Source organism: Colletes latitarsis, unplaced genomic scaffold (assembly GCF_051014445.1).
Source record: "Colletes latitarsis isolate SP2378_abdomen unplaced genomic scaffold, iyColLati1 scaffold0007, whole genome shotgun sequence".
Lineage (NCBI taxonomy): Eukaryota > Metazoa > Arthropoda > Insecta > Hymenoptera > Colletidae > Colletes > Colletes latitarsis.
The window spans coordinates 3195433-3339611 of NW_027488367.1; positions in this window are offsets into that span (position 1 = coordinate 3195433).

The window sequence follows — 144179 nt, forward strand, 5'->3', positions numbered from 1 at the left end:
TCAGGTCAACATGTATGTTAAAACTGCGAAAGTATGACCCTGATTAGGGCAAATCCCAGGCCTAACCTAGATCTAACATGCGTTATCCTCTAAAATCTGGATCGAATCCAGGTTTAATGGACTGTTTCAGAGTGGTACCACATTACTACGTGATCCAAACCAGAAAAGACCCAGGATCCGTTCAACATGTATGTGAAAAACGCGAATGTATGACCCTGATGAGGGCAAATCCCAGGCCTAACCCAAACCGAACATGCGTTATCCTCTAAAATATTGATCGAAACTAGGTTTAATGGACTGTTTCAGTGTCGTACCACATTACTACGTGATCCAAACCAGAAAAAACCCAGGATCTGTTCAACAAGTATGTGAAAAACGCGAAAGTATGAGCCTGATGAGGGCAAATCCCAGACGTATCCCAGACCTAACATGCGTTATCCTCTAAAATATTTATCAAGACCAGGTTTAATGGACTGTTTCAGTATGGTACCACATTACTACGTGATCCAAACCAGAAAAAACCCAGGATCCGATCAACAAGTATGTGAAAAACGCGAATGTATGACCCTGATGAGGGCAAATCCCAGACCTATCCCAGACATAACTTGCGTTATCCTCTAAAATATTGATCGAAACCATGTTTAATCGACTGTTTCAGTGAGGTAACACATTACAACGTGATCCAAACCAGAAAAAGCCAGGGATCTATTCAACAAGTATGTGAAAAATGAGAAAGTATGACCCTGATGAGGGCAAATCCCAGACCTATCCCAGACATAACTTGCGTTATCCTCTAAAATATTGATCGAAACCGGGTTTAATTGACTGTTTCAGTGTATTACCACTTTACGACGTGATCCAAAGTAGAAAAAACCCTCGATCAGGTCAACATGTATGTTCAAACTGCGAAAGTATGACCCTGATTATGGCAAATCCCAGGCCTAACCTAGACCTAACATGCGTTATCTTTTAAAATCTTGATCGAAACCAGGTTTAATGGACTGTTTCAGTGTGGTACCATATTACTACGTGATCTAAACCAGAAAAAGCCAGGGATCTGTTCAACAAGTATGTGAAAAATGCGAAAGTATGACCCCGATCAGGGCAAATCCCAGACCTATCCCAGACATAACTTGCGTTATACTCTAAAATATTGATCGAAACCGGGTTTAATTGACTGTTTCAGTGTGTTACCACTTTACGACGTGATCCAAAGTAGAAAAAACCCTCGATCAGGTCAACATGTATGTTCAAACTGCGAATGTATGACCCTGATGACGGCAAATCCCAGGCCTAACCTAGACCAAACATGCGTCATCCTCTAAAATATTTATCAAGACCAGGTTTACTTGAATGTTTCAGTGTGGTACCACGTTACTACGTGATCCAAACCAGAAATAACCCAGGATCCGTTCAACAAGTATGTGAAGAATGCGAAAGTATGAGTCTGGTGAGTGAAAATCCCAGGCCTATCCCAGACCTAACTTTCGTTATCCTATAAAATATTGATCGAAAACAGGTTTAAATGACTGTTTCAGTGTGGTACCACTTTGCTACGTGACCCAAAGCAGAAAAAACTATCGATCAGGTCAACAAGTATGTGAAAAACGCGAAAGTATGAGCCTGATGAGGGCAAATCCCAGACCTATCCCAGACAAAACGTGCGTTATCCTCTAAAATATTGATCGAAACCAGGTTTAATTGACTGTTTTAGTGTGGTACCACCTTACTACGTGACCCAAAGCAGAAAAAACCCAGGATTTGTTCAACAAGTATGTGAAAAATACGAATGTATGACCCTGATGAGGGCAAATCCCAGACCTATCCCAGACCTAACTTGCGTTATCCTCTAAAATATTGATCGAAACCAGGTTTAATCGACTGTGTCAGTGTGGCACCGCATTATTACGTGATCCAAACCAGAAAAAAAACAAGGATCTGTTCAACAAGTATGTGAAAAATGCGAAAGTATGATCCTGACGAGGGCAAATCCCAGACCTATCCCAGACCTAACTTGCGTTGTCCTCTAAAATATTGATGGAAACCAGGTTTAATTGACTGTTTCAGTGTGGTACTACATTACTACGTGATGCAATCCAGAAATAGCCCAGGATTTAGCCATGAATTATGAGAAATATGCGAAAGTATGAGCCTGATGAGGGCAAATCCCAGGCCTAACCTAGACCTAACATGCATTATCCTCTAAAATATTGATCGAAACCAGGTTTAATGGACTGTTTCAGTGTGGTACCACATTACTATGTGATCCAAACCAGAAAAAACCCAGGATCTGTTCATGAAGTATGTGAAGAACGCGATAGTATGAGCCTGATGGGGGCGAATCCCAGACATATCCCAGACCTAACTTGCGTTATCCTCTAAAATATTGATCGAAACCAGGTTTAATGGACTGTTTCAGTGTGGTACCACTTTACTACGTGATCCAAAGCAGAAAAAACCCTCGATCAGGTCAACATGTATGTTGAAACTGCGAAAGTATGACCCTGATGAGGGCAAATCGCAGGCCTAACCTAGACCTAACATGCGTTATCCTCTAAAATATTCATCGAAACCAGGTCTAATGGATTGTTTCAGTGTGGTAACACATTACTACGTGATCCAAACCAGAAAAAACCGAGATCTGTTCAACAAGTATGTGAAAAACGAGAAAGTATGAGCCTGATGAGGGCGTATCCCAGACTTATCCCAGACCTAACTTGCGTTATCCTCTAAAATATTGATCGAAACCAGGTTTACTTTACTGTTTCATTGTGGTAACACATTACGACATGATCCAATCCAGAAATAGCCCAGGATCTAGCCATGAAGTATGAGAAATATGCGAAAGTATGAGCCTGATGAGGGCAAATCCTAGTCATAACCCAGACCTAACATGCGTTATCCTCTAAAATATTTATCAAGACCAGGTTTAATTGATTGCTTCAGTGTGGTACCACATTACTACATGATCCACACCAGAAAAAACCCAGGATCCGTTCAAGAAGTATGTGAAAAATGCGAAAGTATGAGTCTGATGAGTGAAAATCTCAGGCCTAACATAGACCTAACATGCGTTATCCTCTAAAATATTGATCGAATCCAGGTTTAATTGACTGTTTTAGTGTGGTACCACATTACTACGTGATCCAAACCAGAAAAAAACCCAGGAGTTGTTCAACAAGTACGTAAAGAATGCGAAAATATGTGTCTGATGAGGGCAAATCCCAGGCCTAACCTAGACCTAACATGCGTTATCCTCTAAAATATTCATTGAAACCAGGTTTAATGGACTGTTTCAGTGTGGTACCACGTTACTACGTGATCCAAACCAGAAAAAAACCCAGGATCTTGTCAACGAGTATGTGAAGTGTGCGAAAGTATGAGTCTGATGGGTGAAAATCCCAGACCTATCCCAGACCTAACATGCGTTGTCCTCTAAAATATTGATCGAAACCAGAGTTAATTGACTGTTTCAGTGTGGTTCTACATTACTACGTGATCGAATCCAGAAAAAGCTCAGGATCTAGCCATCAAGTATGAGAAATATGCGAAAGAATGAGCCTGATGAGAGCAAATCCCAGACCTAACCTAGACCTAACGTGTGTTATCCTCAAAAATATTGATCGAAACCAGGTTTGATGGACGGTTTCAGTGTGGTACAACAATAATACGTGATCCAATCCAGAAGAGCCCAGGATCTAGCCATGAAGTATTAGAAATATGCGAAAGTATGAGCCTGATGAGGGCAAATCCCAGGCCTAACCTAGACATAACATGCGTTATCCTCTAAAATATTGATGGAAACCAGGTTTAATTGACTGTTTCAGTGTGGTACTACATTACTACGTGATGCAATCCAGAAATAGCCCAGGATCTAGCCATGAAGTATGAGAGATATGCGAAAGTATGAGCCTGATGAGGGCAATTCCTAGACCTAACCCAGGCCTAACATGCGTTATCCTCAAAGATATTGATCGAAACCAGGTTTAATGGACTGTTTCAGTGTGGTACCACATTACTACGTGATCCAAACCAGAAAAAACCCAGGATCTGTTCAACAAGTATGTGAAAAATGCGAAAGTATGAGTCTGATGAGGGCAAATCCCAGACCTAACCTAGACCTAACATGAGTAATTCTCTAATATATTAATCGAAAGCAGGTTTAATCGACAGTTTCAGTGTGGTACCACATTACTACGTGATCCAAACTAGAAAAAGCCCAGAATCTGGTCATCAACTATGAGAAATATGCGAAAGTACGAGCCTGATGAGAGCAAATCCCAGGCCTAACCAAGACCTAACATGCGTTGTTCTCTAAAATATTGATCGAAACCAGGTTTAATGGACTGTTTCAGTGTGATACCACATTACTACGTGATCCAATCCAGAAAAAATCCAGGATCCGTTCAACAAGTATGTGAAGAATGCGAAAGTATGAGTCTGATGAAGGAAAATCCCAGACCTATCCTAGACCTAACATGAGTTATTCTCTAAAATATTGATCGAAACCAGGTTTAATGGACTGTTTCAGTGTGCTACCACATTACTACGTGATTTAAACCAGAAAAAACCCAGGATCCGTTCAACAAGTATGTGAAGAATGCGAAAGTATGTGTCGGATGAGGGAAAATCCCAGTCCTAACCTAGACCTAACATGCGTTATCCTCTAAAATATTGATCGAAACCAGGTTTAATGGACTGTTTCAGTGTGATACCACATTACTACGTGATCCAAACCAGAAAAAACCCAGGATCCGTTCAACAAGTATGTGAAGAATGCGAAAGTATGAGTCTGATGAAGGAAAATCCCAGACCTAACCTAGACCTAACATGAGTTATTCTCTAAAATATTGATCGAAACCAGGGTTAACCGACTGTTTCAGTGTGGTACCACATTATTGCGTGATCCAAACCAGAAAAATACCCAGGATCTGTTCAACAAGTATGTGAAGAACGCGGAAATATGACCCTGATGAGGGCAAATCCCGGGCCTAACCTAGACCTAACATGCGTTATCCTCAAAAATATTGATCGAAACCAGGTTTAATCGACTGCTTCAGTGTGGTACCACAATACTACCTGATCCATTCCAGAAAAAGCCCTGGGTCTAGCCATCAAGTATGAGAAATATGCGAAGGTATGAGCCTGATAAGGGCAAATCATAGGCCTAACCTAGACATAACATGCGTTATCCTCTAAAATATTGATCGAAACCAGGTTTAATGGACTGTTTCAGTGTGGCACCACATCACTACGTGATCCAAACGAGAAAAATACCCAGGATCCGTTCAACAAGTATGTGAGGAATGCGAAACTATGTGTCTGATGAGGGCAAATCACAGGCCTAACCTAGACATAACATGCGTTATCCTCAAAAATATTAATCGAAACCAGGTTTAATGGACTGTTTCAGTGTGGTACCACATTACTACGGGATCCAAACCAGAAAAAGCACAGAATCAGGCCATCAAGTATGAGAAATTTGCGAAAGTACGAGCCTGATGAGTGCAAATCCCAGACCTAACCTAGACCTAACATGAGTAATTCTCTAATATATTAATCGAAAGCAGGTTTAATCGACAGTTTCAGTGTGGTACCACATTACTACGTGATCCAAACCAGAAAAAACCCAGGATCCGTTCAACAAGTATGTGAAGAATGCGAAAGTATGTGTCTGATGAGGGCAAATCACAGGCCTAACCTAGACATAACATGCGTTATCCTCTAAAATATTGATCGAAACCAGGTTTAATGGACTGTTTCAGTGTGGTACCACATTACTACGGGATCAAATCCAGAAAAAGCCCTGGGTCTAGCCATCAAGTATGAGAAATATGCGAAAGTATGAGCCTGATGAGGGCAAATCCTAGACCTGACCCAGACCTAACATGCGTTATCATCTAAAATATTTATCAAGACCAGGTTTAATTGGCCGTTTCAGTGTGGTACCACATCACTACGTGATCCAAACCAGAAAAATACCCAGGATCCGTTCAACAAGTATGTGAAGAATGCGAAAGTATGTGTCTGATGAGGGCAAATCACAGGCCTAACCTAGACATAACATGCGTTATCCTCAAAAATATTGATCGAAACCAGGTTTAATGGACTGTTTCAGTGTGGTACCATATTACTACACGATCGAAACCAGAAAAAACCCAGGATCTGTGCAACAAGTATGTGAAAAACGCGAAACTATGAGCGTGATGAGGGCAAATCCCAGACCCATCCTAGACCTAACATGAGTTATGCTCTAAAATATTGATCGAAAGCAGGTTTAATGGACTGTTTCAGTGTGGTACCACATCACTACGTGATCCAAACCAGAAAAATACCCAGGATCCGTTCAACAAGTATGTGAAGAATGCGAAAGTATGTTTCTGATGAGGGAAAATCCCAGGCCTAACCTAGACCTAACATGCGTTACCCGCAAAAATATTTATCAGTACCAGGTTTAGTTGAATGTTTCAGTGTGGTACCACATTTCTACGTGATCCAAACCAGAAAAAACCCAGGATCTGTGGAAGAAGTATGTGAAAAACGCGAAACGATGAGCGTGATGAGGGCAAATCCCAGACCTATCCTAGACCTAACATGCGTTACCCTCAAAAATATTGATAGAAACCAGGTTTAATCGACTATTTCAGTGTGGTACCACATTACTACGTGATCCAAACCAGAAAAAACCCAGAATCTGACCATCAACTACGAGAAATATGCGAAAGTACGAGCCTGATGAGAGCAAATCCCAGACCTAACCAAGAGCTAACATGAGTTATCCTCTAAAATATTGATCGAAACCAGGTTTAATCGACTATTTCTGTGTGGTGCCACATTACTACGTGATCCAAACCAGAAAAATACCCAGGATCGGTTCAACAAGTATGTGAAGAACCCGGAAATATGACCCTGATGAGGGCAAATCCCAGACCTATACCAGACCTAACTAGCGTTATCATCTTAGATATTGATCGAAACCAGGTTTAATCGACTGTTTCAGTGTGGTACCACATTACTACGTGATCCAAACCAGAAAAAGCACAGAATCTGGCCATCAAGTATGAGAAACTTGCGAAAGTACGAGCCTGATAAGAGCAAATCCCAGACCTAACCTAGACCTAACACGAGTTATTCTCAAAAGTATTGATCGAAACCAGGTTTTATGGACTGTTTCAGTGTGGTACCACATCACTACGTGATGCAAACCAGAAAAATACCCAGGATCCGTTCAACAAGTATGTGAAGTATGCGAAAGTATGAATCCGATGAGGGCAAATCCCAGGCCTAACCTAGACCTAACATGCGTTTCCCTCGAAAATATTTATCAGTACCAGGTTTAATTGAATGTTTCAGTGTGGTACCACATTTCTATGCGATCCAAACCGGAAAAAAACCCAGGATCTGTTCAACAAGTATGTGAAGTATGCGAAAGTATGAATCCGATGAGGGCAAATCCCAGGCCTAACCCAGACCTAACTTGCGTTGTCCTCTAAAATATTGATGGAAACCAGGTTTAATTGACTGTTTTAGTGTGGTACCACTTTACTACGTGATCCATAGCAGAAAAAACACTCGATTAGGTCAACATGTATGTTAAAACTGCGAAAGTATGACCCTGATGAGGGCAAATCCCAGGCCTAACCTAGACCTAACATGCGTTATCCTCTAAAATATTTATCAAGACCAGGTTTAATTGAATGTTTCAGTGTGGTACCACACTACTGCGTGATCCAAACCAGAAAAAACCCAGGATCTGTTCAACAAGTATGTGAAAAATGCGAAAGTATGATCCTGACGAGGGCAAATCCCAGACCTATCCCAGACCTAACTTGAGTTGTCGTCTAAAATAGTGATGGAAACCAGGTTTAATTGACTGTTTCAGTGTGGTACTACATTACTACGTGATGCAATCCAGAAACAGCCCAGGATCTAGCCATGAATTATGAGAAATATGCGAAAGTATGAGCCTGATGAGGGCAAATCCTAGACCTAACCCAGACCTAACATGCGTTATCCTCAAAAATATTGATCGAAACCAGGTTTAATGGACTGTTTCAGTGTGGTACCACATTACTACGTGATCCAAAACAGAAAAGGCCCAGAATCTGGCCATCAAGTATAAGAAATATGCGAAAGCATGACCCTGATGAGACTAACCCAGACCTAACTTGCGTTGTCCTCTAAAATATTGATGGAAACCAGGTTTAATTGACTGTTTTAGTGTGGTACCACTTTACTACGTGATCCATAGCAGAAAAAACACTCGATTAGGTCAACATGTATGTTAAAACTGCGAAAGTATGACCCTGATGAGGGCAAATCCCAGGCCTAACCTAGACCTAACATGCGTTATCCTCTAAAATATTTATCAAGACCAGGTTTAATTGAATGTTTCAGTGTGGTACCACACTACTGCGTGATCCAAACCAGAAAAAACCCAGGATCTGTTCAACAAGTATGTGAAAAATGCGAAAGTATGATCCTGACGAGGGCAAATCCCAGACCTATCCCAGACCTAACTTGAGTTGTCGTCTAAAATAGTGATGGAAACCAGGTTTAATTGACTGTTTCAGTGTGGTACCACATTACTACGTTATCCAAACCAGAAAAGGCCCAGAATCTGGCCATCAAGTGTGAGAAATATGCGAAAGCATGACCCTGATGAGACTATCCCAGACCTAACTTGAGTTGTCCCCTAAAATAGTGATGGAAACCAGGTTTAATTGACTGTTTCAGAGTGGTACTACATTACTACGTGATGCAATCCAGAAATAGCCCAGGATCTAGCCATGAATTATGAGAAATATGCGAAAGTATGAGCCTGATGAGGGCAAATCCTAGACCTCACCCAGACCTAACATGCGTTATCCTCAAAAATATTGATCGAAACCAGGTTTAATGGACTGTTTCAGTGTGGTACCACATTACTACGTGATCCAAACCAGAAAAGGCCCAGAATCTGGCCATCAAGTATGAGAAATATGCGAAAGAATGAGCCTGACGTGAGCAAATCCCAGACCTAACCTAGACCTAACATGAATTATTCTCTAAAATATTGATCGAAACCAGGTTTCATGGACTGTTTTAGTGTGGTACCACATTACTACGTGATCCAAACCATAAAAAACCCAGGATCTGTTCAACAAGTATGTGAAAAATCCGAAAGTATGAGTCTGATGAGGGCAAATCCCAGGCCTAACCTAGACATAACATGCGTTATCCTCTAAAATATTGATAGAAACCACGTTGAGTGGACTGTTTCAGTGTGGTACCACATTACTACGTGATCCAATGCAGAAATAGCTCAGGATCTAGCTATGAAGTGTGAGAAATATGCGAAAGTATGAGCCTGATGAGGGCAAATCCCAGGCTTAACCTAGACCTAACATGCGTTATCCTCAAAACTATAGATCGAAACCAGGTTTAATCGATTGTTTCAGTGTGGTACCACATTACTACATGATCCAAACCAGAAAAAAACCCAGGATCTGTTCAACAAGTATGTGAAGTATGCGAAAGTATGAATCTGATGAGAGCTAATCCCAGGCCTAACCTAGACATAACATGCGTTATCCTATAAAATATTCATCGAAACCAGGTTGAGTGGACTGTTTCAGTGTGGTACCACATTACTGCGTGATCCAAACCAGGAAAAACCCAGTATCTAGCCATCAAGTATGTGAAATATGCGAAAGAATGAGCCTGATGAGAGCAAATCCCAGACCTAACCTAGACCTAACATGTGTTATCCTCAAAAATATTGATCGAAACCAGGTTTAATGGACTGTTTCAGTGTGGTACCACATTACTACGTGATCCAATCCAGGAAGAGCCCAGGATCTAGCCATGAAGTATTAGAAATATGCGAAAGTATGATCCTGACGAGGGCAAATCCTAGAACTAACCCAGACCTAACATGCGTTATCCTCAAAAATATTGATCGAAACCAGGTTTAATGGACTGTTTCAGTGTGGTACCACATTACTACGTGATCCAAACCAGAAAAAACCCAGGATCTGTTCAACAAGTATGTGAAAAACGCGAAAGTATGACCCTGATTAGGCCAAATCGCAGGCCTAACCTAGACCTAACATGCGTTATCCTCTAAAATATTCATCGAAACCAGGTTTAATGGATTGTTTCAGTGTGGTACCACATTACTACGTGATCCAATCCAGGAAGAGCCCAGGATCTAGCAATGAAGTATTAGAAGTATGCGAAAGTATGATCCTGACGAGGGCAAATCCTAGAACTAACCCAGAACTAACATGCGTTATCCTCAAAAATATTGATCGAAACCAGGTTTAATGGACTGTTTCAGTGTGGTACCACATTACTATGTGATCCAAACCAGAAAAAACCCAGGATCTGTTCCAGAAGTATGTGAAGAACGCGATAGTATGAGCCTGATGGGGGCGAATCCCAGACCTATCCCAGACCTAACTTGCGTTATCCTCTAAAATATTGATCGAAACCAGGTTTAATCGACTGTGTCAGTGTGGCACCGCATTACTACGTGATCCAAACCAGAAAAAAAACCAGGATCTGTTCAGCGTGTATGTGAAGTGTGCGAAACTATGAGTCTGACGAGGGCAAATCCCAGAACTATCCCATACCTAACATGCGTTATCCTCTAAAATAGTGATGGAAACCAGGGTTAATTGACTGTTTCAGTGTGGTTCTACATTACTACGTGATCCAATCCAGAAAAAGCACAGGATCTAGCCATCAAGTATGAGTAATATGCGAAAGAATGTGCCTGATGGGAGCAAATCCCAGACCTAACCTAGACCTAACATGTGTTATCCTCAAAAATGTTGATCGAAACCAGGTTTAATGGACTGTTTCAGTGTGGTACTACATTACTACGTGATGCAATCCAGAAATAGCCCCGGATTTAGCCATGAATTATGAGAAATATGCGAAAGTATGAGCCTGATGAGGGCAAATCCCAGGCCTAACCTAGACCTAACATGCATTATCCTCTAAAATATTTATCAAGACCAGGTTTAATTGACTGTTTTAGTGTGGTACCACTATACTACGTGATCCATAGCAGAAAAAACCCACGATTAGGTCAACATGTATGTTAAAACTACGAAAGTGAGACCCTGATGAGGGCAAATCCCAGGCCTAACCTAGACCTAACATGCGTTATCCTCTAAAATATTTATCAAGACCAGGTTTAATTGAATGTTTCAGTGTGGTACCACACTACTGCGTGATCCAAACCAGAAAAAACCCAGGATCTGTTCAACAAGTATGTGAAAAATGCGAAAGTATGATCCTGACGAGGGCAAATCCCAGACCTATCCCAGACCTAACTTGAGTTGTCGTCTAAAATAGTGATGGAAACCAGGTTTAATTGACTGTTTCAGTGTGGTACTACATTACTGCGTGATGCAATCCAGAAATAGCCCAGGATCTAGCCATGAATTATGAGAAATATGCGAAAGTATGAGCCTGATGAGGGCAAATCCTAGACCTAACCCAGACCTAACATGCGTTATCCTCAAAAATATTGATCGAAACCAGGTTTAATGAACTGTTTCAGTGTGGTACCACATTACTACGTTATCCAAACCAGAAAAGGCCCAGAATCTGGCCATCAAGTGTGAGAAATATGCGAAAGCATGACCCTGATGAGACTATCCCAGACCTAACTTGAGTTGTCCTCTAAAATAGTGATGGAAACCAGGTTTAATTGACTGTTTCAGAGTGGTACTACATTACTACGTGATGCAATCCAGAAATAGCCCAGGATCTAGCCATGAATTATGAGAAATATGCGAAAGTATGAGCCTGATGAGGGCAAATCCTAGAGCTCACCCAGACCTAACATGCGTTATCCTCAAAAATATTGATCGAAACCTGGTTTAATGGACTGTTTCAGTGTGGTACCACATTACTACGTGATCCAAACCAGAAAAGGCCCAGAATCTGGCCATCAAGTATGAGAAATATGCGAAAGTATGACCCTGATGAGGGCAAATCCCAGGCCTAACCTAGACCTAACATGCGTTATCCTCTAAAATATTTATCAAGACCAGGTTTAATTGAATGTTTCAGTGTGGTACCACATTACTGCGTGATCCAAACCAGAAAAAACCCAGGATCTGTTCAACAAGTATGTGAAGAATGCGAAAGTATGATCCTGACGAGGGCAAATCCCAGACCTATCCCAGACCTAACTTGAGTTGTCGTCTAAAATAGTGATGGAAACCAGGTTTAATTGACTGTTCAGTGTGGTACTACATTACTGCGTGATGCAATCCAGAAATAGCCCAGGATCTAGCCATGAATTATGAGAAATATGCGAAAGTATGAGCCTGATGAGGGCAAATCCTAGACCTAACCCAGACCTAACATGCGTTATCCTCAAAAATATTGATCGAAACCAGGTTTAATGGACTGTTTCAGTGTGGTACCACATTACTACGTTATCCAAACCAGAAAAGGCCCAGAATCTGGCCATCAAGTGTGAGAAATATGCGAAAGCATGACCCTGATGAGACTATCCCAGACCTAACTTGAGTTGTCCTCTAAAATAGTGATGGAAACCAGGTTTAATTGACTGTTTCAGAGTGGTACTACATTACTACGTGATGCAATCCAGAAATAGCCCAGGATCTAGCCATGAATTATGAGAAATATGCGAAAGTATGAGCCTGATGAGGGCAAATCCTAGACCTCACCCAGACCTAACATGCGTTATCCTCAAAAATATTGATCGAAACCAGGTTTAATGGACTGTTTCAGTGTGGTACCACATTACTACGTGATCCAAACCAGAAAAGGCCCAGAATCTGGCCATCAAGTATGAGAAATATGCGAAAGTATGACCCTGATGAGGGCAAATCCCAGGCCTAACCTAGACCTAACATGCGTTGTCCTCTACAATATTGATGGAAACCAGGTTTAATTGACTGTTTCAGTGTTGTACTACATTACTGCGTGACGCAATCCAGAAAAAGCCTAGGATCTAGCCATCAAGTATGAGAAATATGCGAAAGAATGAGCCTGACGTGAGCAAATCCCAGACCTAACCTAGACCTAACATGAATTATTCTCTAAAATATTGATCGAAACCAGGTTTCATGGACTGTTTTTGTGTGGTACCACATTACTACGTGATCCAAACCACAAAAAACCCAGGATCTGTTCAACAAGTATGTGAAAAATCCGAAAGTATGAGTCTGATCAGGGCAAATCCCAGGCCTAACCTAGACATAACATGCGTTATCCTCTAAAATATTGATAGAAACCACGTTGAGTGGACTGTTTCAGTGTGGTACCACATTACTACGTGATCCAATGCAGAAATAGCTCAGGATCTAGCTATGAAGTATGAGAAATATGCGAAAGTATGAGCCTGATGAGGGCAAATCCCAGGCTTAACCTAGACCTAACATGCGTTATCCTCAAAAGTATAGATCGAAACCAGGTTTAATCGACTGTTTCAGTGTGGTACCACAATACTACATGACCCAAACCAGAAAAAAACCCAGGATCTGTTCAACAAGTATGTGAAGTATGCGAAAGTATGAATCTGATGAGAGCTAATCCCAGGCCTAACCTAGACATAACATGCGTTATCCTATAAAATATTCATCGAAACCAGGTTGAGTGGACTGTTTCAGTGTGGTACCACATTACTGCCTGATCCAAACCAGGAAAAACCCAGTATCTAGCCATCAAGTATGTGAAATATGCGAAAGAATGAGCCTGATGAGAGCAAATCCCAGACCTAACCTAGACCTAACATGTGTTATCCTCAAAAATATTGATCGAAACCAGGTTTAATGGACTGTTTCAGTGTGGTACCACATTACTACGTGATCCAATCCAGGAAGAGCCCAGGATCTAGCCATGAATTATGAGAAATATGCGAAAGTATGATCCTGACGAGGGCAAATCCCAGACCTATCCCAGACCTAACTTGAGTTGTCGTCTAAAATAGTGATGGAAACCAGGTTTAATTGACTGTTCAGTGTGGTACTACATTACTGCGTGATGCAATCCAGAAATAGCCCAGGATCTAGCCATGAATTATGAGAAATATGCGAAAGTATGAGCCTGATGAGGGCAAATCCTAGACCTCACCCAGACCTAACATGCGTTATCCTCAAAAATATTGATCGAAACCAGGTTTAATGGACTGTTTCAGTGTGGTACCACATTACTACGTGATCCAAACTAGAAAAAACCCAGGATCTGTTCAACAAGTATGTGAAAAGCGCGAAAGTATGACCCTGATGAGGCCAAATCGCAGGCCTAACCTAGACCTAACATGCGTTATCCTCTAAAATATTCATCGAAACCAGGTTTAATGGACTGTTTCAGTGTGGTACCACATTACTATGTGATCCAAACCAGAAAAAACCCAGGATCTGTTCCAGAAGTATGTGAAGAACGCGATAGTATGAGCCTGATGGGGGCGAATCCCAGACCTATCCCAGACCTAACTTGCGTTATCCTCTAAAATATTGATCGAAACCAGGTTTAATGGACTGTTTCAGTGTGGTACCACATTACTACGTGATCCAATCCAGGAAGAGCCCAGGATCTAGCCATGAAGTATTAGAAGTATGCGAAAGTATGATCCTGACGAGGGCAAATCCTAGAACTAACCCAGACCTAACATGCGTTATCCTCAAAAATATTGATCGAAACCAGGTTTAATGGACTGTTTCAGTGTGGTACCACATCACTATGTGATCCAAACCAGAAAAAACCCAGGATCTGTTCCAGAAGTATGTGAAGAACGCGATAGTATGAGCCTGATGGGGGCGAATCCCAGACCTATCCCAGACCTAACTTGCGTTATCCTCTAAAATATTGATCGAAACCAGGTTTAATCGACTGTGTCAGTGTGGCACCGCATTATTACGTGATCCAAACCAGAAAAAAAACCAGGATCTGTTCAGCGAGTATGTGAAGTGTGCGAAACTATGAGTCTGATGAGGGCAAATCCCAGAACTATCCCATACCTAACTTGCGTTATCCTCTAAAATATTGATCGAAACCAGGTTTAATCGACTGTGTCAGTGTGGCACCGCATTATTACGTGATCCAAACCAGAAAAAAAACCAGGATCTGTTCAACAAGTATGTGAAAAATGCGAAAGTATGATCCTGACGAGGGCAAATCCCAGACCTATCCCAGACCTAACTTGCGTTGTCCTCTAAAATATTGATGGAAACCAGGTTTAATTGACTGTTTCAGTGTGGTACTACATTACTACGTGATGCAATCCAGAAATAGCCCAGGATTTAGCCATGAATTATGAGAAATATGCGAAAGTATGAGCCTGATGAGGGCAAATCCCAGGCCTAACCTAGACCTAACATGCATTATCCTCTAAAATATTGATCGAAACCAGGTTTAATGGACTGTTTCAGTGTGGTACCACATTACTATGTGATCCAAACCAGAAAAAACCCAGGATCTGTTCATGAAGTATGTGAAGAACGCGATAGTATGAGCCTGATGGGGGCGAATCCCAGACATATCCCAGACCTAACTTGCGTTATCCTCTAAAATATTGATCGAAACCAGGTTTAATGGACTGTTTCAGTGTGGTACCACTTTACTACGTGATCCAAAGCAGAAAAAACCCTCGATCAGGTCAACATGTATGTTGAAACTGCGAAAGTATGACCCTGATGAGGGCAAATCGCAGGCCTAACCTAGACCTAACATGCGTTATCCTCTAAAATATTCATCGAAACCAGGTCTAATGGATTGTTTCAGTGTGGTAACACATTACTACGTGATCCAAACCAGAAAAAACCGAGATCTGTTCAACAAGTATGTGAAAAACGAGAAAGTATGAGCCTGATGAGGGCGTATCCCAGACTTATCCCAGACCTAACTTGCGTTATCCTCTAAAATATTGATCGAAACCAGGTTTACTTTACTGTTTCATTGTGGTAACACATTACGACATGATCCAATCCAGAAATAGCCCAGGATCTAGCCATGAAGTATGAGAAATATGCGAAAGTATGAGCCTGATGAGGGCAAATCCTAGTCATAACCCAGACCTAACATGCGTTATCCTCTAAAATATTTATCAAGACCAGGTTTAATTGATTGCTTCAGTGTGGAACCACATTACTACATGATCCACACCAGAAAAAACCCAGGATCCGTTCAAGAAGTATGTGAAAAATGCGAAAGTATGAGTCTGATGAGTGAAAATCTCAGGCCTAACATAGACCTAACATGCGTTATCCTCTAAAATATTGATCGAATCCAGGTTTAATTGACTGTTTTAGTGTGGTACCACATTACTACGTGATCCAAACCAGAAAAAAACCCAGGAGTTGTTCAACAAGTACGTAAAGAATGCGAAAATATGTGTCTGATGAGGGCAAATCCCAGGCCTAACCTAGACCTAACATGCGTTATCCTCTAAAATATTCATTGAAACCAGGTTTAATGGACTGTTTCAGTGTGGTACCACGTTACTACGTGATCCAAACCAGAAAAAAACCCAGGATCTTGTCAACGAGTATGTGAAGTGTGCGAAAGTATGAGTCTGATGGGTGAAAATCCCAGACCTATCCCAGACCTAACATGCGTTGTCCTCTAAAATATTGATCGAAACCAGAGTTAATTGACTGTTTCAGTGTGGTTCTACATTACTACGTGATCGAATCCAGAAAAAGCTCAGGATCTAGCCATCAAGTATGAGAAATATGCGAAAGAATGAGCCTGATGAGAGCAAATCCCAGACCTAACCTAGACCTAACGTGTGTTATCCTCAAAAATATTGATCGAAACCAGGTTTGATGGACGGTTTCAGTGTGGTACAACAATAATACGTGATCCAATCCAGAAGAGCCCAGGATCTAGCCATGAAGTATTAGAAATATGCGAAAGTATGAGCCTGATGAGGGCAAATCCCAGGCCTAACCTAGACATAACATGCGTTATCCTCTAAAATATTGATGGAAACCAGGTTTAATTGACTGTTTCAGTGTGGTACTACATTACTACGTGATGCAATCCAGAAATAGCCCAGGATCTAGCCATGAAGTATGAGAGATATGCGAAAGTATGAGCCTGATGAGGGCAATTCCTAGACCTAACCCAGGCCTAACATGCGTTATCCTCAAAGATATTGATCGAAACCAGGTTTAATGGACTGTTTCAGTGTGGTACCACATTACTACGTGATCCAAACCAGAAAAAACCCAGGATCTGTTCAACAAGTATGTGAAAAATGCGAAAGTATGAGTCTGATGAGGGCAAATCCCAGACCTAACCTAGACCTAACATGAGTAATTCTCTAATATATTAATCGAAAGCAGGTTTAATCGACAGTTTCAGTGTGGTACCACATTACTACGTGATCCAAACTAGAAAAAGCCCAGAATCTGGTCATCAACTATGAGAAATATGCGAAAGTACGAGCCTGATGAGAGCAAATCCCAGGCCTAACCAAGACCTAACATGCGTTGTTCTCTAAAATATTGATCGAAACCAGGTTTAATGGACTGTTTCAGTGTGATACCACATTACTACGTGATCCAATCCAGAAAAAATCCAGGATCCGTTCAACAAGTATGTGAAGAATGCGAAAGTATGAGTCTGATGAAGGAAAATCCCAGACCTAACCTAGACCTAACATGAGTTATTCTCTAAAATATTGATCGAAACCAGGTTTAATGGACTGTTTCAGTGTGCTACCACATTACTACGTGATTTAAACCAGAAAAAACCCAGGATCCGTTCAACAAGTATGTGAAGAATGCGAAAGTATGTGTCGGATGAGGGAAAATCCCAGTCCTAACCTAGACCTAACATGCGTTATCCTCTAAAATATTGATCGAAACCAGGTTTAATGGACTGTTTCAGTGTGATACCACATTACTACGTGATCCAAACCAGAAAAAACCCAGGATCCGTTCAACAAGTATGTGAAGAATGCGAAAGTATGAGTCTGATGAAGGAAAATCCCAGACCTAACCTAGACCTAACATGAGTTATTCTCTAAAATATTGATCGAAACCAGGGTTAACCGACTGTTTCAGTGTGGTACCACATTATTGCGTGATCCAAACCAGAAAAATACCCAGGATCTGTTCAACAAGTATGTGAAGAACGCGGAAATATGACCCTGATGAGGGCAAATCCCGGGCCTAACCTAGACCTAACATGCGTTATCCTCAAAAATATTGATCGAAACCAGGTTTAATCGACTGCTTCAGTGTGGTACCACAATACTACCTGATCCATTCCAGAAAAAGCCCTGGGTCTAGCCATCAAGTATGAGAAATATGCGAAGGTATGAGCCTGATAAGGGCAAATCATAGGCCTAACCTAGACATAACATGCGTTATCCTCTAAAATATTGATCGAAACCAGGTTTAATGGACTGTTTCAGTGTGGCACCACATCACTACGTGATCCAAACGAGAAAAATACCCAGGATCCGTTCAACAAGTATGTGAGGAATGCGAAACTATGTGTCTGATGAGGGCAAATCACAGGCCTAACCTAGACATAACATGCGTTATCCTCAAAAATATTAATCGAAACCAGGTTTAATGGACTGTTTCAGTGTGGTACCACATTACTACGGGATCCAAACCAGAAAAAGCACAGAATCAGGCCATCAAGTATGAGAAATTTGCGAAAGTACGAGCCTGATGAGAGCAAATCCCAGACCTAACCTAGACCTAACATGAGTAATTCTCTAATATATTAATCGAAAGCAGGTTTAATCGACAGTTTCAGTGTGGTACCACATTACTACGTGATCCAAACCAGAAAAAACCCAGGATCCGTTCAACAAGTATGTGAAGAATGCGAAAGTATGTGTCTGATGAGGGCAAATCACAGGCCTAACCTAGACATAACATGCGTTATCCTCTAAAATATTGATCGAAACCAGGTTTAATGGACTGTTTCAGTGTGGTACCACATTACTACGGGATCAAATCCAGAAAAAGCCCTGGGTCTAGCCATCAAGTATGAGAAATATGCGAAAGTATGAGCCTGATGAGGGCAAATCCTAGACCTGACCCAGACCTAACATGCGTTATCCTCTAAAATATTTATCAAGACCAGGTTTAATTGGCCGTTTCAGTGTGGTACCACATCACTACGTGATCCAAACCAGAAAAATACCCAGGATCCGTTCAACAAGTATGTGAAGAATGCGAAAGTATGTGTCTGATGAGGGCAAATCACAGGCCTATCCTAGACATAACATGCGTTATCCTCAAAAATATTGATCGAAACCAGGTTTAATGGACTGTTTCATTGTGGTACCACATTACTACGGGATCCAAACCAGAAAAAGCACAGAATCAGGCCATCAAGTATGAAAAATTTGCGAAAGTACGAGCCTGATGAGAGCAAATCCCAGACCAATCCTAGACCTAACATGAGTTATTCTCAAATATATTGATCGAAAGCAGGTTTAATCGACAGTTTCAGTGTGGTACCACATTACTACGTGATCCAAACCAGAAAAAACCCAGGATACGTTCAACAAGTATGCGAAGAATGCGAAAGTATGTGTCTGATGAGGGAAAATCCCAGGCCTATCTTAGACCTAACATGCGTTATCCTCTAAAATATTGATCGAAACCAGGTTTAATGGACTGTTTCAGTGTGGTACCATATTACTACACGATCGAAACCAGAAAAAACCCAGGATCTGTGCAACAAGTATGTGAAAAACGCGAAACTATGAGCGTGATGAGGGCAAATCCCAGACCCATCCTAGACCTAACATGAGTTATGCTCTAAAATATTGATCGAAAGCAGGTTTAATGGACTGTTTCAGTGTGGTACCACATCACTACGTGATCCAAACCAGAAAAATACCCAGGATCCGTTCAACAAGTATGTGAAGAATGCGAAAGTATGTTTCTGATGAGGGAAAATCCCAGGCCTAACCTAGACCTAACATGCGTTACCCGCAAAAATATTTATCAGTACCAGGTTTAGTTGAATGTTTCAGTGTGGTACCACATTTCTACGTGATCCAAACCAGAAAAAACCCAGGATCTGTGGAAGAAGTATGTGAAAAACTCGAAACGATGAGCGTGATGAGGGCAAATCCCAGACCTATCCTAGACCTAACATGCGTTACCCTCAAAAATATTGATAGAAACCAGGTTTAATCGACTATTTCAGTGTGGTACCACATTACTACGTGATCCAAACCAGAAAAAACCCAGAATCTGACCATCAACTACGAGAAATATGCGAAAGTACGAGCCTGATAAGAGCAAATCCCAGACCTAACCTAGACCTAACACGAGTTATTCTCAAAAGTATTGATCGAAACCAGGTTTTATGGACTGTTTCAGTGTGGTACCACATCACTACGTGATGCAAACCAGAAAAATACCCAGGATCCGTTCAACAAGTATGTGAAGTATGCGAAAGTATGAATCCGATGAGGGCAAATCCCAGGCCTAACCTAGACCTAACATGCGTTTCCCTCGAAAATATTTATCAGTACCAGGTTTAATTGAATGTTTCAGTGTGGTACCACATTTCTATGCGATCCAAACCGGAAAAAAACCCAGGATCTGTTCAACAAGTATGTGAAGTATGCGAAAGTATGAATCCGATGAGGGCAAATCCCAGGCCTAACCCAGACCTAACTTGCGTTGTCCTCTAAAATATTGATGGAAACCAGGTTTAATTGACTGTTTTAGTGTGGTACCACTTTACTACGTGATCCATAGCAGAAAAAACACTCGATTAGGTCAACATGTATGTTAAAACTGCGAAAGTATGACCCTGATGAGGGCAAATCCCAGGCCTAACCTAGACCTAACATGCGTTATCCTCTAAAATATTTATCAAGACCAGGTTTAATTGAATGTTTCAGTGTGGTACCACACTACTGCGTGATCCAAACCAGAAAAAACCCAGGATCTGTTCAACAAGTATGTGAAAAATGCGAAAGTATGATCCTGACGAGGGCAAATCCCAGACCTATCCCAGACCTAACTTGAGTTGTCGTCTAAAATAGTGATGGAAACCAGGTTTAATTGACTGTTTCAGTGTGGTACTACATTACTACGTGATGCAATCCAGAAACAGCCCAGGATCTAGCCATGAATTATGAGAAATATGCGAAAGTATGAGCCTGATGAGGGCAAATCCTAGACCTAACCCAGACCTAACATGCGTTATCCTCAAAAATATTGATCGAAACCAGGTTTAATGGACTGTTTCAGTGTGGTACCACATTACTACGTGATCCAAACCAGAAATGGCCCAGAATCTGGCCATCAAGTATGAGAAATATGCGAAAGTATGACCCTGATGAGGGCAAATCCCAGGCCTAACCTAGACCTAACATGCGTTGTCCTCTAAAATATTGATGGAAACCAGGTTTAATTGACTGTTTCGGTGTGGTACTACATTACTGCGTGACGCAATCCAGAAAAAGCCCAGGATCTAGCCATCAAGTATGAGAAATATGCGAAAGAATGAGTCTGATGAGAGCAAATCCCACACCTAACCTAGACCTAACATGAATTATTCTCTAAAATATTGATCGAAACCAGGTTTAATGGACTGTTTTAGTGTGGTACCACATTACTACGTGATCCAAACCATAAAAAACCCAGGATACGTTCAACAAGTATGTGAAGTATGCGAAAGTATGAATCTGATGAGAGCTAATCCCAGGCCTAACCTAGACATAACATGCGTTATCCTATAAAATATTCATCGAAACCAGGTTGAGTGGACTGTTTCAGTGTGGTACCACATTACTGCGTGATCCAAACCAGGAAAAACCCAGTATCTAGCCATCAAGTATGTGAAATATGCGAAAGAATGAGCCTGATGAGAGCAAATCCCAGACCTAACCTAGACCTAACATGTGTTATCCTCAAAAATATTGATCGAAACCAGGTTTAATGGACTGTTTCAGTGTGGTACCACATTACTACGTGATCCAATCCAGGAAGAGCCCAGGATCTAGCCATGAAGTATTAGAAATATGCGAAAGTATGATCCTGACGAGGGCAAATCCTAGAACTAACCCAGACCTAACATGCGTTATCCTCAAAAATATTGATCGAAACCAGGTTTAATGGACTGTTTCAGTGTGGTACCACATTACTACGTGATCCAAACCAGAAAAAACCCAGGATCTGTTCAACAAGTATGTGAAAAACGCGAAAGTATGACCCTGATTAGGCCAAATCGCAGGCCTAACCTAGACCTAACATGCGTTATCCTCTAAAATATTCATCGAAACCAGGTTTAATGGACTGTTTCAGTGTGGTACCACATTACTACGTGATCCAATCCAGGAAGAGCCCAGGATCTAGCCATGAAGTATTAGAAGTATGCGAAAGTATGATCCTGACGAGGGCAAATCCTAGAACTAACCCAGAACTAACATGCGTTATCCTCAAAAATATTGATCGAAACCAGGTTTAATGGACTGTTTCAGTGTGGTACCACATTACTATGTCATCCAAACCAGAAAAAACCCAGGATCTGTTCCAGAAGTATGTGAAGAACGCGATAGTATGAGCCTGATGGGGGCGAATCCCAGACCTATCCCAGACCTAACTTGCGTTATCCTCTAAAATATTGATCGAAACCAGGTTTAATCGACTGTGTCAGTGTGGCACCGCATTACTACGTGATCCAAACCAGAAAAAAAACCAGGATCTGTTCAGCGAGTATGTGAAGTGTGCGAAACTATGAGTCTGACGAGGGCAAATCCCAGAACTATCCCATACCTAACATGCGTTATCCTCTAAAATAGTGATCGAAACCAGGGTTAATTGACTGTTTCAGTGTGGTTCTACATTACTACGTGATCCAATCCAGAAAAAGCACAGGATCTAGCCATCAAGTATGAGTAATATGCGAAAGAATGTGCCTGATGGGAGGAAATCCCAGACCTAACCTAGACCTAACATGTGTTATCCTCAAAAATGTTGATCGAAACCAGGTTTAATGGACTGTTTCAGTGTGGTACTACATTACTACGTGATGCAATCCAGAAATAGCCCCGGATTTAGCCATGAATTATGAGAAATATGCGAAAGTATGAGCCCGATGAGGGCAAATCCCAGGCCTAACCTAGACCTAACATGCATTATCCTCTAAAATATTCATCGAAACCAGGTCTAATGGATTGTTTCAGTGTGGTACCACATTACTATGTGATCCAAACCAGAAAAAACCCAGGATCTGTTCATGAAGTATGTGAAGAACGCGATAGTATGAGCCTGATGTGGGCGAATCCCAGACATATCCCAGACCTAACTTGCGTTATCCTCTAAAATATTGATCGAAACCAGGTTTAATGGACTGTTTCATTGTGGTACCACTTTACTACGTGATCCAAAGCAGAAAAAACCCTCGATCAGGTCAACATGTATGTTGAAACTGCGAAAGTATGACCCTGATGAGGGCAAATCGCAGGCCTAACCTAGACCTAACATGCGTTATCCTCTAAAATATTCATCGAAACCAGGTCTAATGGATTGTTTCAGTGTGGTAACACATTACTACGTGATCCAAACCAGAAAAAACCGAGATCTGTTCAACAAGTATGTGAAAAACGAGAAAGTATGAGCCTGATGAGGGCGTATCCCAGACTTATCCCAGACCTAACTTGCGTTATCCCCTAAAATATTGATCGAAACCAGGTTTACTTTACTGTTTCATTGTGGTAACACATTACCACATGATCCAATCCAGAAATAGCCCAGGATCTAGCCATGAAGTATGAGAAATATGCGAAAGAATGAGCCTGATGAGGGCAAATCCTAGTCATAACCCAGACCTAACATGCGTTATCCTCTAAAATATTTATCAAGACCAGGTTTAATTGATTGCTTCAGTGTGGTACCACATTACTACATGATCCACACCAAAAAAAACCCAGGATCCGTTCAAGAAGTATGTGAAAAATGCGAAAGTATGAGTCTGATGAGTGATAATCTCAGGCCTAACATAGACCTAACATGCGTTATCCTCTAAAATATTGATCGAATCCAGGTTTAATTGACTGTTTTAGTGTGGTACCACATTACTACGTGATCCAAACCAGAAAAAAACCCAGGAGTTGTTCAACAAGTACGTAAAGAATGCGAAAATATGTGTCTGATGAGGGCAAATCCCAGGCCTAACCTAGACCTAACATGCGTTATCCTCTAAAATATTGATCGAAACCAGGGTTAATCGACAGTTTCAGAGTGGTACAACAATTACTACGTGATCCAATCTAGAAAAAGCCCAGGATCTAGCCATCAAGTATGAAAATTTGCGAAAGTATGAGCCTGATGAGGGCAAATTCTAGACCTATCCCAGACCTAACATGCGTTATCCTCTAAAATATTCATTGAAACCAGGTTTAATGGACTGTTTCAGTGTGGTACCACATTACTACGTGATCCAAACCAGAAAAAAGCCCAGGATCTTGTCAACGAGTATGTGAAGTGTGCGAAAGTATGAATCTGATGGGTGAAAATCCCAGACCTATCCCAGACCTAACATGCGTTGTCCTCTAAAATATTGATCGAAACCAGAGTTAATTGACTGTTTCAGTGTGGTTCTACATTACTACGTGATCGAATCCAGAAAAAGCTCAGGATCTAGCCTTCAAGTATGAGAAATATGCGAAAGAATGAGCCTGATGAGAGCAAATCCCAGACCTAACCTAGACCTAACGTGTGTTATTCTCAAAAATATTGATCGAAACCAGGTTTGATGGACGGTTTCAGTGTGGTACAACAATAATACGTGATCCAATCCAGAAGAGCCCAGGATCTAGCCATGAAGTATTAGAAATATGCGAAAGTATGAGCCTGATGAGGGCAAATCCCAGGCCTAACCTAGACATAACATGCGTTATCCTCTAAAATATTGATGGAAACCAGGTTTAATTGACTGCTTCAGTGTGGTACTACATTACTACGTGATGCAATCCAGAAATAGCCCAGGATCTAGCCATGAAGTATGAGAAATATGCGAAAGTATGAGCCTGATGAGGGCAATTCCTAGACCTAACCCAGGCCTAACATGCGTTATCTTCAAAGATATTGATCGAAACCAGGTTTAGTGGACTGTTTCAGTGTGGTACCACATTACTTCGTGATCCAAACCAGAAAAAACCCAGGATCTGTTCAACAAGTATGTGAAATATGCGAAAGAATGAGCCTGATGAGAGCAAATCCCAGACCTAACCTAGACCTAACATGTGTTATCCTCAAAAATATTGATCGAAACCAGGTTTAATGGACTGTTTCAGTGTGGTACCACATTACTACGTGATCCAATCCAGGAAGAGCCCAGGATCTAGCCATGAAGTATTAGAAATATGCGAAAGTATGATCCTGACGAGGGCAAATCCTAGAACTAACCCAGACCTAACATGCGTTATCCTCAAAAATATTGATCGAAACCAGGTTTAATGGACTGTTTCAGTGTGGTACCACATTACTACGTGATCCAACCCAGAAAAAACCCAGGATCTGTTCAACAAGTATGTGAAAAACGCGAAAGTATGACCCTGATGAGGCCAAATCGCAGGCCTAACCTAGACCTAACATGCGTTATCCTCTAAAATATTCGTCGAAACCAGGTTTAATGGACTGTTTCAGTGTGGTGCCACATAACTACGTGATACAAACCAGAAAAAAACCCAGGATCTGCCCATCAAGTATGAGAAATATGCGAAAGTACGAGCCTGATGAGAGCAAATCCCTTACCTAACCTAGTCCCAACATGAATTATTCTCTAAAATATTGATCGATACCAGGTTTAATGGACTGTCTCAGTGTGGTACCACATTACTAGGTGATCCAAACCAGAAAAAACCCAGGATCTGTTCAACAAGTATGTGAAAAACGCGAAAGTATAAGCCTGATGAGGGCTAATCCCAGACCTATCCCAGACCTAACATGCGTTATCCTCAAAAATATTGATCGAAACCAGGTTTAATGGACTGTTTCAGTGTGGTACCACATTACTATGTGATCCAAACCAGAAAAAACCCAGGATCTGTTCCAGAAGTATGTGAAGAACGCGATAGTATGAGCCTGATGGGGGCGAATCCCAGACCTATCCCAGACCTAACTTGCGTTATCCTCTAAAATATTGATCGAAACCAGGTTTAATCGACTGTGTCAGTGTGGCACCGCATTATTACGTGATCCAAACCAGAAAAAAAACCAGGATCTGTTCAGCGAGTATGTGAAGTGTGCGAAACTATGAGTCTGACGAGGGCAAATCCCAGAACTATCCCATACCTAACATGCGTTATCCTCTAAAATAGTGATCGAAACCAGGGTTAATTGACTGTTTCAGTGTGGTTCTACATTACTACGTGATCCAATCCAGAAAAAGCCCAGGATCTAGCCATCAAGTATGAGTAATATGCGAAAGAATGTGCCTGATGGGAGCAAATCCCAGACCTAACCTAGACCTAACATGTGTTATCCTCAAAAATGTTGATCGAAACCAGGTTTAATGGACTGTTTCAGTGTGGTACTACATTACTACGTGATGCAATCCAGAAATAGCCCGGGATCTAGCCATGAATTATGAGAAATATGCGAAAGTATGAGACTGATGAGGGCAAATCCTAGACCTAACCCAGACCTAACTTGCGTTATCCTGTAAAATATTGATCGAAACCAGGTTGAGTGGACTGTTTCAGTGTGGTACCACACTACTGCGTGATCCAAACCAGAAAAGACCCAGGATCTGTTCAACAAGTATGTGAAAAATGCGAAAGTATGATCCTGACGAGGGCAAATCCCAGACCTATCCCAGACCTAACTTGCGTTGTCCACCAAAATATTGATGGAAACCAGGTTTAATTGACTGTTTCAGTGTGGTACTACATTACTACGTGATGCAATCCAGAAATAGCCCAGGATTTAGCCATGAATTATGAGAAATATGCGAAAGTATGAGCCTGATGAGGGCAAATCCCAGGCCTAACCTAGACCTAACATGCATTATCCTCTAAAATATTGATCGAAACCAGGTTTAATGGACTGTTTCAGTGTGGTACCACATTACTATGTGATCCAAACCAGAAAAAACCCAGGATCTGTTCATGAAGTATGTGAAGAACGCGATAGTATGAGCCTGATGGGGGCGAATCCCAGACATATCCCAGACCTAACTTGCGTTATCCTCTAAAATATTGATCGAAACAAGGTTTAATGGACTGTTTCAGTGTGGTACCACTTTACTACGTGATCCAAAGCAGAAAAAACCCTCGATCAGGACAACATGTATGTTGAAACTGCGAAAGTATGACCCTGATGAGGGCAAATCGCAGGCCTAACCTAGACCTAACATGCGTTATCCTCTAAAATATTCATCGAAACCAGGTCTAATGGATTGTTTCAGTGTGGTAACACATTACTACGTGATCCAAACCAGAAAAAACCGAGATCTGTTCAACAAGTATGTGAAAAACGAGAAAGTATGAGCCTGATGAGGGCGTATCCCAGACTTATCCCAGACCTAACTTGCGTTATCCTCTAAAATATTGATCGAAACCAGGTTTACTTTACTGTTTCATTGTGGTAACACATTACCACATGATCCAATCCAGAAATAGCCCAGGATCTAGCCATGAAGTATGAGAAATATGCGAAAGTATGAGCCTGATGAGGGCAAATCCTAGTCATAACCCAGACCTAACATGCGTTATCCTCTAAAATATTTATCAAGACCAGGTTTAATTGATTGCTTCAGTGTGGTACCACATTACTACATGATCCACACCAGAAAAAACCCAGGTTCCGTTCAAGAAGTATGTGAAAAATGCGAAAGTATGAGTCGGATGAGTGAAAATCTCAGGCCTAACATAGACCTAACATGCGTTATCCTCTAAAATATTGATCGAATCCAGGTTTAATTGACTGTTTTAGTGTGGTACCACATTACTACGTGATCCAAACCAGAAAAAAACCCAGGAGTTGTTCAACAAGTACGTAAAGAATGCGAAAATATGTGTCTGATGAGGGCAAATCCCAGGCCCAACCTAGACCTAACATGCGTTATCCTCTAAAATATTGATCGAAACCAGGGTTAATCGACAGTTTCAGTGTGGTACAACAATTACTACGTGATCCAATCTAGAAAATGCCCAGGATCTAGCCATCAAGTATGAAAATTTGCGAAAGTATGAGCCTGATGAGGGCAAATTCTAGACCTATCCCAGACCTAACATGCGTTATCCTCTAAAATATTCATTGAAACCAGGTTTAATGGACTGTTTCAGTGTGGTACCACATTACTACGTGATCCAAACCAGAAAAAAACCCAGGATCTTGTCAACGAGTATGTGAAGTGTGCGAAAGTATGAGTCTGATGGGTGAAAATCCCAGACCTATCCCAGACCTAACATGCGTTGTCCTCTAAAATATTGATCGAAACCAGAGTTAATTGACTGTTTCAGTGTGGTTCTACATTACTACGTGATCGAATCCAGAAAAAGCTCAGGATCTAGCCATCAAGTATGAGAAATATGCGAAAGAATGAGCCTGATGAGAGCAAATCCCAGACCTAACCTAGACCTAACGTGTGTTATCCTCAAAAATATTGATCGAAACCAGGTTTGATGGACGGTTTCAGTGTGGTACAACAATAATACGTGATCCAATCCAGAAGAGCCCAGGATCTAGCCATGAAGTATTAGAAATATGCGAAAGTATGAGCCTGATGAGGGCAAATCCCAGGCCTAACCTAGACATAACATGCGTTATCCTCTAAAATATTGATGGAAACCAGGTTTAATTGACAGTTTCTGTGTGGTACTACATTACTACGTGATGCAATCCAGAAATAGCCCAGGATCTAGCCATGAAGTATGAGAAATATGCGAAAGTATGAGCCTGATGAGGGCAATTCCTAGACCTAACCCAGGCCTAACATGCGTTATCCTCAAAGATATTGATCGAAACCAGGTTTAGTGGACTGTTTCAGTGTGGTACCACATTACTTCGTGATCCAAACCAGAAAAAACCCAGGATCTGTTCAACAAGTATGTGAAATATGCGAAAGAATGAGCCTGATGAGAGCAAATCCCAGACCTAACCTAGACCTAACATGTGTTATCCTCAAAAATATTGATCGAAACCAGGTTTAATGGACTGTTTCAGTGTGGTACCACATTACTACGTGATCCAATCCAGGAAGAGCCCAGGATCTAGCCATGAAGTATTAGAAATATGCGAAAGTATGATCCTGACGAGGGCAAATCCTAGAACTAACCCAGACCTAACATGCGTTATCCTCAAAAATATTGATCGAAACTAGGTTTAATGGACTGTTTCAGTGTGGTACCACATTAGTACGTGATCCAAACCAGAAAAAACCCAGGATCTGTTCAACAAGTATGTGAAAAACGCGAAAGTATGACCCTGATGAGGCCAAATCGCAGGCCTAACCTAGACCTAACATGCGTTATCCTCTAAAATATTCGTCGAAACCAGGTTTAATGGACTGTTTCAGTGTGGTGCCACATAACTACGTGATACAAACCAGAAAAAAACCCAGGATCTGCCCATCAAGTATGAGAAATATGCGAAAGTACGAGCCTGATGAGAGCAAATCCCTTACCTAACCTAGACCCAACATGAATTATTCTCTAAAATATTGATCGATACCAGGTTTAATGGACTGTCTCAGTGTGGTACCACATTACTAGGTGATCCAAACCAGAAAAAACCCAGGATCTGTTCAACAAGTATGTGAAAAACGCGAAAGTATAAGCCTGATGAGGGCTAATCCCAGACCTATCCCAGACCTAACATGCGTTATCCTCAAAAATATTGATCGAAACCAGGTTTAATGGACTGTTTCAGTGTGGTACCACATTACTATGTGATCCAAACCAGAAAAAACCCAGGATCTGTTCCAGAAGTATGTGAAGAACGCGATAGTATGAGCCTGATGGGGGCGAATCCCAGACCTATCCCAGACCTAACTTGCGTTATCCTCTAAAATATTGATCGAAACCAGGTTTAATCGACTGTGTCAGTGTGGCACCGCATTATTACGTGATCCAAACCAGAAAAAAAACCAGGATCTGTTCAGCGAGTATGTGAAGTGTGCGAAAGTATGAGTCTGACGAGGGCAAATCCCAGAACTATCCCATACCTAACATGCGTTATCCTCTAAAATAGTGATCGAAACCAGGGTTAATGGACTGTTTCAGTGTGGTACTACATTACTACGTGATGCAATCCAGAAATAGCCCAGGATTTAGCCATGAATTATGAGAAATATGCGAAAGTATGAGCCTGATGAGGGCAAATCCCAGGCCTAACCTAGACATAACATGCGTTATCCTCTAAAATATTCATTGAAACCAGGTTTAATGGACTGTTTCAGTGTGGTACCACATTACTTCGTGATCCAAACCAGAAAAAACCCAGGATCTGTTCAACAAGTATGTGAAATATGCGAAAGAATGAGCCTGATGAGAGCAAATCCCAGACCTAACCTAGACCTAACATGTGTTATCCTCAAAAATATTGATCGAAACCAGGTTTAATGGACTGTTTCAGTGTGGTACCACATTACTACGTGATCCGAATCAGAAAAAACCCAGGATCTGTTCAACAAGTATGTGAAAAAGCTAAAGTATGAGCCTGATGAGGGCATATCCCAGCCCTATCCTAGACCTAACGTGTGTTATCCTCAAAAATATTGATCGAAACCAGGTTTGATGGACGGTTTCAGTGTGGTACAACAATAATACGTGATCCAATCCAGAAGAGCCCAGGATCTAGCCATGAAGTATTAGAAATATGCGAAAGTATGAGCCTGATGAGGGCAAATCCCAGGCCTAACCTAGACATAACATGCGTTATCCTCTAAAATATTGATGGAAACCAGGTTCAATTGACTGTTTCAGTGTGGTACTACATTACTACGTGATGCAATCCAGAAATAGCCCAGGATCTAGCCATGAAGTATGAGAGATATGCGAAAGTATGAGCCTGATGAGGGCAATTCCTAGACCTAACCCAGGCCTAACATGCGTTATCCTCAAAGATATTGATCGAAACCAGGTTTAATGGACTCTTTCAGTGTGGTACCACATTACTACGTGATCCGAATCAGAAAAAACCCAGGATCTGTTCAACAAGTATGTGAAAAACGCGAAAGTATGAGCCTGATGAGGGCATATCCCAGCCCTATCCTAGACATAACTTGCGCTATCCGCTAAAATATTGATCGAAACCAGGTTTAATTGACTGTTTCAGTGTGGTGCCACATTACTACCTGATCCAATCCATTAATAGCCCAGGATCTAGCCATGAAGTATGAGAAATATGCGAAAGTATGGGTCTGATGGGGGCAAATCTCAGGCCTAACCTAGACCTAGCATGAGTTATCCTCTAAAATATTGGTCGAAACCAGGTTTAGTGGACTGTTTCAGTGTGGTACCACATTACTTCGTGATCCAAACCAGAAAAAACCCAGGATCTGTTCAACAAGTATGTGAAAAATGCGAAAGTATGACCCTGATGAGGGCAAATCCCAGACCTATCCCAGACCTAACATGCGTTATCCTCTAAAATATTCGTCGAAACCAGGTTTAATGGACTGTTTCAGTGTGGTGCCACATAACTACGTGATACAAACCAGAAAAAAACCCAGGATCTGCCCATCAAGTATGAGAAATATGCGAAAGTACGAGCCTGATGAGAGCAAATCCCTTACCAAACCTAGACCCAACATGAATTATTCTCTAAAATATTGATCGAAACCAGGTTTAATGGACTGTCTCAGTGTGGTACCACATTACTAGGTGATACAAACCAGAAAAAACCCAGGATCTGTTCAACAAGTATGTGAAAAACGCGAAAGTATAAGCCTGATGAGGGCTAATCCCAGACCTATCCCAGACCTAACTTGCGTTGTCCTCTAAAATATTGATGGAAACCAGGTTTAATCGAATGTTTCTGTGTGGTCCCACATTACTACGTGATCCAAACCAGAAAAAACCCAGGATCAGTTCAACAAGTATGTGAAAAACGCGAAAGTATGAGCCTGATGAGGGCGAATCCCAGACCTATCCCAGACGTAACTTGCGTTATCCTCTAAAATATTGATCGAAACCAGGTTTAATTGACTGCTTCAGTGTGGTACCACATTACTACGTGATCCAATCCAGAAATAGCCCAGGATCTAGCCATGAAGTATGAGAAATATGCGAAAGTATGAGCCTGATGAGGGCAAATCCTAGACCTAACCCAGACCTATCATGCGTTATCCTCAATAATATTGATCGAAACCAGGTTTAATGGACTGGTTCAGTGTGGTACCACATTACTACGTGATCCAATCCAGAAATAGCCGAGGATCTAGCCATGAAGTATTAGAAATATGCGAAAGTATGAGCCTGATGAGGGCAAATCCTAGACCTTACCCAGACCTAACATGCGTTATCCTCTAAAATATTTATCAAGACCAGGTTTAATTGAATGTTTCACTGTGGTACCACATTACTACGTGAACCAAACCAGTAAAAACCCAGGACCCGTTCAACGAGTATGTGAAGAATGCGAAAGTATGAGTCTGATGAGGGCAAATCCCAGACCTATCCCAGACCTAACTTGCGTTATCCTCTAAAGTATTGATCGAAACCAGGTTTAATTGACTGTTTCAGTGCGGTACCACACTACTACGTGATCCAAACCAGAAAAAAACCCAGGAGCTGTTCAACAAGTTCGTGAAAAATGCGAAAGTATGTGTCTGATGAGGGCATATCCCAGGCCTAACCTAGACCTAACATGCGTTATCTTCTAAAATATTGATCGAAAGCAGGTTTAATGGTCTGTTTCCGTGTGGTACCACATTACTACGTGATCCAAACCAGAAAAAGCCCAGAATCTGCCTATCAAGTATGAGAAATATGCGAAAGAATGAGCCTAATTAGGGCAAATCCCCAGACCTATCCCAGACATAACTTGCGTTATCCTCTAAAATATTGGTCGAAACCAGGTTTAATTGACAGTTCTAGTGTGGCACCACTTTACTACGTGGTCCAAAGCAGAAAAAACCCTCGATGAGGTCAACATGTATGTTAAAACTGCGAAAGTATGACCCTGATGAGGGCATATCCCAGGCCTAACCTAGACCTAACATGCGTTATCCTCTAAAATATTGATCGTAACCAAGGTTAATCGACTGTTTCAGTGTGGTACTACATTACTACGTGATCCAATCTAGAAAAAGCCCAGGATCTAGCCATCAAGTATGAGAAATATGCGAAAGTACGAGCCTGATGAGAGCAAATCCCAGACCTAACCTAGACCTAACATGCGTTATGCTCAAACATATTGATCGAAACCAGGTTTAATCAACTGTTTCAGTGTGGTACCACACTACTACGTGATCGAAACCGGAACAAAACCCAGGATCTGTTCAACAAGTATGTGAAGTATGCGAAAATATAAGTCTGATGAGGGCAAATCCCAGGCCTAACCCAGACCTAACTAGCGTTGTCCACTAAAATATTGTTGGAAACCAGGTTTAATTGAAAGTTTCAGTGTGGTACCACATTACTACGTGATCCAAACCAGTAAAAACCCAGGATCCGTTCAACGAGTATGTGAAGAATGCGAAAGTATGAGTCTGATTCCCCGACGGCGTCAGCACGGTGTGTTATGCGGATGACACACTGGTGCTGGCCGTCGGGGCGCACTGGGGGAGGGCCATGCGTCGCGCGGAGGAGGGGTCGCAACGCGTCGTCGACCGGATCAGGGGGATGGGGATGACGGTGGCGGTCCATAAGACCGAGGTGATTGCGTTTCATTCACCTCGGCAGGATCCGCCACCCCCTCTGATTCGGGTGGGTGGGGCTGACATCGAGGTGAAGCCCCAGATCAGGTATCTGGGACTGATCCTCGATAGCCACTGGCGTTTCGAGAAGCATTTCCGCTGCCTGGTCCCCCGGTTGGAAAGGATGGTTGCGGCTCTGGGCCGGATCCTGCCCAACCTGGGGGGCCCGGCGGGCCGAGTTCGTCGCCTCTATGTGGCAATGGTCCAGTCGGTGGCCCTATACGGGGCCCCCGTCTGGGCGGACGACCTGGCTGCCTCCCGGCGCAGCATGACTATGCTGCGTCGGGTGCAGAGGCGCATGGCGCTCAGGGTCGTCCGCGGGTATCGGACCATGTCACATGAGGCGGCGACGGTTCTAGCGGGGATGCCGCCCATGGACCTGCTCGCGCGGTCGCACGCGGTGATGTACCGGCACCGCGTCGACCGTCGCGCGGGGGTGGGGGCGGTCCCGGGCGGGCAGGAACCTGCTTGGGGCGATTTGAAGCGCCAGGCCCGGCAGTCCGTGTTGCTCGCGTGGCAGGAGCGGCTGGCTCTGCCAACCGCGGGGCACCGGACTGTCGGGGCTGTTCGGCCACTCCTGAAGGAGTGGCTGGACAGAGGCCATGGCAGCCTCACCTACCGGCTGGCACAGGTATTTTCCGGGCATGGCAGCTTCGGAAGATACCTGTGCCGGATAGGGAAGGAGCCGACGGCGCGTTGCTGCCACTGCGACGCTGACAAGGACACGGCGGATCATACCCTGGAGGTATGCCCCGCGTGGGAGGGGGAGCGCCGTGTCCTGGTCGGCGTCGTCGGGCGGGATGTCTCGCTGCCGGGCGTGGTGCGCGCCATGCTCGGCAGCGAGGAGAAGTGGAGGGCCGTGGCCTCCATCTGCGAGAACGTAATGTTGCGTAACATGCGCTGTCCTTTAAAATATTGATGGAAACCAGGTTTAATTGACTGTTTCGGTGTTGTACTTCATTACTACGTGATGCAATCCAGAAAAAGCCCAGGATCTAGCCATGAAGTATGAGAAATATGCGAAAGTATGGGTCTGATGAGGGCAAATCCCAGACCTGTCCCAGACATAACTTGCATTATCCTCAAAAATATTGATCGAAACCATGTTTAATCGACTGGTTCAGAGTGGTACCACATTACTACGTGATCCAAACCAGAAAAAAACCCAGGATCTGTTTAACAAGTATGTGAAGTATGCGTAAGTATGAGTCTGATGAGCGCAAATCCCAGGCCTAACCTAGACATAACATACGTTATCCTCTAAAATATTGATCGAAACCAGGTTTAGTGGACAGTTTCAGTGTGGTACCACATTACTGCGTGATCCAATCCAGAAAAAACCCAGGATCTGTTCAACAAGTATGTGTAAAATGCGAAAGTATGATCCTGACGAGGGCAAATCCCAGACCTATCCCAGACCTAACTTGAGTTGTCCTCTAAAATAGTGATGGAAACCAGGTTTAATTGACTGTTTCAGTGTGGTACTTCATTACTACGTGATGCAATCCAGAAATAGCCCAGGATCTAGCCATGAATTATGAGAAATATGCGAAAGTATGAGCCTGATGAGGGCAAATCCTAGACCTAACCCAGACCTAACATGCGTTATCATCAAAAATATTGATCGAAACCAGGTTTAATGGACTGTTTCAGTGTCGTACCACATTACTACGTGATCCAAACCAGAAAAGGCCCAGAATCTGGCCATCAAGTATGCGAAATATGCGAAAGCATGACCCTGATGAGACTATCCCAGACATAACTTGAGTTGTCCTCTAAAATTGTGATGGAAACCAGGTTTAATTGACTGTTTCAGTGTGGTACTACATCACTACGTGATGCAATCCAGAAATAGCCCAGGATCTAGCCATGAATTATGAGAAATATGCGAAAGTATGAGCCTGATGAGGGCAAATCCTAGACCTCACCCAGATCTAACATGCGTTATCCTCAAAAATATTGATCGAAACCAGGTTTAATGGACTGTTTCAGTGTGGTACCACATTACTACGTGATCCAAACCAGAAAAGGCCCAGAATCTGGCCATCAAGTATGAGAAATATGCAAAAGTATGACCCTGATGAGGGCAAATCCCAGGCCTAACCTAGACCTAACATGCGTTGTCCTCTAAAATATTTATCAAGACCAGGTTTAATTGAATGTTTCAGTGTGGTACCACACCACTGCGTGATCCAAACCGGAAAAAACCCAGGATCTGTACAACAAGTATGTGAAAAATGCGAAAGTATGATCCTGACGAGGGCAAATCCCAGACCTATCCCAGACCTAACTTGAGTTGTCCTCTAAAATAGTGATGGAAACCAGGTTTAATTGACTGTTTCAGTGTGGTACTACATTACTACGTGATGCAATCCAGAAATAGCCCAGGATCTAGCCATGAAGTATGAGAAATATGCGAAAGTATGAGCCTGATGAGGGCAAATCCTAGACCTAACCCAGACATAACTTGCGTTATCCTCTAAAATATTGATCGAAACCAGGTTTAATTGACTGTTTCAGTGTGGTGCCACATTACTACGTGCTCCAATCTATAAATAGCCCAGGATCTAGCCATGAAGTATGAGAAATATGAGAAGGTATGGGTCTGATGGGGGCAAAACCCAGGCCTAACCTAGACCTAGCATGCGTTATCCTCTAAAATATTTATCAAGACCAGGTTTAATTGAATGCTTCAGTGTGGTAACACATTACTACGTGAACCAACCCAGAAAAAACCCAGGATCCGTTCAACAAGTATGTGAAGAATGCGAAAGTATGAGTCTGATGAGTGAAAATCCCAGGGCTAACCTAGACCGAACATGCGTTATCCTCTAAAATATTGATCCAAACCAGGTTTAATGGACTGTTTCAGTGTGGTACCACTTTACTACGTGATCCAAAGCCGAAAAAACCCTCGATCAGGTCTTCATGTATGTTAAAACTGCGAAAGTATGACCCTGATGAGGGCAAATCCCAGGCCTAACCTAGACCTAACATGTGCTGTCCTCTAAAATATTGATCGAAACCAGGTTTAATTGACTGTTTCAGTGCGGTACCACACTACTACGTGATCCAAACCAGAAAAAAACCCAGGAGCTGTTCAACAAGTACGTGAAGAATGCGAAAGTATGTGTCTGATGAGGGCATATCCCAGGCCTAACCTAGACCTAACATGCGTTATCTTCTCAAATATTGATCGAAAGCAGGTTTAATGGTCTGTTTCCGTGTGGTACCACATTACTACGTGATCCAATCTAGAAAAAGCCCAGGATCTAGCCATCAAGTATGAGAAATATGCGAAAGTACGAGCCTGATGAGAGCAAATCCCAGACCTAACCTGGACCTAACATGCGTTATGCTCAAACATATTGATCGAAACCATGTTTAATCGACTGTTTCAGAGTGGTACCACACTACTACGTGATCCAAACCGGAACAAAACCCAGGATCTGTTCAACAAGTATGTGAAGTATGCGAAAACATAAGTCTGATGAGGGCAAATCCCAGGCCTAACCCAGACCTAACAAGCGTTGTCCTCTAAAATATTGTTGGAAACCAGGTTTAATTGAATGTTTCAGTGTGGTACCACATTACTACGTGATCCAAACCAGTAAAAACCCAGGATCCGTTCAACGAGAATGTGAAGAATGCGAAAGTATGAGTCTGATGAGTGAAAATCCCAGGCGAACCTAGGTCTAACTTGCGTTGACCTCTAAAATATTGATGGGAACCACGTTTAATTGACTGTTTCAGTGTGGTACTACATTACTACGTGATGCAATCCAGAAAAAGCCAAGGATCTAGCCATCAAGTATGAGAAATATGCGAAAGTATGATCCTGACGAGGGCAAATCCTAGACCTAACCTAGACATAACATGCCTTATCCTCTGAAATATTAATCGAAACCAGGTTTAATGGAATGTTTCAGTCTGGTACCACATTACTACGTGATCCAAAACCAGAAAAATCCCAGGATCTGTTAAACATGTATGTGAAAAACGCGAAAGTATGAGCCTGATGAGGGCAAATCCCAGACCTATCCCAGACCTAACATGCGTTATCCTCTAAAATATTGATCGAAACCAGGTTTAATTGACTGTTTCAGTGTGGTCCCACATTACTACGTGATCCAATCCAGAAATAGCCGAGGATCTAGCCATGAAGTATGAGAAATATGCGAAAGAATGAGCCTGATGAGAGCAAATCCCAGACATAACCTAGACCTAACATGTGTTATCCTCTAAAATAAAAATCGAAACCAGGTTTATTAGTATGCTTCAGTGTGGTACCACATTACTACGAGATCGAAACCAGAGATAACCCGGGATCTGTTCAAGAAGTATGTGAAGAATGCGAAAGTATGAGACTGATGAGGGCAAATCCCCAGACCTATCCCAGACATAACTTGCGTTATCCTCTAAAATATTGATCGATACCAGGTTTAATTGAGAGTTTTAGTGTGGCACCACTTTACTACGTGATCCAAAGCAGAAAAAACCCTCGATGAGGTCAACATGTATGTTAAAACTGCGAAAGTATGACACTGATGAGGGCATATCCCAAGCCTAACCTAGACCTAACATGCGTTATCCTCTAAAATATTGATCGAAACCAGGGTTAATCGACTGTTTCAGTGTGGTACTACATTACTACGTGATCCAATCCAGAAAAAGCCCAGGATCTAGCCATCAAGTATGAGAAATATGCGAAAGAATGAGCCTGATGAGAGCAAATCCCAGTCCTAACCTAGACCTAACATGTGTTATCCTCAAAAATATTGATCGAAACCAGGTTTAATGGACTGTTTCAGTGTGGTACCACATTACTACGTGATCCAATCCAGAAAGAGCCCAGGATCTAGCCATGAAGTATTAGAAATATGCGAAAGTATGAGCCTGATGGGGGCAAATCCTAGACCTTACCCTGACCTAACATGCGTTATCCACAAAAATATTTATCAAGACCAGGTTTAATTGAATGTTTCAGTGTGGTACCACATTACTACGTGATCCAAACCAGTAAAAGCACTGGATCCGTTCAACAAGTATGTGAAGAATGCGAAAGTATGAGTCTGATGAGTGAAAATCCCAGGCCTAACCTAGACCTAACATGCGTTATCCTCAAAAATATAGATCGAAACCAGGTTTAATCGACTGTTTCAGTGTGGTACCACATTACTACGTGATCCAAACCAGAAAAAAAACCAGGATCTGTTCAACAAGTATGTGAAGTATGCGAAAGTATGAATCTGATGAGGGCTAGTCCCAGGCCTAACCTAGACATAACATGCGTTATCCTCTAAAATATTGATCGAAACCAGGTTGAGTGGACTGTTTCAGTGTGGTACCACATCACTGCGTGATCCAAACCAGGAAAAACCCAGTATCTAGCCATCAAGTATGTGAAATATGCGAAAGAATGAGCCTGATGAGAGCAAATGCCAGACCTAACCCAGACCTAACATGCGTTATCCTCAAAAATATTGATCGAAACCAGGTTTAATGGACTGTTTCTGTGTGGTACCACATTACTACGTGATCCAAACTAGAAAAAACCCAGGATCTGTTCAACAAGTATGTGAAAAACGCGAAAGTATGACCCAGATGAGGGCAAATCCCAGGCCTAACATAGACCTAACATGCATTATCCTCTAAAATATTGATCGAAACCAGATTTAATGGACTGTTTCAGTGTGGTACCACATTACTATGTGATCCAAACCAGAAAAAACCCAGGATCTGTTCAAGAAGAATGTGAAAAACGCGAAAGTATGAGCCTGACGAGGGCGACTCCCAGACCTATCCCAGACCTAACTTGCGTTATCCTCTAAATTATTGATCGAAACCAGGTTTAATGGACTGTTTCAGTGTGGTACCACTTTACTACGTGATCCAAAGCAGAAAAAACCCTCGATCGGGTCAACATGTATGTTAAAACTGCGAAAGTATGACCCTGATGAGGGCAAATCGCAGGCCTAACCTAGACCTAACATGCGTTATCCTCTAAAATATTCATCGGAACCAGGTTTAATGGATTGTTTCAGTGTGGTAACACATTATTACGTGATCCAAACCAGAAAAACCCGAGATCTGTTCAACAAGTATGTGAAAAACGCGAAAGTATGAGCCTGATGAGGGCGTATCACAGACTTATCCCAGACCTAACTTGCGTTATCCTCTAAAATATTGATCGAAACCAGGTTTAATCGACTGCTTCAGTGTGGTACCACATTACTACCTGATCCATTCCAGAATTAGCCCAGGATCTAGCCATGAAGTATGAGAAATATGCGAAAGTATGAGCCTGATGAGGGCAAATCCTAGACCTAACCCAGACCTAACATGCGTTATCCACTAAAATATTTATCATGACCAGGTTTAATTGAATGTTTCAGTGTGGTACCACATTACTACGTGATGGAATCCAGAAAAAGCCCAGGATCTAGCCATCAAGTATGAGAAATATGCGAAAGAACGAGCCTGATGGGGGCAAATCCCAGACCTAACCTAGACCTAACGTGAATTATTCTCTAAAATATTGATCGAAACCAGGTTTAATCGACTGTTTCAGTGTGGTACCACATTACTATGTGATCCAAACCAGAAAAAACCCAGTATCCGTTCAACAAGTATGTGAAGAATGCGAAAGTATAAGTCTGATGAGTGAAAATCCCAGGCCTGACCTAGACCTAACATGCGTTATCCTCAAAAATATTGATCGAAACCTGGTTTAATGGACTGTTTCAGTGTGGTACCACGCTACTACGTGATACAAACCAGAAAAAACCCAGGATCTGTTCAACAAGTATGTGAAAAACGCGAAAGTATGAGCCTGATGAGGGCGAATCCCAGACCTATGCCAGACCTAACTTGCGTTATCCTCTAAAATATTGATCGAAACCAGGTTTAATTGACTGTTTTAGCGTGGTACCACATTACTACGTGAATACAATCCAGAAACAGCCCAGGATCTAGCCATGAAGTATGAGAGATATGCGAAAGTATGAGCCTGCTGAGGGCAAATCCTAGACCTAACCGAAGCCTAACATGCGTTACCCTCTAAAATATTTATCAAGACCAGGTTTAATTGATTGTTTCAGTGTGGTCCCACATTACAACGTGATCCAAACCAGAAAAAACCCAGGATCCGTTCAACAAGTATATGAAGAATGCGAAAGTATGAGTCTGATGAGTGAAAATCCCAGGCCTGACCTAGACCTAACATGCGTTATCCTCAAAAATATTGATCGAAACCTGGTTTAATGGACTGTTTCAGTGTGGTACCACGCTACTACGTGATACAAACCAGAAAAAACCCAGGATCTGTTCAACAAGTATGTGAAAAACGCGAAAGTATGAGCCTGATGAGGGCGAATCCCAGACCTATGCCAGACCTAACTTGCGTTATCCTCTAAAATATTGATCGAAACCAGGTTTAATCGACTGTTCTAGAGTGGTACCACACTACTGCGTGATCCAAACCAGAAAAAACCCAGGATCTGTTCAACAAGTATGTGAAAAATGCGAAAGTATGATCCTGATGAGGGCAAATCCTAGACCTCACCCAGACCTAACATGCGTTATCCTCAAAAATATTGATCGAAACCAGGTTTAATGGACTGTTTCAGTGTGGTACCACATTAATACGTGATCCAAACCAGAAAAGGCCCAGAATCTGCCCATCAAGTATGAGAAATATGCAAAAGTATGACCCTGATGAGGGCAAATCCCAGGCCTAACCTAGACCTAACATGCGTTGTCCTCTAAAATATTAATGGAAACCAGGTTTAATTAACTGTTTCAGTGTTGTACTACATTACTGCGTGACGCAATCCAGAAAAAGCCCAGGATCTAGCCATCAAGTACGAGAAATATGCGAGAGCATGAGTCTGATGAGAGCAAATCCCACACCTAAACTAGACCTAACATGAATTATTCTCTAAAATATTGATGGAAACCAAGATTTATTGACTGTTTCAGTGTGGTACTACATTACTACGTGATGCTATCCAGAAAAGCCTATGATCTAGCCATCAGGTATGAGAAATATGCGAAAGTATGTGTCTGATGAGGGCAAATCCCAGATCTGTCCCAGACCTAGCATGCGCTATCCTCTAAAATATTGATGGGAACTACGTTTAATTGACTGTTTCGGTGTGGTACCACATTACTACGTGATCCAATCCAGAAATAGCCGAGGATCTAGCCATGAAGTATGAGAAATATGCGAAAGAATGAGCCTGATGAGAGCAAATCCCAGACATAACCTAGTCCTAACATGTGTTATCCTCTAAAATAAAAATCGAAACCAGGTTTATTGGTATGCTTCAGTGTGGTACCACATTACTACGAGATCGAAACCAGAGAAAACCCGGGATCTGTTCAAGAAGTATGTGAAGAATGCGAAAGTATGAGACTGATGAGGGCAAATCCCCAGACCTATCCCAGACATAACTTGCGTTATCCTCTAAAATATTGATCGATACCAGGTTTAATTGAGAGTTTTAGTGTGGCACCACTTTACTACGTGATCCAAAGCAGAAAAAACCCTCGATGAGGTCAACATGTATGTTAAAACTGCGAAAGTATGACACTGATGAGGGCATATCCCAAGCCTAACCTAGACCTAACATGCGTTATCCTCTAAAATATTGATCGAAACCAGGGTTAATCGACTGTTTCAGTGTGGTACTACATTACTACGTGATCCAATCCAGAAAAAGCCCAGGATCTAGCCATCAAGTATGAGAAATATGCGAAAGAATGAGCCTGATGAGAGCAAATCCCAGTCCTAACCTAGACCTAACATGTGTTATCCTCAAAAATATTGATCGAAACCAGGTTTAATGGACTGTTTCAGTGTGGTTCCACATTACTACGTGATCCAATCCAGAAAGAGCCCAGGATCTAGCCATGAAGTATTAGAAATATGCGAAAGTAAGAGCCTGATGGGGGCAAATCCTAGACCTTACCCTGACCTAACATGCGTTATCCACAAAAATATTTATCATGACCAGGTTTAATTGAATGTTTCAGTGTGGTACCACATTACTACGTGATCCAAACCAGTAAAAGCACTGGATCCGTTCAACAAGTATGTGAAGAATGCGAAAGTATGAGTCTGATGAGTGAAAATCCCAGGCCTAACCTAGACCTAACATGCGTTATCCTCAAAAATATAGATCGAAACCAGGTTTAATCGACTGTTTCAGTGTGGTACCACATTACTACGTGATCCAAACCAGAAAAAAAACCAGGATCTGTTCAACAAGTATGTGAAGTATGCGAAAGTATGAATCTGATGAGGGCTAGTCCCAGGCCTAACCTAGACATAACATGCGTTATCCTCTAAAATATTGATCGAAACCAGGTTGAGTGGACTGTTTCAGTGTGGTACCACATCACTGCGTGATCCAAACCAGGAAAAACCCAGTATCTAGCCATCAAGTATGTGAAATATGCGAAAGAATGAGCCTGATGAGAGCAAATGCCAGACCTAACCCAGACCTAACATGCGTTATCCTCAAAAATATTGATCGAAACCAGGTTTAATGGACTGTTTCTGTGTGGTACCACATTACTACGTGATCCAAACTAGAAAAAACCCAGGATCTGTTCAACAAGTATGTGAAAAACGCGAAAGTATGACCCAGATGAGGGCAAATCCCAGGCCTAACATAGACCTAACATGCATTATCCTCTAAAATATTGATCGAAACCAGATTTAATGGACTGTTTCAGTGTGGTACCACATTACTATGTGATCCAAACCAGAAAAAACCCAGGATCTGTTCAAGAAGAATGTGAAAAACGCGAAAGTATGAGCCTGACGAGGGCGACTCCCAGACCTATCCCAGACCTAACTTGCGTTATCCTCTAAATTATTGATCGAAACCAGGTTTAATGGACTGTTTCAGTGTGGTACCACTTTACTACGTGATCCAAAGCAGAAAAAACCCTCGATCGGGTCAACATGTATGTTAAAACTGCGAAAGTATGACCCTGATGAGGGCAAATCGCAGGCCTAACCTAGACCTAACATGCGTTATCCTCTAAAATATTCATCGGAACCAGGTTTAATGGATTGTTTCAGTGTGGTAACACATTATTACGTGATCCAAACCAGAAAAACCCGAGATCTGTTCAACAAGTATGTGAAAAACGCGAAAGTATGAGCCTGATGAGGGCGTATCACAGACTTATCCCAGACCTAACTTGCGTTATCCTCTAAAATATTGATCGAAACCAGGTTTAATCGACTGCTTCAGTGTGGTACCACATTACTACCTGATCCATTCCAGAATTAGCCCAGGATCTAGCCATGAAGTATGAGAAATATGCGAAAGTATGAGCCTGATGAGGGCAAATCCTAGACCTAACCCAGACCTAACATGCGTTATCCACTAAAATATTTATCATGACCAGGTTTAATTGAATGTTTCAGTGTGGTACCACATTACTACGTGATGCAATCCAGAAAAAGCCCAGGATCTAGCCATCAAGTATGAGAAATATGCGAAAGAACGAGCCTGATGGGGGCAAATCCCAGACCTAACCTAGACCTAACGTGAATTATTCTCTAAAATATTGATCGAAACCAGGTTTAATCGACTGTTTCAGTGTGGTACCACATTACTATGTGATCCAAACCAGAAAAAACCCAGTATCCGTTCAACAAGTATGTGAAGAATGCGAAAGTATAAGTCTGATGAGTGAAAATCCCAGGCCTGACCTAGACCTAACATGCGTTATCCTCAAAAATATTGATCGAAACCTGGTTTAATGGACTGTTTCAGTGTGGTACCACGCTACTACGTGATACAAACCAGAAAAAACCCAGGATCTGTTCAACAAGTATGTGAAAAACGCGAAAGTATGAGCCTGATGAGGGCGAATCCCAGACCTATGCCAGACCTAACTTGCGTTATCCTCTAAAATATTGATCGAAACCAGGTTTAATTGACTGTTTTAGCGTGGTACCACATTACTACGTGATACAATCCAGAAACAGCCCAGGATCTAGCCATGAAGTATGAGAGATATGCGAAAGTATGAGCCTGCTGAGGGCAAATCCTAGACCTAACCGAAGCCTAACATGCGTTACCCTCTAAAATATTTATCAAGACCAGGTTTAATTGATTGTTTCAGTGTGGTCCCACATTACAACGTGATCCAAACCAGAAAAAACCCAGGATCCTTTCAACAAGTATATGAAGAATGCGAAAGTATGAGTCTGATGAGTGAAAATCCCAGGCCTGACCTAGACCTAACATGCGTTATCCTCAAAAATATTGATCGAAACCTGGTTTAATGGACTGTTTCAGTGTGGTACCACGCTACTACGTGATACAAACCAGAAAAAACCCAGGATCTGTTCAACAAGTATGTGAAAAACGCGAAAGTATGAGCCTGATGAGGGCGAATCCCAGACCTATGCCAGACCTAACTTGCGTTATCCTCTAAAATATTGATCGAAACCAGGTTTAATCGACTGTTCTAGAGTGGTACCACACTACTGCGTGATCCAAACCAGAAAAAACCCAGGATCTGTTCAACAAGTATGTGAAAAATGCGAAAGTATGATCCTGATGAGGGCAAATCCTAGACCTCACCCAGACCTAACATGCGTTATCCTCAAAAATATTGATCGAAACCAGGTTTAATGGACTGTTTCAGTGTGGTACCACATTAATACGTGATCCAAACCAGAAAAGGCCCAGAATCTGCCCATCAAGTATGAGAAATATGCAAAAGTATGACCCTGATGAGGGCAAATCCCAGGCCTAACCTAGACCTAACATGCGTTGTCCTCTAAAATATTGATGGAAACCAGGTTTAATTAACTGTTTCAGTGTTGTACTACATTACTGCGTGACGCAATCCAGAAAAAGCCCAGGATCTAGCCATCAAGTACGAGAAATATGCGAGAGCATGAGTCTGATGAGAGCAAATCCCACACCTAAACTAGACCTAACATGAATTATTCTCTAAAATATTGATGGAAACCAAGATTTATTGACTGTTTCAGTGTGGTACTACATTACTACGTGATGCTATCCAGAAAAGCCTATGATCTAGCCATCAGGTATGAGAAATATGCGAAAGTATGTGTCTGATGAGGGCAAATCCCAGATCTGTCCCAGACCTAGCATGCGCTATCCTCTAAAATATTGATGGGAACTACGTTTAATTGACTGTTTCGGTGTGGCACCACATTACTACGTGATCCAATCCAGAAATAGCCGAGGATCTAGCCATGAAGTATGAGAAATATGCGAAAGAATGAGCCTGATGAGAGCAAATCCCAGACATAACCTAGACCTAACATGTGTTATCCTCTAAAATAAAAATCGAAACCAGGTTTATTGGTATGCTTCAGTGTGGTACCACATTACTACGAGATCGAAACCAGAGAAAACCCGGGATCTGTTCAAGAAGTATGTGAAGAATGCGAAAGTATGAGACTGATGAGGGCAAATCCCCAGACCTATCCCAGACATAACTTGCGTTATCCTCTAAAATATTGATCGATACCAGGTTTAATTGAGAGTTTTAGTGTGGCACCACTTTACTACGTGATCCAAAGCAGAAAAAACCCTCGATGAGGTCAACATGTATGTTAAAACTGCGAAAGTATGACACTGATGAGGGCATATCCCAAGCCTAACCTAGACCTAACATGCGTTATCCTCTAAAATATTGATCGAAACCAGGGTTAATCGACGGTTTCAGTGTGGTACTACATTACTACGTGATCCAATCCAGAAAAAGCCCAGAATCTAGCCATCAAGTATGAGATATATGCGAAAGAATGAGCCTGATGAGAGCAAATCCCAGTCCTAACCTAGACCTAACATTTGTTATCCTCAAAAATATTGATCGAAACCAGGTTTAATGGACTGTTTCAGTGTGGTACCACATTACTACGTGATCCAATCCAGAAAGAGCCCAGGATCTAGCCATGAAGTATTAGAAATATGCGAAAGTATGAGCCTGATGGGGGCAAATCCTAGACCTTACCCTGACCTAACATGCGTTATCCTCAAAAATATTTATCAAGACCAGGTTTAATTGAATGTTTCAGTGTGGTACCACATTACTACGTGATCCAAACCAGTAAAAGCACTGGATCCGTTCAACAAGTATGTGAATAATGCGAAAGTATGAGTCTGATGAGTGAAAATCCCAGGCCTAACCTAGACCTAACATGCGTTATCCTCAAAAATATAGATCGAAACCAGGTTTAATCGACTGTTTCAGTGTGGTACCACATTACTACGTGATCCAAACCAGAAAAAAACCCAGGATCTGTTCAACAAGTATGTGAAGTATGCGAAAGTATGAATCTGATGAGGGCTAGTCCCAGGCCTAACCTAGACATAACATGCGTTATCCTCTAATATATTGATCGAAACCAGGATGAGTGGACTGTTTCAGTGTGGTACCACATCACTGCGTGATCCAAACCAGGAAAAACCCAGTATCTAGCCATCAAGTATGTGAAATATGCGAAAGAATGAGCCTGATGAGAGCAAATCCCAGACCTAACCCAGACCTAACATGCGGTATCCTCAAAAATATTGATCGAAACCAGGTTTAATGGACTGTTTCAGTGTGGTACCACATTACTACGTGATCCAAACTAGAAAAAACCCAGGATCTGTTCAACAAGTATGTGAAAAACGCGAAAGTATGACCCAGATGAGGGCAAATCCCAGGCCTAACATAGACCTAACATGCATTATCCTCTAAAATATTGATCGAAACCAGATTTAATGGACTGTTTCAGTGTGGTACCACATTACTATGTGATCCAAACCAGAAAAAACCCAGGATCTGTTCAAGAAGAATGTGAAAAACGCGAAAGTATGAGCCTGACGAGGGCGACTCCCAGACCTATCCCAGACCTAACTTGCGTTATCCTCTAAAATATTGATCGATACCAGGTTTAATTGAGAGTTTTAGTGTGGCACCACTTTACTACGTGATCCAAAGCAGAAAAAACCCTCGATGAGGTCAACATGTATGTTAAAACTGCGAAAGTATGACACTGATGAGGGCATATCCCAAGCCTAACCTAGACCTAACATGCGTTATCCTCTAAAATATTGATCGAAACCAGGGTTAATCGACTGTTTCAGTGTGGTACTACATTACTACGTGATCCAATCCAGAAAAAGCCCAGGATCTAGCCATCAAGTATGAGAAATATGCGAAAGAATGAGCCTGATGAGAGCAAATCCCAGTCCTAACCTAGACCTAACATGTGTTATCCTCAAAAATATTGATCGAAACCAGGTTTAATGGACTGTTTCAGTGTGGTACCACATTACTACGTGATCCAATCCAGAAAGAGCCCAGGATCTAGCCATGAAGTATTAGAAATATGCGAAAGTATGAGCCTGATGTGGGCAAATCCTAGACCTTACCCTGACCTAACATGCGTTATCCTCAAAAATATTTATCAAGACCAGGTTTAATTGAATGTTTCAGTGTGGTACCACATTACTACGTGATCCAAACCAGTAAAAGCACTGGATCCGTTCAACAAGTATGTGAAGAATGCGAAAGTATGAGTCTGATGAGTGAAAATCCCAGGCCTAACCTAGACCTAACATGCGTTATCCTCAAAAATATAGATCGAAACCAGGTTTAATCGACTGTTTCAGTGTGGTACCACATTACTACGTGATCCAAACCAGAAAAAAACCCAGGATCTGTTCAACAAGTATGTGAAGTATGCGAAAGTATGAATCTGATGAGGGCTAGTCCCAGGCCTAACCTAGACATAACATGCGTTACCCTCTAAAATATTGATCGAAACCAGGTTGAGTGGACTGTTTCAGTGTGGTACCACATTACTACGTGATCCAAACCAGAAAAAAACCCAGGATCTGTTCAACAAGTATGTGAAGTATGCGAAAGTATGAATCTGATGAGGGCTAGTCCCAGGCCTAACCTAGACATAACATGCGTTATCCTCTAATATATTGATCGAAACCAGGATGAGTGGACTGTTTCAGTGTGGTACCACATCACTGCGTGATCCAAACCAGGAAAAACCCAGTATCTAGCCATCAAGTATGTGAAATATGCGAAAGAATGAGCCTGATGAGAGCAAATCCCAGACCTAACCCAGACCTAACATGCGGTATCCTCAAAAATATTGATCGAAACCAGGTTTAATGGACTGTTTCAGTGTGGTACCACATTACTACGTGATCCAAACTAGAAAAAACCCAGGATCTGTTCAACAAGTATGTGAAAAACGCGAAAGTATGACCCAGATGAGGGCAAATCCCAGGCCTAACATAGACCTAACATGCATTATCCTCTAAAATATTGATCGAAACCAGATTTAATGGACTGTTTCAGTGTGGTACCACATTACTATGTGATCCAAACCAGAAAAAACCCAGGATCTGTTCAAGAAGAATGTGAAAAACGCGAAAGTATGAGCCTGACGAGGGCGACTCCCAGACCTATCCCAGACCTAACTTGCGTTATCCTCTAAAATATTGATCGATACCAGGTTTAATTGAGAGTTTTAGTGTGGCACCACTTTGCTACGTGATCCAAAGCAGAAAAAACCCTCGATGAGGTCAACATGTATGTTAAAACTGCGAAAGTATGACACTGATGAGGGCATATCCCAAGCCTAACCTAGACCTAACATGCGTTATCCTCTAAAATATTGATCGAAACCAGGGTTAATCGACTGTTTCAGTGTGGTACTACATTACTACGTGATCCAATCCAGAAAAAGCCCAGGATCTAGCCATCAAGTATGAGAAATATGCGAAAGAATGAGCCTGATGAGAGCAAATCCCAGTCCTAACCTAGACCTAACATGTGTTATCCTCAAAAATATTGATCGAAACCAGGTTTAATGGACTGTTTCAGTGTGGTACCACATTACTACGTGATCCAATCCAGAAAGAGCCCAGGATCTAGCCATGAAGTATTAGAAATATGCGAAAGTATGAGCCTGATGTGGGCAAATCCTAGACCTTACCCTGACCTAACATGCGTTATCCTCAAAAATATTTATCAAGACCAGGTTTAATTGAATGTTTCAGTGTGGTACCACATTACTACGTGATCCAAACCAGTAAAAGCACTGGATCCGTTCAACAAGTATGTGAAGAATGCGAAAGTATGAGTCTGATGAGTGAAAATCCCAGGCCTAACCTAGACCTAACATGCGTTATCCTCAAAAATATAGATCGAAACCAGGTTTAATCGACTGTTTCAGTGTGGTACCACATTACTACGTGATCCAAACCAGAAAAAAACCCAGGATCTGTTCAACAAGTATGTGAAGTATGCGAAAGTATGAATCTGATGAGGGCTAGTCCCAGGCCTAACCTAGACATAACATGCGTTACCCTCTAAAATATTGATCGAAACCAGGTTGAGTGGACTGTTTCAGTGTGGTACCACATCACTGCGTGATCCAAACCAGGAAAAACCCAGGATCTGTTCAACAAGTATGTGAAAAACGCGAAAGTATGACCCAGATGAGGGCAAATCCCAGGCCTAACATAGACCTAACATGCATTATCCTCTAAAATATTGATCGAAACCAGATTTAATGGACTGTTTCAGTGTGGTACCACATTACTATGTGATCCAAACCAGAAAAAACCCAGGATCTGTTCAAGAAGAATGTGAAAAACGCGAAAGTATGAGCCTGACGAGGGCGACTCCCAGACCTATCCCAGACCTAACTTGCGTTATCCTCTAAATTATTGATCGAAACCAGGTTTAATGGACTGTTTCAGTGTGGTACCACTTTACTACGTGATCCAAAGCAGAAAAAACCCTCGATCGGGTCAACATGTATGTTAAAACTGCGAAAGTATGACCCTGATGAGGGCAAATCGCAGGCCTAACCTAGACCTAACATGCGTTATCCTCTAAAATATTCATCGGAACCAGGTTTAATGGATTGTTTCAGTGTGGTAACACATTATTACGTGATCCAAACCAGAAAAACCCGAGATCTGTTCAACAAGTATGTGAAAAACGCGAAAGTATGAGCCTGATGAGGGCGTATCACAGACTTATCCCAGACCTAACTTGCGTTATCCTCTAAAATATTGATCGAAACCAGGTTTAATCGACTGCTTCAGTGTGGTACCACATTACTACCTGATCCATTCCAGAAATAGCCCAGGATCTAGCCATGAAGTATGAGAAATATGCGAAAGTATGAGCCTGATGAGGGCAAATCCTAGACCTAACCCAGACCTAACATGCGTTATCCACTAAAATATTTATCATGACCAGGTTTAATTGAATGTTTCAGTGTGGTACCACATTACTACGTGATGCAATCCAGAAAAAGCCCAGGATCTAGCCATCAAGTATGAGAAATATGCGAAAGAACGAGCCTGATGGGGGCAAATCCCAGACCTAACCTAGACCTAACATGAATTATTCTCTAAAATATTGATCGAAACCAGGTTTAATCGACTGTTTCAGTGTGGTACCACATTACTATGTGATCCAAACCAGAAAAAACCCAGTATCCGTTCAACAAGTATGTGAAGAATGCGAAAGTATAAGTCTGATGAGTGAAAATCCCAGGCCTGACCTAGACCTAACATGCGTTATCCTCAAAAATATTGATCGAAACCTGGTTTAATGGACTGTTTCAGTGTGGTACCACGCTACTACGTGATACAAACCAGAAAAAACCCAGGATCTGTTCAACAAGTATGTGAAAAACGCGAAAGTATGAGCCTGATGAGGGCGAATCCCAGACCTATGCCAGACCTAACTTGTGTTATCCTCTAAAATATTGATCGAAACCAGGTTTAATTGACTGTTTTAGCGTGGTACCACATTACTACGTGATACAATCCAGAAACAGCCCAGGATCTAGCCATGAAGTATGAGAGATATGCGAAAGTATGAGCCTGCTGAGGGCAAATCCTAGACCTAACCCAAGCCTAACATGCGTTACCCTCTAAAATATTTATCAAGACCAGGTTTAATTGATTGTTTCAGTGTGGTCCCACATTACAACGTGATCCAAACCAGAAAAAACCCAGGATCCGTTCAACAAGTATATGAAGAATGCGAAAGTATGAGTCTGATGAGTGAAAATCCCAGGCCTGACCTAGACCTAACATGCGTTATCCTCAAAAATATTGATCGAAACCTGGTTTAATGGACTGTTTCAGTGTGGTACCACGCTACTACGTGATACAAACCAGAAAAAACCCAGGATCTGTTCAACAAGTATGTGAAAAACGCGAAAGTATGAGCCTGATGAGGGCGAATCCCAGACCTATGAGAGACCTAACTTGCGTTATCCTCTAAAATATTGATCGAAACCAGGTTTAATGGACTGTTTCAGTGTGGTACCACTTTACTACGTGATCCAAAGCAGAAAAAACCCTCGATCGGGTCAACATGTTTGTTAAAACTGCGAATGTATGACCCTGATGAGGGCAAATCGCAGGCCTAACCTAGACCTAACATGCGTTATCCTCTAAAATATTCATCGGAACCAGGTTTAATGGATTGTTTCAGTGTGGTAACACATTATTACGTGATCCAAACCAGAAAAACCCGAGATCTGTTCAACAAGTATGTGAAAAACGCGAAAGTATGAGCCTGATGAGGGCGTATCACAGACTTATCCCAGACCTAACTTGCGTTATCCTCTAAAATATTGATCGAAACCAGGGTTAATCGACTGTTTCAGTGTGGTACTACATTACTACGTGATCCAATCCAGAAAAAGCCCAGGATCTAGCCATCAAGTATGAGAAATATGCGAAAGAATGAGCCTGATGAGAGCAAATCCCAGTCCTAACCTAGACCTAACATGTGTTATCCTCAAAAATATTGATCGAAACCAGGTTTAATGGACTGTTTCAGTGTGGTACCACATTACTACGTGATCCAATCCAGAAAGAGCCCAGGATCTAGCCATGAAGTATTAGAAATATGCGAAAGTATGAGCCTGATGGGGGCAAATCCTAGACCTTACCCTGACCTAACATGCGTTATCCTCAAAAATATTTATCAAGACCAGGTTTAATTGAATGTTTCAGTGTGGTACCACATTACTACGTGATCCAAACCAGTAAAAGCACTGGATCCGTTCAACAAGTATGTGAAGAATGCGAAAGTATGAGTCTGATGAGTGAAAATCCCAGGCCTAACCTAGACCTAAAATGCGTTATCCTCAAAAATATAGATCGAAACCAGGTTTAATCGACTGTTTCAGTGTGGTACCACATTACTACGTGATCCAAACCAGAAAAAAACCCAGGATCTGTTCAACAAGTATGTGAAGTATGCGAAAGTATGAATCTGATGAGGGCTAGTCCCAGGCCTAACCTAGACATAATATGCGTTATCCTCTAAAATATTGATCGCAACCAGGTTGAGTGGACTGTTTCAGTGTGGTACCACATCACTGCGTGATCCAAACCAGGAAAAACCCAGTATCTAGCCATCAAGTATGTGAAATATGCGAAAGAATGAGCCTGATGAGAGCAAATCCCAGACCTAACCCAGACCTAACATGCGTTATCCTCAAAAATATTGATCGAAACCAGGTTTAATGGACTGTTTCAGTGTGGTACCACATTACTACGTGATCCAAACTAGAAAAAACCCAGGATCTGTTCAACAAGTATGTGAAAAACGCGAAAGTATGACCCAGATGAGGGCAAATCCCAGGCCTAACATAGACCTAGCATGCATTATCCTCTAAAATATTGATCGAAACCAGATTTAATGGACTGTTTCAGTGTGGTACCACATTACTATGTGATCCAAACCAGAAAAAACCCAGGATCTGTTCAAGAAGAATGTGAAAAACGCGAAAGTATGAGCCTGACGAGGGCGACTCCCAGACCTATCCCAGACCTAACTTGCGTTATCCTCTAAATTATTGATCGAAACCAGGTTTAATGGACTGTTTCAGTGTGGCACCACTTTACTACGTGATCCAAAGCAGAAAAAACCCTCGATCGGGTCAACATGTATGTTAAAACTGCGAAAGTATGACCCTGATGAGGGCAAATCGCAGGCCTAACCTAGACCTAACATGCGTTATCCTCTAAAATATTCATCGGAACCAGGTTTAATGGATTGTTTCAGTGTGGTAACACATTATTACGTGATCCAAACCAGAAAAACCCGAGATCTGTTCAACAAGTATGTGAAAAACGCGAAAGTATGAGCCTGATGAGGGCGTATCACAGACTTATCCCAGACCTAACTTGCGTTATCCTCTAAAATATTGATCGAAACCAGGTTTAATCGACTGCTTCAGTGTGGTACCACATTACTACCTGATCCATTCCAGAAATAGCCCAGGATCTAGCCATGAAGTATGAGAAATATGCGAAAGTATGAGCCTGATGAGGGCAAATCCCAGACCTATCCCAGACCTAACTTGCGTTGTCCTCTAAGATATTTATCATGACCAGGTTTAATTGAATGTTTCAGTGTGGTACCACATTACTACGTGATGCAATCCAGAAAAAGCCCAGGATCTAGCCATCAAGTATGAGAAATATGCGAAAGAACGAGCCTGATGGGGGCAAATCCCAGACCTAACCTAGACCTAACATGAATTATTCTCTAAAATATTGATCGAAACCAGGTTTAATCGACTGTTTCAGTGTGGTACCACATTACTATGTGATCCAAACCAGAAAAAACCCAGTATCCGTTCAACAAGTATGTGAAGAATGCGAAAGTATGAGTCTGATGAGTGAAAAACCCAGGCCTGACCTAGACCTAACATGCGTTATCCTCAAAAATATTGATCGAAACCTGGTTTAATGGACTGTTTCAGTGTGGTACCACGCTACTACGTGATACAAACCAGAAAAAACCCAGGATCTGTTCAACAAGTATGTGAAAAACGCGAAAGTATGAGCCTGATGAGGGCGAATCCCAGACCTATGCCAGACCTAACTTGCGTTATCCTCTAAAATATTGATCGAAACCAGGTTTAATTGACTGTTTTAGCGTGGTACCACATTACTACGTGATACAATCCAGAAACAGCCCAGGATCTAGCCATGAAGTATGAGAGATATGCGAAAGTATGAGCCTGCTGAGGGCAAATCCTAGACCTAACCCAAGCCTAACATGCGTTACCCTCTAAAATATTTATCAAGACCAGGTTTAATTGATTGTTTCAGTGTGGTCCCACATTACAACGTGATCCAAACCAGAAAAAACCCAGGATCCGTTCAACAAGTATATGAAGAATGCGAAAGTATGAGTCTGATGAGTGAAAATCCCAGGCCTGAGCTAGACCTAACATGCGTTATCCTCTAAAATATTGAGCGAAACCAGGTTTAATGGACTATTTCAGTGTGGTACCACATTACTACGTGATCCAAGCCAGAAAAAACCGAGGATCTGTTCAACAAGAATGTGAAAAACGCGAAAGTATAAGCCTGATGAGGGCAAATCCCCAGACCTATCCCAGACATAACTCGCGTAATCCTCTAAAATATTGATGGAAACCAGGTTTAATTGTCTGTTTCAGAGTTGTACTACATTACTACGTGATCCAATGCAGAAATAGTCCAGGATCTAGCCATCAAGTATGAGAAATATGCGAAAGAATGAGCCTGATGAGAGCAAATGCCAGACCTACCCTAGACCTAACTTGCGTTATCCTCTAAAATATTGATCGAAACCCAGGTTTAATTGACTGCTTCAGTGTGGTACCACATTACTACGTGATCCAATCCAGAAATAGCCCAGGATCTAGCCATGAAGTATGAGAAATATGCGAAAGTATGAGCCTGATGAGGGCAAATCCTAGACCTAACCCAGACCTATCATGCGTTATCCTCAATAATATTGATCGAAACCAGGTTTAATTGACTGTTTCAGTGTTGTACTTAATTACTACGTGATGCAATCCAGAAAAAGCCCAGGATCTAGCCATCAAGTATGAGAAATATGCGAAAGAACGAGCCCGATGAGAGCAAATCCCAGACCTAACCTAGACCTAACATGAATTATTCTCTAAAATATTGATCGAAACCAGGTTTAATTGACTGTTTCAGTGCGGTACCACACTACTACGTGATCCAAACCAGAAAAAAACCCAGGAGGTGTTCAACAAGTACGTGAAGAATGCGAAAGTACGTGTCTGATGAGGGCATATCCCAGGCCTAACCTAGGTCTAACTTGCGTTGACCTCTAAAATATTGATGGAAACCAGGTTTAATTGACTGTTTCAGTGTTGTACTTCATTACTACGTGATGCAATCCAGAAAAAGCCCAGGATCTAGCCATCAAGTATGAGAAATATGCGAAAGAACGAGCCTGATGAGAGCAAATCCCAGACCTAACCTAGACCTAACATGAATTATTCTCTAAAATATTGATCGAAACCAGGTTTAATCGACTGCTTCAGTGTGGTACCACATTACTACGTGATCCAAACCAGAAAAAACCAAGGATCCGTTCAACAAGTATGTGAAGAATGCGAAAGTATGAGTCTGATGAGTGAAAATCCCAGGCCTAACCTAGACCTAACATGCGTTATCCTCAAAAATATTGATCGAAACCTGGTTTAATCGACTGTTTCAGTGTGGTACCACATTACTATGTGATCCAAACCAGAAAATAACCCAGGATCTGTTCAACGAGTATGTGAAGTGTGCGAAAGTATGAGTCTGATGAGGTCAAATCCCAGACCTATCCCAAACCTAACTATGCGTTATCCTCTAAAATATTGATCATAACCAGGTTTAATCGACTGCTTCAGTGTGGTACCACATTACTACGTGATCCAAACCAGAAAAAACCAAGGATCTGTTCAACAAGTATGTGAAAAACGCGAAAGTATGAGCCAGATGAGGGCGAATCCCAGACCTATGCCAGACCTAACTTGCGTTGTCCTCTAAAATATTGATCGAAACCAGGTTTAATTGACTGTTTTAGCGTGGTACCACATTACTACGTGATACAATCCAGAAACAGCCCAGGATCTAGCCATGAAGTATGAGAGATATGCGAAAGTATGAGCCTGCTGAAGGCAAATCCTAGACCTAACCCAAGCCTAACATGCGTTACCCTCAAATATATTTATCAAGACCAGGTTTAATTGATTGTTTCAATGTGGTCCCACATTACAACGTGATCCAAACCAGAAAAAACCCAGGATCCGTCCAACAAGTATGTGAAGAATGCGAAAGTATGAATCTGATGAGTGAAAATCCCAGGCCTAACCTAGACCTAACATGCGTTATCCTCAAAAATATTGATCGAAACCTGGTTTAATCGACTGTTTCAGTGTGGTACCACATTACTATGTGATCCAAACCAGAAAATAACCCAGGATCTGTTCAACGAGTATGTGAAGTGTGCGAAAGTATGAGTCTGATGAGGGCAAATCCCATACCTATCCCAGACCTAACATGCGTTATCCTCTAAAATATTTATAAAGACCAGGTTTAATTGATTGGTTCAGTGTGGACCCACATTACTACGTGATCCAAACCAGAAAAAACCCAGCACCCGTTCAACAAGTATGTGAATAATGCGAAAGTATGAGTCTGATGAGTGAAAATGCCAGGCCTGTCCTAGACCTAACATGCGTTATCCTCTAAAATATTGAGCGAAACCAGGTTTAATGGACTGTTTCAGTGTGGTACCACAATACTACGTGATCCAAGCCAGAAAAAACCGAGGATCTGTTCAACAAGTATGTGAAAAACGCGAAAGTATAAGCCTGATGAGGGCAAATCCCCAGACCTATCCCAGACATAACTCGCGTAATCCTCTAAAATATTGATGGAAACCAGGTTTAATTGTCTGTTTCAGAGTTGTACTACATTACTACGTGATCCAATGCAGAAATAGCCCAGGATCTAGCCATCAAGTATGAGAAATATGCGAAAGAATGAGCCTGATGAGAGCAAATGCCAGACCTACCCTAGACCTAACTTGCGTTATCCTCTAAAATATTGATCGAAACCCAGGTTTAATTGACTGCTTCAGTGTGGTACCACATTACTACGTGATCCAATCCAGAAATAGCCCAGGATCTAACCATGAAGTATGAGAAATATGCGAAAGTATGAGCCTGATGAGGGCAAATCCTAGACCTAACCCAGACCTATCATGCGTTATCCTCAATAATATTGATCGAAACCAGGTTTAATTGACTGTTTCAGTGTTGTACTTAATTACTACGTGATGCAATCCAGAAAAAGCCCAGGATCTAGCCATCAAGTATGAGAAATATGCGAAAGAACGAGCCCGATGAGAGTAAATCCCAGACCTAACCTAGACCTAACATGAATTATTCTCTAAAATATTGATCGAAACCAGGTTTAATTGACTGTTTCAGTGCGGTACCACACTACTACGTGATCCAAACCAGAAAAAAACCCAGGAGGTGTTCAACAAGTACGTGAAGAATGCGAAAGTACGTGTCTGATGAGGGCATATCCCAGGCCTAACCTAGGTCTAACTTGCGTTGACCTCTAAAATATTGATGGAAACCAGGTTTAATTGACTGTTTCAGTGTTGTACTTCATTACTACGTGATGCAATCCAGAAAAAGCCCAGGATCTAGCCATCAAGTATGAGAAATATGCGAAAGAACGAGCCTGATGAGAGCAAATCCCAGACCTAACCTAGACCTAACATGAATTATTCTCTAAAATATTGATCGAAACCAGGTTTAATCGACTGCTTCAGTGTGGTACCACATTACTACGTGATCCAAACCAGAAAAAACCAAGGATCCGTTCAACAAGTATGTGAAGAATGCGAAAGTATGAGTCTGATGAGTGAAAATCCCAGGCCTAACCTAGACCTAACATGCGTTATCCTCAAAAATATTGATCGAAACCTGGTTTAATCGACTGTTTCAGTGTGGTACCACATTACTATGTGATCCAAACCAGAAAATAACCCAGGATCTGTTCAACGAGTATGTGAAGTGTGCGAAAGTATGAGTCTGATGAGGTCAAATCCCAGACCTATCCCAAACCTAACTATGCGTTATCCTCTAAAATATTGATCTTAACCAGGTTTAATCGACTGCTTCAGTGTGGTACCACATTACTACGTGATCCAAACCAGAAAAAACCAAGGATCTGTTCAACAAGTATGTGAAAAACGCGAAAGTATGAGCCAGATGAGGGCGAATCCCAGACCTATGCCAGACCTAACTTGCGTTGTCCTCTAAAATATTGATCGAAACCAGGTTTAATTGACTGTTTTAGCGTGGTACCACATTACTACGTGATACAATCCAGAAACAGCCCAGGATCTAGCCATGAAGTATGAGAGATATGCGAAAGTATGAGCCTGCTGAAGGCAAATCCTAGACCTAACCCAAGCCTAACATGCGTTACCCTCAAATATATTTATCAAGACCAGGTTTAATTGATTGTTTCAATGTGGTCCCACATTACAACGTGATCCAAACCAGAAAAAACCCAGGATCCGTCCAACAAGTATGTGAAGAATGCGAAAGTATGAATCTGATGAGTGAAAATCCCAGGCCTAACCTAGACCTAACATGCGTTATCCTCAAAAATATTGATCGAAACCTGGTTTAATCGACTGTTTCAGTGTGGTACCACATTACTATGTGATCCAAACCAGAAAATAACCCAGGATCTGTTCAACGAGTATGTGAAGTGTGCGAAAGTATGAGTCTGATGAGGGCAAATCCCATACCTATCCCAGACCTAACATGCGTTATCCTCTAAAATATTTATAAAGACCAGGTTTAATTGATTGGTTCAGTGTGGACCCACATTACTACGTGATCCAAACCAGAAAAAACCCAGCACCCGTTCAACAAGTATGTGAATAATGCGAAAGTATGAGTCTGATGAGTGAAAATGCCAGGCCTGTCCTAGACCTAACATGCGTTATCCTCTAAAATATTGAGCGAAACCAGGTTTAATGGACTGTTTCAGTGTGGTACCACATTACTACGTGATCCAAGCCAGAAAAAACCGAGGATCTGTTCAACAAGTATGTGAAAAACGCGAAAGTATAAGCCTGATGAGGGCAAATCCCCAGACCTATCCCAGACATAACTCGCGTAATCCTCTAAAATATTGATGGAAACCAGGTTTAATTGTCTGTTTCAGTGTTGTACTACATTACTACGTGATCCAATCCAGAAATAGCCCAGGATCTAGCCATCAAGTATGAGAAATATGCGAAAGAATGAGCCTGATGAGAGCAAATCCCAGACCTACCCTAGACCTAACTTGCGTTATCCTCTAAAATATTGATCGAAACCAGGTTTAATTGACTGCTTCAGTGTGGTACCACATTACTACGTGATCCAATCCAGAAATAGCCCAGGATCTAGCCATGAAGTATGAGAAATATGCGAAAGTATGAGCCTGATGAGGGCAAATCCTAGACCTAACCCAGACCTATCATGCGTTATCCTCAATAATATTGATCGAAACCAGGTTTAATGGACTGTTTCAGTGTGGTACCACATTACTACGTGATCTAATCCAGAAATAGCCTAGGATCTAGCCATGAAGTATTAGAAATATGCGAAAGTATGAGTCTGATGAGGGCAAATCCCAGACCTATCCCAGACCTAACTTGCGTTATCCTCTAAAATATTGATCGAAACCAGGTTTAATTGACTGTTTCAGTGCGGTACCACACTACTACGTGATCCAAACCAGAAAAAAACCCAGGAGCTGTTCAACAAGTACGTGAAGAATGCGAAAGTATGTGTCTGATGAGGGCTAATCCCAGACCTAACCTAGACCTAGCATGCGTTATCTTCTAAAATATTGATCGAAAGCAGGTTTAATGGTCTGTTTCCGTGTGGTACCACATTACTACGTGATCCAATCTAGAAAAAGCCCAGGATCTAGCCATCAAGTATGAGAAGTATGCGAAAACATAAGTCTGATGAGGGCAAATCCCAGGCCTAACCCAGACCTAACTAGCGTTGTCCTCTAAAATATTGTTGGAAACCAGGTTTAATTGAATGTTTCAGTGTGGTACCACATTACTACGTGATCCAATCCAGAAAAAACCCAGGATCCGTTCAACAAGTATGTGAAGAATGCGAAAGTATGAGTCTGATGAGTGAAAATCCCAGACCTAACATGCGTTATCCTCAAAAATATTGATCGAAACCTGGTTTAATCGACTGTTTCAGTGTGGTACCACATTACTATGTGATCCAAACCAGAAAAGAACACAGGATCTGTTCAACGAGTATGTGAAGAAAGCGAACGTATGAGTCTGATGAGGGCTAATCCCAGACCTATCCCAGACCTAACTTGCGTTGTCCTCTAAAATATTGATGGAAACCAGGTTTAATTGATTGTTTCAGTGTGGTCCCACATTACTACGTGATCCAAACCAGATGAAACCCAGGATCTGTTCAACATGTATGACAAATATGCGAAAGAATGAGCCTGATGAGAGCAAACCCCAGACCTAACCTAGACCTAACATGAATTATTCTCTAAAATATTGATCGAAACCAGGTTTAATTGACTGTTTCAGTGTGGTCCCACATTACTACGTGATCCAAACCAGAAAAAACCCAGGATCCGTTCAACAAGTATGTGAAGAAAGCGAAAGTATGAGTCTGATGAGGTCAAATCCCAGACCGATCCCAGACTTAACTTGCGTTATCCTCTAAGATATTGATCGAAACCAGGTTTAATCGTCTGTTTCAGTGTGATACCACATTACTACGTGATCCAAACCAGAAAAAACCCAGGATCAGATCCACAAGTATGAGAAGAATGCGAAAGTATGAGTCTGATGAGTGAAAATCCCAGGGCTAACCTAGACCTTACATGCGTTATCCTCTAAAATATTCATCCAAACCAGGTTTAATGGACTGTTTCAGTGTGGTACCACACTACTACGTGATACAAACCAGAAAAAACCCAGGATCTGTTCAACAAGTATGTGAAAAACGCGAAAGTATGAGCCTGATGAGGGCGAATCCCAGACCTATGCCAGACCTAACTTGCGTTATCCTCTAAAATATTGATCGAAACCAGGTTTTATTGACTGTCTCAGCGTGGTACCACATTACTACGTGACACAATCCAGAAACAGCCCAGGATCTAGCCATGAAGTATGAGAGATATGCGAAAGTATGAGCCTGCTGATGGCAAATCCTAGACCTAACCCAAGCCTAACATGCGTCATCCTCTAAAATATTTATCAAGACCAGGTTTAATTGATTGTTTCAGTGTGGTCCCACATTACAACGTGATCCAAACCAGAAAAAACCCAGGATCCGTTCAACAAGTATGTGAAGAATGCGAAAGTATGAGTCTGATGTGTGAAAATCCCAGGCCTAACCTAGACCTAACATGCGTTATCCTCAAAAATATTGATCGAAACCTGGTTTAATCGACTGTTTCAGTGTGGTACCACATTACTATGCGATCCAAACCAGAAAATAACCCAGCATCCGTTCAACAAGTATGTGAAGAATGCGAAAGTATGAGTCTGATGAGTGAAAATCCCAGGCCTGACCTAGACCTAACATGCGTTGTCCTCTAAGATATTGATGGAAACCAGGTTTAATTGACTGTTTCAGTGTTGTACTTCATTACTACGTGATGCAATCCAGAAAAAGCCCAGGATCTAGCCATCAAGTATGAGAAATATGCGAAAGAACGAGCCTGATGAGAGCAAATCCCAGACCTAACCTAGACCTAACATGAATTATTCTCTAAAATATTGATCGAAACCAGGTGTAATCGTCTGTTTCAGTGTGATACCACATTACTACGTAATCCAAACCAGAAAAAAACCAGGATCAGTTCCACAAGTATGAGAAGAATGCGAAAGTATGAGTCTGATGAGTGAAAATCCAAGGGCTAACCTAGACCTTACATGCGTTATCCTCTAAAATATTCATCCAAACCAGGTTTAATGGACTGTTTCAGTGCGGTACCACACTACTACGTGATACAAACCAGAAAAAACCCAGGATCTGTTCAACAAGTATGTGAAAAACGCGAAAGTATGAGCCTGATGAGGGCAAATCCCAGACCTAACCCAAACCTAACATGCGTTATCCTCTAAACTATTTATCAAGACCAGGTTTAATTGAATGTATCAGTGTGATACCACTTTACTACGTGATCCAAAGCAGAAAAAACCCTCGATCAGGTCAACATGTATGTTAAAACTGCGAAAGTATGACCCTGATGAGGGCAAATCCCAGGCCTAACCTAGACCTAACTTGCGTTATCCTCTAAAATATTGATCGAAACCAGGTTTAATTCGCTGTTTCAGCGTGGTACCACATTACTACGTCATACAATCCAGAAACAGCCCAGGATCTAGCCATCAAGTATGAGAAATATGCGAAAGAATGAGCCTGATGAGAGCAAATCCCAGACCTAACCTAGACCTAACATGAATTATTCTCTAAAATATTGAAAAAGCCAGGTTTAATCGACTGTTTCAGTGTGGTACCACATTACAATGTGATCCAAACCAGAAAATAACCCAGGATCTGTTCAACGAGTATGTGAAGTGTGCGAAAGTATGAGTCTGATGAGTGAAAATCCCAGGCCTAACCTAGGTCTAACTTGCGTTGACCTCTAAAATATTGATGGAAACCAGGTTTAATCGACTGTTTCAGTGTGGTACCACATTACTATGTGATCCAAACCAGAAAATAACCCAGGATCTGTTCAACGAGTATGTGAAGTGTGCGAAAGTATGAGTCTGATGAGGTCAAATCCCAGACCTATCCCAAACCTAACTATGCGTTATCCTCTAAAATATTGATCATAACCAGGTTTAATCGACTGCTTCAGTGTGGTACCACATTACTACGTGATCCAAACCAGAAAAAACCAAGGATCCGTTCAACAAGTATGTGAAGAATGCGAAAGTATGAGTCTGAAGAGTGAATATCCCAGGCCTAACCTAGACCTAACATGCATTGTCCTCAAAAATATTGATCGAAACCTGGTTAAATCGACTGTTTCAGTGTGGTACCACATTACTATGTGATCCAAACCAGAAAATAACCCAGGATCTGTTCAACGAGTATGTGAAGTGTGCGAAAGTATGAGTCTGATGAGGGCAAATCCCAGACCTATCCCAGACCTAACATGCGTTATCCTCTAAAATATTTATCAAGACCAGGTTTAATTGATTGTTTCAGTGTGGACCCACATTACTACGTGATCCAAACCAGAAAAACCCAGGATCCGTTCAACAAGTATGTGAAGAATGCGAAAGTATGAGTCTGATGAATGAAAATCCCAGGCCTAACCTAGACCTAACATGCGTTATCCTCAAAAATATTGATCCAAACCTGGTTTAATCGGCTGTTTCAGTGTGGTACCACATTACTATGTGATCCAAACCAGAAAATAACCCAGGATCTGTTCAACGAGTATGTGAAGTGTGCGAAAGTAAGAGTCTGATGAGGGCAAATCCCAGACCTATCCCAGACCTAACTTGCGTTGTCCTCTAAAATATTGATGGAAACCAGGTTTAATTGACTGTTTCAGTGTGGTACCACACTACTACGGGAGCCAAACCAGAAAAAACCCAGGATCTGTTCAACAAGTATGTGAAGTGTGCGAAAGTATGAGTCTGATGAGGTCAAATCCCAGACCAATCCCAGACCTAAGATGCGTTATCCTCTGAAATATTTATCCAGACCAGGTTTCATTGAGTGTTTCAGTGTGGTACCACTTTACTACGTGATCCAATCCAGAAATAGCCCAGGATCTAGCCATGAAGTATGAGAAATATGCGAAAGTATGAGCCTGATGAGGGCAAATCCTAGACGTAACTCAGACCTAACATGCGTTATCCTCTAAAATATTTATCAAGACCAGGTTTAATTGAATGTTTCAGTGTGGTACCATACTACTACGGGATCCAAACCAGAAAAAACCCAGGATCTGTTCAACAAATATGTGAAAAACGCGAAACTGTGAGCCCGATGAGGGCAAAACTTAGACCTAACCCAGACCTAAGATGCGTTGTCCTCTAAAATATTTATCCAGACCTGGTTTCATTGAATGTTTCAGTGTGGTACCACTTTACTACGTGATCCAAACCAGAAAATAACGCAGGATCTGTTCAACGAGTATGTGAAGTGTGCGAAAGTATGAGTCTGATGAGGGCAAATCCCAGACCTATCCCAGACCTAACATGCGTTATCCTCTAACATATTTATCAAGACCAGGTTTAATTGATTGTTTCAGTGTGGACCCACATTACTACGTGATCCAAACCAGAAAAAACCCAGGATCCGTTCAACAAGTATGTGAAGAATGCGAAAGTATGAGTCTGATGAGTGAAAATCCCAGGACTGACCTAGACCTAACATGCGTTATCCTCTAAAATATTGAGCGAAACCAGGTTTAATTGACTGTTTCGGCGTGGTACCACATTACTACGTGATACAATGCAGAAACAGCCCAGGATCTAGCCATGAAGTATGAGAAATATGCGAAAGTATGAGCCTGATGAGGGCAAATCCTAGACGTAACCCAGACCTAACATTCGTTATCCTCTAAAATATTTATCTTGACCAGGTTTAATTGAAAGTTCAGTGTGGTACCACATTACTACGTGATCCAAACCAGAAGAAACCCAGGATCCGTTCAACAAGTATGTGAAGAATGCGAATGTATGAGTCTGATCAGTGAAAATCTCAGGCCTTACCTAGACCTAACATGCGTTATCCTCTAAAATATTGAGCGAAACCAGGTTTAATTGACTGTTTCGGCGTGGTACCACATTACTACGTGATACAATGCAGAAACAGCCCAGGATCTAGCCATGAAGTATGAGAAATATGCGAAAGTATGAGTCTGATGAGGGCTAATCCCAGACCTATCCCAGACCTAACATGCGTTATCCTCAAAAATATTGATCGAAACCAGGTTTAATCGACTGTTTCAGTGTGGTACCACATTACTACGTGATCCAAACTAGAAAAAAACCCAGGACCTCGTCAACGAGTATGTGAAGTGTGCGAAAGTATGAGTCTGATGAGGGCTAATCCCAGACCTATCCCAGACCTAACATGCGTTATCCTCTAAAATATTTATCTTGACCAGGTTTAATTGAAAGTTCAGTGTGGTACCACATTACTACGTGATCCCAACCAGAAGAAACCCAGGATCCGTTCAACAAGTATGTGAAGAATGCGAATGTATGAGTCTGATCAGTGAAAATCTCAGGCCTTACCTAGACCTAACATGCGTTATCCTCTAAAATATTGAGCGAAACCAGGTTTAATTGACTGTTTCGGCGTGGTACCACATTACTACGTGATACAATGCAGAAACAGCCCAGGATCTAGCCATGAAGTATGAGAAATATGCGAAAGTATGAGTCTGATGAGGGCTAATCCCAGACCTATCCCAGACCTAGCATGCGTTATCCTCAAAAATATTGATCGAAACCAGGTTTAATCGACTGTTTCAGTGTGGTACCACATTACTACGTGATCCAAACTAGAAAAAAACCCAGGACCTCGTCAACGAGTATGTGAAGTGTGCGAAAGTATGAGTCTGATGAGGGCAAATCTTAGAACTAACCTTGACCTAACGTGCGTTATCCTCTAAAATTTTTATCCAGACCAGGTTTCATTGAATGTTTCAGTGTGGTACCACTTTACTACGTGATCCAATCCAGAAATAGCCCAGGATCTAGCCATGAAGTATGAGAAATATGCGAAAGTATGAGCCTGATGAGGGCAAATCCTAGACCTAACCCAAACCTAACATGCGTTATTCTCTAAAATATTTATCAAGACCAGGTTTAATGGACTGTTTCAGTGTGGTACCGCACTACTTCGTGATCGAAACCAGAAAAAACCCAGGATCTGTTCAACAAGTACGTGAAAAACTCGAAACTGTGAGCCTGATGAGGGCAAATCTTAGACCTAACCTTGACCTAACATGCGTTTTCCTCTAAAATATTGAGCGAAACCAGGTTTGATGGACTGTTTCAGTGTGGTACCATACTACTACGGGATCCAAACCAGAAAAAACCCAGGATCTGTTCAACGAGTATGTGAAAAACGCGAAAGTATGAGTCTGATGAGTGAAAATCCCAGGGCTAACCTAGACCGTACATGCGTCATCCCCTAAAATATTCATCCAAACCAGGTTTAATGGACTGTTTCAGTGTGGTACCACACTACTGCGTGATACAAACCAGAAAAAACCCAGGATCTGTTCAACAAGTATGTGAAGTGTGCGAAAGTATGAGTCTGATGAGGTCAAATCCCAGACCAATCCCAGACTTGACTTGCGTTATCCTCTAAAATATTGATCGAAACCAGGTTTAATTCGCTGTTTCAGCGTGGTACCACATTACTACGTCATACAATCCAGAAACAGCCCAGGATCTAGCCATCAAGTATAAGAAATATGCGAAAGAATGACCCTGATGAGAGCAAATCCCAGACCGAACCTAGACCAAACATGAATTATTCTCTAAAATATTGATCGAAACCAGGTTTAATCGACTGTTTCAGTGTGGTACCACATTACTATGTGATCCAAACCAGAAAATAACCCAGGATCTGTTCAACGAGTATGTGAAGTGTGTGAAAGTATGAGTCTGATGAGGTCAAATCCCAGACCTATCCCAAACCTAACTATGCGTTATCCTCTAAAATATTTATCAAGACCAGGTTTAATCGACTGTTTCAGTGTGGTACCACATTACTACGTGATCCAAACCAGAAAAAACCCAGGATCCGTTCAACAAGTATGTGAAGAATGCGAAAGTATGAGTCTGAAGAGTGAAAATCCCAGACCTAACCTAGACCTAACATGCGTTATCCTCTAAAATATTGATCCAAACCAGGTTTAATGGACTGTTTCAGTGTGGTACCACACTACTACGTGATACAAACCAGAAAAAACCCAGGATCTGTTCAACAAGTATGTGAAAAACGCGAAAGTATGAGCCTGATGAGGGCGAATCCCAGACCTATGCCAGACCTAACTTGCGTTATCCTCTAAAATATTGATCGAAACCAGGTTTAATTGACCGTTTCAGCGTGGTACCACATTACTACGTGACACAATCCAGAAACAGCCCAGGATCTAGCCATGAAGTATGAGAGATATGCGAAAGTATGAGCCTGCTGATGGCAAATCCTAGACCTAACCCAAGCCTAACATGCGTTATCCTCTAAAATATTTATCAAGACCAGGTTTAATTGATTGCTTCAGTGTGGTCCCACATTACAACGTGATCCAAACCAGAAAAAACCCAGGATCCGTTCAACATGTATGTGAAGAATGCGAAAGTATGAGTCTGATGAGTGAATATCCCAGGCCTAACCTAGACCTAACATGCATTGTCCTCAAAAATATTGATCGAAACCTGGTTAAATCGACTGTTTCAGTGTGGTACCACATTACTATGTGATCCAAACCAGAAAATAACCCAGGATCTGTTCAACGAGTATGTGAAGTGTGCGAAAGTATGAGTCTGATGAGGGCAAATCCCAGACATATCCCAGACCTAACATGCGTTATCCTCTAAAATATTTATCAAGACCAGGTTTAATTGATTGTTTCAGTGTGGACCCACATTACTACGTGATCCAAACCAGAAAAAAACCCAGTATCCGTTCAACAAGTATGTGAAGAATGCGAAAGTATGAGTCTGATGAGTGAAAATCCCAGGCCTAACCTAGACCTAACATGCGTTATCCTCAAAAATATTGATCCAAACCTGGTTTAATCGGCTGTTTCAGTGTGGTACCACATTACTATGTGATCCAAACCAGAAAGTAACCCAGGATCTGTTCAACGAGTATGTGAAGTGTGCGAAAGTATGAGTCTGATGAGGGCAAATCCCAGACCTAACCTAGACCTAACATGCGTTATCCTCTAAAATATTGATCCAAACCAGGTTTAATGGACTGTTTCAGTGTGGTACCACACTACTACGTGATCCAAACCAGAGAAAACCCAGGATCTGTTCAACAAGTATGTGAAAAACGCGAAAGTATGAGCCTGATGAGGGCAAATCCCAGACCTATCCCAGACCTAACTTGCGTTGTCCTCTAAGATATTGATGGAAACAAGGTTTAATTGACTGTTTCAGTGTTGTACCTCATTACTACGTGATGCAATCCAGAAAAAGCCCAGGATCTAGCCATCAAGTATGAGAAATATGCGAAAGAACGAGCCTGATGAGAGCAAATCCCAGACCTAATATAGACCTAACATGAATTATTCTCTAAAATATTGATCGAAACCAGGTTTAATCGACTGTTTCAGTGTGGCACCACATTACTATGTGATCCAAACCAGAAAATAACCCAGGATCTGTTCAACGAGTATGTGAAGTGTGCGAAAGTATGAGTCTGATGAGGTCAAATCCCAGACCTATCCCAAACCTAACTATGCGTTATCCTCTAAAATATTGATCAAAACCAGGTTTAATCGACTGTTTCAGTGTGGTACCACATTACTACGTGATCCAAACCAGAAAATAACCCAGGATCTGTTCAACGAGTATGTGAAGTGTGCCAAAGTATGAGTCTGATGAGGTCAAATCCCAGACCAATCCCAGACTTAACTCGCGTTATCCCCTAAGATATTGATCGAAACCAGGTTTAATCGACTGTTTCAGTGTGGTACCACATTACTACGTGATCCAAACCAGAAAATAACCCAGGATCTGTTCAACGAGTATGTGAAGTGTGCCAAAGTATGAGTCTGATGAGTGAAAATCCCAGGCCTAACCTAGACCTAACATGCGTTATCCTCAAAAATAATGATCGAAACCTGGTTTAATCGACTGTTTCAGTGTGGTACCACATTACTACCTGATCCAAACCAGAAAAAACCGAGGATCCGTTCAACAAGTATGTGAAGAATGCGAAAGTATGAGTCTGATGAGTGAAAATCCCAGGCCTAACCTAGACCTAACATGCGTTATCCTCAAAAATATTGATCGAAACCTGGTTTAATCGACTGTTTCAGTGTGGTACCACATTACTATGTGATCCAAACCAGAAAATAACCCAGGATCTGTTCAACGAGTATGTGAAGTGTGCGAAAGTATGAGTCTGATGAGGGCAAATCCCAGACCAATTCCAGACCTAACATGCGTTATCCTCTAAAATATTGATCGAAACCTGGTTTAATCGACTGTTTCAGTGTGGTACCACATTACTACGTGATCCAAACCAGAAAAAACCCAGGATCAGTTCAACAAGTATGTGAAGTATGCGTAAGTATGAGTCTCATGAGCGAAAATCCCAGACCTAACCTAGACCTAACATGCGTTATCCTCTAAAATATTGATCCAAACCAGGTTTAATGGACTGTTTCAGTGTGGTACCACACTACTACGTGATCCAAACCGGAAAAAACCCAGGATCTGCTCAACAAGTATGTGAAAAACGCGAAAGTATGAGCCTGATGAGGGCGAATCCCAGACCTATGCCAGACCTAACATGCGTTGTCCTCTAAAATATTGATCAAAACCAGGTTTAATCGACTGTTTCAGTGTGGTACCACATTACTACGTGATCCAAACCAGACAAAACCCAGGATCAGTTCCACAAGTATGAGAAGAATGCGAAAGTATGAGTCTGATGAGTGAAAATCCCAGGGCTAACCTAGACCGTACATGCGTTATCCTCTAAAATATTCATCCAAACCAGGTTTAATGGACTGTTTCATTGTGGTACCACACTACTGCGTGATACAAACCAGAAAAAACCCAGGATCTGTTCAACAAGTATGTGAAGTGTGTGAAAGAATGAGTCTGATGAGGTCAAATCCCAGACCTATCCCAAACCTAACTATGCGTTATCCTCTAAAATATTGATCAAAACCAGGTTTAATCGACTGTTTCAGTGTGGTACCACATTACTACGTGATCCAAACCAGAAAAAACCCAGGATCCGTTCAACAAGTATGTGAAGAATGCGAAAGTATGAGTCTGAAGAGTGAAAATCCCAGACCTAACCTAGACCTAACATGCGTTATCCTCTAAAATATTGATCCAAACCAGGTTTAATGGACTGTTTCAGTGTGGTACCACACTACTACGTGATACAAACCAGAAAAAACCCAGGATCTGTTCAACAAGTATGTGAAAAACGCGAAAGTATGAGCCTGATGAGGGCGAATCCCAGACCTATGCCAGACCTAACTTGCGTTATCCTCTAAAATATTGATCGAAACCAGGTTTAATTGACCGTTTCAGCGTGGTACCACATTACTACGTGACACAATCCAGAAACAGCCCAGGATCTAGCCATGAAGTATGAGAGATATGCGAAAGTATGAGCCTGCTGATGGCAAATCCTAGACCTAACCCAAGCCTAACATGCGTTATCCTCTAAAATATTTATCAAGACCAGGTTTAATTGATTGTTTCAGTGTGGTCCCACATTACAACGTGATCCAAACCAGAAAAAACCCAGGATCCGTTCAACATGTATGTGAAGAATGCGAAAGTATGAGTCTGATGAGTGAATATCCCAGGCCTAACCTAGACCTAACATGCATTGTCCTCAAAAATATTGATCGAAACCTGGTTAAATCGACTGTTTCAGTGTGGTACCACATTACTATGTGATCCAAACCAGAAAATAACCCAGGATCTGTTCAACGAGTATGTGAAGTGTGCGAAAGTATGAGTCTGATGAGGGCAAATCCCAGACATATCCCAGACCTAACATGCGTTATCCTCTAAAATATTTATCAAGACCAGGTTTAATTGATTGTTTCAGTGTGGACCCACATTACTACGTGATCCAAACCAGAAAAAACCCAGTATCCGTTCAACAAGTATGTGAAGAATGCGAAAGTATGAGTCTGATGAGTGAAAATCCCAGGCCTAACCTAGACCTAACATGCGTTATCCTCAAAAATATTGATCCAAACCTGGTTTAATCGGCTGTTTCAGTGTGGTACCACATTACTATGTGATCCAAACCAGAAAGTAACCCAGGATCTGTTCAACGAGTATGTGAAGTGTGCGAAAGTATGAGTCTGATGAGGGCAAATCCCAGACCTATCCCAGACCTAACACGCGTTATCCTCTAAAATATTTATCAAGACCAGGTTTAATTGATTGTTTCAGTGTGGTACCACATTACTACGTGATGCAATCCAGAAACAGCCCAGGATCCGTTCAACGAGTATGTGAAGTGTGCGAAAGTATGAGTCTGATGAGTGAAAATCCCAGACCAATCCCAGACTTGACTTGCGTTATCCTCTAAAATATTGATCGAAACCAGGTTTAATTCGCTGTTTCAGCGTGGTACCACATTACTACGTCATACAATCCAGAAACAGCCCAGGATCTAGCCATCAAGTATAAGAAATATGCGAAAGAATGACCCTGATGAGAGCAAATCCCAGACCTAACCTAGACCTAACATGAATTATTCTCTAAAATATTGATCGAAACCAGGTTTAATCGTCTGTTTCAGTGTGATACCACATTACTACGTGATCCAAACCAGAAAAAACCCAGGATCAGTTCCACAAGTATGAGAAGAATGCGAAAGTATGAGTCTGATGAGTGAAAATCCCAGGGCTAACCTAGACCGTACATGCGTTATCCTCTAAAATATTCATCCAAACCAGGTTTAATGGACTGTTTCATTGTGGTACCACACTACTGCGTGATACAAACCAGAAAAAACCCAGGATCCGTTCAACGAGTATGTGAAGTGTGCGAAAGTATGAGTCTGATGAGTGAAAATCCCAGACCTAACCTAGACCTAACATGAATTATTCTCTAAAATATTGATCGAAACCACGTTTAATTCGCTGTTTCAGCGTGGTACCACATTACTACGTGATGCAATCCAGAAACAGCCCAGGATCTAGCCATGAAGTATGAGAAATATGCGAAAGTATGAGCCTGATGAGGGCAAATCCTAGACCTAACCCAAACCTAACATGCGTTATCCTCTAAAATATTTATCAAGACCAGGTTTAATTGTATGTTTCAGTGTGGTACCACTTTACTACGTGATCCAAAGCAGAAAAAACCCTCGATCAGGTCAACATGTATGTTAAAGCTGCGAAAGTATGACCCTGATGAGGGCAAATCCCAGGCCTAGCCTAGACCTAACTTGCGTTATCCTCTAAAATATTGATCGAAACCAGGTTTAATTCGCTGTTTCAGCGTGGTACCACATTACTACGTCATACAATCCAGAAACAGCCCAGGATCTAGCCATCAAGTATGAGAAATATGCGAAAGAATGAGCCTGATGAGAGCAAATCCCAGACCTAACCTAGACCTAACATGAATTATTCTCTAAAATATTGATCGAAACCAGGTTTAATCGACTGTTTCAGTGTGGTACCACATTACTATGTGATCCAAACCAGAAAATAACCCAGGATCTGTTCAACGAGTATGTGAAGTGTGTGAAAGTATGAGTCTGATGAGGTCAAATCCCAGACCTATCCCAAACCTAGCTATGCCTTATCCTCTAAAATATTGATCAAAACCAGGTTTTATCGACTGTTTCAGTGTGGTACCACATTACTACGTGATCCAAACCAGAAAAAACCCAGGATCCGTTCAACAAGTATGTGAAGAATGCGAAAGTATGAGTCTGAAGAGTGAAAATCCCAGACCTAACCTAGACCTAACATGCGTTATCCTCTAAAATATTGATCCAAACCAGGTTTAATGGACTGTTTCAGTGTGGTACCACACTACTACGTGATCCAAACCAGAGAAAACCCAGGATCTGTTCAACAAGTATGTGAAAAACGCGAAAGTATGAGCCTGATGAGGGCAAATCCCAGACCTATCCCAGACCTAACTTGCGTTGTCCTCTAAGATATTGATGGAAACAAGGTTTAATTGACTGTTTCAGTGTTGTACCTCATTACTACGTGATGCAATCCAGAAAAAGCCCAGGATCTAGCCATCAAGTATGAGAAATATGCGAAAGAACGAGCCTGATGAGAGCAAATCCCAGACCTAATATAGACCTAACATGAATTATTCTCTAAAATATTGATCGAAACCAGGTTTAATCGACTGTTTCAGTGTGGCACCACATTACTATGTGATCCAAACCAGAAAATAACCCAGGATCTGTTCAACGAGTATGTGAAGTGTGCGAAAGTATGAGTCTGATGAGGTCAAATCCCAGACCTATCCCAAACCTAACTATGCGTTATCCTCTAAAATATTGATCAAAACCAGGTTTAATCGACTGTTTCAGTGTGGTACCACATTACTACGTGATCCAAACCAGAAAATAACCCAGGATCTGTTCAACGAGTATGTGAAGTGTGCCAAAGTATGAGTCTGATGAGGTCAAATCCCAGACCAATCCCAGACTTAACTCGCGTTATCCCCTAAGATATTGATCGAAACCAGGTTTAATCGACTGTTTCAGTGTGGTACCACATTACTACGTGATCCAAACCAGAAAATAACCCAGGATCTGTTCAACGAGTATGTGAAGTGTGCCAAAGTATGAGTCTGATGAGTGAAAATCCCAGGCCTAACCTAGACCTAACATGCGTTATCCTCAAAAATAATGATCGAAACCTGGTTTAATCGACTGTTTCAGTGTGGTACCACATTACTACCTGATCCAAACCAGAAAAAACCGAGGACCCGTTCAACAAGTATGTGAAGAATGCGAAAGTATGAGTCTGATGAGTGAAAATCCCAGGCCTAACCTAGACCTAACATGCGTTATCCTCAAAAATATTGATCGAAACCTGGTTTAATCGACTGTTTCAGTGTGGTACCACATTACTATGTGATCCAAACCAGAAAATAACCCAGGATCTGTTCAACGAGTATGTGAAGTGTGCGAAAGTATGAGTCTGATGAGGGCAAATCCCAGACCTATTCCAGACCTAACATGCGTTATCCCCTAAAATATTGATCGAAACCTGGTTTAATCGACTGTTTCAGTGTGGTACCACATTACTACGTGATCCAAACCAGAAAAAACCCAGGATCAGTTCAACAAGTATGTGAAGTATGCGAAAGTATGAGTCTCATGAGCGAAAATCCCAGACCTAACCTAGACCTAACATGCGTTATCCTCTAAAATATTGATCCAAACCAGGTTTAATGGACTGTTTCAGTGTGGTACCACACTACTACGTGATCCAAACCGGAAAAAAACCCAGGATCTGCTCAACAAGTATGTGAAGTATGCGAAAGTATGAGTCTCATGAGCGAAAATCCCAGACCTAACCTAGACCTAACATGCGTTATCCTCTAAAATATTGATCGAAACCAGGTTTAATCGACTGTTTCAGTGTGGCACCACATTACTATGTGATCCAAACCAGAAAATAACCCAGGATCTGTTCAACGAGTATGTGAAGTGTGCGAAAGTATGAGTCTGATGAGGTCAAATCCCAGACCTATCCCAAACCTAACTATGCGTTATCCTCTAAAATATTGATCAAAACCAGGTTTAATCGACTGTTTCAGTGTGGTACCACATTACTACGTGATCCAAACCAGAAAAAACCCAGGATCCGTTCAACAAGTATGTGAAGAATGCGAAAGTATGAGTCTGAAGAGTGAAAATCCCAGACCTAACCTAGACCTAACATGCGTTATCCTCTAAAATATTGATCCAAACCAGGTTTAATGGACTGTTTCAGTGTGGTACCACACTACTACGTGATACAAACCAGAAAAAACCCAGGATCTGTTCAACAAGTATGTGAAAAACGCGAAAGTATGAGCCTGATGAGGGCGAATCCCAGACCTATGCCAGACCTAACTTGCGTTATCCTCTAAAATATTGATCGAAACCAGGTTTAATTGACCGTTTCAGCGTGGTACCACATTACTACGTGACACAATCCAGAAACAGCCCAGGATCTAGCCATGAAGTATGAGAGATATGCGAAAGTATGAGCCTGCTGATGGCAAATCCTAGACCTAACCCAAGCCTAACATGCGTTATCCTCTAAAATATTTATCAAGACCAGGTTTAATTGATTGTTTCAGTGTGGTCCCACATTACAACGTGATCCAAACCAGAAAAAACCCAGGATCCGTTCAACATGTATGTGAAGAATGCGAAAGTATGAGTCTGATGAGTGAATATCCCAGGCCTAACCTAGACCTAACATGCATTGTCCTCAAAAATATTGATCGAAACCTGGTTAAATCGACTGTTTCAGTGTGGTACCACATTACTATGTGATCCAAACCAGAAAATAACCCAGGATCTGTTCAACGAGTATGTGAAGTGTGCGAAAGTATGAGTCTGATGAGGGCAAATCCCAGACATATCCCAGACCTAACATGCGTTATCCTCTAAAATATTTATCAAGACCAGGTTTAATTGATTGTTTCAGTGTGGACCCACATTACTACGTGATCCAAACCAGAAAAAACCCAGTATCCGTTCAACAAGTATGTGAAGAATGCGAAAGTATGAGTCTGATGAGTGAAAATCCCAGGCCTAACCTAGACCTAACATGCGTTATCCTCAAAAATATTGATCCAAACCTGGTTTAATCGGCTGTTTCAGTGTGGTACCACATTACTATGTGATCCAAACCAGAAAGTAACCCAGGATCTGTTCAACGAGTATGTGAAGTGTGCGAAAGTATGAGTCTGATGAGGGCAAATCCCAGACCTATCCCAGACCTAACACGCGTTATCCTCTAAAATATTTATCAAGACCAGGTTTAATTGATTGTTTCAGTGTGGACCCACATAACTACGTGATCCAAACCAGAAAAAACCCAGGATCCGTTCAACAAGTATGTGAAGTGTGCGAAAGTATGAGTCTGATGAGCTCAAATCCCAGACCAATCCCAGACTTGACTTGCGTTATCCTCTAAAATATTGATCGAAACCAGGTTTAATCGACTGTTTCAGTGTGGTACCACATTACTACGTGATGCAATCCAGAAACAGCCCAGGATCCGTTCAACGAGTATGTGAAGTGTGCGAAAGTATGAGTCTGATGAGTGAAAATCCCAGACCTAACCTAGACCTAACATGAATTATTCTCTAAAATATTGATCGAAACCACGTTTAATTCGCTGTTTCAGCGTGGTACCACATTACTACGTCATACAATCCAGAAACAGCCCAGGATCTAGCCATCAAGTATGAGAAATATGCGAAAGAATGAGCCTGATGAGAGCAAATCCCAGACCTAACCTAGACCTAACATGAATTATTCTCTAAAATATTGATCGAAACCAGGTTTAATCGTCTGTTTCAGTGTGATACCACATTACTACGTGATCCAAACCAGAAAAAACCCAGGATCAGTTCCACAAGTATGAGAAGAATGCGAAAGTATGAGTCTGATGAGTGAAAATCCCAGGGCTAACCTAGACCGTACATGCGTTATCCTCTAAAATATTCATCCAAACCAGGTTTAATGGACTGTTTCATTGTGGTACCACACTACTGCGTGATACAAACCAGAAAAAACCCAGGATCTGTTCAACAAGTATGTGAAGTGTGCGAAAGTATGAGTCTGATGAGGTCAAATCCCAGACCAATCCCAGACTTGACTTGCGTTATCCTCTAAAATATTGATCGAAACCAGGTTTAATCGACTGTTTCAGTGTGGTACCACATTACTACGTGATGCAATCCAGAAACAGCCCAGGATCTAGCCATGAAGTATGAGAAATATGCGAAAGTATGAGCCTGATGAGGGCAAATCCTAGACCTAACCCAAACCTAACATGCGTTATCCTCTAAAATATTTATCAAGACCAGGTTTAATTGTATGTTTCAGTGTGGTACCACTTTACTACGTGATCCAAAGCAGAAAAAACCCTCGATCAGGTCAACATGTATGTTAAAGCTGCGAAAGTATGACCCTGATGAGGGCAAATCCCAGGCCTAGCCTAGACCTAACTTGCGTTATCCTCTAAAATATTGATCGAAACCAGGTTTAATTCGCTGTTTCAGCGTGGTACCACATTACTACGTCATACAATCCAGAAACAGCCCAGGATCTAGCCATCAAGTATGAGAAATATGCGAAAGAATGAGCCTGATGAGAGCAAATCCCAGACCTAACCTAGACCTAACATGAATTATTCTCTAAAATATTGATCGAAACCAGGTTTAATCGACTGTTTCAGTGTGGTACCACATTACTATGTGATCCAAACCAGAAAATAACCCAGGATCTGTTCAACGAGTATGTGAAGTGTGTGAAAGTATGAGTCTGATGAGGTCAAATCCCAGACCTATCCCAAACCTAGCTATGCCTTATCCTCTAAAATATTCATCAAAACCAGGTTTTATCGACTGTTTCAGTGTGGTACCACATTACTACGTGATCCAAACCAGAAAAAACCCAGGATCCGTTCAACAAGTATGTGAAGAATGCGAAAGTATGAGTCTGAAGAGTGAAAATCCCAGACCTAACCTAGACCTAACATGCGTTATCCTCTAAAATATTGATCCAAACCAGGTTTAATGGACTGTTTCAGTGTGGTACCACACTACTACGTGATCCAAACCAGAGAAAACCCAGGATCTGTTCAACAAGTATGTGAAAAACGCGAAAGTATGAGCCTGATGAGGGCAAATCCCAGACCTATCCCAGACCTAACTTGCGTTGTCCTCTAAGATATTGATGGAAACAAGGTTTAATTGACTGTTTCAGTGTTGTACCTCATTACTACGTGATGCAATCCAGAAAAAGCCCAGGATCTAGCCATCAAGTATGAGAAATATGCGAAAGAACGAGCCTGATGAGAGCAAATCCCAGACCTAATATAGACCTAACATGAATTATTCTCTAAAATATTGATCGAAACCAGGTTTAATCGACTGTTTCAGTGTGGCACCACATTACTATGTGATCCAAACCAGAAAATAACCCAGGATCTGTTCAACGAGTATGTGAAGTGTGCGAAAGTATGAGTCTGATGAGGTCAAATCCCAGACCTATCCCAAACCTAACTATGCGTTATCCTCTAAAATATTGATCAAAACCAGGTTTAATCGACTGTTTCAGTGTGGTACCACATTACTACGTGATCCAAACCAGAAAATAACCCAGGATCTGTTCAACGAGTATGTGAAGTGTGCCAAAGTATGAGTCTGATGAGGTCAAATCCCAGACCAATCCCAGACTTAACTCGCGTTATCCCCTAAGATATTGATCGAAACCAGGTTTAATCGACTGTTTCAGTGTGGTACCACATTACTACGTGATCCAAACCAGAAAATAACCCAGGATCTGTTCAACGAGTATGTGAAGTGTGCCAAAGTATGAGTCTGATGAGTGAAAATCCCAGGCCTAACCTAGACCTAACATGCGTTATCCTCAAAAATAATGATCGAAACCTGGTTTAATCGACTGTTTCAGTGTGGTACCACATTACTACCTGATCCAAACCAGAAAAAACCGAGGATCCGTTCAACAAGTATGTGAAGAATGCGAAAGTATGAGTCTGATGAGTGAAAATCCCAGGCCTAACCTAGACCTAACATGCGTTATCCTCAAAAATATTGATCGAAACCTGGTTTAATCGACTGTTTCAGTGTGGTACCACATTACTATGTGATCCAAACCAGAAAATAACCCAGGATCTGTTCAACGAGTATGTGAAGTGTGCGAAAGTATGAGTCTGATGAGGGCAAATCCCAGACCTATTCCAGACCTAACATGCGTTATCCTCTAAAATATTGATCGAAACCTGGTTTAATCGACTGTTTCAGTGTGGTACCACATTACTACGTGATCCAAACCAGAAAAAACCCAGGATCAGTTCAACAAGTATGTGAAGTATGCGAAAGTATGAGTCTCATGAGCGAAAATCCCAGACCTAACCTAGACCTAACATGCGTTATCCTCTAAAATATTGATCCAAACCAGGTTTAATGGACTGTTTCAGTGTGGTACCACACTACTACGTGATCCAAACCGGAAAAAAACCCAGGATCTGCTCAACAAGTATGTGAAAAACGCGAAAGTATGAGCCTGATGAGGGCGAATCCCAGACCTATGCCAGACCTAACATGCGTTGTCCTCTAAAATATTGATCAAAACCAGGTTTAATCGACTGTTTCAGTGTGGTACCACATTACTACGTGATCCAAACCAGAAAAAACCCAGGATCAGTTCAACAAGTATGTGAAGTATGCGAAAGTATGAGTCTCATGAGCGAAAATCCCAGACCTAACCTAGACCTAACATGCGTTATCCTCTAAAATATTGATCGAAACCAGGTTTAATCGACTGTTTCAGTGTGGCACCACATTACTATGTGATCCAAACCAGAAAATGACCCAGGATCTGTTCAACGAGTATGTGAAGTGTGCGAAAGTATGAGTCTGATGAGGTCAAATCCCAGACCTATCCCAAACCTAACTATGCGTTATCCTCTAAAATATTGATCAAAACCAGGTTTAATCGACTGTTTCAGTGTGGTACCACATTACTACGTGATCCAAACCAGAAAATAACCCAGGATCTGTTCAACGAGTATGTGAAGTGTGCCAAAGTATGAGTCTGATGAGGTCAAATCCCAGACCAATCCCAGACTTAACTCGCGTTATCCCCTAAGATATTGATCGAAACCAGGTTTAATCGACTGTTTCAGTGTGGTACCACATTACTACGTGATCCAAACCAGAAAATAACCCAGGATCTGTTCAACGAGTATGTGAAGTGTGCCAAAGTATGAGTCTGATGAGTGAAAATCCCAGGCCTAACCTAGACCTAACATGCGTTATCCTCAAAAATAATGATCGAAACCTGGTTTAATCGACTGTTTCAGTGTGGTACCACATTACTACCTGATCCAAACCAGAAAAAAACCGAGGATCCGTTCAACAAGTATGTGAAGAATGCGAAAGTATGAGTCTGATGAGTGAAAATCCCAGGCCTAACCTAGACCTAACATGCGTTATCCTCAAAAATATTGATCGAAACCTGGTTTAATCGACTGTTTCAGTGTGGTACCACATTACTATGTGATCCAAACCAGAAAATAACCCAGGATCTGTTCAACGAGTATGTGAAGTGTGCGAAAGTATGAGTCTGATGAGGGCAAATCCCAGACCTATTCCAGACCTAACATGCGTTATCCTCTAAAATATTGATCGAAACCTGGTTTAATCGACTGTTTCAGTGTGGTACCACATTACTACGTGATCCAAACCAGAAAAAACCCAGGATCAGTTCAACAAGTATGTGAAGTATGCGAAAGTATGAGTCTCATGAGCGAAAATCCCAGACCTAACCTAGACCTAACATGCGTTATCCTCTAAAATATTGATCCAAACCAGGTTTAATGGACTGTTTCAGTGTGGTACCACACTACTACGTGATCCATACCGGAAAAAAACCCAGGATCTGCTCAACAAGTATGTGAAAAACGCGAAAGTATGAGCCTGATGAGGGCGAATCCCAGACCTATGCCAGACCTAACATGCGTTGTCCTCTATAATATTGATCAAAACCAGGTTTAATCGACTGTTTCAGTGTGGTACCACATTACTACGTGATCCAAACCAGAAAAAACCCAGGATCAGTTCAACAAGTATGTGAGGTATGCGAAAGTATGAGTCTCATGAGCGAAAATCCCAGACCTAACCTAGACCTAACATGCGTTATCCTCTAAAATATTGATCGAAACCAGGTTTAATCGACTGTTTCAGTGTGGCACCACATTACTATGTGATCCAAACCAGAAAATAACCCAGGATCTGTTCAACGAGTATGTGAAGTGTGCGAAAGTATGAGTCTGATGAGGTCAAATCCCAGACCTATCCCAAACCTAACTATGCGTTATCCTCTAAAATATTGATCAAAACCAGGTTTAATCGACTGTTTCAGTGTGGTACCACATTACTACGTGATCCAAACCAGAAAATAACCCAGGATCTGTTCAACGAGTATGTGAAGTGTGCCAAAGTATGAGTCTGATGAGGTCAAATCCCAGACCAATCCCAGACTTAACTCGCGTTATCCCCTAAGATATTGATCGAAACCAGGTTTAATCGACTGTTTCAGTGTGGTACCACATTACTACGTGATCCAAACCAGAAAATAACCCAGGATCTGTTCAACGAGTATGTGAAGTGTGCCAAAGTATGAGTCTGATGAGTGAAAATCCCAGGCCTAACCTAGACCTAACATGCGTTATCCTCAAAAATAATGATCGAAACCTGGTTTAATCGACTGTTTCAGTGTGGTACCACATTACTACCTGATCCAAACCAGAAAAAACCGAGGATCCGTTCAACAAGTATGTGAAGAATGCGAAAGTATGAGTCTGATGAGTGAAAATCCCAGGCCTAACCTAGACCTAACATGCGTTATCCTCAAAAATATTGATCGAAACCTGGTTTAATCGACTGTTTCAGTGTGGTACCACATTACTACGTGATCCAAACCAGAAAAAACCCAGGATCAGTTCAACAAGTATGTGAAGTATGCGAAAGTATGAGTCTCATGAGCGAAAATCCCAGACCTAACCTAGACCTAACATGCGTTATCCTCTAAAATATTTATCAAGACCAGGTTCAATTGAATGTTTCAGTGTGGTACCACATTACTACCTGAACCAAACCAGAAAAAACCCAGGATCCGCCGAACAAGTAGGTGAAGTATGCGAAAGTATGAGTCTCATGAGCGAAAATCCCAGACCTAACCTAGACCTAACATGCGTTATCCTCTAAAATATTGATCCAAACCAGGTTTAATGGACTGTTTCAGTGTGGTACCACACTACTACGTGATCCAAACCGGAAAAAAACCCAGGATCTGCTCAACAAGTATGTGAAAAACGCGAAAGTATGAGCCTGATGAGGGCAAATCCCAGACCAATCCCAGACCTAACTGGCGTTGTCCTCTAAGATATTGATGGAAACCAGGTTTAATTGACTGTTTCAATGTTGTACTTCATTAGTACGTGATGCAATCCAGAAAAAGCCCAGGATCTAGCCATCAAGTATGAGAAATATGCGAAAGAACGAGCCTGATGAGAGCAAATCCCAGACCTAACCTAGACCTAACATGAATTATTCTCTAAAATATTGATCGAAACCAGGTTTAATTGACTGTTTCAGTGTGGTCCCACATTACTACGTGATCCAAACCAGAAAAAACCCAGGATCCGTTCAACAAGTATGTGAAGAATGCGAAAGTATGAGTCTGATGAGTGAAAATCCCAGGCCTAACCTAGACCTAACATGCGTTATCCTCTAAGATATTAATCGAAACCAGGTTTAATCGACTGTTTCAGTGTGGTACCACATTACTACGTGACCCAAACCAGAAAAAACCCAGGATCAGTTCAGCAAGTATGAGAAGAATGCGAAAGTATGAGTCTGATGAGTGAAAATCCCAGGGCTAACCTAGACCTAACATGCGTTATCCTCTAAAATATTGATCCAAACCAGGTTTAATGGACTGTTTCAGTGTGGTACCACACTACTACGTGATACAAACCAGAAAAAACCCAGGATCTGTTCAACAAGTATGTGAAAAACGCGAAAGTATGAGCCTGATGAGGGCGAATCCCAGACCTATGCAAGACCTAACATGCGTTGTCCTCTAAGATATTGATGGAAACCAGGTTTAATTGACTGTTTCAGTGTTGTACTTCATTACTACGTGATGCAATCCAGAAAAAGCCCAGGATCTAGCCATCAAGTATGAGAAATATGCGAAAGAATGAGCCTGATGAGAGCAAATCCCAGACCTAACCTAGACCTAACATGAAATATTCTCTAAAATATTGATCGAAACCAGGTTTAATTGACTGTTGCAGTGTTGTACTTCATTACTACATGATGCAATCCAGAAAAAGCCCAGGATCTAGCCATCAAGTATGAGAAATATGCGAAAGAATGAGCCTGATGAGGGCAAATCCTAGACCTAACACAGACCTAACATGCGTTATCCACTAAAATGTTTATCAAGACCAGGTTTAATGGTCTGTTTCAGTGTAGTATCCCACTACTACGTGACCCAAACCAGAAAAAACCCAGGATCTGTTCAACAAGTATGTAAAAAACGCGAAAGTATCAGCCTGATGAGGGCAAATCCCGGACCTATCCCAGACCTAACTTGCGTTATCCTCTAAAATATTGATCGAAACCAGGTTTAATTGAATGTTTCAGTGTGGTACCACATTACTACGTGATCCAAACCAGTAAAAACCCTGGATCCGTTCTACAAGTATGTGAAGAATGCGAAAGTATGAGATAGATGAGTGAAAATCCCAGGCCTGACCTAGACCTAACATGCGTTATCCTCTAAAATATTGAGCGAAACTAGGTTTAATGGACTGTTTCAGTGTGGTACCACACTACTTTGGGATCCAAACCAGAAAAAACCCAGGATCTGTTCAACAAGTATGTGAAGTGTGCCAAAGTATGAGTCTGATGAGTGAAAATCCCAGGCCTAACCTAGACCTAACATGCGTTATCCTCAAAAATAATGATCGAAACCTGGTTTAATCGACTGTTTCAGTGTGGTACCACATTACTACCTGATCCAAACCAGAAAAAACCGAGGATCCGTTCAACAAGTATGTGAAGAATGCGAAAGTATGAGTCTGATGAGTGAAAATCCCAGGCCTAACCTAGACCTAACATGCGTTATCCTCAAAAATATTGATCGAAACCTGGTTTAATCGACTGTTTCAGTGTGGTACCACATTACTATGTGATCCAAACCAGAAAATAACCCAGGATCTGTTCAACGAGTATGTGAAGTGTGCGAAAGTATGAGTCTGATGAGGGCAAATCCCAGACCTATTCCAGACCTAACATGCGTTATCCTCTAAAATATTGATCGAAACCTGGTTTAATCGACTGTTTCAGTGTGGTACCACATTACTACGTGATCCAAACCAGAAAAAACCCAGGATCAGTTCAACAAGTATGTGAAGTATGCGAAAGTATGAGTCTCATGAGCGAAAATCCCAGACCTAACCTAGACCTAACATGCGTTATCCTCTAAAATATTGATCCAAACCAGGTTTAATGGACTGTTTCAGTGTGGTACCACACTACTACGTGATCCAAACCGGAAAAAAACCCAGGATCTGCTCAACAAGTATGTGAAAAACGCGAAAGTATGAGCCTGATGAGGGCGAATCCCAGACCTATGCCAGACCTAACATGCGTTGTCCTCTAAAATATTGATCAAAACCAGGTTTAATCGACTGTTTCAGTGTGGTACCACATTACTACGTGATCCAAACCAGAAAAAACCCAGGATCAGTTCAACAAGTATGTGAAGTATGCGAAAGTATGAGTCTCATGAGCGAAAATCCCAGACCTAACCTAGACCTAACATGCGTTATCCTCTAAAATATTGATCGAAACCAGGTTTAATCGACTGTTTCAGTGTGGCACCACATTACTATGTGATCCAAACCAGAAAATAACCCAGGATCTGTTCAACGAGTATGTGAAGTGTGCGAAAGTATGAGTCTGATGAGGTCAAATCCCAGACCTATCCCAAACCTAACTATGCGTTATCCTCTAAAATATTGATCAAAACCAGGTTTAATCGACTGTTTCAGTGTGGTACCACATTACTACGTGATCCAAACCAGAAAATAACCCAGGATCTGTTCAACGAGTATGTGAAGTGTGCCAAAGTATGAGTCTGATGAGGTCAAATCCCAGACCAATCCCAGACTTAACTCGCGTTATCCCCTAAGATATTGATCGAAACCAGGTTTAATCGACTGTTTCAGTGTGGTACCACATTACTACGTGATCCAAACCAGAAAATAACCCAGGATCTGTTCAACGAGTATGTGAAGTGTGCCAAAGTATGAGTCTGATGAGTGAAAATCCCAGGCCTAACCTAGACCTAACATGCGTTATCCTCAAAAATAATGATCGAAACCTGGTTTAATCGACTGTTTCAGTGTGGTACCACATTACTACCTGATCCAAACCAGAAAAAACCGAGGATCCGTTCAACAAGTATGTGAAGAATGCGAAAGTATGAGTCTGATGAGTGAAAATCCCAGGCCTAACCTAGACCTAGCATGCGTTATCCTCAAAAATATTGATCGAAACCTGGTTTAATCGACTGTTTCAGTGTGGTACCACATTACTACGTGATCCAAACCAGAAAAAACCCAGGATCAGTTCAACAAGTATGTGAAAAACGCGAAAGTATGAGCCTGATGAGGGCAAATCCCAGACCAATCCCAGACCTAACTGGCGTTGTCCTCTAAGATATTGATGGAAACCAGGTTTAATTGACTGTTTCAATGTTGTACTTCATTAGTACGTGATGCAATCCAGAAAAAGCCCAGGATCTAGCCATCAAGTATGAGAAATATGCGAAAGAACGAGCCTGATGAGAGCAAATCCCAGACCTAACCTAGACCTAACATGAATTATTCTCTAAAATATTGATCGAAACCAGGTTTAATTGACTGTTTCAGTGTGGTCCCACATTACTACGTGATCCAAACCAGAAAAAACCCAGGATCCGTTCAACAAGTATGTGAAGAATGCGAAAGTATGTGTCTGATGAGTGAAAATCCCAGGCCTAACCTAGACCTAACATGCGTTATCCTCTAAGATATTAATCGAAACCAGGTATAATCGACTGTTTCAGTGTGGTACCACATTACTACGTGACCCAAACCAGAAAAAACCCAGGATCAGTTCAGCAAGTATGAGAAGAATGCGAAAGTATGAGTCTGATGAGTGAAAATCCCAGGGCTAACCTAGACCTAACATGCGTTATCCTCTAAAATATTGATCCAAACCAGGTTTAATGGACTGTTTCAGTGTGGTACCACACTACTACGTGATACAAACCAGAAAAAACCCAGGATCTGTTCAACAAGTATGTGAAAAACGCGAAAGTATGAGCCTGATGAGGGCGAATCCCAGACCTATGCAAGACCTAACATGCGTTGTCCTCTAAGATATTGATGGAAACCAGGTTTAATTGACTGTTTCAGTGTTGTACTTCATTACTACGTGATGCAATCCAGAAAAAGCCCAGGATCTAGCCATCAAGTATGAGAAATATGCGAAAGAATGAGCCTGATGAGAGCAAATCCCAGACCTAACCTAGACCTAACATGAAATATTCTCTAAAATATTGATCGAAACCAGGTTTAATTGACTGTTGCAGTGTTGTACTTCATTACTACATGATGCAATCCAGAAAAAGCCCAGGATCTAGCCATCAAGTATGAGAAATATGCGAAAGAATGAGCCTGATGAGGGCAAATCCTAGACCTAACACAGACCTAACATGCGTTATCCACTAAAATGTTTATCAAGACCAGGTTTAATGGTCTGTTTCAGTGTAGTATCCCACTACTACGTGACCCAAACCAGAAAAAACCCAGGATCTGTTCAACAAGTATGTAAAAAACGCGAAAGTATCAGCCTGATGAGGGCAAATCCCGGACCTATCCCAGACCTAACTTGCGTTATCCTCTAAAATATTGATCGAAACCAGGTTTAATTGAATGTTTCAGTGTGGTACCACATTACTACGTGATCCAAACCAGTAAAAACCCTGGATCCGTTCTACAAGTATGTGAAGAATGCGAAAGTATGAGATAGATGAGTGAAAATCCCAGGCCTGACCTAGACCTAACATGCGTTATCCTCTAAAATATTGAGCGAAACTAGGTTTAATGGACTGTTTCAGTGTGGTACCACACTACTTTGGGATCCAAACCAGAAAAAACCCAGGATCTGTTCAACAAGTATGTGAAAAACGCGAAAGTATGAGCCTGATGAGGGCAAATCCCAGAACTATCCCAGACCTAACTTGCGTTGTCCTCTAAAATATTGATGGAAACCAGGTTTAATTGACTGTTTCAGTGTTGTACTTCATTGCTACGTGATGCAATCGAGAAAAAGCCCAGGATCTAGCCATCAAGTATGAGAAATATGCGAAAGAATGAGCCTGATGAGAGCAAATCCCAGACCTAACCTAGACCTAACATGCGTTATCCTCTAAAATATTTATCAAGACCAGGTTTAATTGAATGTTTCAGTGTGGTACCACTTTACAACGTGATCCAAAGCAGAGAAAACGCTCGATCAGGTCAACATGTATGATAAAACTTCGAAAGTATGACCCTGATGAGGGCCAATCCCAGGCCTAACCTAGACCTAACTTGCGTTATCCTCTAAAATATTGATCGAAACCAGGTTTAATTGACTGTTTCAGTGTTGTACTTCATTACTACGTGATGCAATCCAGAAAAAGCCCAGGATCTAGCCATCAAGTATGAGAAATATGCGAAAGAATGAGCCTGATGAGGGCAAATCCAAGACCTAACCCAGACCTAACATGCGTTATCCACTAAAATGTTTATCAAGACCAGGTTTAACTGAATGTTTCAGTGTAGTATCACACTACTACGTGACCCAAACCAGAAAAAACCCAGGATCCGCCGAACAAGTAGGTGAAGTATGCGAAAGTATGAGTCTCATGAGCGAAAATCCCAGACCTAACCTAGACCTAACATGCGTTATGCTCTAAAATATTGATCCAAACCAGGTTTAATGGACTGTTTCAGTGTGGTACCACACTACTACGTGATCCAAACCGGAAAAAAACCCAGGATCTGCTCAGCAAGTATGTGAAAAACGCGAAAGTATGAGCCTGATGAGGGCAAATCCCAGACCAATCCCAGACCTAACTGGCGTTGTCCTCTAAGATATTGATGGAAACCAGGTTTAATTGACTGTTTCAATGTTGTACTTCATTACTACGTGATGCAATCCAGAAAAAGCCCAGGATCTAGCCATCAAGTATGAGAAATATGCGAAAGAACGAGCCTGATGAGAGCAAATCCCAGACCTAACCTAGACCTAACATGAATTATTCTCTAAAATATTGATCGAAACCAGGTTTAATTGACTGTTTCAGTGTGGTCCCACATTACTACGTGATCCAAACCAGAAAAAACCCAGGATCCGTTCAACAAGTATGTAAAGAATGCGAAAGTATGAGTCTGATGAGTGAAAATCCCAGGCCTAACCTAGACCTAACATGCGTTATCCTCTAAGATATTAATCGAAACCAGGTTTAATCGACTGTTTCAGTGTGGTACCACATTACTACGTGACCCAAACCAGAAAAAACCCAGGATCAGTTCAGCAAGTATGAGAAGAATGCGAAAGTATGAGTCTGATGAGTGAAAATCCCAGGGCTAACCTAGACCTAACATGCGTTATCCTCTAAAATATTGATCCAAACCAGGTTTAATGGACTGTTTCAGTGTGGTACCACACTACTACGTGATACAAACCAGAAAAAACCCAGGATCTGTTCAACAAGTATGTGAAAAACGCGAAAGTATGAGCCTGATGAGGGCGAATCCCAGACCTATGCCAGACCTAACATGCGTTGTCCTCTAAGATATTGATGGAAACCAGGTTTAATTGACTGTTTCAGTGTTGTACTTCATTACTACATGATGCAATCCAGAAAAAGCCCAGGATCTAGCCATCAAGTATGAGAAATATGCGAAAGAATGAGCCTGATGAGAGCAAATCCCAGACCTAACCTAGACCTAACATGAATTATTCTCTAAAATATTGATCGAAACCAGGTTTAATTGACTGTTGCAGTGTTGTACTTCATTACTACATGATGCAATCCAGAAAAAGCCCAGGATCTAGCCATCAAGTATGAGAAATATGCGAAAGAATGAGCCTGATGAAGGCAAATCCTAGACCTAACACAGACCTAACATGCGTTATCCACTAAAATGTTTATCAAGACCAGGTTTAATGGTCTGTTGCAGTGTAGTATCCCACTACTACGTGACCCAAACCAGAAAAAACCCAGGATCTGTTCAACAAGTATGTAAAAAACGCGAAAGTATGAGCCTGATGAGGGCAAATCCCGGACCTATCCCAGACCTAACTTGCGTTATCCTCTAAAATATTGATCGAAACCAGGTTTAATTGAATGTTTCAGTGTGGTACCACATTACTACGTGATCCAAACCAGTAAAAACCCTGGATCCGTTCTACAAGTATGTGAAGAATGCGAAAGAATGAGCCTGATGAGAGCAAATCCCAGACCTAACCTAGACCTAACATGCGTTATCCTCTAAAATATTTATCAAGACCAGGTTTAATTGAATGTTTCAGTGTGGTACCACTTTACAACGTGATCCAAAGCAGAGAAAACCCTCGATCAGGTCAACATGTATGATAAAACTTCGAAAGTATGACCCTGATGAGGGCCAATCCCAGGCCTAACCTAGACCTAACTTGCGTTATCCTCTAAAATATTGATCGAAACCAGGTTTAATTGACTGTTTCAGTGTTGTACTTCATTACTACGTGATGCAATCCAGAAAAAGCCCAGGATCTAGCCATCAAGTATGAGAAATATGCGAAAGAATGAGCCTGATGAGGGCAAATCCAAGACCTAACCCAGACCTAACATGCGTTATCCACTAAAATGTTTATCAAGACCAGGTTTAACGGAATGTTTCAGTGTAGTATCACACTACTACGTGACCCAAACCAGAAAAAACCCAGGATCTGTTCAACAAGTATGTGAAAAACGCGAAAGTATGAGCCTGATGAGGGCAAATCCCGGACCTATCCCAGACCTAACTTGCGTTATCCTCTAAAATATTGATCGAAACCAGGTTTAATTGAATGTTTCAGTGTGGTACCACATTACTACGTGATCCAAACCAGTAAAAACCCAGGATCCGTTCTACAAGTATGTGAAGATTGCGAAAGTATGAGTCTGATGAGTGAAAATCCCAGGCCTAACCTAGACCTAACATGCGTTATCCTGAAAAATATTGATCGAAACCTGGTTTAATCGACTGTTTCAGTGTGGTACCACATTACTATGTGATCCAAACCAGAAAATAACCGAGGATCTGTTCAACGAGTATGTGAAGTGTGCGAAAGTATGAGTCTGATGAGGGCAAATCCCAGACCTATCCCAGACCTAACATGCGTTATCCTCTAAAATATTTATCAAGACCAGGTTTAATCGATTGTTTCAGTGTGGACCCACATTACTACGTGATCCAAACCAGAAAAAACCCAGGATCCGTTCAACAAGTATGTGAAGAATGCGAAGGTATGAGTCTGATAAGTGAAAATGCCAGGCCTGACCTAGACCTAACATGCGTTATCCTCTAAAATATTGAGCGAAACCAGGTTTAATGGACTGTTTCAGTGTGGTACCACACTACTATGGGATCCAAACCAGAAAAAACCCAGGATCTGTTCAACAAGTATGTGAAAAACGCGAAAGTATGAGCCTGATGTGGGCAAATCCCAGACCTATCCCAGACCTAACTTGCGTTGTCCTCTAAAATATTGATGGAAACCAGGTTTAATTGACTGTTTCAGTGTTGTACTTCATTACTACGCGATGCAATCCAGAAAAAGCCCAGGATCTAGCCATCAAGTATGAGAAATATGCGAAAGAATGAGCCTGATGAGAGCAAATCCCAGACCTAACCTAGACCTAACATGGATTATTCTCTAAAATATTGGTGGAAACCTTGTTTAATTGACTGTTTCAGTGTGGAACCACATTACTACGTGATCCAAACCAGAAAAAACCCAGGATCAGTTCAACAAGTATGTGAAGAATGCGAAAGTATGAGTCTGATGAGTGAAAACCCCAGGCCTAACCTAGACCTAACATGCGTTGTCCTCAAAAATATTGATCGAAACCTGGTTTAATCGACTGTTTCAGTGTGGTACCACATTACTATGTGATCCAAACCAGAAAATTACCCGGGATCTGTTCAACAAGTATGTGAAGTGTGCGAAAGTATGAGCCTGATGAGGGCAAATCCTAGACCTAACCCAAACCTAACATGCGTTACCCTCTAAAATATTTATCAAGACCAGGTTTCATCGATTGTTTCAGTGTGGACCCACATTACTACGTGATCCAAACCAGAAAAAACCCAGGATCCGTTCAACAAGTATGTGAAGAATGCGAAGGTATGAGTCTGATGAGTGAAAATCCCAGACCTAACCCAGACCTAACATGCGTTATCCTCAAAAATATTGATCGAAACCTGGTTTAATCGACTGTTTCAGTGTGGTCCCACATTACTACGTGACCCCAACCAGAAAAAACCCAGGATCCGTTCAACAAGTATGTGAAGAATGCGAAAGTATGAGTCTGATGAGTGAAAAAACCAGGCCTGACCTAGACCTAACATGCGTTATCCTCTAAAATATTGAGCGAAACCAGGTGTGATGGACTGTTTCAGTGTAGTACCACACTACTACGGGATCCAAACCAGAAAAAACCCAGGATCTGTTCAACTAGTATGCGAAAAACGCGAAAGTATGAGCCTGATGAGGGCAAATCCCAGACCTATCCCAGACCTAACATGCGTTATCCACTAAAATGTTTATCAAGACCAGGTTTAACTGAATGTTTCAGTGTAGTATCACACTACTACGTGACCCAAACCAGAAAATAACCCAGGATCTGTTCAACGAGTATGTGAAGTGTGCCAAAGTATGAGTCTGATGAGTGAAAATCCCAGGCCTAACCTAGACCTAACATGCGTTGTCCTCAAAAATAATGATCGAAACCTGGTTTAATCGACTGTTTCAGTGTGGTACCACATTACTACCTGATCCAAACCAGAAAAAACCGAGGATCCGTTCAACAAGTATGTGAAGAATGCGAAAGTATGAGTCTGATGAGTGAAAATCCCAGGCCTAACCTAGACCTAACATGCGTTATCCTCAAAAATATTGATCGAAACCTGGTTTAATCGACTGTTTCAGTGTGGTACCACATTACTATGTGATCCAAACCAGAAAATAACCCAGGATCTGTTCAACGAGTATGTGAAGTGTGCGAAAGTATGAGTCTGATGAGGGCAAATCCCAGACCTATTCCAGACCTAACATGCGTTATCCTCTAAAATATTGATCGAAACCTGGTTTAATCGACTGTTTCAGTGTGGTACCACATTACTACGTGATCCAAACCAGAAAAAACCCAGGATCAGTTCAACAAGTATGTGAAGTATGCGAAAGTATGAGTCTCATGAGCGAAAATCCCAGACCTAACCTAGACCTAACATGCGTTATCCTCTAAAATATTGATCCAAACCAGGTTTAATGGACTGTTTCAGTGTGGTACCACACTACTACGTGATACAAACCAGAAAAAACCCAGGATCTGTTCAACAAGTATGTGAAAAACGCGAAAGTATGAGCCTGATGAGGGCGAATCCCAGACCTATGCCAGACCTAACTTGCGTTATCCTCTAAAATATTGATCGAAACCAGGTTTAATTTACTGTTTCAGCGTTGTACCACATTACTACGTGATACAAACCAGAAACAGCCGAGGATCTAGCCATGAAGTATGAGAAATATGCGAAAGTATGAGCCTGCTGAGGGCAAATCCTGGACCTAACCCAAACCTAACATGCGTTATCCTCTAAAATATTTATCAAGACCAGGTTCAATTGAATGTTTCAGTGTGGTACCACATTACTACCTGAACCAAACCAGAAAAAACCCAGGATCCGCCGAACAAGTAGGTGAAGTATGCGAAAGTATGAGTCTCATGAGCGAAAATCCCAGACCTAACCTAGACCTAACATGCGTTATCCTCTAAAATATTGATCCAAACCAGGTTTAATGGACTGTTTCAGTGTGGTACCACACTACTACGTGATCCAAACCGGAAAAAAACCCAGGATCTGCTCAGCAAGTATGTGAAAAACCCGAAAGTATGAGCCTGATGAGGGCAAATCCCAGACCAATCCCAGACCTAACTGGCGTTGTCCTCTAAGATATTGATGGAAAACAGGTTTAATTGACTGTTTCAATGTTGTACTTCATTACTACGTGATGCAATCCAGAAAAAGCCCAGGATCTAGCCATCAAGTATGAGAAATATGCGAAAGAACGAGCCTGATGAGAGCAAATCCCAGACCTAACCTAGACCTAACATGAATTATTCTCTAAAATATTGATCGAAACCAGGTTTAATTGACTGTTTCTGTGTGGTCCCACATTACTACGTGATCCAAACCAGAAAAAACCCAGGATCCGTTCAACAAGTATGTGAAGGATGCGAAAGTATGAGTCTGATGAGTGAAAATCCCAGGCCTAACCTAGACCTAACATGCGTTATCCTCTAAGATATTAATCGAAACCAGGTTTAATCGACTGTTTCAGTGTGGTACCACATTACTACGTGACCCAAACCAGAAAAAACCCAGGATCAGTTCAGCAAGTATGAGAAGAATGCGAAAGTATGAGTCTGATGAGTGAAAATCCCAGGGCTAACCTAGACCTAACATGCGTTATCCTCTAAAATATTGATCCAAACCAGGTTTAATGGACTGTTTCAGTGTGGTACCACACTACTACGTGATACAAACCAGAAAAAACCCAGGATCTGTTCAACAAGTATGTGAAAAACGCGAAAGTATGAGCCTGATGAGGGCGAATCCCAGACCTATGCCAGACCTAACATGCGTTGTCCTCTAAGATATTGATGGAAACCAGGTTTAATTGACTGTTTCAGTGTTGTACTTCATTACTACGTGATGCAATCCAGAAAAAGCCCAGGATCTAGCCATCAAGTATGAGAAATATGCGAAAGAATGAGCCTGATGAGAGCAAATCCCAGACCTAACCTAGACCTAACATGAATTATTCTCTAAAATATTGATCGAAACCAGGTTTAATTGACTGTTGCAGTGTTGTACTTCATTACTACATGATGCAATCCAGAAAAAGCCCAGGATCTAGCCATCAAGTATGAGAAATATGCGAAAGAATGAGCCTGATGAGGGCAAATCCTAGACCTAACACAGACCTAACATGCGTTATCCACTAAAATGTTTATCAAGACCAGGTTTAATGGTCTGTTTCAGTGTAGTATCCCACTACTACGTGACCCAAACCAGAAAAAACCCAGGATCTGTTCAACAAGTATGTAAAAAACGCGAAAGTATGAGCCTGATGAGGGCAAATCCCGGACCTATCCCAGACCTAACTTGCGTTATCCTCTAAAATATTGATCGAAACCAGGTTTAATTGAATGTTTCAGTGTGGTACCACATTACTACGTGATCCAAACCAGTAAAAACCCTGGATCCGTTCTACAAGTATGTGAAGAATGCGAAAGTATGAGATAGATGAGTGAAAATCCCAGGCCTAACCTAGACCTAACATGCGTTATCCTCAAAAATATTGATCGAAACCTGGTTTAATCGACTGTTTCAGTGTGGTACCACATTACTATGTGATCCAAACCAGAAAATAACCCAGGATCTGTTCAACGAGTATGTGAAGTGTGCGAAAGTATGAGTCTGATGAGTGAAAATCCCAGGCCTAACCTAGACCTAACATGCGTTGTCCTCAAAAATAATGATCGAAACCTGGTTTAATCGACTGTTTCAGTGTGGTACCACATTACTACCTGATCCAAACCAGAAAAAACCGAGGATCCGTTCAACAAGTATGTGAAGAATGCGAAAGTATGAGTCTGATGAGTGAAAATCCCAGGCCTAACCTAGACCTAACATGCGTTATCCTCAAAAATATTGATCGAAACCTGGTTTAATCGACTGTTTCAGTGTGGTACCACATTACTATGTGATCCAAACCAGAAAATAACCCAGGATCTGTTCAACGAGTATGTGAAGTGTGCGAAAGTATGAGTCTGATGAGGGCAAATCCCAGACCTATTCCAGACCTAACATGCGTTATCCTCTAAAATATTGATCGAAACCTGGTTTAATCGACTGTTTCAGTGTGGTACCACATTACTACGTGATCCAAACCAGAAAAAACCCAGGATCAGTTCAACAAGTATGTGAAGTATGCGAAAGTATGAGTCTCATGAGCGAAAATCCCAGACCTAACCTAGACCTAACATGCGTTATCCTCTAAAATATTGATCCAAACCAGGTTTAATGGACTGTTTCAGTGTGGTACCACACTACTACGTGATACAAACCAGAAAAAACCCAGGATCTGTTCAACAAGTATGTGAAAAACGCGAAAGTATGAGCCTGATGAGGGCGAATCCCAGACCTATGCCAGACCTAACTTGCGTTATCCTCTAAAATATTGATCGAAACCAGGTTTAATTGACTGTTTCAGCGTTGTACCACATTACTACGTGATACAAACCAGAAACAGCCGAGGATCTAGCCATGAAGTATGAGAAATATGCGAAAGTATGAGCCTGCTGAGGGCAAATCCTGGACCTAACCCAAACCTAACATGCGTTATCCTCTAAAATATTTATCAAGACCAGGTTCAATTGAATGTTTCAGTGTGGTACCACATTACTACCTGAACCAAACCAGAAAAAACCCAGGATCCGCCGAACAAGTAGGTGAAGTATGCGAAAGTATGAGTCTCATGAGCGAAAATCCCAGACCTAACCTAGACCTAACATGCGTTATCCTCTAAAATATTGATCCAAACCAGGTTTAATGGACTGTTTCAGTGTGGTACCACACTACTACGTGATCCAAACCGGAAAAAACCCAGGATCTGCTCAGCAAGTATGTGAAAAACGCGAAAGTATGAGCCTGATGAGGGCAAATCCCAGACCAATCCCAGACCTAACTGGCGTTGTCCTCTAAGATATTGATGGAAACCAGGTTTAATTGACTGTTTCAATGTTGTACTTCATTACTACGTGATGCAATCCAGAAAAAGCCCAGGATCTAGCCATCAAGTATGAGAAATATGCGAAAGAACGAGCCTGATGAGAGCAAATCCCAGACCTAACCTAGACCTAACATGAATTATTCTCTAAAATATTGATCGAAACCAGGTTTAATTGACTGTTTCAGTGTGGTCCCACATTACTACGTGATCCAAACCAGAAAAAACCCAGGATCCGTTCAACAAGTATGTGAAGAATGCGAAAGTATGAGTCTGATGAGTGAAAATCCCAGGCCTAACCTAGACCTAACATGCGTTATCCTCTAAGATATTAATCGAAACCAGGTTTAATTGACTGTTTCAGTGTGGTACCACATTACTACGTGACCCAAACCAGAAAAAACCCAGGATCAGTTCAGCAAGTATGAGAAGAATGCGAAAGTATGAGTCTGATGAGTGAAAATCCCAGGGCTAACCTAGACCTAACATGCGTTATCCTCTAAAATATTGATCCAAACCAGGTTTAATGGACTGTTTCAGTGTGGTACCACACTACTACGTGATACAAACCAGAAAAAACCCAGGATCTGTTCAACAAGTATGTGAAAAACGCGAAAGTATGAGCCTGATGAGGGCGAATCCCAGACCTATGCCAGACCTAACATGCGTTGTCCTCTAAGATATTGATGGAAACCAGGTTTAATTGACTGTTTCAGTGTTGTACTTCATTACTACGTGATGCAATCCAGAAAAAGCCCAGGATCTAGCCATCAAGTATGAGAAATATGCGAAAGAATGAGCCTGATGAGAGCAAATCCCAGACCTAACCTAGACCTAACATGAATTATTCTCTAAAATATTGATTGAAACCAGGTTTAATTGACTGTTGCAGTGTTGTACTTCATTACTACATGATGCAATCCAGAAAAAGCCCAGGATCTAGCCATCAAGTATGAGAAATATGCGAAAGAATGAGCCTGATGAAGGCAAATCCTAGACCTAACACAGACCTAACATGCGTTATCCACTAAAATGTTTATCAAGACCAGGTTTAATGGTCTGTTTCAGTGTAGTATCCCACTACTACGTGACCCAAACCAGAAAAAACCCAGGATCTGTTCAACAAGTATGTAAAAAACGCGAAAGTATGAGCCTGATGAGGGCAAATCCCGGACCTATCCCAGACCTAACTTGCGTTATCCTCTAAAATATTGATCGAAACCAGGTTTAATTGAATGTTTCAGTGTGGTACCACATTACTACGTGATCCAAACCAGTAAAAACCCTGGATCCGTTCTACAAGTATGTGAAGAATGCGAAAGTATGAGATAGATGAGTGAAAATCCCAGGCCTGACCTAGACCTAACATGCGTTATCCTCTAAAATATTGAGCGAAACTAGGTTTAATGGACTGTTTCAGTGTGGTACCACACTACTTTGGGATCCAAACCAGAAAAAACCCAGGATCTGTTCAACAAGTATGTGAAAAACGCGAAAGTATGAGCCTGATGAGGGCAAATCCCAGAACTATCCCAGACCTAACTTGCGTTGTCCTCTAAAATATTGATGGAAACCAGGTTTAATTGACTGTTTCAGTGTTGTACTTCATTGCTACGTGATGCAATCGAGAAAAAGCCCAGGATCTAGCCATCAAGTATGAGAAATATGCGAAAGAATGAGCCTGATGAGAGCAAATCCCAGACCTAACCTAGACCTAACATGCGTTATCCTCTAAAATATTTATCAAGACCAGGTTTAATTGAATGTTTCAGTGTGGTACCACTTTACAACGTGATCCAAAGCAGAGAAAACCCTCGATCAGGTCAACATGTATGATAAAACTTCGAAAGTATGACCCTGATGAGGGCCAATCCCAGGCCTAACCTAGACCTAACTTGCGTTATCCTCTAAAATATTGATCGAAACCAGGTTTAATTGACTGTTTCAGTGTTGTACTTCATTACTACGTGATGCAATCCAGAAAAAGCCCAGGATCTAGCCATCAAGTATGAGAAATATGCGAAAGAATGAGCCTGATGAGGGCAAATCCAAGACCTAACCCAGACCTAACATGCGTTATCCACTAAAATGTTTATCAAGACCAGGTTTAACTGAATGTTTCAGTGTAGTATCACACTACTACGTGACCCAAACCAGAAAAAACCCAGGATCTGTTCAACAAGTATGTGAAAAACGCGAAAGTATGAGCCTGATGAGGGCAAATCCCGGACCTATCCCAGACCTAACTTGCGTTATCCTCTAAAATATTGATCGAAACCAGGTTTAATTGAATGTTTCAGTGTGGTACCACATTACTACGTGATCCAAACCAGTAAAAACCCAGGATCCGTTCTACAAGTATGTGAAGATTGCGAAAGTATGAGTCTGATGAGTGAAAATCCCAGGCCTAACCTAGACCTAACATGCGTTATCCTGAAAAATATTGATCGAAACCTGGTTTAATCGACTGTTTCAGTGTGGTACCACATTACTGTGTGATCCAAACCAGAAAATAACCGAGGATCTATTCAACGAGTATGTGAAGTGTGCGAAAGTATGAGCCTGATGAGGGCAAATCCAAGACCTAACCCAGACCTAACATGCGTTATCCACTAAAATGTTTATCAAGACCAGGTTTAACTGAATGTTTCAGTGTAGTATCACACTACTACGTGACCCAAACCAGAAAAAACCCAGGATCTGTTCAACAAGTATGTGAAAAACGCGAAAGTATGAGCCTGATGAGGTCAAATCCCAGACCAATCCCAGACTTAACTCGCGTTATCCCCTAAGATATTGATCGAAACCAGGTTTAATCGACTGTTTCAGTGTGGTACCACATTACTACGTGATCCAAACCAGAAAATAACCCAGGATCTGTTCAACGAGTATGTGAAGTGTGCCAAAGTATGAGTCTGATGAGTGAAAATCCCAGGCCTAACCTAGACCTAACATGCGTTGTCCTCAAAAATAATGATCGAAACCTGGTTTAATCGACTGTTTCAGTGTGGTACCACATTACTACCTGATCCAAACCAGAAAAAACCGAGGATCCGTTCAACAAGTATGTGAAGAATGCGAAAGTATGAGTCTGATGAGTGAAAATCCCAGGCCTAACCTAGACCTAACATGCGTTATCCTCAAAAATATTGATCGAAACCTGGTTTAATCGACTGTTTCAGTGTGGTACCACATTACTATGTGATCCAAACCAGAAAATAACCCAGGATCTGTTCAACGAGTATGTGAAGTGTGCGAAAGTATGAGTCTGATGAGGGCAAATCCCAGACCTATTCCAGACCTAACATGCGTTATCCTCTAAAATATTGATCGAAACCTGGTTTAATCGACTGTTTCAGTGTGGTACCACATTACTACGTGATCCAAACCAGAAAAAACCCAGGATCAGTTCAACAAGTATGTGAAGTATGCGAAAGTATGAGTCTCATGAGCGAAAATCCCAGACCTAACCTAGACCTAACATGCGTTATCCTCTAAAATATTGATCCAAACCAGGTTTAATGGACTGTTTCAGTGTGGTACCACACTACTACGTGATACAAACCAGAAAAAACCCAGGATCTGTTCAACAGGTATGTGAAAAACGCGAAAGTATGAGCCTGATGAGGGCGAATCCCAGACCTATGCCAGACCTAACTTGCGTTATCCTCTAAAATATTGATCGAAACCAGGTTTAATTGACTGTTTCAGCGTTGTACCACATTACTACGTGATACAAACCAGAAACAGCCGAGGATCTAGCCATGAAGTATGAGAAATATGCGAAAGTATGAGCCTGCTGAGGGCAAATCCTGGACCTAACCCAAACCTAACATGCGTTATCCTCTAAAATATTTATCAAGACCAGGTTCAATTGAATGTTTCAGTGTGGTACCACATTACTACCTGAACCAAACCAGAAAAAACCCAGGATCCGCCGAACAAGTAGGTGAAGTATGCGAAAGTATGAGTCTCATGAGCGAAAATCCCAGACCTAACCTAGACCTAACATGCGTTATCCTCTAAAATATTGATCCAAACCAGGTTTAATGGACTGTTTCAGTGTGGTACCACACTACTACGTGATCCAAACCGGAAAAAAACCCAGGATCTGCTCAGCAAGTATGTGAAAAACGCGAAAGTATGAGCCTGATGAGGGCAAATCCCAGACCAATCCCAGACCTAACTGGCGTTGTCCTCTAAGATATTGATGGAAACCAGGTTTAATTGACTGTTTCAATGTTGTACTTCATTACTACGTGATGCAATCCAGAAAAAGCCCAGGATCTAGCCATCAAGTATGAGAAATATGCGAAAGAACGAGCCTGATGAGAGCAAATCCCAGACCTAACCTAGACCTAACATGAATTATTCTCTAAAATATTGATCGAAACCAGGTTTAATTGACTGTTTCAGTGTGGTCCCACATTACTACGTGATCCAAACCAGAAAAAACCCAGGATTCGTTCAACAAGTATGTGAAGAATGCGAAAGTATGAGTCTGATGAGTGAAAATCCCAGGCCTAACCTAGACCTAACATGCGTTATCCTCTAAGATATTAATCGAAACCAGGTTTAATCGACTGTTTCAGTGTGGTACCACATTACTACGTGACCCAAACCAGAAAAAACCCAGGATCAGTTCAGCAAGTATGAGAAGAATGCGAAAGTATGAGTCTGATGAGTGAAAATCCCAGGGCTAACCTAGACCTAACATGCGTTATCCTCTAAAATATTGATCCAAACCAGGTTTAATGGACTGTTTCAGTGTGGTACCACACTACTACGTGATACAAACCAGAAAAAACCCAGGATCTGTTCAACAAGTATGTGAAAAACGCGAAAGTATGAGCCTGATGAGGGCGAATCCCAGACCTATGCCAGACCTAACATGCGTTGTCCTCTAAGATATTGATGGAAACCAGGTTTAATTGACTGTTTCAGTGTTGTACTCCATTACTACGTGATGCAATCCAGAAAAAGCCCAGGATCTAGCCCTCAAGTATGAGAAATATGCGAAAGAATGAGCCTGATGAGAGCAAATCCCAGACCTAACCTAGACCTAACATGAATTATTCTCTAAAATATTGATCGAAACCAGGTTTAATTGACTGTTGCAGTGTTGTACTTCATTACTACATGATGCAATCCAGAAAAAGCCCAGGATCTAGCCATCAAGTATGAGAAATATGCGAAAGAATGAGCCTGATGAAGGCAAATCCTAGACCTAACACAGACCTAACATGCGTTATCCACTAAAATGTTTATCAAGACCAGGTTTAATGGTCTGTTTCAGTGTAGTATCCCACTACTACGTGACCCAAACCAGAAAAAACCCAGGATCTGTTCAACAAGTATGTAAAAAACGCGAAAGTATGAGCCTGATGAGGGCAAATCCCGGACCTATCCCAGACCTAACTTCCGTTATCCTCTAAAATATTGATCGAAACTAGGTTTAATTGAATGTTTCAGTGTGGTACCACATTACTACGTGATCCAAACCAGTAAAAACCCTGGATCCGTTCTACAAGTATGTGAAGAATGCGAAAGTATGAGATAGATGAGTGAAAATCCCAGGCCTGACCTAGACCTAACATGCGTTATCCTCTAAAATATTGAGCGAAACTAGGTTTAATGGACTGTTTCAGTGTGGTACCACACTACTTTGGGATCCAAACCAGAAAAAACCCAGGATCTGTTCAACAAGTATGTGAAAAACGCGAAAGTATGAGCCTGATGAGGGCAAATCCCAGAACTATCCCAGACCTAACTTGCGTTGTCCTCAAAAATATTGATGGAAACCAGGTTTAATTGACTGTTTCAGTGTTGTACTTCATTGCTACGTGATGCAATCGAGAAAAAGCCCAGGATCTAGCCATCAAGTATGAGAAATATGCGAAAGAATGAGCCTGATGAGAGCAAATCCCAGACCTAACCTAGACCTAACATGCGTTATCCTCTAAAATATTTATCAAGACCAGGTTTAATTGAATGTTTCAGTGTGGTACCACTTTACAACGTGATCCAAAGCAGAGAAAACCCTCGATCAGGTCAACATGTATGATAAAACTTCGAAAGTATGACCCTGATGAGGGCCAATCCCAGGCCTAACCTAGACCTAACTTGCGTTATCCTCTAAAATATTGATCGAAACCAGGTTTAATTGACTGTTTCAGTGTTGTACTTCATTACTACGTGATGCAATCCAGAAAAAGCCCAGGATCTAGCCATCAAGTATGAGAAATATGCGAAAGAATGAGCCTGATGAGGGCAAATCCAAGACCTAACCCAGACCTAACATGCGTTATCCACTAAAATGTTTATCAAGACCAGGTTTAACTGAATGTTTCAGTGTAGTATCACACTACTACGTGACCCAAACCAGAAAAAACCCAGGATCTGTTCAACAAGTATGTGAAAAACGCGAAAGTATGAGCCTGATGAGGGCAAATCCCGGACCTATCCCAGACCTAACTTGCGTTATCCTCTAAAATATTGATCGAAACCAGGTTTAATTGAATGTTTCAGTGTGGTACCACATTACTACGTGATCCAAACCAGTAAAAACCCAGGATCCGTTCTACAAGTATGTGAAGATTGCGAAAGTATGAGTCTGATGAGTGAAAATCCCAGGCCTAACCTAGACCTAACATGCGTTATCCTGAAAAATATTGATCGAAACCTGGTTTAATCGACTGTTTCAGTGTGGTACCACATTACTGTGTGATCCAAACCAGAAAATAACCGAGGATCTATTCAACGAGTATGTGAAGTGTGCGAAAGTATGAGCCTGATGAGGGCAAATCCAAGACCTAACCCAGACCTAACATGCGTTATCCACTAAAATGTTTATCAAGACCAGGTTTAACTGAATGTTTCAGTGTAGTATCACACTACTACGTGACCCAAACCAGAAAAAACCCAGGATCTGTTCAACAAGTATGTGAAAAACGCGAAAGTATGAGCCTGATGAGGTCAAATCCCAGACCAATCCCAGACTTAACTCGCGTTATCCCCTAAGATATTGATCGAAACCAGGTTTAATCGACTGTTTCAGTGTGGTACCACATTACTACGTGATCCAAACCAGAAAATAACCCAGGATCTGTTCAACGAGTATGTGAAGTGTGCCAAAGTATGAGTCTGATGAGTGAAAATCCCAGGCCTAACCTAGACCTAACATGCGTTGTCCTCAAAAATAATGATCGAAACCTGGTTTAATCGACTGTTTCAGTGTGGTACCACATTACTACCTGATCCAAACCAGAAAAAACCGAGGATCCGTTCAACAAGTATATGAAGAATGCGAAAGTATGAGTCTGATGAGTGAAAATCCCAGGCCTAACCTAGACCTAACATGCGTTATCCTCAAAAATATTGATCGAAACCTGGTTTAATCGACTGTTTCAGTGTGGTACCACATTACTATGTGATCCAAACCAGAAAATAACCCAGGATCTGTTCAACGAGTATGTGAAGTGTGCGAAAGTATGAGTCTGATGAGGGCAAATCCCAGACCTATTCCAGACCTAACATGCGTTATCCTCTAAAATATTGATCGAAACCTGGTTTAATCGACTGTTTCAGTGTGGTACCACATTACTACGTGATCCAAACCAGAAAAAACCCAGGATCAGTTCAACAAGTATGTGAAGTATGCGAAAGTATGAGTCTCATGAGCGAAAATCCCAGACCTAACCTAGACCTAACATGCGTTATCCTCTAAAATATTGATCCAAACCAGGTTTAATGGACTGTTTCAGTGTGGTACCACACTACTACGTGATACAAACCAGAAAAAACCCAGGATCTGTTCAACAGGTATGTGAAAAACGCGAAAGTATGAGCCTGATGAGGGCGAATCCCAGACCTATGCCAGACCTAACTTGCGTTATCCTCTAAAATATTGATCGAAACCAGGTTTAATTGACTGTTTCAGCGTTGTACCACATTACTACGTGATACAAACCAGAAACAGCCGAGGATCTAGCCATGAAGTATGAGAAATATGCGAAAGTATGAGCCTGCTGAGGGCAAATCCTGGACCTAACCCAAACCTAACATGCGTTATCCTCTAAAATATTTATCAAGACCAGGTTCAATTGAATGTTTCAGTGTGGTACCACATTACTACCTGAACCAAACCAGAAAAAACCCAGGATCCGCCGAACAAGTAGGTGAAGTATGCGAAAGTATGAGTCTCATGAGCGAAAATCCCAGACCTAACCTAGACCTAACATGCGTTATCCTCTAAAATATTGATCCAAACCAGGTTTAATGGACTGTTTCAGTGTGGTACCACACTACTACGTGATCCAAACCGGAAAAAAACCCAGGATCTGCTCAGCAAGTATGTGAAAAACGCGAAAGTATGAGCCTGATGAGGGCAAATCCCAGACCAATCCCAGACCTAACTGGCGTTGTCCTCTAAGATATTGATGGAAACCAGGTTTAATTGACTGTTTCAATGTTGTACTTCATTACTACGTGATGCAATCCAGAAAAAGCCCAGGATCTAGCCATCAAGTATAAGAAATATGCGAAAGAACGAGCCTGATGAGAGCAAATCCCAGACCTAACCTAGACCTAACATGAATTATTCTCTAAAATATTGATCGAAACCAGGTTTAATTGACTGTTTCAGTGTGGTCCCACATTACTACGTGATCCAAACCAGAAAAAACCCAGGATCCGTTCAACAAGTATGTGAAGAATGCGAAAGTATGAGTCTGATGAGTGAAAATCCCAGGCCTAACCTAGACCTAACATGCGTTATCCTCTAAGATATTAATCGAAACCAGGTTTAATCGACTGTTTCAGTGTGGTACCACATTACTACGTGACCCAAACCAGAAAAAACCCAGGATCAGTTCAGCAAGTATGAGAAGAATGCGAAAGTATGAGTCTGATGAGTGAAAATCCCAGGGCTAACCTAGACCTAACATGCGTTATCCTCTAAAATATTGATCCAAACCAGGTTTAATGGACTGTTTCAGTGTGGTACCACACTACTACGTGATACAAACCAGAAAAAACCCAGGATCTGTTCAACAAGTATGTGAAAAACGCGAAAGTATGAGCCTGATGAGGGCGAATCCCAGACCTATGCCAGACCTAACATGCGTTGTCCTCTAAAATATTGATGGAAACCAGGTTTAATTGACTGTTTCAGTGTTGTACTTCATTGCTACGTGATGCAATCGAGAAAAAGCCCAGGATCTAGCCATCAAGTATGAGAAATATGCGAAAGAATGAGCCTGATGAGAGCAAATCCCAGACCTAACCTAGACCTAACATGCGTTATCCTCTAAAATATTTATCAAGACCAGGTTTAATTGAATGTTTCAGTGTGGTACCACTTTACAACGTGATCCAAAGCAGAGAAAACCCTCGATCAGGTCAACATGTATGATAAAACTTCGAAAGTATGACCCTGATGAGGGCCAATCCCAGGCCTAACCTAGACCTAACTTGCGTTATCCTCTAAAATATTGATCGAAACCAGGTTTAATTGACTGTTTCAGTGTTGTACTTCATTACTACGTGATGCAATCCAGAAAAAGCCCAGGATCTAGCCATCAAGTATGAGAAATATGCGAAAGAATGAGCCTGATGAGGGCAAATCCAAGACCTAACCCAGACCTAACATGCGTTATCCACTAAAATGTTTATCAAGACCAGGTTTAACTGAATGTTTCAGTGTAGTATCACACTACTACGTGACCCAAACCAGAAAAAACCCAGGATCTGTTCAACAAGTATGTGAAAAACGCGAAAGTATGAGCCTGATGAGGGCAAATCCCGGACCTATCCCAGACCTAACTTGCGTTATCCTCTAAAATATTGATCGAAACCAGGTTTAATTGAATGTTTCAGTGTGGTACCACATTACTACGTGATCCAAACCAGTAAAAACCCAGGATCCGTTCTACAAGTATGTGAAGATTGCGAAAGTATGAGTCTGATGAGTGAAAATCCCAGGCCTAACCTAGACCTAACATGCGTTATCCTGAAAAATATTGATCGAAACCTGGTTTAATCGACTGTTTCAGTGTGGTACCACACTACTATGTGATCCAAACCAGAAAATAACCGAGGATCTATTCAACGAGTATGTGAAGTGTGCGAAAGTATGAGTCTGATGAGTGCAAATCCCAGACCTATCCCAGACCTAACATGCGTTATCCTCTAAAATATTTATCAAGACCAGGTTTAATCGATTGTTTCAGTGTGGACCCACATTACTACGTGATCCAAACCAGAAAAAACCCAGGATCCGTTCAACAAGTATGTGAAGAATGCGAAGGTATGAGTCTGATAAGTGAAAATGCCAGGCCTGACCTAGACCTAACATGCGTTATCCTCTAAAATATTGAGCGAAACCAGGTTTAATGGACTGTTTCAGTGTGGTACCACACTACTATGGGATCCAAACCAGAAAAAACCCAGGATCTGTTCAACAAGTATGTGAAAAACGCGAAAGTATGAGCCTGATGTGGGCAAATCCCAGACCTATCCCAGACCTAACTTGCGTTGTCCTCTATAATATTGATGGAAACCAGGTTTAATTGACTGTTTCAGTGTTGTACTTCATTACTACGCGATGCAATCCAGAAAAAGCCCAGGATCTAGCCATCAAGTATGAGAAATATGCGAAAGAATGAGCCTGATGAGAGCAAATCCCAGACCTAACCTAGACCTAACATGGATTATTCTCTAAAATATTGGTGGAAACCTTGTTTAATTGACTGTTTCAGTGTGGAACCACATTACTACGTGATCCAAACCAGAAAAAACCCAGGATCAGTTCAACAAGTATGTGAAGAATGCGAAAGTATGAGTCTGATGAGTGAAAACCCCAGGCCTAACCTAGACCTAACATGCGTTGTCCTCAAAAATATTGATCGAAACCTGGTTTAATCGACTGTTTCAGTGTGGTACCACATTACTATGTGATCCAAACCAGAAAATTACCCGGGATCTGTTCAACAAGTATGTGAAGTGTGCGAAAGTATGAGCCTGATGAGGGCAAATCCTAGACCTAACCCAAACCTAACATGCGTTACCCTCTAAAATATTTATCAAGACCAGGTTTCATCGATTGTTTCAGTGTGGACCCACATTACTACGTGATCCAAACCAGAAAAAACCCAGGATCCGTTCAACAAGTATGTGAAGAATGCGAAGGTATGAGTCTGATGAGTGAAAATCCCAGACCTAACCCAGACCTAACATGCGTTATCCTCAAAAATATTGATCGAAACCTGGTTTAATCGACTGTTTCAGTGTGGTACCACATTACTATGTGATCCAAACCAGAAAAAACCCGGGATCCGTTCAACAAGTATGTGAAGTGTGCGAAAGTATGAGCCTGATGAGAGCAAATCCCAGAATTAACCTAGACCTAACATGAATTATTCTCTAAAATAATGGTCGAAACCAGGTTTAATTGTCTGTTTCAGTGTGGTCCCACATTACTACGTGACCCAAACCAGAAAAAACCCAGGATCCGTTCAACAAGTATGTGAAGAATGCGAAAGTATGAGTCTGATGAGTGAAAAAACCAGGCCTGACCTAGACCTAACATGCGTTATCCTCTAAAATATTGAGCGAAACCAGGTGTGATGGACTGTTTCAGTGTGGTACCACACTACTACGGGATCCAAACCAGAAAAAACCCAGGATCTGTTCAACTAGTATGCGAAAAACGCGAAAGTATGAGCCTGATGAGGGCTAATCCCAGACCTATCCCAGACCTAGCTTGCGTTATCCTCTAAAATATTGATCGAAACCAGGTTTAATTGACTGTTAAAGTGTGGTACCACATTACTACGTGATCCAAACCAGAAAAAACCCAGAATCTGTTTAACAAGTATGTGAAAAACGCGAAACTGTGAGCCTGATGAGGGCAAATCTTAGACCTAACCCAGGCCTAAGATGCGTTATCCTCTAAAATATTTATCCAGAACAGGTCTCATTGAATGTTTCAGTGTGGTACCACTTTACTACGTGATCCAATCCAGAAATAGCCCAGGATCTAGCCATGAAGTATGAGAAATATGCGATAGTAAGAGCCTGATGAGGGCAAATCCTAGACCTATCCCAGACCTCACTTGCGTTATCCTCTAAAATATTGATCGAAACCAGGTTTAATTGACTGTTTCAGCGTGGTACCACATTACTACGTGATACAATGCAGAAACAGCCCAGGATCTAGCCATGAAGTATGAGAAACATGCGAAAGTATGAGCCTGATGAGGGCAAATCCTAGACGTAACCCAGACCTAACATGCGTTATCCTCTAAAATATTTATCAAGACCAGGTTTAATTGAATGTTTCAGTGTGGTACCACATTACTACGTGATCCAAACCAGAAAAAACCAAGGTTCCGTTCAACAAGTATGTGAAGAATGCGAATGTATGAGTCTGATCAGTGAAAATCTCAGGCCTTACCAAGACCTAATTTGCGTTGTCCTCTAAAATATTGATGGAAACCGGGTTTCATTGACTGTTTCAGTGTGGTACTACATTACAACGTGATGCAATCCAGAAAAAGCCCAGGATCTAGCCATCAAGTATGAGAAATATGCGAAAGAATGAGCCTGATGAGAGCAAATCCCAGACCTAACCTAGACCTAACATGCGTTATCCTCTAAAATATTGAGCGAAACCAGGTTTAATGGACTGTTTCAGTGTGGTACCACACTGCTTCGTGATCCAAACCAGAAAAAAACCCAGGATCTGTTCAACAAGTATGTGAAAAACGCGAAAGTATGAGCCTGATGACGGCAAATCCCAGACCTATCCCAGACCTAACTTGCGTTGTCCTTTAAAATATTGATGGAAACCAGGTTTAATTGACTGTTTCAGTGTTGTACGTCATTACTACGTGATGCAATCCAGAAAAAGCCCAGGATCTAGCCATCAAGTATGAGAAATATGCGAAAGAATGAGCCTGATGAGAGCAAATCCCAGACCTGACCTAGACCTAACATGAATTATTCTCTAAAATATTGGTCGAAACCAGGTTTAATTGACTGTTTCAGTGTGGAACCACAGTACTACGTGATCCAAACCAGAAAAAACACAGGATCAGGTCAACAAGTATGTGAAGAATGCGAAAGTATGAGTCTGATGAGTGAAAACCCCAGGCCTAACCTAGACCTAACATGCGTTGTCCTCAAAAATATTGATCGAAACCTGGTTTAATCGACTGTTTCAGTGTGGTACCACATTACTATGTGATCCAAACCAGAAAATAACCCAGGATCTGTTCAACGAGTATGTGAAGTGTGCGAAAGTATGAGTCTTATGAGGACAAATCCCAGACCTATCCCAGACCTAACATGCGTTATCCTCTAAAATATTTATCAAGACCAGGTTTAATTGATTGTTTCAGAGTGGACCCACATTACTACGTGATCCAAACCAGAAAAAACCCAGGATCCGTTCAACAAGTATGTGAAGAATGCGAAAGTATGAGTCTGATGAGTGAAAATGCCAGGCCTAACCTAGACCTAACATGCGTTATCCTCAAAAATATTGATCGAAACCTGGTTTAATCGACTGTTTCAGTGTGGTACCACATTACTATGTAATCCAAACCAGAAAATAACCCAGGATCTGTTCTACGAGTATGTGAAGTGTGCGAAAGTATGAGTCTGATGAGGGCAAATCCCAGACCTATCCCAGACCTAACATGCGTTATCCTCTAAAATACTTATCAAGACCAGGTTTAATTGATTGTTTCAGTGTGGACCCACATAACTACGTGATCCAAACCAGAAAAAACCCAGGATCCGTTCAACAAGTATGTGAAGAATGCGAAAGTATGAGTCTGATGAGTGAAAAAACCAGGCCTGACCTAGACCTAACATGCGTTATCCTCTAAAATATTGAGCGAAACCAGGTTTAATGGACTGTTTCAGTGTGGTACGACACTACTACGGGATCCAAACCAGAAAAAACCCAGGATCTGTTCAACAAGTATGTGAAAAACGCGACAGTATGAGCCTGATGAGGGCAAATCCCAGACCAATCCCAGACCTAACTTACGTTGTCCTCTAAAATATTGACGGAAACCAGGTTTAATTGACTGTTTCAGTGTTGTACTTCATTACTACGTTATGCAATCCAGAAAATGCTCAGGATCTAGCCATCAAGTATGAGTAATATGCGAAAGAATGAGCCTGATGAGAGCAAATCCCAGACCTATCCCAGACCTAACTTGCGTTATCCTCCAAAATATTGATCGAAACCAGGTTTAATTGACTGTTTTAGTGTGGTACCACATTACTACGTGATCCAAACCAGAAAAAACCCTGGATCTGTCCAACAAGTATGTGAAAAACGCGAAATTGTGAGCCTGATGAGGGCAAATCTTAGACCTAACCCAGGCCTAAGATGCGTTATCCTCTAAAATATTTATCCAGGCCAGGTTTCATTGAATGTTTCAGTGTGGTACCACTTTACTACGTGATCCAATCCAGAAATAGCCCAGGATCTAGCCATGAAGTATGAGAAATATGCGAAAGTATGAGCCTGATGAGGGCAAATCCTAGACCTAACCCAGACCTAACATGCGTTATCCTCTAAAATATTGATCGAAACCTGGTTTAATCGACTGTTTCAGTGTGGTACCACATTACTATGTGATCCAAACCAGAAAATAACCCAGGATCTGTTCAACGAGTATGTGAAGTGTGCAAAAGTATGAGTCTGATGAGGGCAAATCCCAGACCTATCCCAGACCTAACATTCGTTATCCTCTAAAATATTTATCAAGACCAGGTTTAATTGATTGTTTCAGTGTGGACCCACATAACTACGTGATCCAAACCAGAAAAAACCCAGGATCCGTTCAACAAGTATGTGAAGAATGCGAAAGTATGAGTCTGATGAGTGAAAAAACCAGGCCTGACCTAGACCTAACATGCGTTATCCTCTAAAATATTGAGCGAAACCAGGTTTAATGGACTGTTTCAGTGTGGTACCACACTACTACGGGATCCAAACCAGAAAAAACCCAGGATCTGTTCAACAAGTATGTGAAAAACGCGACAGTATGAGCCTGATGAGGGCAAATCCCAGACCTATCCCAGACCCAACTTGCGTTGTCCTCTAAAATATTGACCGAAACCAGGTTTAATTGACTGTTTCAGTGTGGTACCACATTACTACGTGATCCAAACCAGAAAAAACCCAGGATCTGTCCAACAAGTATGTGAAAAACACGAAACTGTGAGCCTGATGAGGGCAAATCTTAGACCTATCCCAGACCTAAGATGCGTTGTCCTCTAAAATATTTATGCAGACCAGGTTTCATTGAATGTTTCAGTGTGGTACCACTTTACTACGTGATCCAATCCAGAAATAGCCCAGGATCTAGCCATGAAGTATGAGAAATATGCGAAAGTATGAGCCTGATGAGGGCAAATCCTAGACCTAACCCAGACCTAACATGCGTTATCCTCTAAAATATTTATCAAGACCAGGTTTAGTTGAATGTTTCAGTGTGGTACCACATTACTATGTGATCCAAACCAGAAAATAACGCAGGATCTGTTCAACGAGTATGTGAAGTGTGCGGAAGTATGAGCCTGATGAGGGCAAATCCCAGACCTATCCCAGACCTAACATGCGTTATCCTCTAAAATATTTATCAAGACCAGGTTTAATTGATTGTTTCAGTGTGGACCCACATTACTACCTGATCCAAACCAGAAAAAACCCAGGATCCGTTCAACAAGTATGTGAAGAATGCGAAAGTATGAGTCTGATGAATGAAAATCCCAGGCCTGACCTAGACCTAACATGCGTTATCCTCTAAAATATTGAGCGAAACCAGGTTTAATGGACTGTTTCAGTGTGGTCCCACATTGCTACGTGACCCAAACCAGAAAAAACCCAGGATCCGTTCAACAAGTATGTGAAGAATGCGAAAGTATGAGTCTGATGAGGGCAAATCCCAGACCTATCCCAGACCTAACTTGCGTTATCCTCTAAAATATTGATCGAAACCAGGTTTAATTGACTGTTTCAGTGTGGTACCACATTACTACATGATCCAATCCAGAAATAGCCCAGGATCTAGCCATGAAGTATGAGAAATATGCGATAGTAAGAGCCTGATGAGGGCAAATCCTAGATCTATCCCAGACCTAACTTGCGTTATCCTCTAAAATATTGATCGCAACCAGGTTTAATGGACTGTTTCTGTGTGGTACCACACAACTACGTGATCCAAACCAGAAAAAACCCAGGATCTGTTCAACAAGTATGTGAAAAACGCGAAAGTATGAGCCTGATGAGGGCAAATCCCAGACCTATCCCAGACCTAACTTGCGTTATCCTCTAAAATATTGATCGAAACCAGGTTTAATTGACTGTTTCAGTGTGGTACCACATTACTACAAGATCCAATCCAGAAATAGCCCAGGATCTAGCCATGAAGTATGAGAAATATGCGATAGTAAGAGCCTGATGAGGACAAATCCTAGATCTATCCCAGACCTATCTTGCGTTATCCTCTAAAATATTGATCGCAACCTGGTTTAATGGACTGTTTCTGTGTGGTACCACACAACTACGTGATCCAAACCAGAAAAAACCGAGGATCCGTTCAACAAGTATGTGAAGAATGCGAAAGTATGGGTCTGATGAGTGAAAATCCCAGACCTAACCTAGACCTAACATGCGTTATCCTCTAAAATATTGATCCAAACCAGGTTTAATTGACAGTTTCAGTGTGGTACCACATCACTACGTGATCCAATCCAGAAATAGCCCAGGATCTAGCCATGAAGTATGAGAAATATGCGAAAGTATGAGCCTGACCAGGGCAAATCCTAGACCTAACCCAGACCTAACATGCGCTATCCTCTAAAATATTTATCAAGACCAGGTTTAATTGATTGTTTCAGTGTGGTCCCACATTACTACGTGATCCAAACCAGAAAAAACCCAGGATCCGTTCAACAAGTATGTGAAGAATGCGAAAGTATGAGTCTGATGAGTGAAAATCCCAGGCCTGACCTAGACCTATCATGCGTTATCCTCTAAAATAATGAGCGAAACCAGGTTTAATGGACTGTTTCAGTTTGGTACCACACTACTACGGGATCCAAACCAGAAAAAACCCAGGATCTGTTCAACAAGTATGTGAAAAACCCGAATGTATGAGCCTGACGAGGGCAAATCCCAGACCTATCCCAGACCTAACTTGCGTTGTCCTCTAAAGTATTGATGGAAACCAGGTTTAATTGACTGTTTCAGTGATGTACTTCATTACTACGTGATGCAATCCAGAAAAAGCCCAGGATCTAGCCATCAAGTATGAGAAATATGCGAAAGAATGAGCCAGATGAGAGCAAATCCCAGACCTAACCTAGACCTAACATGAATTATTCTCTAAAATATTGGTCGAAACCAGGTTTAATTGACTGTTTCAGTGAGGTCCCACATTACTACGTGATCCAAACCAGAAAAAACCCAGGATCTGCTCAACGAGTATGTGAAGGGTGGAAAGTATGAGTCTGATGAGGTCAAATCCCAGACCTATCCCAGATCTAACTTGCGTTATCCTCTAAGATATTGATCGAAACCAGGTTTATTCGACTGTTTCAGTGTGGTACCACATTACTACGTGATCCAAACCAGAAAAGACCCAGGATCAGTTCAACAAGTACGTGAAAAACGTGAAAGTATGAGCCTGATTAGGGCGAATCCCAGACCTATCCCAGACCTAACATGCGCTATCCTCTAAAATATTTATCAAGACGAGGTTTAATTGATTGTTTCAGTGTGGTCCCACATTACGACATGATCCAATCCAGAAAAAGCCCAGGATCTAGCCATCAAGTGTGAGTAATATGCGAAAGAATGAGCCTGGTGAGAGTAAATCCCAGACCTAACCTCGACCTAACATGAATTATTCTCTAAAATATTGATCGAAACCAGGTTTGATTGACTGTTTCAGCGTGGTACCACATTACTACGTGATACAATCCAGAAACAGCCCAGGATCCAGCCATGAGGTATGAGAAATATGCGAAAGTATGAGCCTGATGAGGGCAAATCCTAGACCTAACCCAGACCTAACATGCGTTATCCTCTAAAATATTGATCGAAACCTGGTTTAATGCACTGTTTCAGTGTGGTACCACACTACTTCGTGATCCGAACCAGAAAAAACCCAGGATCTGTTCAACAAGTATGTGAAAAACGCGAAAGTATGAGTCTGATGAGGTCAAATCCCAGACCTATCCCAGACCTAACTTGTGTTATCCTCTAAAATATTGATCGAAACCAGGCTTAGTCGACTGTTTCAGTGTGGTACCACATTACTACGTGATCCAAACCAGAAAAAACCCAGGATCCGTTCAACAAGTATGTGAAGTGTGCGAAAGTATGAGTCTGATTAGGGCAAATCGCAGACCTATCCCAGACCTAACATGCGCTATCCACTAAAATATTTATCAAGACCAGGTTTAATTGATTGTTTCAGTGTGGTCCCACATTACTACGGGATACAATCCAGAAACAGCCCAGGATCCAGCCATGAAGTATGAGAAATATGCGAAAGTATGAGTCTGATGAGGGCAAATCCCAGACCTATCCCAGACCTAACTTGCGTTATCCTCTAAAATATTGATCGAAACCAGGTTTAATTGACTGTTTCAGTGTGGTACCACATTACTACATGATCCAATCCAGAAATAGCCCAGGATCTAGCCATGAAGTATTAGATATATGCGATAGTAAGAGCCTGATGAGGGCAAATCCTAGATCTATCCCAGACCTAACTTGCGTTATCCTCTAAAATATTGATCGCAACCTGGTTTAATGGACTGTTTCTGTGTGGTACCACACAACTACGTGATCCAAACCAGAAAAAACCGAGGATCCGTTCAACAAGTATGTGAAGAATGCGAAAGTATGGGTCTGATGAGTGAAAATCCCAGACCTAACCTAGACCTAACATGCGTTATCCTCTAAAATATTGATGGAAACCAGGTTTAATGGACCGTTTCAGTGTTGTACTTCATTACTACGTGATGCGACCCACAAAAAGCCCAGGATCTAGCCATCAAGTATGAGAAGTATGCGAAAGAATGAGCCTGATGAGAGCAAATCCCAGACCTAACCCAGGCCTAACATGCGTTAGCCTCAAAAATATTGATCGAAACCTGGTTTAATCGACTGTTTCAGTATGGTACCACATTACTATGTGATCCAAACCAGAAAAAACCCAGGATCCGTTCAACAAGTATGTGAAGAATGCGAAAGTATGAGTCTGATGAATGAAAATCCCAGGCCTGACCTAGACCTAACATGCGTTAGACTCTAAAATATTGAGCGAAACCAGGTTTAATGGACTCTTTCAGTGTGGTACCACACTACTACGTGATCCAAACCAGAAAAAACCCAGGATCCGTTCAACAAGTATGTGAAGTGTGCAAAAGTATGAGCCTGATGAGAGCAAATCCCAGACCTAACCTAGACCTAACATGAATTATTCTCTAAAATATTGGTCGAAACCAGGTTTAATTGACTGTTTCAGTGTGGTCCCACATTGCTACGTGACCCAAACCAGAAAAAACCCAGGATCCGTTCAACAAGTATGTGAAGAATGCGAAAGTATGAGTCTGATGAGGGCAAATCCCAGACCTATCCCAGACCTAACTTGCGTTATCCTCTAAAATATTGATCGAAACCAGGTTTAATTGACTGTTTCAGTGTGGTACCACATTACTACATGATCCAATCCAGAAATAGCCCAGGATCTAGCCATGAAGTATTAGAAATATGCGATAGTAAGAGCCTGATGAGGGCAAATCCGAAATCTATCCCAGACCTAACTTGCGTTATCCTCTAAAATATTGATCGAAACCAGGTTTAATTGACTGTTTCAGTGTGGTACCACATTACTACATGATCCAATCCAGAAATAGCCCAGGATCTAGCCATGAAGTATGAGAAATATGCGATAGTAAGAGCCTGATGAGGGCAAATCCTAGATCTATCCCAGACCTAACTTTTTTTTTTTTTTTTTTTTTTTTTTTTATTTTTTTTTTTTTTTTTTGTCGTGGGGAAAATCTTCGAAAGACTCCCTCCCACCTCCTTGGGGAGAGGTGGGAGGCGTGTGTGGGATTCCCCGCGCCCGTACAACGACAGGCGCGGGACCTACCCACTAAAAACCCCACGGTGACCCTTCGGCACGCTTTGGGAGGAAACCGGGAATCGCTCGAAGCATTCTTCCGGTATCCTCCCCGTGCCCGCGCTTTCGCGCCCATCCCCCGGGGGGACAATCGGTCCCCCCAGTAGACACACTGCCTCATAGCGGCGGGACGGGGCCACTCCATCCCGCCGCTATCCGTCCCGGGGCCGCGTTTAGTGGCGGCTGCGAGCCCCAACTCGCAACCGCCCGCGACCCCGTTTCCACCCCTCGGCGGCCGGGCGTTCATGGCCGCACCAGACCGCCGAGGGTGCCTCCCGTTGCGTCGGACCGGTAGGGGGAGGCACTCCTACCCCCAACCGGTCCGACCCGGCGCCGCCTGGCGGGAGGAGGGTCCCCTCAGGACCCCCCTCCCAGCCTAGGTCATCCGCCACGCCGAGGCGGCCGCCCGCGACGCCTCGCGACCGGGCGACGACCTCGGGCCACCGCACGAGCGCGCGCTTCAGCACGCCGCTGAAGCTCGCGCTCCCTCCCCGCGGCCTCCTTCTGCAACATTACGTTCTCGCAGAAGGAGGCCACGGCCCTCCACTTCTCCTCGCTGCCGAGCATGGCGCGCACCACGCCCGGCAGCGAGACATCCCGCCCGACGACGCCGACCAGGACACGGCGCTCCCCCTCCCACGCGGGGCATATCTCCAGGGTATGATCCGCCGTGTCCTGCTCAGCGTCGCAGTGGCAGCAACGCGCCGTCGGCTCCTTCCCTATCCGGCACAGGTATCTTCCGAAGCTGCCATGCCCGGAAAATACCTGTGCCAGCCGGTAGGTGAGGCTGCCATGGCCTCTGTCCAGCCACTCCTTCAGGAGTGGCCGAACAGCCCCGACAGTCCGGTGCCCCGCGGTTGGCAGAGCCAGCCGCTCCTGCCACGCGAGCAACACGGACTGCCGGGCCTGGCGCTTCAAATCGCCCCAAGCAGGTTCCTGCCCGCCCGGGACCGCCCCCACCCCCGCGCGACGGTCGACGCGGTGCCGGTACATCACCGCGTGCGACCGCGCGAGCAGGTCCATGGGCGGCATCCCCGCTAGAACCGTCGCCGCCTCATGTGACATGGTCCGATACCCGCGGACGACCCTGAGCGCCATGCGCCTCTGCACCCGACGCAGCATAGTCATGCTGCGCCGGGAGGCAGCCAGGTCGTCCGCCCAGACGGGGGCCCCGTATAGGGCCACCGACTGGACCATTGCCACATAGAGGCGACGAACTCGGCCCGCCGGGCCCCCCAGGTTGGGCAGGATCCGGCCCAGAGCCGCAACCATCCTTTCCAACCGGGGGACCAGGCAGCGGAAATGCTTCTCGAAACGCCAGTGGCTATCGAGGATCAGCCCTAGATACCTGATCTGGGGCTTCACCTCGATGTCAGCCCCACCCACCCGAATCAGAGGGGGTGGCGGATCCTGCCGAGGTGAATGAAACGCAATCACCTCGGTCTTATGGACCGCCACCGACATCCCCATCCCCCTGATCCGGTCGACGACGCGTTGCGACCCCTCCTCCGCGCGACGCATGGCCCTCCCCCAGTGCGCCCCGACGGCCAGCACCAGTGTGTCATCCGCATAACACACCGTGCTGACGCCGTCGGGGAGGCCGGCCCGCAACACCGAGTCGTACGCGATGTTCCACAGGAGTGGCCCGAGGACCGACCCCTGCGGAACACCGCAGTACACCTCCCTCCGCATATCACCATCCCGGCCCGGATACTCGATCCACCTGCCGCGGAGATAATCCCCGACGACCGCCCTGAGACAAGGGGGGACTCGATGATATTCGAGTCCCCTCCTTATCTCTTCCCAGGGGAGGGTGTTAAAGGCATTGGCAATATCCAAGGATATTGCCAATGCCACCCCTCCCCGGGAGACGGCCGCCTCCGAGAGGGCCCTCACACGACCTATCGCGTCGATAGTCGATCGGCCCCCCCGGAAACCGAACTGGCAGTCGGCCAGACCGGGATCACCCCGCGACAGGTGCTCGACGAGGCGGGCAGCAATCACACGCTCGAAGAGCTTGCCCACCTCGTCGAGGAGACAAATGGGCCGGTATGCGGAGGGAGACTCCGCGGGCCGACCCTCCTTCCGGAGGAGGACCATCCTCGCCACCTTCCAACTGGGGGGGAATCGCCCGTCCCTCAGGCAGCGGTCGAACAACCGCCTGAGGTCGGCCCCAAGGACGCCCTGGGTCAAGACCCAAACCCGGCCGGGCACACCATCCGGACCCGGGGCCGTGTTACGAACCCCGAGCCGTCTGATGGCCGCTGCCAGCTCCTCCTGCGTGACCCCCAGCTCGGCCGTCCACTCCACTGGGACAGCCGCCGCCGCCGGAGGACGCGGTCCCCTCTCCCCAATTGGGAAGAGTGTATTGACCACGTCCTCCAGCAGCCGGGGGTCAAGACCCTCGGTGACGGGGGGCGCCCACGGGCGGAGCTTATTCAGCACCACCTTATATGGGCGCCCCCATGGATCGTCATCAAGGGTCTGGAGGAGCTCCTTCCATGCCTGGGTCTTGGCCCGTTTGATGGCGACCTGCAGAGCAACCCGCGCCACGCGGTATGCTCCATACAGGTCATCAGCTGCCCTCGCTCGCGCCACGCCGTCGCCTGTACGTTGACGACGGCGCGCGCGGGTGTACTGGCGTCGGGCGCGGACAGTCGCGACTCGCAACTCCGCGATCGCGTCCGACCACCAGTACACCGCCCGGCGAGGAGAAGCCCGCCCGACCCGAGGCATCGCCGCGTCGCAAATACCCGCGACCAATGCTCCGAGCCGGGCGACCTCCCCCTCTATGCTTGGCAACTCGGCCGCTCCCTGCGGCCAAGTTGCAGCGAGGGCAGCTGCCATCAGGGCGTCCTTGTCCAGGCGCCGAAGCGCCCAGCGGCGTGGTGGGGTGCCACGCAGGCGGCCGTGTCGGGATGCACTCGCGGCGGCAGAGACCTCCATCCGGATGTACCGGTGATCGGAGAGTGTCTCTGCCCCCGCGACCACGTGCCAACCCGACACCATGCGCACGGCGTTGGGGGTCGCGAATCCAACATCCACGATGGACCCCCCATATCGCCGCACGCATGTGTTCTCCGACCCCCGGTTCAATACCCGGAGGTCGAGCCCCGCCGCCCAATCGCCCAGGATCCCGCCGCGAACGGAGGTCCTGGGGGATCCCCAAGCCACCGACTTGGCATTAAAATCCCCCAGGACCAGCACCGGCCGGGCCGCGTAGCGCTGCACGCATGCCGCGACCTCGGCCAAGTACAGCTCGAACGCAGCGTGACCGCTACGGGGCGAAATGTAGCACCCCACCACAGCGACTCCCCCCCAGTCCACGGCGACGAATCCCCGACCGCGCTCCAACAAGGAGAACGGTGGGGACCCGTCGCCCCCTCCCCATACCGTCGCCACCAAGCCGTCCGCGTCGCCCACCCAATGAGGGTGATCAGGGACGCGGTACGGCTCGGCGGCGACCGCCAGGCCAACCCCCCACTCCGCGAGGACTTGGGACATCAAGTCCTGTGCCGCGCGGCAGTGGTTGAGGTTGGCCTGGAGGAGGAGGCGGGGCGGCATTAATTAATGGCCGCGCCAGCCTCCTCCCGGCCGTCCGTCCCCGTAGCACCGTCCACCTCCATGGAGGACGATGCCACCGCCCTCGGCACCGGAGCCGGTGCAGCCCGCCTCTTCCTCTCCTTCCGGGAGGGGGGGGAGCACTTCTTGCTCCCCACCCTGTGATCGGCTGGCCTCCCCATGTCCGCACACAGCGGGCAATGGGGGGCCGCCGAGCACTGGCTCGCACGGTGCTCTTTGGCACCGCAGCGGTAACACTGACCGCTGCGGTCCACCGGCGAGGTGCACCACTGCCTCACGTGCCCCAATTCGAGGCAGCGGTGACACTGGAGCGGGCGCGGCGCGAGGATTTCCACTCGCGCCGAAACCCACCCCACCAACACCCTCCCGGATTCCGCCACCTTACGGGCGGCGGAGAGGGGGCACCGGGCCCACACCGACCCGAGGCCGGAGGGCGACCTGCGGATCTCTCCGATCCGCAGGTCCTCCACAGGACAGTCCCCCGCCCTCGCAAGGGCACGGGACACATCCTGTGCGCTGACCGAGTCGTCCAGCCCACAAATGCGCATCTCCGTGCGCTTCGTGGGCCGGGCGACCCGGACACCTCGCTCGCCCAACTGCTCCCGGAGCCTCTGGGCGAGACGATCCGCCTTCGCGCCGCCTTCTGCACCGGGGATCTCCAGCAAGAGACCCCCGGTCACGGCCCTCTTCGCCCTCACGGAGGCGATGCCCAGCTCTTCCAGGGAGATATTCTCCCTGGCGAGCCGCATCGCCTCCGCGAGGGTCAGGTCGCCCCCCTGCGCAACGGTCAGCGTCACCGCTGCCGTTTTTGGGGGACGACCTGGTCGTGCCTTCCCGACCTTCGCGGCCTTTACCTTGGCCGCCGGCGGCGGAGGCGGAGGCTGCGGTTGCGAGGCCTTCCTCGCCGCCCGCTTCGCCTTCCGCCCCACCACCTCACTCCACGCCACCCCCCCTTGGGAGGGTGCTGTGGAGGACGCGACCACCGCGACCACGGGTACACCACCCCCCTTGGGGGTCGCGACCCGGGGCCCTGGTGCCGCAACGCTGGGCGGAGCCTTCACTCCGCCCTTCTTTGCCTTCCCCGACTGTACCGGAACAGGTCGGGGAGGCACCGCCTTCCTGCTGACCGTTCTTCCGGCGAGGAGCTCCTCCCGGAAGGCGGCCAGCTTGATCCCAGACCTAACTTGCGTTATCCTCTAAAATATTGATCGCAACCAGGTTTAATGGACTGTTTCTGTGTGGTACCACACAACTACGTGATCCAAACCAGAAAAAACCGAGGATCCGTTCAACAAGTATGTGAAGAATGCGAAAGTATGGGTCTGATGAGTGAAAATCCCAGACCTAACCTAGACCTAACATGCGTTATCCTCTAAAATATTGATCCAAACCAGGTTTAATTGACAGTTTCAGTGTGGTACCACATCACTACGTGATCCAATCCAGGAATAGCTCAGGATCTAGCCATGAAGTATGAGAAATATGCGAAAGTATGAGCCTGACCAGGGCAAATCCTAGACCTAACCCAGACCTAACATGCGTTATCCTCTAAAATATTTATCAAGACCAGGTTTAATTGATTGTTTCAGTGTGGTCCCACATTACTACGTGATCCAAACCAGAAAAAACCCAGGATCCGTTCAACAAGTATGTGAAGAATGCGAAAGTATGAGTCTGATGAGTGAAAATCCCAGGCCTGACCTAGACCTATCATGCGTTATCCTCTAAAATAATGAGCGAAACCAGGTTTAATGGACTGTTTCAGTGTGGTACCACACTACTACGGGATCCAAACCAGAAAAAACCCAGGATCTGTTCAGCAAGAATGTGAAAAACCCGAAAGTATGAGCCTGATGAGGGCAAATCCCAGACCTATCCCAGACCTAACTTGCGTTGTCCTCTAAAGTATTGATGGAAACCAGGTTTAATTGACTGTTTCAGTGTTGTACTTCATTACTACGTGATGCAATCCAGAAAAAGCCCAGGATCTAGCCATCAAGTATGAGAAATATGCGAAAGAATGAGCCATATGAGAGCAAATCCCAGACCTAACCTAGACCTAACATGAATTATTCTCTAAAATATTGGTCGAAACCAGGTTTAATTGACTGTTTCAGTGTGGTCCCACATTACTACGTGATCCAAACCAGAAAAAACCCAGGACCTGCTCAACGAGTATGTGAAGGGTGCGAAAGTATGAGTCTGATGAGGTCAAATCCCAGACCTATCCCAGATCTAACTTGCGTTATCCTCTAAGATATTGATCGAAACCAGGTTTAATCGACTGTTTCAGTGTGGTACCACATTACTACGTGATCCAAACCAGAAAAGACCCAGGATCAGTTCAACAAGTACGTGAAAAACGTGAAAGTATGAGCCTGATTAGGGCGAATCCCAGACCTATCCCAGACCTAACATGCGCTATCCTCTAAAATATTTATCAAGACGAGGTTTAATTGATTGTTTCAGTGTGGTCCCACATTACGACGTGATCCAATCCAGAAAAAGCCCAGGATCTAGCCATCAAGTGTGAGTAATATGCGAAAGAATGAGCCTGATGAGAGTAAATCCCAGACCTAACCTAGACCTAACATGAATTATTCTCTAAAATATTGATCGAAACCAGGTTTGATTGACTGTTTCAGCGTGGTACCACATTACTACGTGATACAATCCAGAAACAGCCAAGGATCCAGCCATGAGGTATGAGAAATATGCGAAAGTATGAGCCTGATGAGGGCAAATCCTAGACCTAACCTAGACCTAACATGCGTTATCCTCTAAAATATTTATCAAGACCAGGTTTAATTGAATGTTTCAGTGTGGTACCACATTACTACGTGACCCAAACCAGAAAAAACCCAGGATCTGTTCAACAAGTATATGAAAAACGCGAAAGTATGAGCCTGATGAGGGCAAATCCCAGACCTATCCCAGACGTAACTTGAGTTATCCTCTAAAATATTGATCGAAACAAGGTTTAATTGAATGTTTCAGTGTGGTACCACATTGCTACGTGATGCAATCCAGAAACAGCCCAGTATCTAGCCATGAAGTATGAGAAGTATGCGAAAGTATGAGCCAGATGAGGGCAAATCCTAGACCTAAACCAAACCTAACATGCGTTATCCTCTAAAATATTTATCATGAACAGGTTTAATTGAATGTTTCAGTGTGGTACCACATTACTACGTGAACCAAATCAGAAAAAACCCAGGATCCGTTCAACAAGTATGTTAAAACTGCGAGAGTATGACCCTGATGAGGGCAAATCCCATGCCTAACCTAGACCCAACATGCGTTATCCTTAAAAATATTGATCGAAACCTGGTTTAATCGGCTGTTTCAGAGTGGTACCATATTACTATGTGATCCAAACCGGAAAATAACCCAGGATCTGTTCAACGAGTATGTGAAGTGTGCGAAAGTATGAGTCTGATGAGGGCAAATCCCAGACCGATCCCAGACCTAACATGCGTTATCCTCTAAAATATTTATCAAGACCAGGTTTAATTGATTGTTTCAGTGTGGGCCCACATTACGACGTGATCCAAACCAGAAAAAACCCAGGATCTGTCCAACAAGTATGTGAAAAACGCGAAACTGTGAGCCTGATGAGGGCAAATCTTAGACCTATCCCAGACCTAAGATGCGTTGTCCTCTAAAATATTTATGCAGACCAGGTTTCATTGAATGTTTCAGTGTGGTACCACTTTACTACGTGATCCAATCCAGAAATAGCCCAGGATCTAGCCATGAAGTATGAGAAATATGCGAAAGTATGAGCCTGATGAGGGCAAATCCTAGACCTAACCCAGACCTAACATGCGTTATCCTCTAAAATATTTATCAAGACCAGGTTTAATTGAATGTTTCAGTGTGGTACCACATTACTATGTGATCCAAACCAGAAAATAACGCAGGATCTGTTCAACGAGTATGTGAAGTGTGCGAAAGTATGAGCCTGATGAGGGCAAATCCCAGACCTATCCCAGACCTAACATGCGTTATCCTCTAAAATATTTATCAAGACCAGGTTTAATTGATTGTTTCAGTGTGGACCCACATTACTACCTGATCCAAACCAGAAAAAACCCAGGATCCGTTCAACAAGTATGTGAAGAATGCGAAAGTGAGTCTGATGAATGAAAATCCCAGGCCTGACCTAGACCTAACATGCGTTATCCTCTAAAATATTGAGCGAAACCAGGTTTAATGGACTGTTTCAGTGTGGTACCACACTACTACGTGATCCAAACCAGAAAAAACCCAGGATCCGTTCAACAAGTATGTGAAGTGTGCGAAAGTATGAGCCTGATGAGAGCAAATCCCAGACCTAACCTAGACCTAACATGAATTATTCTCTAAAATATTGGTCGAAACCAGGTTTAATTGACTGTTTCAGTGTGGTCCCACATTGCTACGTGACCCAAACCAGAAAAAACCCAGGATCCGTTCAACAAGTATGTGAAGAATGCGAAAGTATGAGTCTGATGAGGGCAAATCCCAGACCTATCCCAGACCTAACTTGCGTTATCCTCTAAAATATTGATCGAAACCAGGTTTAATTGACTGTTTCAGTGTGGTACCACATTACTACATGATCCAATCCAGAAATAGCCCAGGATCTAGCCATGAAGTATGAGAAATATGCGATAGTAAGAGCCTGATGAGGGCAAATCCTAGATCTATCCCAGACCTAACTTGCGTTATCCTCTAAAATATTGATCGCAACCAGGTTTAATGGACTGTTTCTGTGTGGTACCACACAACTACGTGATCCAAACCAGAAAAAACCCAGGATCTGTTCAACAAGTATGTGAAAAACGCGAGAGTATGAGCCTGATGAGAGCAAATCCCAGACCTATCCCAGACCTAACTTGCGTTATCCTCTAAAATATTGATCGAAACCAGGTTTAATTGACTGTTTCAGTGTGGTACCACATTACTACAAGATCCAATCCAGAAATAGCCCAGGATCTAGCCATGAAGTATGAGAAATATGCGATAGTAAGAGCCTGATGAGGGCAAATCCTAGATCTATCCCAGACCTAACTTGCGTTATCCTCTAAAATATTGATCGCAACCTGGTTTAATGGACTGTTTCTGTGTGGTACCACACAACTACGTGATCCAAACCAGAAAAAACCGAGGATCCGTTCAACAAGTATGTGAAGAATGCGAAAGTATGGGTCTGATGAGTGAAAATCCCAGACCTAACCTAGACCTAACATGCGTTATCCTCTAAAATATTGATCCAAACCAGGTTTAATTGACAGTTTCAGTGTGGTACCACATCACTACGTGATCCAATCCAGAAATAGCCCAGGATATAGCCATGAAGTATGAGAAATATGCGAAAGTATGAGCCTGACCAGGGCAAATCCTAGACCTAACCCAGACCTAACATGCGTTATCCTCTAAAATATTTATCAAGACCAGGTTTAATTGATTGTTTCAGTGTGGTCCCACATTACTACGTGATCCAAACCAGAAAAAACCCAGGATCCGTTCAACAAGTATGTGAAGAATGCGAAAGTATGAGTCTGATGAGTGAAAATCCCAGGCCTGACCTAGACCTATCATGCGTTATCCTCTAAAATAATGAGCGAAACCAGGTTTAATGGACTGTTTCAGTGTGGTACCACACTACTGCGGGATCCAAACCAGAAAAAACCCAGGATCTGTTCAACAAGTATGTGAAAAACCCGAATGTATGAGCCTGACGAGGGCAAATCCCAGACCTATCCCAGACCTAACTTGCGTTGTCCTCTAAAGTATTGATGGAAACCAGGTTTAATTGACTGTTTCAGTGATGTACTTCATTACTACGTGATGCAATCCAGAAAAAGCCCAGGATCTAGCCATCAAGTATGAGAAATATGCGAAAGAATGAGCCAGATGAGAGCAAATCCCAGACCTAACCTAGACCTAACATGAATTATTCTCTAAAATATTGGTCGAAACCAGGTTTAATTGACTGTTTCAGTGTGGTCCCACATTACTACGTGATCCTAACCAGAAAAAACCCAGGATCTGCTCAACGAGTATGTGAAGGGTGGAAAGTATGAGTCTGATGAGGTCAAATCCCAGACCTATCCCAGATCTAACTTGCGTTATCCTCTAAGATATTGATCGAAACCAGGTTTATTCGACTGTTTCAGTGTGGTACCACATTACTACGTGATCCAAACCAGAAAAGACCCAGGATCAGTTCAACAAGTACGTGAAAAACGTGAAAGTATGAGCCTGATTAGGGCGAATCCCAGACCTATCCCAGACCTAACATGCGCTATCCTCTAAAATATTTATCAAGACGAGGTTTAATTGATTGTTTCAGTGTGGTCCCACATTACGACATGATCCAATCCAGAAAAAGCCCAGGATCTAGCCATCAAGTGTGAGTAATATGCGAAAGAATGAGCCTGGTGAGAGTAAATCCCAGACCTAACCTAGACCTAACATGAATTATTCTCTAAAATATTGATCGAAACCAGGTTTGATTGACTGTTTCAGCGTGGTACCACATTACTACGTGATACAATCCAGAAACAGCCCAGGATCCAGCCATGAGGTATGAGAAATATGCGAAAGTATGAGCCTGATGAGAGCAAATCCCAGACCTAACCCAGACCTAACATGCGTTATCCTCTAAAATATTTATCAAGACCAGGTTTAATTGATTGTTTCAGTGTGGACCCACATTACTACGTGATCCAAACCAGAAAAAACCCAGGATCCGTTCAACAAGTATGTTAAAACTGCGACAGTATGACCCTGATGAGGGCAAATCCCAGGCCTAAACTAGACCTAACATGCGTTGTCCTCTAAAATATTGATCCAAACCAGGTTTAATGGACTGTTTCAGTGTGGCACCACATTACTACGTGATCCAAACCAGAAAAAACCCAGGATCCGTTCAACAAGTATGTGAAGAATGCGAAAGTATGAGTCTGATGAGTGAAAATCCCATGCCTAACCTAGACCTAACATGCGTTATCCTCAAAAATATTGATCGAAACCTGTTTTAGTCGACAGTTTCAGTGAGGTGCCACATTACTATGTGATCCAAACCAGAAAATAACCCAGGATCTGTTCAACGAGTATGTGAAGTGTGCGAAAGTATGAGTCTGATGAGGGCAAATCCCATGCCTAACCTAGACCCAACATGCGTTATCCTTAAAAATATTGATCGAAACCTGGTTTAATCGGCTGTTTCAGAGTGGTACCATATTACTATGTGATCCAAACCGGAAAATAACCCAGGATCTGTTCAACGAGTATGTGAAGTGTGCGAAAGTATGAGTCTGATGAGGGCAAATCCCAGACCGATCCCAGACCTAACATGCGTTATCCTCTAAAATATTTATCAAGACCAGGTTTAATTGATTGTTTCAGTGTGGGCCCACATTACGACGTGATCCAAACCAGAAAAAACCCAGGATCCGTTCAACAAGTATGTGAAGAATGCGAAAGTATGGGTCTGATGAGTGAAAAAACCAGGCCTGACCTAGACCTAACATGCGTTATCCTCTAAAATATTGAGCGAAACCAGGTTTAATTGACTGTTTCAGTGTTGTAGTTCATTACTACGTGATGCAATCCAGAAAAAGCCCAGGATCTGTTCAACAAGTATATGAAAAACGCGAAAGTATGAGCCTGATGAGGGCAAATCCCAGACCTATCCCAGACTTAACTTGCGTTATCCTCTAAAATATTTATCCAGACCAGGTTTCATTGAATGTTTCAGTGTGGTACCACTTTACTACGTGAACCAATCCAGAAATAGCCCAGGATCTAGCCATGAAGTATGAGAAATATGCGATAGTAAGAGCCTGATGAGGGCAAATCCTAGACCTATCCCAGACCTAACTTGCGCTATCCTCTAAAATATTGATCGCAACCAGGTTTAATGGACTGTTTCTGTGTGGTACCACACAAGTACGTGATCCAAACCAGAAAAAACCCAGGATCTGTTCAACAAGTATGTGAAAAACGCGAAAGTATGAGCCTGATGAGGGCAAATCCCAGACCTATCCCAGACCTAACTTGCGTTATCCTCTAAAATATTGATCGAAACCAGGTTTAATTGACTGTTTCAGTGTGGTACCACATTACTACATGATCCAATCCAGAAATAGCCCAGGATCTAGCCATGAAGTATGAGAAATATACGATAGTAAGAGCCTGATGAGGGCAAATCCTAGATCTATCCCAGACCTAACTTGCGTTATCCTCTAAAATATTGATCCAAACCAGGTTTAATTGAATGTTTCAGTGTGGTACCACATTACTACGTGACCCAACCCAGAAAAAACCCAGGATCTGTTCAACAAGTATGTGAAAAACGCGAAAGTATGAGCCTGATGAGGGCAAATCCCAGACCTATCCCAGCCCTAACTTGCGTTATCCTCTAAAATGTTGATCGAAACCAGGTTTAGTCGACTGTTTCAGTGTGGTACCACATTACTACGTGATCCAAACCAGAAAAAACCCAGGATCCGTTCAACAAGTATGTGAAGAATGCGAAAGTATGAGTCTGATGAGTGAAAATCCCAGACCTAACATGCGTTATCCTCTAAAATATTTATCAAGACCAGGTTTAATTGAATGTTTCAGTGTGGTACCACATTACTACGTGACCCAACCCAGAAAAAACCCAGGATCTGTTCAACAAGTATGTGAAGAATGCGAAAGTATGAGTCTGATGAGTGAAAATCCCAGACCTAACCTAGACCTAACATGCGTTATCCTCTAAAATATTTATCAAGACCAGGTTTAATTGAATGTTTCAGTGTGGTACCACATTACTACGTGACCCAAACCAGAAAAAACCCAGGATCTGTTCAACAAGTATATGAAAAAGGCGAAAGTATGAGCCTGATGAGGGCAAATCCCAGACCTATCCCAGACGTAACTTGCGTTATCCTCTAAAATATTGATCGAAACAAGGTTTAATTGAATGATTCAGTGTGGTACCACATTGCTACGTGATGCAATCCAGAAACAGCCCAGGATCTAGCCATGAAGTATGAGAAGTATGCGAAAGTATGAGCCAGATGAGGGCAAATCCTAGACCTAACCCAAACCTAACATGCGTTATCCTCTAAAATATTTATCATGAACAGATTTAATTGAATGTTTCAGTGTGGTACCACATTACTACGTGAACCAAATCAGAAAAAACCCAGGATCCGTTCAACAAGTATGTGAAGAATGCGAAAGTATGAGTCTGATGAGTGAAAATCCCAGACCTAACATGCGTTATCCTCTAAAATATTTATCAAGACCAGGTTTAATTGAATGTTTCAGTGTGGTACCACATTACTACGTGACCCAACCCAGAAAAAACCCAGGATCTGTTCAACAAGTATGTGAAGAATGCGAAAGTATGAGTCTGATGAGTGAAAATCCCAGACCTAACCTAGACCTAACATGCGTTATCCTCTAAAATATTTATCAAGACCAGGTTTAATTGAATGTTTCAGTGTGGTACCACATTACTACGTGACCCAAACCAGAAAAAACCCAGGATCTGTTCAACAAGTATATGAAAAAGGCGAAAGTATGAGCCTGATGAGGGCAAATCCCAGACCTATCCCAGACGTAACTTGCGTTATCCTCTAAAATATTGATCGAAACAAGGTTTAATTGAATGATTCAGTGTGGTACCACATTGCTACGTGATGCAATCCAGAAACAGCCCAGGATCTAGCCATGAAGTATGAGAAGTATGCGAAAGTATGAGCCAGATGAGGGCAAATCCTAGACCTAACCCAAACCTAACATGCGTTATCCTCTAAAATATTTATCATGAACAGGTTTAATTGAATGTTTCAGTGTGGTACCACATTACTACGTGAACCAAATCAGAAAAAACCCAGGATCCGTTCAACAAGTATGTTAAAACTGCGACGGTATGACCCTGATGAGGGCAAATCCCAGGCCTAAACTAGACCTAACATGCGTTGTCCTCTAAAATATTGATCCAAACCAGGTTTAATGGACTGTTTCAGTGTGGCACCACATTCCTACGTGATCCAAACCAGAAAAAACCCAGGATCCGTTCAACAAGTATGTGAAGTGTGCGAAAGTATGAGTCTGATGAGGGCAAATCCCATGCCTAACCTAGACCCAACATGCGTTATCCTTAAAAATATTGATCGAAACCTGGTTTAATCGGCTGTTTCAGTGTGGTACCACATTACTATGTGATCCAAACCAGAAAATAACCCAGGATCTGTTCAACGAGTATGTGAAGTGTGCGAAAGTATGAGTCTGATGAGGGCAAATCCCAGTCCTATCCCAGACCTAACATGCGTTATCCTCTAAAATATTTATCAAGACCAGGTTTAGTTGATTGTATCAGTGTGGACCCATATTACTACGTGATCCAAACCAGAAAAAACCCAGGATCCGTTCAACAAGTATGTGAAGAATGCGAAAGTATGAGTCTGATGAGTGAAAAAACCAGGCCTGACCTAGACCTAACATGCGTTATCCTCTAAAATATTGAGCGAAACCAGGTTTAATTGACTGTTTCAGTGTTGTACTTCATTACTACGTGATGCAATCCAGAAAAAGCCCAGGATCTGTTCAACAAGTATATGAAAAACGCGAAAGTATGAGCCTGATGAGGGCAAATCCCAGACCTATCCCAGACCTAACTTGCGTTATCCTCTAAAATATTGATCGAAACCAGGTTTAATCGACTGTTTCAGTGTGGAAACACATTACTACGTGATCCAAACCAGAAAAAAACCCAGGATCTTGTCATCCAGTATGTGAAGTTTGCGAAAGTATGAGTCTGATGAGGGCTAATCCCAGACCTATCCCAGACCTAACTTGCGTTATCCTCTAAAATATTGAACGAAACCAGGTTTAATTGACTGTTTTAGTGTGGTACCACATTACTACGTGATCCAAACCAGAAAAAACCCAGGATCTGTTCAACAAGTATGTGAAAAACACGAAACTGTGAGCCTGATGAGGGCAAATCTTAGACCTAACCCAGACCTAAGATGCGTTATCCTCTAAAATATTTATCCAGACCAGGTTTCATTGAATGTTTCAGTGTGGTACCACTTTACTACGTGAACCAATCCAGAAATAGCCTAGGATCTAGCCATGAAGTATGAGAAATATGCGATAGTAAGAGCCTGATGAGGGCAAATCCTAGACCTATCCCAGACCTAACTTGCGCTATCCTCTAAAATATTGATCGCAACCAGGTTTAATGGACTGTTTCTGTGTGGTACCACACAACTACGTGATCCAAACCAGAAAAAACCCAGGATCTGTTCAACAAGTATGTGAAAAACGCGAAAGTATGAGCCTGATGAGGGCAAATCCCAGACCTATCCCAGACCTAACTTGCGTTATCCTCTAAAATATTGATCGAAACCAGGTTTAATTGACTGTTTCAGTGTGGTACCACATTACTACATGATCCAATCCAGAAATAGCCCAGGATCTAGCCATGAAGTATGAGAAATATACGATAGTAAGAGCCTGATGAGGGCAAATCCTAGATCTATCCCAGACCTAACTTGCGTTATCCTCTAAAATATTGATCCAAACCAGGTTTAATTGATTGTTTCAGTGTGGTACCACATTACTACGTGACCCAACCCAGAAAAAACCCAGGATCTGTTCAACAAGTATGTGAAAAACGCGAAAGTATGAGCCTGATGAGGGCAAATCCCAGACCTATCCCAGCCCTAACTTGCGTTATCCTCTAAAATGTTGATCGAAACCAGGTTTAGTCGACTGTTTCAGTCTGGTACCACATTACTACGTGATCCAAACCAGAAAAAACCCAGGATCCGTTCAACAAGTATGTGAAGAATGCGAAAGTATGAGTCTGATGAGTGAAAATCCCAGACCTAACCTAGACCTAACATGCGTTATCCTCTAAAATATTTATCAAGACCAGGTTTAATTGAATGTTTCAGTGTGGTACCACATTACTACGTGACCCAAACCAGAAAAAACCCAGGATCTGTTCAACAAGTATATGAAAAAGGCGAAAGTATGAGCCTGTTGAGGGCAAATCCCAGACCTATCCCAGACGTAACTTGCGTTATCCTCTAAAATATTGATCGAAACAAGGTTTAATTGAATGTTTCAGTGTGGTACCACATTGCTACGTGATGCAATCCACAAACAGCCCAGGATCTAGCCATGAAGTATGAGAAGTATGCGAAAGTATGAGCCAGATGAGGGCAAATCCTAGACCTAACCCAAACCTAACATGCGTTATCCTCTAAAATATTTATCATGAACAGGTTTAATTGAATGTTTCAGTGTGGTACCACATTACTACGTGAACCAAATCAGAAAAAACCCAGGATCCGTTCAACAAGTATGTTAAAACTGCGACAGTATGACCCTGATGAGGGCAAATCCCAGGCCTAACCTAGACCTAACATGCGTTGTCCTCTAAAATATTGATCCAAACCAGGTTTAATGGACTGTTTCAGTGTGGCACCACATTGCTACGTGATCCAAACCAGAAAAAACCCAGGATCTGTTCAACAAGTATGTGAAAAACGCGAAAGTATGAGTCTGATGAGGTCAAATCCCAGACCTATCCCAGACTTAACTTGCGTTATCCTCTAAAATATTGATCGAAACCAGGTTTAATCGGCTGTTTCAGCGTGGTACCACATTACTACGTGATACAATCCAGAAACAGCCCAGGAGCTAGCCATCAAGTATGAGAAATATGCGAAAGAGTGAGCCTGATAAGAGCAAATACCAGACCTGACCTAGACCTAACATGAATTATTCTCTAAAATATTGATCGAAACCAGGTTTAACTGACTGTTTCAGTGTGGTCCCACATTACTACGTGATGCAAACCAGAAAAAACCCAGGATCCGTCCAACAAGTATGTGAAGAATGCGAAAGTATGAGTCTGATGAGTGAAAATCCCAGGCCTAACCTAGACCTAACATGCGTTATCCTCAAAAATATTGATCGAAACCTGGTTTAATCGACTGTTTCAGTGTGGTACCACATTACTATGTGATCCAAACCAGAAAATAACCCAGGATCTGTTCAACGAGTATGTGAAGGGTGCGAAAGTATGAGTCTGATGAGGTCAAATCCCAGACCTATCCCAGATCTGACTTGCGTTATCCTCTAAAATATTGATCGAAACCAGGTTTAATCGACTGTTTCAGTGTGGTACCACATTACTACGTGATCCAAACCAGAAAAGACCCAGGATCAGTTCAACAAGTAAGTGAAAAACGCGAAAGTATGAGGCTGATGAGGGCAAATCCTAGACCTAACTCAAACCTAACATGCGTTATCCTCTAAAATATTTATCAAGACCAGGTTTAATTGACTGTTTCAGCGTGGTACCACATTACTACGTGATACAATCCAGAAACAGCCCAGGATCTAGCCATGAAGTATGAGAGATATGCGAAAGTATGAGCCTGATGAGGGCAAATCCTAGGCCTAACCCAAACCTAACATGCGTTATCCTCTAAAATATTTATCATGACCAGGTTTAATTGAATGTTTCAGTGTGGCACCACATTACTACGTGATCCAATCCAGAAATAGCCCAGGATCTAGCCATGAAGTATGAGAAATATGCGCAAGTATGAGCCTGACGAGAGCAAATCCTAGACCTAACCCAGACCTAACATGCGTTATCCTCAAAACAATTGATCGAACCTGGTTTAATCGACTGTTTTGGTGTGGTACCACATTACTATGTGATCCAAACCAGAAAATAACCCAGGATGAGTTCAACGAGTATGTGAAGTGTGCGAAAGTATGAGTCTGATTAGGGCAAATCCCAGACATATCCCAGACCTAACATGCGCTATCCTCTAAGATATTTATCAAGACCAGGTTTAATTGATTGTTTCAGTGTGGTCCCACATTACTACGTGATCCAATCCAGAAAAAGCCCAGGATCTAGCCATCAAGTATGAGTAATATGCGAAAGAATGAGCCTGATGAGAGTAAATCCCAGACCTAACCTAGACCTAACATGAATTATTCTCTAAAATATTGATCGAAACCAGGTTTAATTGACTGTTTCAGCGTGGTACCACATTAGTACGTGATACAATCCAGAAACAGCCCAGGATCCAGCCATGAAGTATGAGAAATATGCGAAAGTATGAGCCTGATGAGGGCAAATCCTAGACCTAACCCAGACCTAACATGCGTTATCCTCTAAAATATTGATCGAAACCTGGTTTAATGCACTGTTTCAGTGTGGTACCACACTACTACGTGATCCAAGCCAGAAAAAACCCAGGATCTGTTCCACAAGTATGTGAAAAACGCGAAAGTATGAGTCTGATGAGGTCAAATCCCAGACCTATCCCAGACCTAACTTGTGTTATCCTCTAAAATATTGATCGAAACCAGGTTTAGTCGACTGTTTCAGTGTGGTACCACATTACTACGTGATCCAAACCAGAAAAAACCCAGGATCTGCTCAACGAGTATGTGAAGGGTGCGAAAGTATGAGTCTGATGAGGTCAAATCCCAGACCTATCCCATATCTAACTTGCGTTATCCTCTAAAATATTGATCGAAACCAGGTTTAATCGACTGTTTCAGTGTGGTACCACATTACTACGTGATCCAAGCCAGAAAAGACCCAGGATCAGTTCAACAAGTACGTGAAAAACGTGAAAGTATGAGCCTGATTAGGGCGAATCCCAGACCTATCCCAGACCTAACATGCGCTATCCTCTAAAATATTTATCAAGACGAGGTTTATTTGATTGTTTCAGTGTGTTCCCACATTACTACGTGATCCAATCCAGAATCAGCCCAGGATCTAGCCATCAAGTGTGAGTAATATGCGAAAGAATGAGCCTGATGAGAGTAAATCCTAGACCTAACCTAGACATAACATGAATTATTCTCTAAAATATTCATCGAAACCAGGTTTAATTGACTGTTTCAGCGTGGTACCACATTACTACGTGATACAATCCAGAAACAGCCCAGGATCCAGCCATGAGGTATGAGAAATATGCGAAAGTATGAGCCTGACGAGAGCAAATCCTAGACCTAACCCAGACCTAACATGCGTTATCCTCAAAAATATTGATCGAAACCTGGTTTAATTGACTGTTTCAGTGTGGTACCACATTACTACGTGATACAATCCAGAAACAGCCCACGATCCAGCCATGAGGTATGAGAAATATGCGAAAGTATGAGCCTGGCGAGAGCAAATCCTAGACCTAACCCAGACCTAACATGCGTTATCCTCAAAAATATTGATCGAAACCTGGTTTAATCGACTGCTTCAGTGTGGTACCACACTACTACGTGATCCAAACCAGAAAAAACCCAGGATCTGTTCAACAAGTATGTGAAAAACGCGAAAGTATGAGCCTGATGAGGTCAAATCCCAGACCTATCCCAGACCTAATTTGTGTTATCCTCTAAAATATTGATCGAAACCAGGTTTAGTCTACTGTTTCAGTGCGGTACCACATTACTACGTGATCCAAACCAGAAAAATCCCAGGATCCGTTCAACAAGTATGTGAAGTGTGCGAAAGTATGAGTCTGATAAGGGCAAATCGCAGACCTATCCCAGACCTAACATGCGCTATCCATTAAAATATTTATCAAGACCAGGTTTAATTGATTGTTTCAGTGTGGTCCCACATTACTACGGGATACAATCCAGAAACAGCCCAGGATCCAGCCATGAAGTATGAGAAATATGCGAAAGTATGAGTCTGATGAGTGAAAATCCCAGACCTAACCTAGACCTAACATGCGTTATCCTCTAAAATATTGATGGAAACCTGGTTTAATTGACTGTTTCAGTGTTGTACTTCATTACCACGTGATGCGATCCAGAAAAAGCCCAGGATCTAGCCATCAAGTATGAGAAATATGCGAAAGAATGAGCCTGATGAGAGCAAATCCCAGACCTAACCCAGACCTAACATGCGTTATCCTCAAAAATATTGATCGAAACCTGGTTTAATCGACTGTTTCTACGTGATGCGATCCAGAAAAAGCCCAGGATCTAGCCATCAAGTATGAGAAATATGTGAAAGTATGAGTCTGATTAGTGCAAATCCCAGACCTATCCCAGACCTAACTTGCGCTATCCTCTAAAATATTTATCAAGACCCGGTTTAATTGATTGTTTCAGTGTGGTCCCACATTACTACGTGATCCAATCCAGAAAAAGCCCAGGATCTAGCCATCAAGTATGAGTAATATAAGAAAGAATGAGCCTGATGAGAGTAAATCCCAGACCTAACCTAGACCTAACATGAATTATTCTCTAAGATATTGATCGAAACCTGGTTTAATCGACTGTCCCAGAGTGGTACCACATTACTATGTGATCCAAACCAGAAAATATCCCAGCATCTGTTCAACAAGTATGTGAAGAATGTGAAAGTATGAGTCTGATGAGTGAAAATCCCAGACCTAACCCAGACCTAACTTGCGTTATCCTCTAAAATATTTATCCAGACCATGTTTCATTGAATGTTTCAGTGTGGTACCACTTTACTATGTGATCCAATCCAGAAATAGCCCAGCATCTAGCCATGAAGTATGAGAAATATTGCGAAAGTAGAAGCATGATGAGGGCAAATCCTAGACCTAACCCAGACCTAACAAGCGTTATCCTCTAAAATATTTATCAAGACTAGGTTTAATTGAATGTTTCAGTGTGGTACCACATTACTACGTGATCCACACCAGAAAAAACCCAGGATCCGTTCAACAAGTATGTGAAGAATGCGAAAGTAGAAGCATGATGAGGGCAAATCCTAGACCTAACCCAGACCTAACAAGCGTTATCCTCTAAAATATTTATCAAGACTAGGTTTAATTGAATGTTTCAGTGTGGTACCACATTACTTCGCGATCCACACCAGAAAAAACCCAGGATCCGTTCAACAAGTATGTGAAGAATGCGAAAGTATGAGTCTGATGAGTGAAAATCCCAGACCTAACCTAGACCTAACATGCGTTATCCTCTAAACTATTCATCCAAACCAGGTTTAATGGACTGTTTCAGTGTGGTACCACACTACTACGTGATCCACACCAGAAAAAACCCAGGATCCGCTCAACAAGTATGTGAAAAACGCGAAAGTATGAGCCTGATGAGGGCAAATCCCAGACCTATCCCAGTCCTAACTAACGTTATCCTTTAAAATATTGATCGAAACCAGGTTTAATTGACTGTTTCAGTGTTGTACTTCATTACTACGTGATGCAATCCATAAAAAGCCCAGGATCTAGCCATCAAGTATGAGAAATATGCGAAAGTATGAGCCTGATGATGGCAAATCCTAGACCTAACCCAGACCTAACATGCGTTCTCCTCTAAAATATTTATCAAGAGCAGGTTTAATTGATTGTTTCAGTGTGGTCCCACATTACTACGTGATACAATCCAGAAACAGCCCAGGATCTAGCCATGAAGTATGAGCAATATGCGAAAGTATGAGCGTGATGATGGCAAATCCTAGACCTAACCCAGACCTAACATGCGTTATCCTCTAAAATATTTATCAAGACCAGGTTTAATTGATTATTTCAGTGTGGTGCCACATTACTACGTGATACAATCCAGAAACAGCCCAGGATCTGTTCAACAAGTATGTGAAAAACGCAAAAGTATGAGCCTGATGAGGGCAAATCCCAGACCTATCCCAGACCTAACTTGCGTTATCCTCTAAGATATTGATCGAAACCAGGTTTAATTGACTGTTTCAGCGTGGTACCACATTACTACGTGATACAATCCAGAAACAGCCCAGGATCTAGCCATGAAGTATGAGCAATATGCGAATGTATGAGCCTGATGATGGCAAATCCTAGACCTAACCCAGACCTAACATGCGTTCTCCTCCAAAATATTTATCAAGACCAGGTTTAATTGATTGTTTCAGTGTGGTCCCACATTACTACGTGATCCAAAACAGAAAAAACCCAGGATCTGTTCTACATGTATGAGAAATATGCGAAAGAATGAGCCTGATGAGAGCAAATCCCAGACCTAACCTAGACCTAACATGAATTATTCTCTAAAATATTGATCGAAACCAGGTTTAATTGACTGTTTCAGTGTGGTCCCACATTACTACGTGATGCAATCCAGAAAAAGACCAGGATCTAGCCATCAAGTATGAGAAATATGCGAAAGAATGAGCGTGATGAGAGCAAATCGCAGACCTAACCTAGACCTAACATGAATTATTCTCTAAAATTATGATCGAAACCAGGTTTAGTTGACTGTTTCAGTGTTGTACTTCATTACTACGTGATGCAGTCCAGAAAAAGCCCAGGATCTAGCCATGAAGTATGAGCAATATGCGAAAGTATGAGCGTGATGATGGCAAATCCTAGACCTAACCCAGACCTAACATGCGTTATCCTCTAAAATATTTATCAAGACCAGGTTTAATTGATTATTTCAGTGTGGTGCCGCATTACTACGTGATACAATCCAGAAACAGCCCAGGATCTGTTCAACAAGTATGTGAAAAACGCAAAAGTATGAGCCTGATGAGGGCAAATCCCAGACCTATCCCAGACCTAACTTGCGTTATCCTCTAAGATATTGATCGAAACCAGGTTTAATTGACAGTTTCAGTGTGGTACCACATTACTACGTGATCCAATCCAGAAATAGCCCAGGATCTAGCCATGAAGTATGAGAAGTATGCGAAAGTATGAGCCAGATGAGGGCAAATCCTAGACCTAAACCAAACCTAACATGCGTTATCCTCTAAAATATTTATCATGAACAGGTTTAATTGAATGTTTCAGTGTGGTACCACATTACTACGTGATACAATCCAGAAACAGCCCAGGATCCAGCCATGAGGTATGAGAAATATGCGAAAGTATGAGCCTGACGAGAGCAAATCCTAGACCTAACCCAGACCTAACATGCGTTATCCTCAAAAATATTGATCGAAACCTGGTTTAATCGACTGTTTCAGTGTGGTACCACACTACTACGTGATCCAAACCAGAAAAAACCCAGGATCTGTTCAACAAGTATGTGAAAAACGCGAAAGTATGAGTCTGATGAGGTCAAATCCCAGACCTATCCCAGACCTAACATGCGTTATCCTCTAAAATATTGATGGAAACCTGGTTTAATTGACTGTTTCAGTGTTGTACTTCATTACTGCGTGATGCGATCCAGAAAAAGCCCAGGATCTAGCCATGAAGTATGAGAAATATGCGAAAGAATGAGCCTGATAAGAGCAAATCCGAGACCTAACCTAGACCTAACATGAATTATTCTCTAAAATATTGATCGAAACCAGGTTTAATTGACTGTTTCAGCGTGGTACCACATTACTACGTGATACAATCCAGAAACAGCCCAGGATCCAGCCATGAGGTATGAGAAATATGCGAAAGTATGAGCCTGACGAGAGCAAATCCTAGACCTAACCCAGACCTAACATGCGTTATCCTCAAAAATATTGATCGAAACCTGGTTTAATTGACTGCTTCAGTGTGGTACCACATTACTACGTGATACAATCCAGAAACAGCCCAGGATCCAGCCATGAGGTATGAGAAATATGCGAAAGTATGAGCCTGACGAGAGCAAATCCTAGACCTAACCCAGACCTAACATGCGTTATCCTCTAAACTATTCATCCAAACCAGGTTTAATGGACTGTTTCAGTGTGGTACCACACTACTACGTGATCCACACCAGAAAAAACCCAGGATCCGCTCAACAAGTATGTGAAAAACGCGAAAGTATGAGCCTGATGAGGGCAAATCCCAGACCTATCCCAGTCCTAACTAACGTTATCCTCTAAAATATTGATCGAAACCAGGTTTAGTCGACTGTTTCAGTGCGGTACCACATTACTACGTGATCCAAACCAGAAAAATCCCAGGATCCGTTCAACAAGTATGTGAAGTGTGCGAAAGTATGAGTCTGATTAGGGCAAATCGCAGACCTATCCCAGACCTAACATGCGCTATCCATTAAAATATTTATCAAGACCAGGTTTAATTGATTGTTTCAGTGTGGTCCCACATTACTACGGGATACAATCCAGAAACAGCCCAGGATCCAGCCATGAAGTATGAGAAATATGCGAAAGTATGAGTCTGATGAGTGAAAATCCCAGACCTAACCTAGACCTAACATGCGTTATCCTCTAAAATATTGATGGAAACCTGGTTTAATTGACTGTTTCAGTGTTGTTCTTCATTACCACGTGATGCGATCCAGAAAAAGCCCAGGATCTAGCCATCAAGTATGAGAAATATGCGAAAGAATGAGCCTGATGAGAGCAAATCCCAGACCTAACACAGACCTAACATGCGTTATCCTCAAAAATATTGATCGAAACCTGGTTTAATCGACTGTTTCAGTGTGGTACCACATTACTATGTGATCCAAACCAGAAAATAACCCAGGATCAGTTCAACGAGTATGTGAAGTGTGCGAAAGTATGAGTCTGATTAGGGCAAATCCCAGACCTATCCCAGACCTAACTTGCGCTATCCTCTAAAATATTTATCAAGACCCGGTTTAATTGATTGTTTCAGTGTGGTCCCACATTACTACGTGATCCAATCCAGAAAAAGCCCAGGATCTAGCCATCAAGTATGAGTAATATAAGAAAGAATGAGCCTGATGAGAGTAAATCCCAGACCTAACCTAGACCTAACATGAATTATTCTCTAAGATATTGATCGAAACCTGGTTTAATCGACTGTCCCAGAGTGGTACCACATTACTATGTGATCCAAACCAGAAAATATCCCAGCATCTGTTCAACAAGTATGTGAAGAATGTGAAAGTATGAGTCTGATGAGTGAAAATCCCAGACCTAACCCAGACCTAACTTGCGTTGTCCTCTAAGATATTGATGGAAACCAGGTTTAATTGACTGTTTCCGTGTTGTACTTCATTACTACGTGATGCAATCCAGAAAAAGCCCAGGATCTAGCCATCAAGTTTGAGAAATATGCGAAAGAATGAGCCTGATGGGGGCAAATCCCAGACCTAACCTAGACCTAACATGAATTATTCTCTAAAATATTGATCGAAACCAGGTTTAATTGACTGTTTCAGTGTGGTCCCACATTACTACGTGAACCAAACCAGAAAAAACCCAGGATCCGTTCAACAAGTATGTGAAGAATGCGAAAGTATGAGTCTGATGAGTGAAAATCCCAGGCCTAACCTAGACCTAACATGCGTTATCCTCTAAAATATTGATCGAAACAAGGTTTAATCGACTGTTTCAGTGACGTACCACATTACTATGTGATGCAAACCAGAAAATATACCCAGGATCTGTTCAAGGAGTATGTGAAATGTGCGAAAGTATGAGTCTGATGAGGTCAAATGCCAGACCTATCCCAGACCTAACTTTTTTTTATTTTTTTTTTTTTTTTTTTTTGTCGTGGGGAAAATCTTCGAAAGACTCCCTCCCACCTCCTTGGGGAGAGGTGGGAGGGGTGTGTGGGATTCCCCGCGCCCGTACAACGACAGGCGCGCGACCTACCCACTAAAAACCCCACGGTGACCCTTCGGCACGCTTTGGGAGGATACCGGGAATGGCTCGAAGCATTCTTCCGGTATCCTCCCCGTGCCCGCGCTTTCGCGCCCATCCCCCGGGGCGACAATCGGTCCCACCAGTAGACACACTGCCTCATAGCGGCGGGACGGGGCCACTCCATCCCGCCGCTATCCGTCCCGGGGCATTCCAGACCTAACTTGCGTTATCCTCTAAAATATTGATCGAAACCAGGTTTAATCGACTGTTTCAGTGTGGTACCACATTACTACGTGATCCAAACCAGAAAAAACCCAGGATCAGTTCAACAAGTATGTGAAGAATGCGAAAGTATGAGCCTGATGAGGGCAAATCCCAGACCTATCCCAGATCTAACTTGCGTTATCCTCTAAAATATTGATCGAAACCAGGTTTAATTGACCGTTTCAGTGTGGTACCACATTACTACGTGATCCAAACCAGAAAAAACCCAGGATCCGTTCAACAAGTATGTGAAGAATGCGAAAGTATGAGTCTGATGAGTGAAAATCCCAGGCCTAACCTAGACCTAACATGCGTTATCCTCTAAAATATTGATCGAAACCTGGTTTAATCGACTGTTTCAGTGTGGTACCACTTTACTACGTGATCCAATCCAGAAATAGCCCAGGATCTAGCCATGAAGTATGAGAAATATGCGAAAGTAAGAGCCTGATGAGGGCAAATCCTAGACCTATCCCAGACCTAACTTGCGTTATTCTCTAAAATATTGATCGAAACCAGGTTTAATTGACTGTTTCAGCGTGGTACCACATTACTACGTGATACAATCCAGAAACAGCCCAGGATCTAGCCATGAAGTATGAGAAATATGCGAAAGAATGAGCCTGATGAGAGCAAATCCCAGACCTAACCTAGACCTAACATGAATTATTCTCTAAAATATTGATCGAAACCAGGTTTAATTGACTGTTTAAGTGTGGTCCCACATTACTACGTGATCCAAACCAGAAAAAACCCAGGATCAGTTCAACAAGTATGTGAAGAATGCGAAAGTATGAGCCTGATGAGGGCAAATCACAGACCCATCCCAGACATAACTTGCCTTATCCTCTAAAATATTGATCGAAACCAGGTTTAATTGACCGTTTCAGTGTGGTACTTCATTACTACGTGATCCAAACCAGAAAAAACCCAGGATCCGTTCAACAAGTATGTGAAGAATGCGAAAGTATGAGTCTGATGAGTGAAAATCCCAGACCTATCCTAGACCTAACGTGCGTTATCCTCTAAAATATTGATCGAAACCTGGTTTAATCGACTGTTTCAGTGTGGTGCCACATTACTATGTGATCCAAACCTGAAAAAACCCAGGATCAGTTCAACAAGTATGTGAAGAATGCGAAAGTATGAGCCTGATGAGGGCAAATCACAGACCCATCCCAGACATAACTTGCCTTATCCTCTAAAATATTGATCGAAACCAGGTTTAATTGACCGTTTCAGTGTGGTACTTCATTACTACGTGATCCAAACCAGAAAAAACCCAGGATCCGTTCAACAAGTATGTGAAGAATGCGAAAGTATGAGTCTGATGAGTGAAAATCCCAGACCTATCCTAGACCTAACGTGCGTTATCCTCTAAAATATTGATCGAAACCTGGTTTAATCGACTGTTTCAGTGTGGTGCCACATTACTATGTGATGCAATCCAGAAAAAGCCCAGGATCTAGCCATCAAGTATGAGAAATATGCGAAAGAATGAGCCTGATGAGAGCAAATCCCAGACCTAACGTAGACCTAACATGCGTTATCCTCTAAAATATTGAGCGAAACCAGGTTTAATGGACTGTTTCAGTGTGGTACCACACTACTTCGTGATCCAAACCAGAAATAACCCAGGATCCGTTCAACATGTATGTGAAGAATGCGAAAGTATGAGTCTGGTGAGTGAAAATCCCAGGCCTAACCTAGACCTAACATGCGTTATCCTCAATAATATTGATCGAAACCTAGTTTAATCGACTGTTTCAGTGTGGTACCACATTACTATGTGATCCCAACCAGAAAATAACCCAGGATCTGTTCAACGAGTATGTGAAGTGTGCGAAAGTATGAGTCTGATGAGGTCAAATCCCAGACCAATCCCAGACTTAACTTGCGTTATCCTCTAAAATATTGATCGAAACCAGGTTTAATCGACTGTTTCAGTGTGGTACCACATTACTACGTGATCCAAACCAGAAAAAACCCAGGATCTAGCCATCAAGTATGAGAAATATGCGAAAGTATGAGCCTGTTGAGGGCAAATCCTAATCCTAACACAGACCTAGCATGCGTTATCCTCTAAAATATTTATCAAGACCAGGTTTAATTGATTGTTTCAGTGTGGTCCCACATTACTACGTGATCCAAACCAGAAAAAA